General features: G+C 43.6%; 1 pseudogene; it reads right to left on the reverse strand.

Moving 5' to 3' along the window:
- Positions 1-87,151: 87,151 nt before the first annotated feature.
- LOC148136311 (putative G protein-coupled receptor 139) lies at positions 87,152-88,522 on the reverse strand (annotated as a pseudogene).
- Between the last annotated feature and the right edge of the window lie 55,657 nt (positions 88,523-144,179).

A 144,179-nucleotide genomic window follows, 5' to 3' on the forward strand; every position in this document is an offset into this window, starting at 1 on the left:
CTGCCTGACCGGCTGTGCTTTTACAGCACGACATTTTCGACAACAGAGTGTTGTCTGTCAAAAAGACCTCAGGCCTCAGAATTGTATCCCTGTGTTGGTGCATGCTCTTGTCTGAAATTCACTCTCTCACTCTCTGAGTCTTCCAAATGAGCACCAATTCTCGGGGAGAATATAGAAGGGATTAATTAATATCAGGAGAAAAGAAATTCTTGGAGGTATGGCACAGCATGATTCCAGGGATTCCAGTTCTCAGCAGGACACTGACAATCTCTCAGTAACCTATCAGTTACTGACTGAGTTTTCCTTCTAGACTCTTTCCGAAAACTTCATAAACCGGGGAATTTGCTGATTAAAACACTCACTGCTCAAGGCAATGGCATTGCAGCAATTATTGCACAATAAGATCCCACCCCAGCGCGATAGCAGCAGCCAGCCTGAGAATCCTCTGTGACACTGCTTCAGTGTTAACTGCTTACGTCAGAACAAAATCCAATCTCAAACGTCTCTCTCTCCCCCGTCCACATGCACAGACACACACAGACATACATATATATACACACAAATGCAGGCACACACGCAGACGCAGAGACAGACGAAGACACACAAACACAAACGCACAAACATACACACACACACACTCACACACATTCACACACACAGACACATACACACAGGCCCTGGTTAATTTAACCCCAAGTTTCAAACTTGTTTTCAAATGACAGAGCCACAACCCAATAGGACTCAGTTCACCAGAGGGCCTTCAGAAACCAGGGATTCCCAGAGGAAATCAAAACCCGGGGTAAGAAACAGAAACAACTCACACCAGCCACATGGGGTGCGACGCGTTTAATAGGCCTCCAGCTCACATCTGCCCCTTCCTTCCGAGGAAACCATTGTCTAAGAGAAGAATCTCACGTCTTGTCAGAGTTTTAAAATAAAAAAAATCCTGCATGGGGAGGGTGGATAAAGTGGGAGACAAGAAAAATTATTAAAACTGGAAAGGGGATATTTTTGAGCAAACTACACTGTAATAGGTCATTCCGTCACCCACGCATCACTCAGCAAATCCGACCACGATAAAATTGAGGAGTAATTCAGGAATTTTATTCCCAGAACCATCGGGCTGCCTTAAAACTATGGGTTTATCGAAACGTTTGTTGCTTCGATCACATGACTGCAGGCCGTCGGAGCACAGCAGGATCTCACAGGCAGCAACATGTCAGCAGCAAGATCAGCTCGATTTTTCTGATTAGGGCTGCTTGAATGTTCAATATTTGTTGCTGCTACAGGCACTGACATTACTCCTATTTAAAAATCCTAAATGCTTCTCCCTCTCTCTGTCTCTGACTTTCTTCTGTCTCTCTCCCTTTTCAAGTGTCTCTGGCACTCCCAATGTTAATTTTAATATTCATACATTATGACTCTGACATTATAAAAAAAATCTTTCAGAGACAGTTTGATGTTTAGGGTTTTAATTTTCTTTATGTGAAGTCCTGTCTATCAGACACTCACTGGGGTTGGAGACATGGTGATTAACATGTTTGTGTCAAATCCCAAGAAATCGTTTACGTGAACCTCAGGCTTCAAACCTGTTTGAAAATGACAGGGCCACAATCTGACAGGACTCAGTTAATCAAAGGTCCCTTAAAAAGCCAGGAAATCACTCTTTGGGGGAATAAGAAGAGACAGCTGAGATTGGAGTGGAATAGGCCTCAAGAGTGTGTATCCCTCTTGGAGGATGCTCTTGTTAAAAGGTTACCTTGCCCCAACCTCTTTTTCTTTTCGGATTTTCGAAGTGATTAACATAATTCCCTGAGAGACAAAAGACGGAGTCAATTAAAAGACAGAGCAAAAATACCCCTTTTACAAGATTGCACAGCAAGATCACACGGATTTCCTCTCTCAGAAACATCCAAACATTAAACACTCAGTTGGACATTGATTTTTTTAGTCCGTATAATTTTGAACCCTTTACAAAATAAGGGGTTAGCTGATGAGAAGACTCACTGCCTGCAAAGATGGAATGGTAACAATTGATGTACAATAAGACCCCATATGGAACAATGTAGCAGCAGCAAGATCATTTGATTCCTTTCTCCTCTGCAATGCTAGTCAAGCGTTAATTATTTACTGTAATGCCAGAGAATAACATTACTGCTTTTTCGCAATCTCAAATACGTCTCCTCTCTCTCCTCCTGTGGAAGGGATATGGAGCAAACCCACGGAGCTGCTGCTTGCTCAGACTTTGGATCCTAGAACAAAGAAAAATATAGCACAGGAAGAGGTCGTTGGGCCCTCCAAGCCTCCGTCAAAACGTTTTGTCATTCCTTACTAAAACTGTTCTCAATTACAGGATTTGGATACCTCTATTTTCCCTTCCTAACATGTGTTCATCCAGGTGCTTCTTGAAAGCAGCTATTGTGTGTGACACCACCGCCTCTGGCAATGTGTTCCAGACACTCACCAGACTTTGTGTGAAAAACCAGCTCCACACATTTCTTTTCAATTACCCCCTTCCCCCATCCCTCACACCTTGGATACTGGTAATTCAACATTACATCCTACTACTTTCCAATCAATTCATGCTATTCACAATATGATAAACTTCCAAGAAGTCTCCTATCAACCTCCTGCATTCCAGTGAAAACAAACCTAGTCCACCAGCCATTCTACATAGCCAAACCCTCCCATACCGGGCAACATCCAGGTCAAACTTGCCTGTACACTCTCTAAAGCATTCACATCCTTCTGGTCGTATGGTGATCAGACGTGTACAAATGTTCCTAGTGTGGCCGAACAACATAAGAACTTGGAGCCAGGCGTCGGCCTTTCAGCCCTTTGAGACTGATCCGCCATTTGATAAGATCATGACTGATCTTTTCATAGACTCAGCTCCACTTACTCGCGCTTTCACTATATCCCTTAATTAGAACAAAGAACAATACAGCGCAGAACAGGCCCTTCGGCCCTCGATGTTGCAACAACCTGTGAACTATTCTTAGCTCGTCCCCCATACTATCCCAAAATCATCCATGTCCTTATCGAAGGATTGCTTAAATCTCCCAAATGTGTCTGAGTTGACTACATTAGCAGGTAGGGCATTCCACGCCCTTACCACTCTCTGTCTAAAGAATCTGCCTCTGACATCTGACTTAAATCTAACACCCCTCAATTTGTAGTTATGCCCCCTCCCCTCGTACAAGCTGATGTCATTATCCTAGGAAAAAGTCTTTCACTGTCTACTCTATCTAATCCTCTGATCATCTTGCATGTCTCTATCAAATCTCCCCTTAGCCTTCTACTTTCCAATGAAACACACTCAAGTCTCTCAGCCTTTCCTCATAAGACCTTCCCTCCAGACTGGGCAATATACTGGTAACTCTCCTATTCCAATGCTTCCACATCCTTCCTGTAATTGGGCGACCAGAACTGTACACAATATTCCAAGTGTGGCAGCATCAGCGTTTTGTATAGTTGCAGCATGATATTGCGGTTCTGGAACTCAATCCCTCAACCAATGAAACCTAACACACCGTATGCCTTCTTAACAGCACTATCCACCTGGGTGGCAACTTTCAGGGATCTATGCACATGGACTCCAAGATCACTCTGCACATCCACACTACCAAGAATCTTTGCATTGAACCAGTACTCTGCCTTCCTGTTATTCTTCCCAAAGTGCATCACCTCACATTTAGCTGCATGAACTCCATTTGCCAATTCTCAGCCCAAATCTGCAATTTATCCAATTTCCCCTGCAACCTGTAACAATTTTACAAACTGTCCACTACTCCACCGACTTTAGTGTCGTCTGTAAATTTATTAATCCATCCAATTATGCCTGCACTATGTCATTTATAAAAATGACAAACATCAGTGGTCACAAAACAGATCCTTGTGGCACACCACTAGTAACTGGACACCAGACTGAATATTTTTCATCAACCACCACTCGCTACCTTCTTTCAGATTTCCAGTTTCTAATCCAAATAGCTAAATCACCCTCAATTCCATACCTCTGCATTTTATCAAAGGCTTTACTGAAGTCCATGTATACCACGTCAACTACCCTAACCTCATCTACATGCTTGTTCACCTTCTCAAAGAACTCAAAGAGATTTGTGAGACACGACTTGCCCTTGAGGAAACTATGTTGATTATCTGAAATAAAATCGTTGCTTGCTAGATGATTATAAATCTTATCTCTCATAATCCTTTCTAAAACCTTTCCTACAACGGAAATAAGCCTCACTGGTCTATAACTACCTGGGTCATCTCTGCTGCCTTTCTTGAACAAGAGCACAACATTTGCAATCCTCCAGTCCTCACGTACTAAACTTGTAGACAATGATGACTCAAATATCAAAGCCAAGGGCTCTGCTATCTCCTCCCTAACATCCCGAGAATCCTTGCATAAATCCCATATGGCCCAGATGACTTGTCTACTTTCACTCCTTCTAGAATTGATAACACCTGTGCGTAACTAACCTCGATCTTTTCTAGTCTAATATCTCGTACTTCATTCTTCTCTTCTACAATATGTTCCTTTTCCTGAGTGTACACCGATGAGAAATGTTCACTCAGCACCGCTCCCATCTCTACAGGGTTCACACTCAACTTCCTACTTCTGTTTTTTTGACTGGCCCTTTTCCTACACTAATCATCCTTTTATTCCTCACATCCCTATAGAAAGCCTTAGGGTTCTCCTTTATTCCATTTGCTAAATACTGCTGAAGTCCTCCCTTTGCTCTTCTTAACTCTCTCTTTACATCCTTCCTAGTTGATCTGTAACTCTCCATCGCCTCATCTGAACCATCTTGCCTCATCAACACATAAGCCTCCTTCTTGCTCTTAACAAGAGATGCAATTTCTGTAGTAAACTACGGTTCCCTTACCTTATCACTTCCCCCCTGCCTGAAGGGACATACCTACCAAAGACATGCAATATCTGTTCCTTAAACCAGCTCCACATTTCGAATGTCTGCATCCCCTACATTTTGCTACCCCGTTCTATGCGTCCTAATTCTTGCCTATCGCATTATAATTGCCCTTGCCCCATCGATAAGTTTTGACCTGTGGCATGTGCCTATCACTTTCCATCGCTAAACTAAACGTAACTGAATTATGGTCACTGTCTCCAACGTGCTCACCTACAAATAAATCAAACACCTGGCCTGGTTCATTATCAAGCACCAGATCCAGTGTGGCCTCCCCTCTTGTCAGCTCTTTGACATACTGTATCAGGAAACCCTCCTGTACACATTCGACAAAAACAGATCCAACTAACGTACTAGAGCATTACATTTCCAGTCAATGTTGGGGAAGATAAAGTCCCCATAATGATCACCCTGTTCCATTCACTCCTACTCAGAATAATTTTCCTTATCCTTTCTTCCATTCCCTGGAACTCTACAGAGGCCTAAAAACAGTTCACTTATTGTTCAAACAAAAATCTATCTTAGCTTAAAAAACGTTTACTGAAGTAGCATCAACTACTTCGCTAGGCAGGGAATTCCATAGATTCACAAACACTGGGTGATTTGAGAGTGTGTTGTTGGAAAAGCACAGCACGTCAGACAGCATTCCAGGAATAGGGGAATCGATATTTCGGGCATTAGGGCTTCATCAGAGCCGACTGCTCTACACGAACATTGTTGGTGCAGTGTCAATTAAGGATGGGAACCTGAAAGTGTCCAGATCAGATCTGGAGCCAGGCAGTGCTGCCCACTCTCTCCTGTCTTGTTTGTTTGTTGTATTGATCCCTCATTCCTGATGAAGGGCTTATGCCCAGAACGTCGATTCTCCTGCTCCTCGGGTGGTACCTGACCTGCTGTACTTTTCCGGCACCACACTCTTGACTCTGATCTCCAGCATCCGCAGTCCTCACTTTCTCCTAACCATATGGGTGAAGGGTTCCTTCTCAACTCAGTTGTAAATCTACTCCCTTTAATCTTGATGATATGCCCTCTTCTGCTAGTTTCACTTGCCAGTGGAAATAACCTCTCAACTTTTATCTTCTTGTTTCCCTTCATAACTTCGTTTGTTTCCATAAAATCCCCCCTCATTCTTCTAAATTCTAATGAATATAATCCCAATCTAATCAATCTCTCCTCATAAGCAACATGCTGAGTTCTGGAATCAACCTCGTGAACCTCCCCTGCACCCCCTCTGGTACCAGTACATCCTTTCTTGAGTAAGGAGACCAAAACTGCACAGAGTACGAAAGTTGTGTAAAGCTGCAGCATAACCTGTCTATCCTTACACTCAATGCCCCTTCCAATGAAGGCAAGCATGCCATAGGCCTTCTTTTACTAACTTAACTACCTACACTGCTGCCTTCAATGATCTGTGGACCTACACACCCAGATCCCTCTGCAAATCAATACCCATAAAGTATACCATTCACTGTATAATTTCCATCTGTACTTGATCATTCAAAATGCATCACCTCACACTTGCCTGGATTAAACTCCATCTGCCATCTTTCTGCCCATGCCTAAAAGTGGTCTGCATCTTGCTGTATTCTCTGACAATCCTCTTCACCATCTGCAATAATATCAATCCTTGCATCATATGCAAACTTATCAAATAATCAAGCATGTTTTCCTACAAATCATTTATGTGGATCACGAACAGCAGAGGTCCAAGCACTGACCACTGTGGAACGCCACTAGTCACAACCCTCCATTCCAAAAAACATCCTTCCAACTCTACCCCTGTCTTCTTATTAACCCAGTTCCTTTGTGCCACTCACTCACGATACCAAATCACTCCGCCTTTTTAACAGCCTGTCAGGAGGGAGGCTGAACTCCATGTAGAAAATATTATTGGCTTTTCCCTCATCAGTCATCTTCATCACTTCCTCAGAAAAAAACGCAATCAATTAAATTATGCCCAGCCACCCCCACACAAAGCCATGCTATTGATTCAGTTATATTGGGCTCTGCGGGACTTGATTGGCCAGGACCTTCTGGAGGTGTAAAACAATTTATTACTGGTAGGTACCAGGATGGAATCCGCGAGGAAAGTGACCATCACCCTCATCTTCAAGGAGAAGTGGAAAAGGAGGGAAAATTGGAAATTGGAGGCAATTGAATGCAGACCACAATATCTTGTCTAAGGTCATCACCAAGTGGATCTGGTCTGCTTTGGGATCGGTGATCCACCCTGATCATAGCTGTACTGGGCAGGACCAGATAGCCACGTGCTCCTCAGTGATACAATCATCTACGCACAGGAAAGGGGGATGGACGGCTGCTTCATGAGCCTGGACCAGGAGAAAGCCTTTGACAGGCTATCACACACCTTCATGTGGGACCCGCTCTCCATCATGGGCTGTGGGGAGGAAATATGCAATTGGATGCCGCTGCTCTGCACCAACATTGTTAGTGCAGTCTCAGTCAATTGGTGGGAATCTGTCAGCTTCCAGATCAGCCCCGGAGTCAGGCAGGACTGCCCACTCTCTCCTGCCTTGTTTTTGTGTTGTATAGAGGCCTTTAACGAGTCCATCCGGAAGGATGTGACCCTGAGATTGGGTGACTATTCCAGGCAAAGGAGGCCAGCAGGTCAAAGCCCCTCCGTCATGGATGATGTCCCTACTTTCTGTTGGGGTCCGCTGCCAGTGCCCAGACTCATGAGCATCTGGGACCAGTTCCAGATGAGGTCATGTTGCGGCTGTACAGAACTTTAGCTAGACCACTTTTGGAATATTGCATGCAGTTCTTGTCTCCTCCCTATCGGAAGGATGTTGTGAAACATGAAAGCGTTTGGAAATTATTTATAAGGATTTTGCCTGGGTTGGCGGATTTGAGCTTTAGGGAGAGGTTAAAAAGACTAGGGCTGGTTTCACTGGAACGTCGGAGACTAAGGGGTGACCTTATAGAGCTTTATTACTCATGAGGGTCATGGATAAGATAAACAGAGAAAGACTTTTCCTTGGGGTGGGGAATCCAGAACTAAAGGGCAAAGATTTAGGGTGAAAGCGACAAGATTTAAAAGGGACGAAAGGGGCAACGTTTTTCGCAGATGGTGGTATGTATATGGAATGAGCTGCCAGAGGAAGCTATGGAGGCTGGTACAATTGCAACATTTAAAAGGCATCTGGCTGGGTATATCAACAGGACGGGATGTGAGCCAAGTGCTGGCAAATGGGCCTAGTATAGTTTCAGATATCTGTTTAGCTTGGACGAATTGAACCAATCGGTCTGTTTCCATGCTCGACATTTCTATGACTCTATGGTCTCGGGAGCCAAGGAAAATTGACGCATGAGTGAGGCCACGTTCTTTGTGAATGTGGCTGATTGATCCTTTATTCCCTTGACCTTCAGGACAGGTTACGTGTACATGCTGTGAAGATGGTTCGGAGGGACTGGGGCCTACACTAAATCTTGGGAGGCGTTATTCATCAAAGTGACGAAGGAAGATTTATTTTCCCTCTTTGTATCTCTGTCTCCCTTGTCTTTCTCTCAATGTCTCTCTCTCTCTTGCTCTGTCTGTCTTGCATTGTCACTCTCTCTCATCTGTATTTCTCACTGTTTGTCATTTCTCCTTCTGTCTTTCACTGTGTTACTCTCTCCCTGGCGTCATCTCTCTCACACAAATTCGCTGTCTCTCTCTCCCTCACTGACTCTCGCTGTTCCTCCTTTGCTCTTACCCTCCGGCACAATGACTCTCTTTATTCATTCATTGCATTTGCCCTTTCCCTCTCTCACTGACTCTCTCTGTCTATCTCTCTCTCTCACTGACTTTGTCTCTCACTGAATCTCTCTGTTCCTTTCTTGCTCTTGCTCCGACCTCTCACTGTTTCTCTAATACTGACTCTCTTTTCTCCTCCCGGGCTCTTGCCTCTCTCTCAATGACTCTCTCGCGGAATGACTCTCTCTATTCCTCCCTTGTGTTTTCTCCCTCTCTTTCCAATGTGTCTTTCTCTCACACACACTCTCTCTTCCTCATTGACTCTCTATATTCCTTCCTTCCTCTTGTCAACCCCTTCCTCATTGAAGCTCTCTGTTCCTTCCCTTGGTCTTACCCTCTCTCTCTCACTGACTCTCTCTCACTTCCCTCACTGACTCACGTTGTTCCTTCCTTTCGTTTGCTCCCCCACTCTCTCATGTGTGCGTCTCTCTCACACACTCTCCATCACTGACTGTCTCTGTTCCTTCCTTACTCTTGCCTCTCTCTCCCTCACTGACTCTCTCTGCTCCTTTATTGCGTTTGCTCCCACTCTCTGTCATGTGTGCCTTTCACACTGACCCTCTATCTCTCTCTGAAGCTCTCTGTTCTTTCCCTGCTCTTGTCCCCTTCTTTCTCTCTCTCTCTCTGCCACTGCTTCTCTCTGCTCCTTCTTTGCTCTTGCCCCTCTCTCACTGAATCTCTCTCTCTCTGACTCCCTCTGTTCCTTCCTTGCTCTTGCCTCCCTCTCTCACTGACTCTGTCTGTCTTCCTCTCTATCCCTGAATGAATCTCTCTATTCTTTCCTTGCTCTTGCTCACATCTCTCTCGCCCTCTCCCTCAGTGACTTTATCTGCTGCTTCCTTGCTCTTGTCCATCTCTTTCTTTCTCACTACCTCTCTGTCTTTCTTTCCCTCTCTCTCACTCAATTTCTCTGTTCCTTCATTGCTCTCACCCTCGCTTACTGAATCTGTCTGTTCCTTTCTCACTCTTGCCCCTCTCTATCTCTAAATCTCTATCTCTCTCTCTCAATGACTCTCTCTGTTCCTTCCTTGCTCTTGCCGCTCTCTCTCACTGACTCTCTCTGTTCATTCCTCGCTCTTGCTCCTCTCTCTATCTAAACTTGCCCCTCATGTCCCTTTGAAATCTGTCTCTTCTCACGTAAAATCTATGCCCTCTGGTTTTGGACTCCAATACCCTCGAGAAAATGATTTTACCATTTCACCTCATTTCTGTTCCTCATTCTTTAACAAACCTCAATAATGTCATTCTTCACTCTTCTGTGCTCCAACGAATAAATGTCCTAGCCCATTCCGTTGTCCCCTGATGGCTGACAAAATTGCCATATTCTCTCACCATTTGAATAACACACTGCCATTCTGTTTCTGTTTTCCTATCAGCGTGGATGGCTTCCCATTTGCACCTTCCACTTGACTACCAATTTACTGTCCTTGTGTATCTCATTCCAAAGGCTCCTTACCTTCTCTACAGTCACAATGATGCACATTTCTGGATTATCATCAAACCTAGATATTTACGCTTGATTTACCCATCAAAATTATTGACACACATTGTGAATAATTGGACGCATATCAGGGTCAGTTAGGGATCTGCTCACAATGCTGGGAATCTGTGAAATGTTTTATGGGAAATATGAATCTTTGAAGGGAGATATTAAGTGCAATTTGTTGTGGAATTTGTCAATTTTTGGTTGCATTTGGAGACTGATTACACATCACCTCCAGCTGCTTCCAAAGCGAATCGTGGGCCGATTGCACCTATTCTGAAAGCTTGGCAGTAATCTGTATCTCCTGGAAGTAATTCCAATCGACTTCTGCAAACCATACCCATGGGAGATAGTCAGAATTTCTGCTTAATTAGTTGGAAAAGTAAGAACGAGAATGATAGAGAGCCATTTTCTGTTTGCATGCATGTTTGTCCCTGTGTGTCTGTCACTCGTCAATGAAGTTATGAATTAAACAAATTGTTAGATCATTATTTTTCCGGGCTCCCCCCCCCCCCGCCCCCCCCATTTTCTCCCTTTAGTACGGTAAAGTGTACTGGCAAATCTCAAAATGAGGACAATCTGCCTGTTACTGTTGTTCCTGCTGATGGTCCCCATGTTAGATGAGATTGAATTGGATAAGGATGTCCACGCTCACATTTTTCACCAGTAAGTGTATTGAAATAGACCTGAAATGACTCGTTCTGGAGCCTGGGGCTACGCCCAATGTTAGTTGAATTTGGAACCTCCTTGCCTGCAGCAGACTGATAATAAATGGGGAGGACACGGCAGGCATAGAGAGTGCTCTGTCGCTGTGGGAAATACGTCTCAGCCACTACCCATGACTTTTATTACTACCGGAGGAAGGGACTTCCAATAAAACTATTACTAGGTTTGCCGGGATTGTAGCACCAACAATGAAAAGTCTCCACTGAGCACGAAACAAATAAGAGAGAGAAAGACATCAGAGTGAGGTTTTAAGAGAAAGCCCAAATCCCACCCACAGGCAACATTTTCCTGTTCACTGAATCAGCTAATGCACCTCGAACTTTGCCTTCATCTATCTAGCTCCCTCTACCTTCTTCTCTACTATTCATATTTACTGTCCTTCCATAATCTTTCCTCTCTCTGTCTCTTACTTTCGTTCCTTTGCTTTTTAGTTACCCTTCACCTTGTCCTTAACCTCAAAGCTCCTTCTGTTTTACAATTCTTCCAGGATTCTCTTCACCTCAAGCTCCCATTGGCTCCTTCTGTCGTTCTCTCTCTCTCTCTCTCTCTCTCTCTCTCTCTCTCTCTCTCTCTCTCTCTCTCTCTCTCTCTCTCTCTCTCTCTCTCTCTCTCTCGGCATGGAGCAACGAGCACCCCATCAGTCAAGACTTGCAGGTGCAGCGATTGGATTGGGGAGGACAAAGTTAGAAATCATGCAACTCCAGGGTATAGTCCAACAGCTTTATTTGGAATCACTAACTTTCAGAGCGCTGCTTCTTCATGAGGTGGTTGTTGAGGTGAATCAAAAGACAGAATTTATAGCAACCAGTTTGTTGGTCAAGGAATGCAATATTCAATTTGTTCGAGATGATAATCGGGATAAGATGGGAAAATGGAACTGGAAACACTGAGAAGGTATGATCCTATAATGCCAAATATAGCTCCAGGGTCCCCTATATTTGAATTATTCTTCAAATTTTGATGTACACCTGTTCGCTCTGTGTCCATGTCTCTGGGTTGGTGTTTCCAACCCTCTCTTGTAACTAATTGAGAACACCATCCTTCCATCTAGTTGTCTGTCAAGTTAAGATGGAGATAAAGAGGAATTCCTTCTTCAAGAGGGTTCTAGGCGTTTTACATGTCTTTGCCACAGAGAACAATAGGGCGGAGCCCTTGTGCATGCTTACGACTGGGATAGTTAGACTCTTGATAAGTAGGAGAATCGAGGGAGACGGGGACAGGGAAGGGGTCAGAATACGCGGCGTATTTGATCAGTTTACATCATTAACTTTTCACATAATACCCCTCACACACTCCATTATTTATTTCTGTTTGTTCTTTCTCTTTCCTCATTGTAATCACTTGATCTTTTCCGGTGTGGTTATGTCCACTTATAACTTCATTTCTCACTGTCACATTACCCGTTGCCCTAGATCCACCCTTAAACATCTCAGTCACAGTTTGTACTCCCAGAATTTACTACAGTACTGGGAAAAGGCAAAAGCCGTACATCAGCATTCACCTTCCCCTACGAGTATGTTAATTGTAGATTTTCACATTTTCTCTAATATAGGAGGCAAAGTTCCAAGTATCTCATCTCAACCTGGGCCCACTGACAGTGCACTGAGAAAGTTTCACCCAAAGTCCGTCCCTTGCTTCACACCATGACTTTCTTTCTTTTAGTTTTCACCAAGTGGCTGGGCACCGTGTGACCCAATGAGGGAGAGGACATTTTGCCTTCCTAGTGGCTTTACCCGCTTCACAATGCGGAAAATATGACAAAGACGTAGACGTAAGCCTCAGCAGATCAAGATTTCCTTTGCTTACCTACAAAGTCAACGTTTCCCCAGCTACTCAGGCGGAAGTTACCTCTCTGTCTTCTCAAACAGTGCCAGTTATTGCTCAGAAAGTACATTGTTGATCCCTGCCCAGATCAATGGGAACCGCAACGTGGCTGAGCTTTTCCAAACTGTGCTGAATAACAAAACCCAGCACAACAATAAGCCAATGGACTGCATCATTCACTACACCACCTACACCCCATGTGTAGATCACTGTTGCAGTAACAGGGGGAATTGTGAGATCATACCTGCCTTACAAAATTCCCTGCTTCAGGTCACATGGACTGAACCAGACATACACTAGGATTTTGTCTTCAGTGAAATATTTGCACATGATGCAGATCGGAGACGACACCAGGAAATCCGGGAAAAGTTGGATGCAGTGGAAAATAACGGGCTTCATGTCAAAATGTATGATGGAGAGGGCCAACTCAGGCAAACAAAATTCTCCTCACCAGAATACTGCATCATCCAGGTACAAACATATTCAGGGATCTGGGAACTTCTGTAATAGAGTCCATGCCTATTCGAATACATCTGACAAATTTCAATTCGGTATAATGAGCGTACATTTCAATAAATACATAAATTCCAGAACTTCTTTTAAGTAACATTCTTGAGATAAATTAATGTTTTATTTTTAAAAAGTGACATCTCAGCTCAGACAGTGCATTAAAGTCGATCTGTATCCCAATCTTGAGTCAGACAGGTTTTATTTCCAAAGGGGAATTTACAAAATATTACATGCATTGACTGCCTGAAGATTGTGCATATTTTGAGAAAAATAAAATGTATCTGTAAATGTAATTCTGCAAATACAAATTCGACCCATAGACTTATGTGTGTGTGTGTTTTTTTAAAATAAAATTTGAAGTTATCTTGACAATGTAACTTAAAACAAGTCCTGGGATTGACATACTAATGAACCGAAACCAGCGATCCGTTCTAAAAGATGAAAGACTTAACAACAATCTATGTTCGTTTAATATATCATTTATATCATTTCAGTTGCGTAATCTTTTGCTATAAATCACATGCCTTATGGACCTGCTTCACAACCACGTAATGAAGAAGCAGCGCTCCGAAGGTTAGTGCTCCTAAAGAAACCAATTGGACTATAACCTGGTGTTGTGTGATTTTTAACTTTGCCCACCTCAGCAACACCAACACCAGCTCCTACTCATCACGGTTACCATTAACACCACTAACAGCCGGCTCAAAATGGACAGGATCTACAATAAGATCGTGCATATCGACACAGACATCAAGCTTCAGCAGAAATGCAACGAATCAGGAAAGATCCCAAAAGGATTCCAAATCAGGAAACATATAAATGCCAGATTTATCACCTGAACCCACAAGGTAGAGCAGAACATCACCCGATCACAATGAAACGCCATCTGGGCTCTCAATCACAATCACAACCACAATATTGTCATCAAACTAGTACACAAAGGAGGAGACAACGTCATTCAGAGTAGAACAAATTACTGCAAGGAAGTGTACTGGCAACTGAACAACCAGGAACACTACAAGCAAATACTGTCCGATCCGAACAAACAGCACAACCGAGAACTAAACACATTAATCAGATTTTTGGATTCTGTCCTTCTGGGTTCCCTGCGCTCTCTCATTCCACGTACATCTCGCGTAGGCGACTTGTACTGTCATCTGAAGATACACAAAGTTATCAGACCAGTATGTCCCACCGTATCAGGCAATGTGACCCTGTGTAAAAACCTCCCTGGCTATGTCAAACTCATATTGAAACCAATTGTCGGCGGCTGTGGTCCAGAAAAGGGATTCCTATGATGGAGTCAAGTGAAGATTGAGAGAGTCTAGGATCCAGTATTCTCTAAGATAACCAGTAGTGCTTCAGATCAATCATAATGGAGCCATACATCTGTTTGACTCAATAGAGAAAGCAAAAGTTTTTGACTACAAGTTGACTTAAGTCGAACAGCTGAATGGGGGTAGAGGACAGAACTGTTCGGGTTTGCTCTTCTGTAAAAAATGACTTGATCGAGTCTCCTTTTTGCTAATAAGTTGCGAGAAATGATGTCCAGGATGGATGGAGCATTTACTTTTAATTACTAAGTTGTATTAAGGGATGACTGAGATATTTATTTTTATTTTACTTGTCTATAGTACTAAACTTGCTCTTGGATTTTTGTTTTCTCTACCGGGTGATCGGTGTTTGTGGCGCAATCCTAGGTGATCGGAGTTGAGAGTGCGGTTGGGATGGTTAGGCGGGTTGTAAGATGTGTAGGTACCCCTTCGAATGGTAGACAAATTTCTCCAATTAGTGCCTTTGGCGATTTTTTGTTTATCTGTCTTTGTTGATAATTTTTATCGGTATTGTAGATTTGTTTGATGTCGTTATTTTAGTCTGTATAATTTTGGATTTTTGTGGATTATTTTGTATTAAAGCTCAGTGATCTGTAGTTTGGGTTCCTCCTCTTTGCAGTCTACATGGTGCTGTGGAAGTTTATGGTTCAAGATGAGTTTAAGTGGTGCACCTGGAATATTAAGTGGAGTCATTCACCTGTCCAAAGGAAGACACGACTTTCCAGACTCAAAAGGGAGATTGTGGATGTTGCCTTATTACAAGAAACACACTTGGATATTGCAGAGCATTTGAAGCTGTAACAGAATGGGTGCGACTGAATTTATTTTTCATCTTTCAATATGAGGAGTAGATGGGTGGTCATTTTAGTGAGAAAAAATCTCACATTTAAGTTATTAGAGTTCATTAAAGACACACACGGGAAATTTGTAATCCTTAAAGCTTTGTACATAGAGCATAGAACATAGGAAAGTACTTTGGTCCACGACGTTGTCCCGAGGTTTAATCCGAATGTAAAATATAATAACTTAACCTACGCATCCCTCAACTCACTTCTCTCCATGTACATGCCAAGCAGTCGTTTAGATGTCCCTAATGACTCTGCTTCCACCACAACTGACAACACATTCCATGCATTCACAATTCTCTGCGTAAAGAACCTAACTCTGACGTCTCCTTCATACTTACCTCCTAATATCTTCAAACTATGACTCCTCGTACCAGTCAATCCTGCCCTGGGGAAAGGTCTCTGGATATTGACACTATTTATTTCACTCAATGTTTCGTATGACTCGATCATGTCTCCTCTCTTCCTACTTCTCTCCAGAGAGAAAAGTCCGATCATATTCAAACTTTCTTTAGAAGGCAAGCTCTCCAGTCCAGGCAGCATTCTGGTAAACCTTTTTGGCAACATCTCCAAAGCCTATGTATCTTTCCTATAGTAGGGGGACCAGAACTGGACACCATATTCCAAGTGTTGTCTCACCAGGGACTTGTAGAGCTGCAGCAAAACCTCTCGGCTCTTAAACTCGATCTCCCTGTTAATGAAAGCCAAAGCACCATATGCTTTATTAACAACCCTATACAATTGAGTGACAACTTTCAGGGATCTATGCACTTGCAAACCCATATCCCTCTGTTCCTCCACACTGCCAAGAATTCTGTGCTTAATCTTATATTCAGCATTTGAATTCGACATTACAAAATGCATCACCTCACATTTATTCAGGTTAAACTCCACCTGCCACTTCTCAGGCCAGCTCTGTATCCTGTCGATGTCGCACTGCAGCCTGCAGTACTCCTCGATACTATCGACAGCACCTCCAGCCTTTGTGTCAACTAAAAAATTACTAACTGACCCCTCAACCTTCGCCTCCAGGATATTTATAAAAAAACTACAAAGAGCAGAGGCCCAAGAACCGAGCCCTGGGGGACCCCACTCAACATTGACCTCAAGGCAGAATAATTTCCAATTACATCCACTCTCTGCCTTCTGTCATCCATGCAATTCCGAATCCAGATAGTCAAATCTCCGTGTATCCCATACGTCCTGAATTTATGAATGAGCCTGCTATGGGGTACCTTATCAAATGCTTTGCTGATGTCCACATACACCGCATCCACTGCTCGACCTTAATCGACCTGTCTTGTCACCTCTTCAAAGAACTCAGCAAGATTTGTTAGGTATGACCTGCCCCTCACAAAGCCATGCTGGCTGCCTTTAATCACAGTGTGCTTTGCCAAATAGCCATACATACTCAGAATTCTTTCCAAAACTTTGCTGACCACAGCCGTAAGACTGACTGGTCTGTCATTGCCAGAGATGTTCCTATTAGCTTTCTTGAAAAAAGGAGCAACATTCGCCTCCTTCCAATCCTCTGGTACCACTCCCGTGGAGAGTGAGGAGGCAAATATCTTCGTCAGCGGCTTAACAACTTCCTTTCTCGCTTCCCGGAATAACCTAGGACAAATCTGGCCTGGTCCTGACGACCTATCGATCTTAATGTTTTCCAAAATTTCCAGCACATCAACTTCATCAATCTTGATCTTGTCAAGACTGTATCCCGGCTCCTCAAAGATTTTATTCAAAACAAGTTTCCTTTCCTTGAAGAAAACCAAAGCATAAAACTCATTTAAGACTTCCCCGTCTGCTCGGAACATGGGAAAAAAATAGGGGAACTTAAATGTTTACGGTCCCTCGGCCCACCCCCTTAAATTCTTGACAGATGAACTTTCTATTTCTAGACTGGTTAACCTTTCATTTCAACACATCAACGTAGGAGGGGATTTTAATTGTCTTCTGGCCCCTATGGTAGACAGATTGCCCAAAGACCCGCTGGTATCTTCTTTGCAATCTAAACAATAAAAGGGATTTGTGTACTGAATTGGGGTTGGCTGATGTTTGAAGGCACCTTCACACTACCGGCAGGGATTGCACGATCTTCTCAAACACACATAAATGGTATGGTAGGATTCATGTTTTACTTAAGCCCGCAGAACATCTGGGTTTGGTGGCATCATGTACAATTGGCAATATCAGTATTTCTGATCACGGCCCAGTGTATTAAATGGTTAAGAGTCAGGTTATAGTGGTCGGCTCGAGGCACTGGCAACTGGACCCCGTCATCCTTAAGGATAGCAAGTTTATTGAATTTTTTTCTCCTGAGGTTCTGTTTTTTTTAGGTATTAATTCAAGCTCAGCTGCTAGCCCATCCATTCTCTGGGAAAAAGCTAAATCATATGCTAGGAGGTTGGTTATTTCCTATTCAGCCAATAAGAAGTGACAGACGGGTGAGCAGCAACGCTTGGTGAAAGTAGCTGAAAAGGCATATTTTGACAGGCCTTCGCTGGTGAAACTGCTGAGGATCACAGCACTTCGGCCTATGCTGAGGTCCTTGCTCACACAGACAGCCAAGTGGGAACTTGTATTTGCAAGTCAAATGCGAAATGAGCATAGCGTTAAGCCCGGAAAAAAAACCCTCGCATACCTTGCTCGGAAAAGGAGTGCAAGTCCATTTCCCACGCCCACAGGCCATTAACTCGATCAAAGGGGACAGTGGAAATTTGACCGACGATTCTAAAAGTATTAGTGCAATATGCCGAAGTTTTACTCTAAGTGAGACCAATCTGAAATCTGTGAGAGTGGGTGGGTTAGGATGGAGTCATTTTTAAGAATTTAAACCTTCCAGGAGTAAGCCAAGAACAACAATCTCTCCTTATTTCCCCATTGTCAGAGCAAGAGGTGCCAGAGGCCATGAGGCAGTTCCGGAATGGGAAGGTGCCGGGTACTGACGGGCTCCCCAGTGAGTTTCATAAGTAATTTATAAGTATATTATCAGAGCTGATGCTTAGCATGTTTAATGACTCACATCGTCGTGGCCTCCTCCCACCATCTCAAGCGAGGCGAACGTCTCTCTCATTATTAAAAAAAGGAAGGTCGCAGAGGACTGTGCATCCTGTCGACTCAGTTCACTCCTGAATGCCAACTTCAAAGTCTTAACCAGGACTGGCATTAAAGCGAGAAACTGTACTGTCCTCCATCATTAATAGAAGGTTCATAAAAGGTCGCAGATGAACACATAATGTCAGGAGATTACTTAATAAGATCCAAGTCAACAGCAATCGGTACACGGATAGGTGATCTCCTTAGATGCGGAAAAGGCATTTGATAGTGTTGAGTGGTCATATCTTTTCTATACTTTGAGTCGCTTTGGCCTGGGAGAGACCTTCATCAGGCGGGTGAAGATTTTGTATAGTGATCCTCTTGCCACGGTCCTCTCCAATGGTGGACGATCAAGCAAATTTAATATTTGTAGGCACAGTCGACAGTATACAGACAATGAGCAAAACTAACGTCATTTACAAAATACCGTGCACGGACTGTAACAAACACTATGTTGGACAAACAGGCAGAAAACTAGTCACCAGGATGCATGAACACCAACTAGCCACAAAAAGACATGACCCTCTCTCAGTAGTCTCCTCACATACGGATGAGGAAGTACACGCTTCGACTGGGAAAACACATTCAACCTCGGACAAGCCAAACAACGACAAGCATGAGAATTCCTGGAAACATTGCATTCCAAACGGAACTCTATCAACAAACACATCGAATTAGACCCTATCTACCACCCTCTGAGAAAAGGAACAAGAAATGACTTCACCACAGCAAAATAACATGACCACAGGAAATAATATCACCAATGCAAAGAAAACCAATCATTTATGTGGAAAGCATGAACTTTCAGCAATTCTTCGCCTGAGGCTCACTGAAGATGCTATCCAGTAAAGTAATAAAACTCTTGGAAATGAACCATGCAGTTCAGCAAGCAAACCTACACCCATAGCCCAATAATCATCAATAATGTCAAGGCGTGGGCGGCAATGTGGCTGAGTGATGGTAATATTGCCAAAAAATCTTTTTTGATACCCTTAGTTGGTATGCCAGGCTTTCAGCCAGGGATGATGGACTCTGGGTTTAAACAATGAACAGCTAGGGGCGTGTCTTGCCTGGATGATTTATTTGAAGGGGACGTGCTGATGACTTCTGAACAATTCGCTCGGAAATATGAATTGTCCAGTCGGAAGTTCTTTTGTTTCATTCAAATTAGAAACTCCAAACGAAAATAGACCACATTTTGAACTGATCGTTATGGGTCCGACATGGAGAAGAGGGTCTTGAGTGCTGAGGGTATATTTTCTGTTATCAACGCTTATTATTTATTGGGAGCAGGTCCCCCAGACGAGACTGAATAGCTCTATAAGATATGGGAGAGGGAATTGGATAGACAGCAGTCCCACGCTTTGCAATTATAGATTCCACAGGGTACATCTGACCACAGACCACCTCACTAAATTTAAAGCGGTAGCATCTACAATGTGTACGGAATTCAAAGTGAGCATGGGCATGCTCACTCATTGTCTCTGGTCCTGCCACACACTGTGGGCATTCTGGATTGCTGTGCGAGGCGAAATAGAGAAGATATTGGGAATGGAGACGGACATGGACCCTGTATCTCTTTTTCTTGGCTTTGTTAATTCACTTTCATTAGATGCATACATCAAAGGCTTTTCAGTATCCTCACTTTTTGTGCAAGAAAGAACATTCTGTGCGGGTCGGTGCTGTAAAATTCCCTGGGGCTGGCGAGCTAGCGTCAGCTAGTCATGGAGCACAACCGCTTCGGCTTCCTGCCGAATATCTTGCACCATAAAACTAAGAATTACTATAAGCTTTGGCGGCCCTTTTTGGACTACCTGGGTACAGATTGGTCCGCCATTGCAATAAGAAACTTTACATAGCCATGGTAATAATAACTAATGAAGTTGGCATCCAGCGGTGAAGAATTATGAATATATTCATATGTATAACCCTGTGCACTCGATAATCGAGTGCTGTTGCTTTATTTTGCTGAGTTGTGATACAATTGTTATCATTATTACTATTGTAAAGATTTTCCTTTTTTAGCTTAGTTATTAGTTATTATCTATTTCTATAATTACGGATTTCTTTACATTGGTTTGATTTGCTTGGTCTTGTATTTTTTGTAATATTCAAATGAAAAAAAATCCTTTTAATAAAAGCATCTATTTTTTTACAAAAGAAGTGACACAGCAGTAGTTCTTGTTACTTAAGATATGGAATTATGTTTACGTTGTTCTAGCCTAGGGCAACCACTACCATCCAATCAACAACATTTCAAGAAGGTAGCCCATAACTTAACTTTACCAGTTCTTTGAAGCAGGCGTAAGGTAGATATTCCAGGAATGATGCAGTTGGCCCAACAACTCAGTTTTAAACAAAACAGAATTTACTTGCAAGGCATTGAATGAAACACAAGCAAAGGAAAACCGAACTCAGAATAACAACCAGTCTGAAAATCCCATCAAGTCTATCACAACTTAATGATGCTGTTCCAAATACATGAAAAGAAATATCTCCTTTTCAAAAAAAGGTAACATCAAACAGACGTTCTGCCAGGGGAGATGTCAGAGAGAGGGAAGATCAGCATGGAACTATTCTTTTGGTTCACCAATAGCTTCTCTGGATTCCCATCTGAAACTTGACCAGCAGCTGCAAACACAACAAGCTGCTAAAACCTTGATCCGACCGAATTAATCGCTCGCCTTTCATTGTACATTTGTTTTATAAAAGCACTTCTAAACTGTTTCAAACAGATATTTCAAGAAATTACAGAAAGTCGATCATTATAATCCCCTGAAAAAACAAACCAAGCACGACATAACCTTGATAATGGAGAAGCAGCAACTTACTCCCCTTTACATTTGAATGAGAACTGAATGCCTTAATTTCTCATTCAAATTTCGACAATGTCTCTGCAATCACGTTTCTCGTCCTGCCACATGCACAAGTTTCAAATTGAATGCTTGTAATGACAAGCTCCATCTAAGCTGTTCGTATTATTTTTACCCGTAAGTTTATCCACACACTTCAGTATGTTATGATCAGTGTATAAGATTGCCTCAGACACATCAATGGTAATATAAACATTGAAATGTTGTAATGTTAGCAATTAGCCTCCTTCTCAACTGTCAAATATTTCTCTTGATAAATATCCAGGTGTCTGGAGAAATATCTGATGGGTCTTCATATCTTCTCGTCATCTTCATGTTAGTGCACCGCACTGACACATTCATCACATGCATCGATGGCAACATTGAATGTCTTGGAGAGATTAGGCATTGGTAACACTGAGCCTGTTTTTAGCACAACGTTCAGGCTGCCAAATACCTTCTGACAGGCTGCCATCTACTGAATCTTTTTGATTTTTCCCTTTCAACTCAGTGCGTGGGGAAAACGCACTGCTAAAACTTGTTAAGAATTTCCGATAAGAATCCGGGAATCATTGTACCGTTTTTCTATCACTGTCTATGTCCAAAAACATGGCCCAGGAAGGTGACTTAGGCTTTGGCAAGTTCACCTTAAACCAAACTTATCGTCAAGCCTGTTTCTAGATGACAATCAAACAAATTTGAAAAAAAAAATCAAATCTTCCTTCTTGGTATGATTTAAATTCACGAGGTCATTAATTCAGATTACACAATTTGTCAATCTAGAAATAACCTTATTGGGTAGCCTTTGAAATGTGAATGGAACACTTTTCAGAGCAAACAGCGTGGCTTTAAATTGATGCAGTTCCTTCAGCACTACGAAAGCTGAAATTGTCTTCACTCTTTCTGACACAAGTATCCTTCTGAGAAAGTCCAGATTAGAACATTAAGTTGCTTGTCCCATTGTTTCAACACAGTCTTCCAAATGTTGAATCAGATAGGCATCAATCTTTGTAACTACGTTTTAGGTGATATTCCAAATTTCCCTTGTCTAACATCTGGTTTTGGTGCCATTATTATGGATGAGCTCCAGTCACTCTAGCTCAATTTGATTATGTCATCTTTGAACATGCATTCAGTCTCCTCTTAAATCTCCGCCAATTTAGGAAGGTTATGCCTATAAGGCTTAATCGGAACATCGTGTCCAACACCTGCATCATGCATAATTAGGTTAGTATTTCGCTGATTATTTCCACATATCTCCCCATGTGATAGTAATAACTCTTTCAGGTCATTTCGATTTTCCTCTGGGAGTTTAACTCAATAATGTATCCCAATATTTGACAATGTCGTCATTGTCCAACTTAATTTGAGGAACGTCCAAATCAGAATCCTCTGAACTTGGTTCTTCACTCTGCATTGCAAATGATAGCCTGGTTTCATTTTGGTTTCTTTCCTTATAAAAAAAAACACATTTTTTGTGCATATTCATACGGCACACTCTATGAGATTTATTTCTGTCTCGAGTCCTTTCAAATAGTTTACCTCACTCATTTTTTTTCAACTTGATAAAGTCCACTAAAACTTGATTTTAAAGATTCACCTATCACTGGAAGTAACACTAACACCTTATCCACCTGAACCCTAATTGAAAAGTTTTGATTTCGTGTCTGCATTTTGTTTCATTACATACTATGATAAGTTTAAATTTTGTTTAGCCAGATTCCCCACTCTGATCATTCCCTTAAAGCTGACGCATCGACCAAATATGTAGTCTCTGAATTCGAACTCAGTAATTTCTTCTTTATCATTTTTAGTGATTCTCTCACTTCCTGCCGAAAACCTATTCCAAATGGAGTGCATTTGGTCGATTTATTTGGTGAATTTGTGATGGTAAAAATTGCAAATGGAATTCCGTTATCCTAATCATCTGGGGAATCTTGACTACATGCCTTTGACAGGGTTTTTCACATCGGATGCCACCTTTCCAGCGCTCCTCGTGATTCTGGACAGTACGCAGAAGGTTTGAATTGTTGTATTCTTCAACTGTCCATAACTTCTTTGAATAATTTTGATATGAACTTTCACCCTTGAGCTGATTGTATCTCTGTGGGTAACGTTATCCAGTAAAAAAAAATGAGTGACTCGTCGACAATCCTTTCATCTGTGATATTGCATAATGGAATGATCTCTGAAATTGCAGTGGGCACATCCACTGTTGTTAACAAATACTGATTCCAATTGTTTGTTTTAGGTAGAAGTCCTACACAATCAATTAAGACTACTTTAAAATGTTCTTCACCGACATCCTTGTGCAGTTGAGGCTAGTAAAAATGTTTTATTTCGTCGGTTAATTTTTCTCACTCTTAAATTACCTCCAGAGAGAGGGCCTCCCAACTCAGGTAGCAGCACCTGGTCTCAAAATGAGCATACTCGTGAATGGCAAGAAGTTGGAAGTGTACCAACTCATTTGGAAAGAATAGGTGGAGAATAAGTACTTGCTCCCTTTCGTTTTACCATCTGACACTTGCAGTCATTGTCAGATAATTTGGGACTGGGCTAAACAAATTGTGGTCATCGAATGTGAAATGCTGTCTTTGCAGAAGGAAGGGTATCAACTGATCGGAGGAGCACTGTTTCAGGAATGAAGAATCCTCGAAATATTACATGATCAATGACTCGAGCAATTACGTCTGAGTGTATACAGTGTGGAGCGATTCAGGTTGCAATTAACTGACAATACTCGGGGACCGAATATTGAGAGGGAGTTCTCGATGTTTTCCAGTTTGTAATCAGTCAGTGAGAACGATTCCAGATCCTGCACGTTCTTAGAATTGTGGAGTTAGAAGAACATTTACTGTTACGATTTGAAAATCATTTGGTTTATTGTCTGAATATTCACATCTGCACTGATCTTCGTTCAGTAACGAAATCTTGTTCTGTTTCTCTGTTCGTCAATGCTGACCTCCGTTTCCTTCACGCCCAATTAATCAATCACAACATTTTTCGCCGGCTCATTATCGCATCGTATGATGGCCGAATAACTGCTATCCTGGAAGATCTTCAGAACATGGAAATTTACTTCTCTGGAGGTGAAGATGTGACCCTGTAATGAATCAAATGAAATCAAATCAAATCAAAACCAAGTCACTTCCTGATCACACAAGAGAGGAAGGGGAGAGGAGGGAAATAAGGCAGAGCCTGGGAAATGTGACAGATGCCATACAGTCGCCAAAATCTGGAAAGATCAGAGGAAGTTCGAATCTGATAAGATTCCTCTGGACATGGCCCTTAAAAGTCTGAATGGTTACCTCGTACAATTAAAAATTTCAGCGACCACGATTAATGACAGTGGGCAGGATGGTTGTTAAACAATTTGAATATTCAGGGCATGTTGCATGGAACACATAAGCATTTAGTTCGGCTGTGGAAAACCTTATGACATAGCAGTAGTTTAAAGCTGGAAAACATGTCTTCAAATCCAACCTGGAGAAAGTGAGGTCTGCAGATGCTGGAGATCAAAGTTGAAACTTTATTGCTGGAACAGCACAGCAGGTCAGGCAGCATCCAGGGAACAGGAGATTCGACGTTTCGGGCACAGGCCAAATCCAACCTTCCCTGCAGGTGCATTACTTCCCGTTTGAACCAGTTAATTGCATTCGTTTTAATCGTGGAGTAGTCATAACATCTCTGGAAGTCTAAGTTGAAGGTTCACCTCTCCCAGAAGTGTCTCAGAACATTTTGAGTCATGTTTTTTTTTGAATTATAATATTAGAAGATTAATGGGGAAATTCCAGAAAAGTGTTACACCAGATGTTTGAATAATCGAGTGATGCTGGCATTGTGACATCTATGACAATATGACAAATGCACAGATCCTGATAATCCCCTGTGGGCCTCGGCTTTAATTTCACAACTGCAAATGGTGGAATATGAACTCAATGTGTGTCTGGAATGAAATGCTTAATGCTGGCCATGAAGCTATAGGCATAAAAAAATGCTTTACGTCTGACTTGGGCTAGCCCACCTCCAAAATAAATCATCTTCATTTTTTGGCACCATATTTGGCTCCCTGCAACACTGATGATTAATTAAAGCACTCAGACACGATCTCCAAGATGCACATCAGAAAATCACTATATTCATTAGTAATCACCTTCTGTTCCCACCATCATGAACAAGCACAGTGTAGCATGGGCATTGGAACACCTTCTTCTTCAATTCCTCTCCGAGCCACTCTGTACACGATTGGAAATTTCTCGACGTTCCTTCGCTGGGTTAAAATCATGGAATAGCAGTGTGAGTCCACTAAAAGCATAAGGACGGCAGCAATTCATGTCTTTCTCCAGCGCGAATACAGATTACCAATAAATGCTGCTCAAGCCGGAAAACGGCACATTGCCGGTTCATTTTTTTAAGAAAATTATAAGGCAAATAGAGAATAAGTATTCTCTGAGTAGATCAACAATTAATTTGTAAACATGCCATTACCTATTTCACCAATGCAGTCAGTGCAGGCAGACTGAACACAGACAAAATATCCTTCTGTAAGAGGTATAATGGTTTCCTCAATACCTTTTAGTGACAAACAGATGAAGCAGGCTAGTGTTCTCCTGTTTCTGTGGAGCAAGTTTCAGGAACTGCTGACCATTCTTCCATTACTTTGTGACAGGATCAAGTGTAAAGTGGTTATTGTCAAGATTTATTTTGTCACTGTTAAGGAGTTAAACACTTTCCTTCTGTCTCTGTGTTGCAGTCCAAATAGGGTTCAGTGATGTCAGCACTTCGCTGTTTCTCAAGATTGTGTGGAATAATGATCTCATCTAATTTACAACAGATCAGAGGGACTGAGCAATCTCCTTCCATTCCTTTGGGACATGCTCAAGTGTACTGATGGTCTTGCCTGTTCTGTCATCTTGGTTTGTGAAACAATGAAAATCAAGCTGCTTTCTTGGCTGTCTCATGAAACTGTTTAAATATTTAAATCAGAAGTGTTCAGTGTTCAGCACCAACCTGCATGCATGTGTGCTAATATTATCAATTTTTTTTTCCAGGTGGGGACATCTATGCAATCAATAAAGAGCCTTGAAAAAAGATTCATCAAATGCAAGAATGTGTATTAGCAATGCTGGTTTTATTATTGCCTGAGGTTTGCCAATTACCTGACACGTATGACATTTCCAGAAAAAAATAACCACATCATTATGCAGTAAAAATATGCTTTCACATTTTAACCTGAGCTTTTCCCCTACTGGTCATTCATGTGCTACCTGCAACACTGCATTTTTACAACCCACTGGTAATACGCTTTGATGAAAATCTGACCATTTCCCATCCGCCTGAATGTATGATGGTATCCATTTCCTCATCAAGACATCATCTTAAGCTTGTAACATTCGCGAATACACGCAGTTTCTTCTTCTGCATACGGTTTTTTTTTTATTAAACTGCTAGTTTTCCATCTTTCTGTTGTAACACAGATAAATATATAAAAAATAAAATATCCACTTTGTCTTCCTTCTGTTCATGATTTGGCTCAAGCATGCGATCAAAAATGGCTTCTGAAATCTCTAACATTCTTCTCATTATTTATTGAATTCTCCTCTTTTTTAAACTGGTAACTTTGTGACCTTTTTATCACACAGTCAAGAAAAAAAATAATCATAGCATTATACCTTTTAGGGCTCAGTTGCCTGATTCTCCACTGTTGTTTCAACCACGTTAGACAGCACTCCTACCTCTGATCCAGCTATATCGTTATAAAGCGCAAATTGCGTTCCTGAAGCTGATTTTCTCCAGTATTCATGCCAACGCTTCTCCACTTTTCTCTTAACACTCCAATCTCACTCTTCATAATGGATCACTTCTCTTCGTACCATGAATTCCACAGACTCGCACATTTCCCGGCAATATTCTTTCTACATTACAAATCTCTTCATTCATCAACATCAAAGACTGATGCGATCCTGCACCTGCTTCATGTAACTTCTTTACCTGCTGCTCCTGGTCGATGCGGCCTGAAAGTCATTGAAATATACAGCAGAGAAACGTGGATCAACACGTCCATGCTGACCAGATAGCCCAACCCAATCTATTCACACCTGTCAGCACCCAGCCCACATTCCTCGAAAGCCTTCCTATACATTTTTACCCATCTAGAAGCCTTTTAAAGTTTGCAATTGCACTGGTCAAATCTTTGAATCCACACTCTCCATGGGAGTGGTACTGGACGATTGGAAGGAAGCGAATTTTCTTCCTCTTTTCATGAACAGTAATAGGGAAATCCCTGGCAAGTACAGACCAGTCAATCTTATGTCTGTGATCATCAAGGTTTTGGAAAGAATGCTGAGGGATAGAATTTATGATTATTTGGAAAAGCATAGCATGATTAAAGGCAGTCAGCATGGCTTTGTGAGGATCAGGTCTTGCCTCACAAATCTTATTGAGTTCTTTAAGAAGGTGACAAGAAAAATCAATGAAGATTGAGCAGTTAATGTGGTGTATATGGACTTCAGCAAGGCATTTTTAAGGTTGTCATGATATGCTCAAGAACAATGGGATACAGGTAAACTTGGCTATCTAGATTCAGAATTTGTTGGCTGACAGAAGGCAGAGAGTGCATGTAGATAGAAAGCAATCTGCCTGGGGGTCAGTGTTGACTGGTATCCCTCTATTCATGAGCCTCTGCTCTTTGTAGTTTTGCTTAGTAACTTGGGTGAGGAATTGAGGGATGAGTTAGTACATTTGCAGATGATACAAAGTTTGGAGGTGCCTTGATAATACCCCGAGGGTTATTACAGGCTGCAGCGCGACTTAGACAGGATGTAGAGCTGGGCTGAGAAATTACAGGTGGAGATCAACATGGATAAATGTGAAGTGATGCACTTTGGAATGTCGAACTTAAATACTGAGTAAAGGATAAAATACAGTATTCTTGGCAGTGTGGTGAAACAGCAGGATCTTGATGTTCAAGTGTACAGATCCCTCAAAGTTGCCACCCAAGTGGATAGGGCTGTTAAGAAAGCATATGGTGTTTTGGTTTTCATTAATAGTGGGATCAAGGGTAAGCGTCACGAAGATTTGCTACAGGTCTACAAGTCGCTGGTGAGACCACACTTGGAATATTGTGTCCAGTTCTGGTTTCCCTACTATCAGAAAGATACAGAAGATTTGGAGAGGGTGCAAAGCAGGTTTACCACGGCATTGTCTGGACTGGATGTCTTGCCTTCTGAAGAGTAGTAGACTAATCTCGGAACTTTCTCTCAGGAGAGAAGGAGGAAGATAGGTGACCTGATCGAGGTGTACAGGGTAATGAGAGGCATGGATAAAATCAATAGCCGGAGACCTTTCCCCAGGGCAGGATTGATTGGCAAGAGGGGTCGTAGTTTTAAGACATTAGGAGAAAAGCATAGAGGGGATGTAATAGGTAGGTTCTTTATGCAGAGAGTTGTGAATGCATGGAATTCGTTGCCAGTGGTGGTGTTGGAAGCAGAGTCATTAGGGACAAATAAGTGACTGCTGGACATGCACGTTGGCATCAGTGAATTGAGGACTGCGTAGGTTGTTTTATTTTATGTTAGGATTAATCCTCGACACAACGTCATGGACAGAATGCCTGTCCTGTGCTGTTCTTTTTTATGTCCTGTGTTCGACGTACCCGCCTCCACCACCTCCTCTGACAGCCCATTCCACACACGCGCCACCCTCTGTTTGAAAAAGTTGACCTTTAGTTCTTTTTTATAACTTTCGCTTCTCACCATGAACTGATGCCCTTTAGTTCTGGACTCCACCACTCCAGGGAAAGGACGTCAAGGCTCATACCTGATGAAGGGCTTTTCCTTGAAATATAGATTTTCCTGCTCCTCGGATACCGCCTGAGCTGCTGTGTTTTTCCACCACTTCTCTAATCTTGACTCTAATCTCCAGCAGTTGTAGTACCCACTTTCACCTTGTCTATTCAATGTATCCATGCCCGTTATGATCATATAAACATTTATAAGGTCACCCCCTCAGCCTCTGACACTCGAGGGAAAACAGTCCCAATCTATTCAACCTCTCCCTATAGCTCGAATTCTCCAACCCTGGCAACATACTTGTAAACCTTTTCTGAACACTTTCAAGTTTCGCAACATCCTTTTGATAGGAAGGACAGCAGAATTCCACGCAATATTCCATAAGTGGTCTAAACAATGTTTGTACAGCCGCAACATGGCCTCTGTACTCCTGTAATCAAAGTTCTGAACAATAAAGGAAAGTATATCAAACGCCTTCTTCACTATTCTGTCCACTTTAAAGAAGCTATGAACATGCACTTCTCTGTGTTCAGCAACACCACCTAGGACCAATAAGTGTACAAGTCCTGCTAGGATCTTTACCGTGGCAAGCAAACGGTTTATGAAGATATGGCACTTCCTTCTCAACCAACCTCCAATGTACCTGTACATTCTGGTGCAGCTTTCTCGCCTCCATTCTGCATGTTGTTACCACTCCAACGAAATTCACTGGCTCATCCAGTTTTCCGAGATCCGTCTTCCCATTTATTTTACTAAACCACCAACAGTGTGAATTCAGATATGGTATAATTCATTGCAGTAAACTCACCTTTGCCTTTTGCCCTCTCTTTCCTTTTTATGGTTTCCATTATAAACTGTAGAAACCTATCTTTATTATCTTCGATGAGGTCTAGTTTGCCCTTGCCACCTGAGGATTTCTCTTAAGGTTAATTTCTATTCGTTATGAATTGAAATTGATGTTGGTAGCCAAGTTTTGATTTATGAACCAATCCATAACTATTAGCCATTTCAGCTGCTAACCTTTCAGTTTTAACTCTCTGATCTTCCACACAAGGTTGCATGAAATCAAGAGATGATCTTTTTATCTCCTCATAAATTATTGTCTTTAAGGTCGTCATAGCTTGGATCTATTTTTAACGCCTTTGTCCACTGAACAAAATTACTTTGTTTGATCTTTTCAAACTCAATGTATGGTCGACCAGGCCCATCCTTAGATTCCTGAAACATTGTCTGTCAGTTGTCAGTACAAGCTCATACACACTTCAGTATGGCTTTCTCACCATCTCATACGCTCATAATCCCTCTTCTGATAGTGATGCAAATATGGCACGCGCTATATCTACCAACTTTGTTTGGATCAATTAGACCATATGGTGACTCGCCACTTTGTTTGTTCAGCCAGCTTCTGAAAAGAAATTAAAAAGGCATCTACATCCTTTTCATAAAATTTCGACAATGCACGGATAAATTTAAACAGATTAACACCATGCCCCTGGCTATGATGGTTTTGCGCATTATCACTATCGTCCTCACTAAGATTACCTGCTCCACCTTCCCCTCCACACTTTTAAGTTGACTTCCCCTTCTAAGTGCCAATTTGTGTAGGTCAAAGTCTATCGCTTTCTCCTTTTCCTCTCTTTCTTTTCCCATTTTTTTTTTGTGAGGGCATTCCTCTCCTTTTCTTCTTTTTCTGCTAGAATTATTCTTTACTTTTTAATCTTTCCTCTGCATTAACCGTAACTAAAACTGTTGCAGCTACTTTTTATCTTCGAAATGCTTCATATCCAATTGAATCTCATCAATTCCCAAAATTCCGATGGTGTTTGCTGCAAATGTAAATGTTGGGCAATTTCTGTAATTACCTCTCCCTTTCTCAGACGAAGGTAAACACGACTCCAGCTGTCTGGCAATTCCAGCTTGCATTTCCTGCTCTTCGAATGCTGCCTGACATGCTGTGTTTTTTTTCCAGCACCACAGCCTGACTTCCAATAGCTTTACCTTGCTTGCCTTTTGTATAACCAGCATATCTCTTCCCCGCCCCCCAGAAATCTCTCAGTGACTGAAAGCCATTACTGCACAAAACACTGTTTCAATCAATCGAATTGAACAACCAGTGCAGAAGACAATGACACCTACCATTCGTTCAACAATGCTAAACCCAAGGTGGAATGGTAGGATCAGTCACGGGAAGAACCGTTATGGACTCGGCCAGACGCCCTCCAAATATTTTAAAAAGGTGGTCTGGCCCCTAAGCTTGTCCAGTTATAAAGGAAGATGTGAAGTGGGTGTTCCAGATCTGATACAACTCGTCAAATCACTGAGCTTTAAATAAGTCAAAAATCTTTTAAACACTACACTGGAAGCACAATCAAAAGAAAGCAGAATTTTAATTAACCCAACAGTGGAAAAACTCCACCAATCCGACGCAGTAACAATGAATAATTAATTGTTCCAAGACAGCAAAGCCGATAAATGGCAAAAAAAGGTAAATTCAAACACAGATTCTTACAGGCCGGAAGGAACAATATCCAAAGAGAAAGTTAGAATAACCCTTTACTGAAGCTTGCAACTCGCCAGCACTCCAGCAGGATAGCTAAAACTAAGTCGAGAAATAAACTTGAACTGGGAGAACTGACCACTTCCATGCCATTATTTAACTAGACGCTAAAGCACCTCTGCCTTTAGGACCTCTCCAGAAACAAGGATGAAATAGCCTTTCAAACTGACAGCATATTCACACAACCAATGCATTTTTTATACCACTTCTCCAACGATGGCATTTATCCTCAATCTCACCCTCTATTCTTTATCATGAATAGCTTGCTCGAAGATATTTAGTGTTATCTGGAATGAAAACTCAAAACCATCCCGTGCAGTGTCCATTCCCAGGCCTTCAGATGAACAACAGTATGTTTCCAGATTGTCAAGAACGTTTTATTGGCTGGGAGGATGGAATGTAGTACGGTAACATCCACGTAAAATTAGGTAGGATGTGGAAACAAAATCCTCCAAAGTTGTTAATCTCGTCTTGTTCCCTTATCCATTATTCGCAAGTGAGCATGCAATTTCAGAAACTGGACAATTGTTCGAATATGATGAGCTACAATACAGGTGTGGAGTCAAATTTTGACAGTTGGGAAGACCAGACTACAGACTTCAGGGATTAATGACAAAAAAAAACAATTCTCGATAGGAGTGAGAGAGGCAGGGTAGTTCATGGGGGCTTCAACGATCGAAATATTGACAGGAATCACTACAGTACGAGTAATATAGGTGGGTCAGTTGTTGTCCAGTGTGTGCAGGAGGGCTTCCTGACACAGTATGTAGACAGATCTACAAGGGCGAAGCCACTTCAGATTTAGTACTGGGTAACGAGCCTGGCCAGCTGTTAGATTTGGAAGTAGGTGAGCACTTTGGTGACAGCGATCACAATTCTGTCAGGTTTACTTTAGTGATGGAAAGGGATAGGTGTACTCCACCGAGCAAGAGTTACAGCTGGGGCAAGGAAAATTACGATGCAATTAGGAAAGATTGAGGAAGAGTAGAATGGGGAAGTAAACTGCAGGGGATGAGCTCATTAAAAATGTGGAGCTAATTCAAGGAAAAGCTCCTGTTTGTCCTAGGTAAGTATGTACCTGTCAGGCAGGGAGGAAGATATAGAACGCGTGAGCCGTGGTTTACTAGGGAAGCGGAATCCCTGGTTAAGAAGAAGAAGAAGGCTTATGTTAGGACAAAATATGAAAATTCAGTTAGGGCGCTTGAGGGTTACAAGGAAGTCAGAAAAGACCTAAAAAGAGAGCTCAGAAGAGCCAGGAGGGGACATGAGAAGTTGCTGGTGGATAGGATCAGGATTAACGCTAAGGCTTTCCATACATATATCAGGAATAAAAGAATGACGAGAGTTAAACTAGGCCCAATCAAGGATAATAGTGCGAAGTTGTGTGTGGAGTCAGAGGAGATAAGGGAAGCACGAAATAAATATTTTTCAACAGTGTTCACTAAAGAAAACGAAAATGTTGGCGAGGAAGATACAGAGATACTTATATCTAGACTAGAAGAGATTGAGTTTCACAAGCAAGAGGGATTAGGACTACTGCAGAGTGTGAAAATAGACAAGTCCACTGGACCGGATGGGATATATCCGCGGATCCTCTGGGAAGCAAAGGAAAAGATTGCCGAGCCTTTGGCATTGATCTTCAAATCATCATTGTCTACAGGAATAGTGTCTGAGGACTGGAGGATAGCAAATGTGGTTCCCTTGTTCAAAATGGGTAGTAGAGACAACCCTGGTAATTACAGACCAGTGAGTCTCACTTCAGTTGTTGGTAAACTGTTGGACAAGATCATAACAGATAGGACTTATAACCATCTAGAACAGAATACTCTGATCAGGGACAGTCAGCACGGTTTTGTGAAGGGTATATCGTGACGAACGAATCTTATTGAGTTTTTTTTGTCAAAGTGACCAAGCAGGTAGATGAGAGTAAATCGGTGGATGTGGTGTATATATATTTCAGCAAGGCGTTCGATAAGGTCCCCCACAGTAGGATATTATATAAAATGCGGAGGAATGGAATTGTGGGAGACATAGCAGGTTGCAGCAGGAATTAGCTTGCTGAAGGAAAAAAGAGGGTTGTAGTTGATAGAACATGTTCATCTTGGTGTCCAGTTACGAGCAGCGTACCGCAAGGGTCGGTGTTGAGTCCACTGCTGTTCGTCATTTTTATAAATGACCTGGATGAGGGCTGAGAAGGGTGGGTTAGTAAATTTGCGGCCGACACTAAGGTCGGTGGAGTTGTGGATAGTGATGAAGGATGTAGTCGGTTGCAGAGAGACATAGATAGGATGCAGAGCTGGGCTGAGAGGTGACAAATAGAGTTTAATGTGGACAAGTGTGAGGTGATACACTTTGGCCGGAGTAATCAGAATGCAATGTACGAGGCTAATGGTAGGATTCTTGGGAGTGCAGGTGAGCAGAGAGATCTCGGTGTCCATGTACACAGATCCCTGAAAGTTGCCACCCAGATTGACAGGGCTGTTAAGAAGGCTTACAGTGTTTTGGCATTTATTAATAGAGGGATTGAGTTCCGGAACCAGGAGATATTGCAGCGGCTGTACAAAGCTCTGGTACGGCCACACTTGGAGTATTGTGTACAGTTCTGGTCAACACATTATAAGAAGGATGTGGAAGCTTTGAAAAGGGTGCAGAGGAGATTTACTATGATGTTGTGTGGTATGGAAGGAATGTCTTTCGAGGAAAGGCTGAGGGACTTGAGTCTGTTTTCTTTGGAGAGAATAAGTTTGAGAGGTGACTTAATAGAGACATACAAGATAATCTGAGTGTTAGATGGGGTGGACATGGAGAGCCTTTTTCGAAGTATGGGGACGGCAAACACTAGGGGGCACAACTTTAAAGTGAGGGGAGATAGCTACAAGACAGATGTCAGGGGCAGTTTCTTAATCAGAGAGTAGTAAGGGTAATAGATTCTACTACAGCATCGGTAGTAGATTCGCCCAGTTTCAGTGCATTCAAGTCGTCATTGGACAGGCAAATGGACGTACATGGAATAGTGTAGGTGGGATGGGCTTCAGATTAATATGACAGGGTGGCGCCAAAGGGCCTGTAGTGCGATTTAATGTTCTGTGTTCTATATTCTATCATTCCCAATACATTGTTGTTTTTTTTTTTGCAAAGGACAATTGTTTAAATGCATAAGTAAGTTAAATACATGACACTTGGGGTCCAACGCATCGAGAAGAGAATGAAAGTAAAGTCTAGAATGACAGGATCAGATCTTATTTTAATTAGTGTATTGTGGAAATAAAACATTCTACACGATTGTAACTTATGTAAGCGATGAGTTAACATAATTGACTCTCTGGAGATGTGATGCATGTACAAATACAGATTACCTCTCCATTATGTTGGTGACACTGCAGCCACAGAACTTCAACGCCTGCAGATTCATTCCTTTTCGGAAATGGGGAAACCACTGGTTTTGCAATTGAAGGAGATTTACTATCCACTTCTTGCAGCTGTTTGTCTTCCAGGTAAGCCATTCAACTTGCTTCTTTCGAATTAATTTTAATTGATCCGAGTTAATGTATATTTCCCATTGTCAGTGTTCACATAACAATGTCAAAAGCAGTGTTTGAACACTTTGGCTTTTCTGCTTTATCTGGAGCATAGCTGATGTACTAACAACCCTCATAAAAGTGTCACATGCAAAGGGCTTTCGTTGAGCATTCGATAGTCTGACAATACCATACAGAATGATGACAACAGCATTAAAACTATCAGTAAATTTCCTATTTTGTAAATCATTCAGAATGTATTAAATCCTCTTAATAAGTATCTTCTACTCTATTTCAAACGTGCATTGCAATATTACCAGCCTTCTCAGTCTCTCTTTCAGCGAACACAATGACTGTTCTAATGATCTTACGAGGAAACTGTGGTCTTTCTAAATGCATCTCGGCCTATCTGGTAGCCATGGCAACATCGGATTTATTGGTCATTATCCATGATGTTATCGCATATCGCATTTTGCATTATCATTTTCCTCTTTCCTTCTTCTCCTACACACCTGTTTGCAAGTTCATTACATACATAGCTGCTACCAGTCTCGACTTAACTGTTTGGTTCACCGTTTCCTTCACATTTGACAGATTTGTGGTGATCTGCTGCCAGAAGTTTAAAACACTATATTGTACAGAAAGAACCGCAACGGCGGTATTAATAACCATTTCGGTCCTGACCTTGTTAAAAAATATTCCACTTTTGTTTGCATATGAGTCAGAGCAAATCCTTAATAAAATCCAATGGGGCTGCCAGCCAAGCGTAACTTTCTTTGCTTCATCTCCAGGGATAGCGTTTGTCTGGGTTTAGAACAACTGGGTTGCTTGGCTTCCATTTATCTTAATTGTCTCATTTAATTGTTTAACCATCCACCGTATTGTAATGGCGAACAGAACTCGGATTAAACTCCATGGACACAGAAAGGAGAATCAAAGCAATACAGAGATGGAGAACCGGAGGAAGTCGATCGTTTTATTGTTCTCAGTATCTGTCAGTTTCGTATTGCTTTGGTTGACACGTTCCGCTACTTTGGTCATTACCAGACTGTCAAACCCTAATTATTACCGAGGTGAATTTAACGACCTGAATGTATCGCAACTGAAACGGGAAATATTCTCAAGTTGTTGAGCTGTTTCCTGAACCTATGTATTTATGCAGCAACCCAGAACAAATTCAGAGAGGAGCTGAAGAATGTGGTGAAATCGCTATTGAGACAAATTCTCAAATGTGTTTTTAAAAATGTGGACAAGGATAATGCATTTTAGGGGAATTTTGTAGCTGAGTCCTAATTTCATCTTCTTTTCCACAATGGAGTTCTCTTCATCCCCCGACAGTTAAAAACAACATGTTTGACGCAGGTATTTCTTAGATTATCGAAACGAAATTTGACATGTGCAATCATTTCTGCTTCGTACGATTTTTGGTTGAATTGTACAAATTGCATGTCCTTGAAAAGGTGATATGTTCAAACTCAGGTATCAGTGTTTAACAAAAAAGTCTTGAGCTGTGATATTTTACACCAATATATGAATCTATTACTGATACCGTCAGATGTGTCATGTTGAAATCGCCGTCATGTCTATTGTTGTCTGGGAAAAAAATAATCAAAGATATTACTGCCTCAAAATGAGAAACTGGCTATTTTTGTGCTAATTTTGCAAGAAAGACATTTGATGTTCCGACATAACTACATACTGAAACGCCATCCTCGGCAACTTTCAACATGCACAAATCAAACAATGGAAACTTCCATTCTTGCTGACCTGATTTTTGCATGATATGAAAAAAATGCGTGAACCGGTGTAGCAAATAACCTCTGTCAATCAGCCGACAGTGTACACAGGTACGATGCCTAATACATTAAGCGATGAGTACACATATGAACAATATATTCGTAGAGATATCAAAAATAAGAGTGACCGCTCAACTCAGTACATTTTTTTCCATATTCTTCAGGTGTCTATTCATTCGTATAGCCCACAGAAATACACATTGCTACTTCATGAAAGTATTCACTGATTTGAGCTCAACCGATTTCTGTGACAGACATTTCAAAAGTCCGTGTATGAAATCTCTCTCATCATCTCAGTCATAAACATCCTATTGCATTTTAGACAGTGAACCGTAGCTCCAGCTCGCAGTAAGATGGTGGAAAATCCGATGGGCCTTTGTATTGCTCTCAAAAAAAGACTTGCCTTTTTTATGTTATAAAAATGTAATACCTCGCATTTCCAAACTAAACTCAATATTTCATTTTTGATTCAATGTCATGAATTTTCAGTCACTGCCTAAGGCAATACTCAATGTCCATTCCATTTTGCCCGATGGAAATTGTGGTGTGCTTTCTTCTTTAACTGATGAAGTTTTGGGAATACCAAATGTGTTAATGAAGTGTCTTGTGGTGGAGGAAGAGCAGTACCAGTTATTCTCGCACGTCTTTCCATGCAGATACTATCCTCAATGAACGTTTGCTCTCAGAGCATTATAACATGATCACATTAATAACTCATCGAGTCACAGAGTCATGCAGCAGAGAAACAGATCCTTCCGTCCAACCAATCATGCCAACTATAATCCCGAACTAACCTAGTCCCACTTGCCTTTGCTTGGCTCATATCCCTCCATATAATTCTGTTTCTTCTCCAAATGTGTTTTAACGTTGCAGCTAAACCCGTGGGCCAAAGGACCTGTTCTGTGTTGTACTTTTCTATGTTGTATGTTCTAAACCCGCAACCACCACTTCCTCTTGAAGTTCATTGCACAAGCGAACCATTCTCTGCGTAAATTAAAATTTAAAAATGTCTTTTTTAAAATCTTTCTCCTCTCACCTTAAAAATATACACCCTTTTCTTGAGCTCCGCCACGCTGGGGAAAATGAATTTATAATTCCCCTCATCCATACGCATCATGATTTTCTAAACCTCTTTAATGTCAAGTCAGAGCCTCCCATGTTTCAGTGGATAAGTCCCTGCATATCCAGTCTCCACCTATAATACAAGCCCAATTCCCGGTAACATCCGAGTAAATCTCTTCTAAACACTCTGTAGCTTGATAAATCCTTCGTAAGACGGGATAACAGAACAGCATAAAGTACTTCAGAAGAGAACCCCCCCCCACCACCCCCCCACATCCTGTACAACCTCAAAACGACGTGCCAACTCCACATCTGAGCAATGCAGGCAAGCTTTCTAAACACTTCTTAATTACCCTATCTGTTGTGATGGAGGCTTCAAAGAATTATGTACCAGATCCTTAAGGTCTCTCTGTTCAACAATATTACCGAAAGCCGAACTGTTATCTGAATATGGCTTGCCTTTTTCATGTTATAAAAATGCAATACCTCGCATTTTCCAAACTAAACTCAATCGGACACACTTCAGCCCATTGGCCCAAGTGATCATTTGATCTATTTCTCATCTCAGGTAATCCTCTTCACTGTCCACTGTACCAACAACATTAGTGTCATCCGTAAGGTGACCAACTGAGCTTTCTTTATTATCACCGACATCACTTATATAAAAGACAAGCAAAAGTGAATCCAGAACTGATTGCTGTGGGACACCACTCGTCAAAGACCTTCAGTCTTTCGTATTCTTTTAAAAATTACATTAGTTAGAAAATAAGATTCGTAACAAATCGTGATTTGGGATATTTTATAAAGTGCTTCTACTAAAATGCCAGCTCGCATCTTTCTTCCATTATGAAGATGATCTTTCTTCTCATAGTTATACGAGTCCAGTAGTCCCTCTGTTTCTCACCCTCTGTTTCTCGCCCTCTGTTTCAGCCCCTCTATTTCAGCCCCTCTGTTTCAGCCCCTCTGTTTCTCGCCCTCTGTTTCAGCACCTCTGTTCCAGCCCATTTGTTTCCCGCTCTCTGTTTCAGCCCCTCTGTTTCTTGCCGTCTGTTTCCCGCCCTCTCTTTCTCGCCCTCAGTTTCTGCCGCTCTGTTTCACTCCCTATGTTTCTCGCCCTCTGTTTCAGCACTCTATTTCATCCCCTCTGTTGAAGACACGCTGTTTCAGCCCTTCTGTTTCTCGCCCTCTGTTTCAGTCCCTCTGTTACTCGCTCTCTGTTTCAGTCCCTCTGTTTCGCGTCCCCTGTTTCAGCCCCTTTATTTCAGCCTCTCTCTTTCAGCCCCTCTGTTTCTCGTTCTCTGTTTCATCCCCTTTCTTTCTCGCCCTCTGTTTCAGCCCTCTGTTTCTCGCATTCTGTTTCAGCCTCTCTGTTTCACAATCTCTGTTTCAGCCGCTCTGTTTCAGCCAATCTGTTTATCGCCCTCTGTTTCAGCCCCTTTGTTTATTGGACTCTGTTTCTCGTCCCTTGTTTCAGCCCTTCTGTTTCTCGCCCTCTGTTTCTTGACTACACGAGAACTCACTGCTTCATTCAACTACGAGCATAGTTTGAAAAGAACGGGGAGGAAAAGTGTGAACGACATAATGTTGGATATTGGTGCCCCTTTTGAAAAGATAGGATTTTCCTCATAATAGTTGTCCAGTATGAAATCTCATTTAGCAGCTATTTAATTTGTAAAATCCTAACAGGCGAAAACAAATCGAGAATCAAGTCAATCATAGTGCTCACATTACTCGTTGAACTGTCGTCAATAAGTTACCTGTTGCCAAATGTGTACTATCATAAGAGTGCTATTTTCAAAGTTAACAAGGTTTTGTTCTCATAATAAATGAAAATCAATCATCCAATGCAGGTGGCAACGGGAACTTGGTCATCCAAACACATGAGTCGCTGTTCCATGGCCACACACCAAAAAGATACAGAAAATGAATTAACCAAGAGAAAATTAAAACGTAACCTTAAAAGCATAATACAACAAAAAGCCCTCATGCAAATACGGATTTTTACAGGAGGGAGTTCTCATCAAGACACCTTGTACCAGCACTTGTAATTAATGATCCCTCATCGAGCAGTCCTGATCAGGCAAATGGAAATCAGAACATCAGATGTGAAGGAAGACACAAATGTCCTATACAAGAGGTACAGATTGCACCTAAATTGGATGGGGACTAATATACTGGCAGGGAGATTTGCTGGAGCTACTCATGAGGACTTAAACTATTAGGTGGGGGGTGAGGGGAGTGGGACCAGGGAGATGGTGAGCAAAGAGATCAATCTGAGACTGGGACAGCTAAAAATAAAAGCGAGTCAAACAGTCAGGGCAGGCCGGGACAAGGTAGGCTAATAAATTAAACTGTATTTATTTCAATGCAAGGGCCTAACAGGGAAGGAAGGTGAACTGAGGGCATGGTAAGTAATATAGGACAGGGAGATCACAGCAATTACAGAGACATGGCTCCCAAATGGGCAGGACTGGCAGCTTAATGTTCCAGGATATAAATGTTACAGGAAGGATAGAAAGGGAGGCAAGAGATGAGGGGAAGTGGCGTTTTTGATAAAGGATAACGTTACAGATGTGCTGAGGGAGGATCTTCCCGGAAATAGATCCAGGGAAATAATTTGGGTGGAACTGAGAAATAAGAAAGGGATGATCACCCTATTGGGATTGTATTATATACCCCCTAATAGTCAGAGGGAAATTGAAAAACAAACTTGTAAGGAGATCTCAGCTTTCTGCAAGAATAATAGGGTGGTTATGGTAGCGGATTTTAACTTTCCAAACATAGACTGGGACTGCCATAGTGTTAAGGGTTTAGATGGAGAGGAATTTGTCAAGTGTGTACAATATTTTTTTCTCTTTCATTATGTGGTTGTACCTACTAGAGAAGGTGCAAAACTTGTCCTACTCTTGTGAAATACGACAGGGCAGGTGACGGAAGTGTCAGTGGGGGAGCAGTTTAGGGCCAACGAACATAATTCTATTAGATTTAAAACAGTGTTAGAAAAGGATAGGCCAGATATAAAAGTTGAAGTTCTAAATTGGAGATAGGCTAAATTTTACAGTATTAGGCAAGAACTTTCAAAAGCTGATTGGGGGCAGATGTTCAGTGGTAAACGGGTGGCTGGAAATGGGGAAGCCTTCCGAATTGAGATAACAAGAATCCAGAGAAAGTACATTCTTGTTAGGGTGAAGGCAAAAGCTGGTAGTACAGTGAATACGGGATGACTAAAGTAATTGAGGGTTGAAGAAGAAAGAACAAAAATGTTTGCAGCCCAGGAACAGGCCCTTCGTCCCTGAGCCCAGCCAAATGTATTGTCTAAACTTGCCAGTCAATTCCTAAGCATCTGTATCCCTCTGCTAACCAACTACTGATGTATCTGTCCAGACGCATCTTAAATGAATCTACCGTGCCTGCTTCAACCACTTCTGCTGGCAACCCCCTCCAAACTCCCACCACCCTCTGTCTGACGTAGTTGTCGCGTGTATCCCGCTTGAACATTCCACCTCTCACCTTGAAAGCATGATGTCTCGTTATTGAATCCTTCACTCTGGGAAAAAGATTGTCTCTATCCACCCTGTCTGTACCCTTCATGATTTTGTAAACCTCAATCAGATCCCCCCTCAAGCTCCTTTTCTTCAAATGAAAATAAGCCTAACCTACTCAACCTCTCTTCAGAACTAACATCTTCTATACATCCTCGTTAAACCTGCTCTGCACACTCTCCAAGGCGTCCACATTATTTTGGTAATGTGGCGACCAGAATTGTCCCCAGTTCTAAATGCAGCAGAACCAACGTCTTGTACAATTTTAACATGAACTGGTTGAGAAAAAGAAGGAAGCACATGTCAGGTATAGACAGGATAGATGGAGTGATTCCTTAGAAGAGTATAAATGCAGCAGGAGGTGAATAAGGGGACATGAGATAGCTTTAGCAAATAGAATTAACGAGAATTCAAAGGGTTTTTACAAATAAATTCTGCACAAAAGGGTAACTAGGGAGTGAATAGTGCCCCTCAAAGAATGGAGGAGAAAGTGAGGGCTGCGGATGCTGAGATCAGAGCTGAAAATCTGTTGCTGGAAAAGCGCAGCATGTCAGGAAGCATCCAGGGAACAGGAGAATCGACGTTTCGGGCATACGCCCAAAGACACTCTAGGGAAGACACTTCCCTGGAGTTTTCTGAAGAAGCGCTTATGCCCGAAATGTCGATTCTCCTGTTCCCCGGATGATGCCTGACCTGCTGCGCTTTTCCAGCAATACATTTTCAGCCCCTCAAAGAATGGCAAGGCGGCTATTGTGTGGAGCGGCAGAATATTGGGGAGGTACTAAATGAACATTTTGCATCAGTATTTAATGAGGAAAAGGATATAGAAAATATAGAATGCAGGGAAATATATGGTGGCATCTTGCAAAATGTCCATCTTTCAGAGGAAGAGGTGCTGGATGTCTTGAAACGCATAAAGGTAGATAAATTCCCAGGACCTGATCCGGTGTACCAGAGAACTCTGTGGAAGCTAGAAAAGTGATTCCTGGGCATCTTGCTCTCATATTTGTATCGTCAATAGTCACAGGTGAGGGGCAGGAGGACTAGAGGTTGGCTAAACGTGGTGAAACTTTACAACTCGGATGGTAAGGACAATTCAGGGAACTATAGACCAGTGAGCCTGACGACCACGGAGGGCAAGTTGGTAGAGGGAATCCTGAGGGACAGGGTGTACATCGAGTCATAGAGTCATAGAGATGTACATTGAGAAAGGCAAGGATTGATTAGGTTTAGTCAACTTGGCTTTGTACGTGGGAAATCATGTCTCACAAACTTGATTGAGTTTTTTGAAGTAGTAACCAAGAGGATTGATGAGGGCATAGCTGTAGATGTGATATATATGGATTTAAGTAAGGCGTTCGACAAGGTTCCCCATGGGAGACTGGTTAGCAAGTTTAGATCTCACTGGATACAGGGAGAGCTAGCCATTCGGATACAGAACTGGCTCGAAGTAAGAAGACGGAGGGTGGTGGTGGAGGGTTGTCTGAAAAAGGTGGGGGGTTGTCTGGAGTCCTGTGACCATTGGAGCATCACAAAGATCGGTGCTTGGTCCACTACTTTTTTTTTGATTTACGTAAATGAATTTTATATGAGCATGAAGCATCGTTAGTTAGTTTGCAGATGACTCAAAAATTGGAGGTGTAGTGGACAGCGAAGAAGGTTACCTCAGATTACTACAGGATCTTTACCAGATGGAGCAATGGGCTGAGATGTGGCAGATGGTGTTTGATTCAGATAAATGCGAGGTGCTGCATTTTGGGAAAGTAAATCTTAGCAGGACGTATACGCTTATGTTTAAGGTCCTAGGGAGTGTTGCCGAGAAAAGAGACCTTGGAGTGCAGGTTCATAGCTTATTGAAAGTGGAGTCGCAAGTAGACAGGATAGCGAAGAAGGCGTTTGCGATGCTTTTCTTTATTGGTCAGAGTATAGCTTACAGGAGTTGGGAGGTCATGTTGCGGCTATATAGGACATTGGGTAGGCCACTGTTGGAATATTGCGTGCGATTCTGGTCTCCTTCTGATAAGGAAGATGTTGTGAAACTTGATTTGGAGATGCCAGTGTTGGACTGGGGTGTACAAAGTTAAAAATCACACAATACCAGGTTATAGTCCAACAGGGTTAATTGGAAGCAATTAAGCTCCAAAAGCTAGTGTGCTTCCAAATAAACCTGTTGGACTATAACCTGGTGTTGTGTGATTTTTAATGTTGTGAATCTTGAAAGGGTTCTGAAACGATTTACAAGGATGTTGCCAGGGGTGGATGATTTGTAGGGAGAGATGGAACAGGCTGGGTCTGTTTTCCCTGGAGTGTCGGAGGCTGACGAGTGACATATAGAGATTTACAAAATCATGAGGGGCATGGAAAGGATAAGAGGATAAAGTCTTTTCCCTGGGGTCGGGGAGTCCAGAACGCAAGGGCATAGTTTTAGGGTGAGAGGGGAAAGGTACAAAAGAGACTGAAGGGGCAAACGTTTCACGCAGATCGTGGTAGGTCTATGGAATGAGCTGCCAGAGGAAGTGATGGAAACTGGTACAATTGCAACAGTTAAGATTCATTTGAATGGGTATATGAATAGGTAGGGTTTGGAGGGAAAAGGCCGGATGCTGGCAGGTGTAACTAGATTGGGTTGGGATATCTAGGCTGCATGGACGGGTTGGACCGAAGGATCTGTTTCCATGCTCTACATCTGTATGATTCTATGACTCAGAGAACCATTAGAACACAAGATATTGGAACAGAATTAGTATATTTGACCCATTCAACCTGTTCTGCCCTTCAGCATTGAATAAAATGTTTCTCCGCGGCATTCACCGAGCATTGTGTAGCAGCTTTTTTGGCTATTGAGCGGCTCAGTGGCACAATGGTTAGCACTGCTACCTCTTAGTGTTACAGGCGTTGGTTCAATTTCAGCTTTCAGTAACTGTCTGTGTCGAAGTTGCATTTTCTCCCTCAAGTTTCCTTCCACAGTTCAAAGATGTGCAGTTTGGGTGTATTCATCAGTGCCAGATGAAAGGTAGCGAAATAGGTTTGAATGGGATGATCTTCAGAGAGTTGGTGTCGACTTGCTGGGCTGGCTTGGCCTGTCTCCACACTGGACGAATTATCTCCGTAACGCGTGAAACCTTTGGTTGTGTGTAAATTAAAAGAATCTGCTTTGAATTCGGGGACTTGTTAAGAAATCTCACAAACAGAGACTGGAAAGGTTATTTCAACTTTATTGCATGGAGCAAACAAAATATGACCACATAAGTCAGCAAATTATATCTGACAGCACAGTCTGGCCCTTACCAAATCACTGGACGAATTTAGCTACGATTTCCAACAAATATTTTTGCTTCTAGCTGCGCCAATTGTTTGGTTATGTTGCAGTGCTGTTCACCGAAGTTCTATAAGTCTAATATCCTGGAGTTCAAATCTTATAGAATTTCCATCCTGCAAGTTTAAAGCGTGAAGTTAATGGCGATCATTTTGATATTTTCGTTCACTGTATTGACGACCCATCTGGAGCCATCATGTACACAGCTTGCTTTCGTATCAAAGGTAGATCTGAAAATGTGTTGCTGGAAAAGCGCAGCAGGTCAGGCAGCATCCAAGGAGCAGGAGATTCGACGTTTCGGGCATGAGCCCTTCTTCTAGAACAAGGGTTCATGCTCGAAACGTCGATTTTCCTGCTCCTTGGATGCTGCCTGACCTGCTGCGCTTTTCCAGCAACACATTTTCAGCTCTGATCTCCAGCATTTGCAGTCCTCACTTTCTCCTATCAAAGGTAGATCCCCTGTTACTTGATAAATTTCAAATTGAAGGTCTTTTGCAGGGCAGCTTTTGCTGAAACACCTGCAGAACATTCTTTCTGCAGCCAATCTTATACAACTATTTGTCTTGAGGCAGCAGGTTAAGAAGCATTGTTACTTCCGCTCTCCCAGAAAACAGTTTGTTAATGTGGTTTCCCAGACACAGCCAATTTCTTTCAATTACCTAATACATCTAAATTTGAATTTGAGTTCGTTGTCACGTGTACTGAGGCAAAGTGAAAAGCTTTGTTTTGCGAGCAATACAGGCAGATAACAGAGTTAAGTAGCATAGATAGTAAATAATGGGTAAAGAGCGGCAAAAGAAAAACGTGGGTGCAGATGAATGTTAAGAGTTCGTGAGTCCATTCAGTATTCGAACACCAGTAGGGTAGAAACTGCTGTGAAACCGGCTGGTACGTGTGTTCAGTCTTCGATACCTTCTCCCTGGTGGTGGAGGCTGGAGAAAAACATTGTCATGTTGAGATGGATTTTTGAGAATGCTGGCCGCCTTTCCTTGAGAGTCAGCTTGGTTGATGGATTCTATAGATGGGAGTTTGGCTTTTGTGATTCAAGTCCGGTCTTGAATGGTACATTTGGCATACCAGGTAGTGATGAATCCAGGTAGAATGCTCTCGATGCCGCACCTATAAACGTTGGCAAGGGTATTCACCGTCATGCCAAATTTCCTGAGGAAGAGAGACGTTGTTGGGCCTTTGAAAACAGTGCATCCACATGAAAAGTCCGAGAAAGCTTGTTGTAGATGACCACTCCCAGGAGTTTGGTACTCTCCACTCGTCCCTCCTCTGTGCTGTAAATATGTGTGTGTGGGGTGTGGGGAGGGGTGCATGAGTAACATTCTGCCAAACGTCAATAATGAGTTCCTTGGTTTTGCTGGCATTGAGAGCTAGGCTGTCCTCAGTGCACCATTTTTTCCAGGTCTTCCACCTCCCGTCTGTTGTCTGTTTCATCGTCATTTGAGATTCGACCGATTGTGTTAGCCTCATCAGTGAACTTGCAAATGGCATTAGTCTGATATTTGGCGATGCAGTCATGGGTACACCGTGAGTACAGTAGGAATTTGCTTACGCACTCCTGCACGGGGCTCCAGTGTTAAGTGTTGGTGACGACAAAATATTGTCCCCATCCTTCAGTGACTGTGGCCTGTGGGTCATGAAACTGAGGATCCAGTTGCAGAGAGTGGAGCTTAATCCGAGATCACTAAGTTTATTAATCACTCTTGTGGAAATGCTGCATGAGCCTTATTATGAACAGGGATGGTGCTGACCCTTTTGAAACAGGCAGGAACAATGGGCTGCTGCAGGGAGAGGTTGAAGATGACCGCGAAGACCTCGACCAGTTAATCTGCGCATGCTCTGTGTGCTCGGCCTGGTACTCTGTCTGGTCCTATCGCTTTCCTTGGATTCACACGAAGAAAACCTGATCTGATCACTGATGCAGTGACTGTTGAGATAGGTTTGTCAGTATGGGTGTTACCTCTTCACCGGAATTGTGCTCAAAGTGAGCATAGAAAGCGTTGAGACGATATGGGATGTATATGTCATCATCTGCTATCTGTCATTGTCTCTTTTCAGAACCTGTGATGTCACTAAGACCTTGCCATAATTGCTGGCTATCTGTCTGGGTCTCTAGTTTGGATCAGTATTGGTCCTTGGCTCTCTTAATGTCTCTACGAACGTCATACTTGGTTACCGTGTATTCCTTATGAACAAGGTCTGCTCTTGTTCATAAACAGTTTATTTCAAAAAGAGTTGTTTTCCATAATTAATCGCACAGTGCCTTGCATTCACCGACTTACTATGAAATGTCACAATCAAATATTGAAACAATTTCTTTAACATAATTGCATATAGAAACCGAAACGCAACCCCTCCAGCAAGCAAATATTGCAGTTTAGCTATTATCCAATTAATGATAGATTTTGGCTATGTTTGCAAGCAACAGTGCCTGTCTTTGAATGCCTGAAGATAGAACCATGTGTAGTGAATTTCTTCAGAGTTCTGCTGACTAAGAACTCTCGAACATTTAGACAAATTTCTGTCCTTAAAGGTCTATGGAGTTGCATTATTAGCAAACATTGGTAATCTCCATGACTTGTTGTCTTGTTGTGGTGGAGAATGTTTGGTGGTCCTGAGATCTCCTCAGCAATGCCATCTGGAGTTAAGCTCCTTTTAGTCTTAACCATGGCATTAAGGTCGAGTGTGAGGTCCCTGACTAAGAACAATTCAAACAAAACGTCAATGGTGGGACAAGCAAAGTTACTTTAAACTCAATGACCACGAAGGTAGATGAAGGCTGCATCAAATCCATCAGTACCAATCACCATGTTCCCCATGCCACTGGAATCAGTTAGTTGATTTGTGAGGTATCATGTGCTTCTTAGTGGTCAACATCAAGCCCACGTTAATCAAATCGATGTGCTGGCGTCTTCACTTTGTGGACCGCTTCTTCAAGACTTTTGACGATTGGGGGGGAGGGTGATTGGAGTAGGCATTGTGATGGCTCCTCATCAAGAACCGGCACAAAAGCGGGAAATACTTGATTCAATCGTTCAACGTTTGGACAAAAGCAGAAAAGTTGGTCGGTAGCAGTGTTCACCTCCGAGCAGCCTTTTTAGCATCCACTCTGCTCACCCTGAACTGGAAGGGGGTGGGAGAAGGAGCCGTCAAAATAGTCTGCTTCATCACATCCTCTCTGGACAGCCATGTCCAGAGGGATCACCATTTTGTCGTTGAGAAACATTGAGAAGTGGAACTATGACATTTGGAACCTGGAATATACTAACTATGATGGATAACCCAAACTCAGACCGTCCAGAGAGCAGAACTACCTTTGTTGGCCGGGAACTCCAAAAATTCAACTTTGACATCGTTCCACTGAGTGAGATCCCAGAGCTGGAGAAAGGCTAATAAAGGAAGAGCAAGATCAATACACCTTTCTTTTTCTGGAAAGCACTTGATCCTGAAAAACCGAGGATCCATGGAGTTGGCTTTGCCATCCGTAACAGCCTCCTTCAGAAGCTGACAGAACAACCATTGGGAATCAATGAACGTGTCAGACTCTGTTAATCCAGCTCGTCAAGAACCATCACACCATATCTTCAGTGACAATGATTCAACTCCGAATGCGAAAGACAATATAAAGGAGAACTTGTGCATCCAACTTGACGATATCCTTTTGTCTGTTCCCAACAACTGCAAGATCATTCTCTTAGGAGACGTCAGTGCCAGAGTCGGGCGAAATCATAGGCTTTGGACTGGAATAACAGGCAAAGAAGGAGTTGGCAAATTTAATGCCAATGGGACACTCTTCATCATCAAATGTGCTGACCACAATCATGTGATTACAAACACACTATCTTCCCAAGAAAACAAGCATAAAGTATCCTGGCAACATCTACGCTCCAAACACTGGCACCTCATTGACAGCATCATCGTACGATCTCAGGTCCAACAAGATGTAATGTAGACGAGTGCTGGGCAGACCATCGACTCATCTCGTCCACCATGAGAATGAAGATTCGGCCAACAAAGAAATATCAAAATCAGAACACTATCAAGGAATTCAATGTTGACATTCTCCAAGACATCAACCACACACAGAAGTTCCAGCAAAATCTTCAAGAACAACTGCCTCAACAAATCCCACCATCCCTAGAAGAATACTGGAATCAGTTGAAGAATGCTATTATTACCTCCTACAAAGAAACAATTGAGTTCAGGACGAAAAAAAACATCAGGATTGGTTTGATGGTAACGACAAACTACTCCAATACCTTATCGCCGAAAAGGCAAAAGTTTTCATCACATTACAAAATGTTCAAGGATCAGCTACCAAAAGGAAACGCTATCAGGAATAGTAAGGCAGCAGTTCAGAACAGCACACGAAACCCGAAAAACCAATCGTGGAGAAAGAAAGCTCAGGAAATCCAACAACTAGTAGACGCCAAAGACACTCGAGGCTTCCTGAACGCATTTAAAGTTATTTTTGACCCATCCACTCATAGTCAAGCCCCTCTCAAAAGCAAAGTTGGTTTAACTGTCCTGAGGAGCAATGTTAGCATCAATTTTAGGTGAAGGGAGCACTTTGAAGAGCTACTAAATGAAACCATTCCAATTCACATGATAGTGATCAATAACCTTCCAAAACAGCCCGTTGACGACGTCCTAAGCAAAATACCAACACCTGAAGTAATCAAGGAAGCCATCAAAACCTTGAAAAACAGCATGCCCCTGGATTCAATGGAATACCAGCTGGGGGCTACAAAATTGAAGCTATGCTGCTTCACTACCGACTTCCTCAACTTCCCCTCAAGATCTGGCTAAATGAAAACGTACCAGCAGACTTTAGAGACTCAGCAATCATTAACATCTGCAAAACGAATGGGGATGGATCTGAATGTGGAAACTATCGTATGATTTCGCTGTTAGCAACAGCAGCAAAGATCTTCATTTGCATCATGACCAATCGGCTCAAGCTTTTAGCCAAGAGGATCCTTCCAGAGAATCAAACTGGTTTTAGATCATGACGTGGAGCAATCGACATGATCTTCCCTATGGGACAACAACAAGAAAAATGTCGTGAACAACTTCAACCTTTGTCGATGGCATTCATCAACCCCACCAAAGTCACTGACTCGCTATCAAGGGATATGCGATGTCCTAAAACCTATGGATGCACTGAAATATACATCCGAATCCTGAGACTCCTCCAAATGGCATGCTCACCACAATTATGGTCAGCAACAGGAGCTGTGAGCCTTTTCAAGGCAGATCAGGAGTAACGCAAGGATATGCAATTGCCCAACTTGGTTCACCAGCTTTCCTGCGACAACCATCCACATAATCAAGGATGACCGTCGGAAATCAAACTTCTCTACAGAACAGATGGCAAAATTTTCAATCTTGCATATTTAATGTGAAAATAAAAGACATCTGTGTGTTTCTTCTCGTGTTCCACTCCGCCGACCACAACAGTATTGTGGGTCTCTCAGAAAACCACCGACAACAGACTCTGACTCCCTTAAACAATGCATACACAAAACTTGGACTTATCATCGATTCCAAGAAGACGCAGAACATCTAGATATAGGTTTGCTCGCTGAGCTGGAAGGTTCATTTTCAGACGTTTCGTCACCATACTAGATAACATATTCAGTGGGTCTCCGGATGAAGCACTGGTTATGTTTCTTGCTTTCTATTTATATGTTTGGGTTCCTTTGAGTTGGCGATGTCATTTCCTGTGGTGATGTTATTTCTTGTTGCTTTTCTCGGGAGTTGGTGAATGGGGTCCAAGTCAATGTGTTTGTTGATATAGTTCTAAATACCCTGTCAACAAACACGTTCACTTGGACCACATTTACCACCCCTGAGAAAACACAAGAAATTACATCACCATGGATATATCATCACCACAGGAAATGGCATCGCCAACTCAAAGCAACCAAAACATATAAATCGAAAGCAGGAATCATTAGCAGTGCTTCGTTTGGAGCCTCACTGAAGATGTTGCCTAGTATGGTAATGGAACGTCAGAAAATCAACCTTGCAACTCAACGAGCAAACTACATATAGAACATCAACGAGAGAGACAAATCTTCTCAAAACTCACTCTGGTCATCTATCAACAGTCACAGATCGAGACAAATTGTATAGAGCCATCAATTCAACGTGGTGAAACAACACTGGAAAGCGAGGACCACTCTTTGTGGTGGGAGATCATTTTGGTGGCTGTGACCACAACTCCACAACTGCCTCGCATTTATGATATCCATGGAGAGGGAAAGGCGCAGTTACTATGAGCAAGTATTTCATTTGAGAAAAAAAAATACGTTGCTATCAGACATGAGATGGGAAGTACAGATTAGGAGCAATGATTCCACAGAAAGGGCACAACAGGCATAGCTCTTCTGTTTACAGTATAGTTGGCTCTAGAATTAGACTTCCCAAATAGCATCACCTCACATTTGTCTGGATTGATCTCCATCTGCCACTTTTCCACTCAACTCTCCAGTCTATCAATATTCTTCTGTATTCTTCGATAGTCCCCTATGCTTTCTGCTACTCCACCAACCTTCAGGTCATCTGCAAACTTACTGATCAGACCACCAACGCCCACTTTCAGATCATTTATGTATATTTCAAACAACAATGGCCCCAGGACTGATCCATGTGGAAAACTACTGGGAACCTTTCTCTATTTCGAGGAGCTTCCTTCAACTACTACCCTCTGTCTCCTGTTGCTCAACCAGTTCTTTATCCACCTAGCCAGAACACCCTGCACAACATGTGACCTCACTTCCTTAGTTTATCATGGGGGACCTTATCAAATACCTTACTAAAGTCCATGTATATGGCATCTACAAGCCTTCTGTCATCTATCAACTTGGTCTTTTCCTCAGAGAACTCGAGTAAGTTGGAAAGGCACGATCTCCGCCGCACAAAACCATGTTGGCTATACTGATAAGCCCGTCCCTTTTTAAATATATACAGATTTTATCCTTCAATATTTTCTCCAGAAAATTTCCCTTCACTGACGTCAGACTGACTGGTATGTAGTTAACTGGAATAGCCCTACTACAATTCTTGTAAGGGGGAATAATATTAGTAACCCTCCAGTCCTCCGGCCCTCACCTGTATTTAAGGGTGCTCCAAGGATATCTGTCAGGTCAACAGCTATTTCCTCTCTCACCTCCCTCAGCAACCTGCGACAGATCCCATCTGGTCCTGGGGATTTTTCCAGCTTAATATCCTTTAGCCTACCAACACATTTTCCCTCCTTGTGTCAACGTGATCCAGAGTAAACAGACTTCTATCTCTCATCTCAACAGTCATCATGTCCCTTTTCTCAATTAACACTGATGCAAACTATTCATTGCCAACCTCACCCATTTTCTCACAGCCTTCCTTCCTTATGCTTCAGTGGACCAACTCTTTCTTGAGTACCCATTTGATACTTATATATGGATAAAATGCCTCGGTATTCTCATTAATTCTGCGAGGTGAAGTTATTTCATGACCCCTTTTAGTCCACTTGAGTCCTCGTTTAAGCTTGGTCCTATTCTCCCAATATTCCTCCAAGGCCCATCCTGTTTTTAGCTGCCTTCAATTAATGTCCGCTTCTCTTTTCATCTTGGCGAGTCGTACGATTTCTACTGTAGGAGGGACCATGAAGAAGTGTTTGCAGGAAGAATTATGGAGATCCCAAAGTCATTTTACTCATACGTGAAGAATAAAATAAGAATCAAGTAGAAGCTAGGGCCGGTCAGGAATAGCGTAGTGAACTTGTGCGTGGAGTCTGAGCAGATAGGCGAAGCCCTAAATCAGTGTTGTGCTTCAGTTTTCACGAAGAAAAGAGACCTTGGGGTGAATGAAAACTTTGAGCAGCGGGAATCAGGATTGAATGGATCGAGACTGAAGAGGTTGATGTGCAGTATATTTGGCAAACATTCAGATTAAAAAGTCCCAGGGCCAGACCAAATTTATCCTAGGTTGCTCCAGCAAGCGAGAAAGGGAGTTGTCTAGCCACTGGCGAAGATCTTTGTTCCTTACTGTCCACGGGAGTCGTATCAGAGGTTAAATGGAGGCGAATATTGTTTCTTTTTTTAAAATGATTTGTGAAATCCCTAGCTATTACAGACCAGTCAGTCTTACTTCTGTGGGAAGCTAATTATTTTTATAAATTTTGAGGGATAGGATTTAAGACTATTTGAAAAATCATACTATGACAAAAGGCAGTCCACCATGGCAAGACATTTGACAAGGTTCCTCTTGGTAGGCTCATCATAAAGTCAGGAGATATGGGATACAGAGGAGATTTGGTTATCTGGATTCAGAATTGCTTGGCTGACAGAAGGCAGAGTGCTTGTAGATTAAAAGTATTCTGCCTGGATGTCAGTTGTGAATGGTGCCTGTTCTTGGGACTCTGCTCTTTGTAGTTTTTATAAATGCGTTTGATGAGGATGTTGATGGGTAGGTTAGTAAGTATACCGATGACACAAAGTTTACAGCTGCCGTTGATAGTATTGAGAGCTATTACAGGCTGTAGCGTGACATCGACAGGATGTACATCTGGGCTGAGAAACGGCACGTGGAGTTCAACCTGGATGAATGCGTAATGATGTCTTTTGGAAGGTCGAATGTGAATGCTGAATATAGGATTAAAGACAGGATTTTTGGCAATGTGGACAACAGCAGGGTCTTTGTGTTCAAGGTCATAGATCCCTCAAAGTTGCCACCCAAGTGGATAGGCTTGTTAATAAAGCCTATGGTGTTTTGGCTTTCATTAACGGGGGATCGAGTTGAAGAGTCACGATGTTTTGCTACAGCTCTACAAGTCCCTGTTAAGACCACACTTGGAATATTTTGTCCGGTTCTGGTTACCCTGCTATAGGAAGGATACTGAAGCTTTAGAAAGTATGCAAAGAATGTTTACTGGAATTCTGCCTGGACTGGAGGGATTGCCTTATAAAGAGAGTTTGAATAAGCTCGGACTTTTTCTCTGGAGAGAAGGAGGAAGACAGATTACCTGATTGAAGTATACAAGGTAATGAGAGGCATCGATAGAGTCAATAGACAGAGACATTCCCCCAGTGCAGGATTGACTGGTATGAGGGCTCATAGTTTTAAGGTATGAGGAGGAATGTGTTGAGGAGATGACTGAGGTAGTTTCTTTACACAGAGTTGTGAATGAATGGAATGTGTTGCCATGGAATGAATGGAAGCAGAGTCATTAGGAACATTTAAGCGACTGGTGGACATGCACGTGGACAGGAGTGAATTGAGGGGAGTTTAGGTTAGAGTATTGTATTTTAAATTAGGATTAAACCTCGGCACGATATCGAGGGCTGAAAGGCCTGTACTGTGCTGCACTTTTCAATGTCCTACGTTCTATGTCTCTTGGCAAACCGTCATTCGAGAAGGAACAGCATCTTTCAAAGATGAACAGAAGTAGAAGAAAAGAGAAGGAAATGGAAAGTGAGGCACAATCAACCAGAGTCCGATCTGCTATCTGGAACTACTTGGCCTGAATGGAGAACAACCTTCAAAGCCAAGTTTGGACTCATAGCCTTCTGACTGCGCATAATAGATCAACGGAACAAAGATCTCGATCTCAAGGGATAGCCACGCCGACGAATCATTGAGATTCTTTCAACCGAACGATTAAATCCACTTTCAGTGTCCTTCCTTAATAGAAGTAAAGTTCCTGCTTCTTAATTCAATTGTTTGACCAGCATTTATTGCCTATCCCTAATTGCCTTGAGAAGGTTGTGAGCTGCCTCTTGACTCAAAACGTTCACTGGCTGCGAGTTGACCACAAGTCCAGAATTTTGAACCATCAACCGTGAATGAAGAGTCATGTAATTCCAATTCGCTATGATCTGTGGATTGGAGGGGATCTTGAAAGTGGTGGCGTTCACAAATATCTGCTGCCCTTGTCCTCCTGGCTGGAAATATTTTTATGTTTGGAATATCTGAGAATCTTCAGTGAATTTCTGAAGTGCGTTTTGGATCTGCTGCTGCTGAGCGTTTGTGGATGAGCAGTTGGATGCACATGGATGTGATTCAAGTAAAGTGATCTGCTTTGGTCTGGACAGCGGAGAATGTGAGGACTGCAGATGCAGGAGATCATCGTTGAGACTGCGTGGCGTGGGAAAAGCACAGCATCTTAGGATCTGGAGAATCGAATTTTCGGGCAGGAGCCTTTCATCAGGATGACGGGCTCCTGCCAGAAATGTCAATTACTTTGCTCCACAGATGGTGCAAGACCTGCTGTACTTTTCCAGCGCCACGCACTCTCGACTTTATTCTGGACAGCGCCAAGCTTCTTGAGTATTGTTGGTGCTGCAGCCATCTGATAAAGTGGAAGAATTCCATCAGACTCCTGTCTTGTGCTTTGCACATGATGGGCAGGCAGGAGCCAGGAGGTGAATTATTTGCCGTAGTATGCCTAGCCTCTGACTGTTTCTTGTCGCCATTATGTTTTTTTGTCCAGTTGAATTCAGTCCAGGTTGTTGATAGTGTGGCATTTAGTGATCGGAACACCTCTGAATGTCAATGAGGCGGTTGTTACATTTTCTCTTACTAGTGATAGTCATAGCCTATCATTTCTGTGGCATTACTTGCCACTTGTCAGCTTTAGCCTGAATATCGCTCAAAGCGTGTTGCATTTGCACATGGATCGCTTCAGTATCCAAGGAGTCAGGATCGGTGCTCAACATTTTGAAATCATCGGAGAATATCACCATGTCTAAGCTTATGATGGATTGAACAACATCGAAGAAAGAGCTGAAGTATTTTTTTCTCTATTCAAGCATGGAATGAGGACGCTGTTGGCTAAACAACATTTATTGCCATTCCCTAATTGCCCATGGGGCAGTGAAGACTCAAACACATAGTGTCACATATCGGCCAGACTAGGTAATAATGGCAGTTTCCTTCTCGAAAGGACATTGTTGAAGCAGAGGGTTTTTTTCTGAAAACTGGTAAAGCATTCATAGTTATCGTTGGATTCTGAATTCCAGATATATATTAAATTCATTTTTCTCCCTCTGCCGTGGTGGAGTTTGTACCCAGGTCCCCAAAACGTTATCTGGGTGTCTGGACTAACAGCCCCCTGATGACACCGTGAGGCCATCATCTTGGACAGATGTCAATGCCCTGAGAAAATTCTGCAGAGATGTTCTGGAGCTGAGTCGATTGACCTATAATAATCGTCTTCAGATGCCACACTCGATCGAATGCAGACTTGATATCAATGGCTTTCACTCCCCTCACCTCACATTCGACGTTGGACTGGCTGTTTGAAGTAATTACTTTCTCCAAATAACTTGTCAAATTCATCTGCATGACAATCATTTATCATAGTTATATGCCAGTTACAAAGCAAATATTGAGGCCGTTCTGTTCACATATCTTCAAATTCTTATTTTGATGGGCATAATAATGAATCTTGAACCCCTGTGCATAGTCTTGTCTTTGTTTCTTTGCGTGTTATTCCATGAACAGGTTTTTTTTAAAACAATGAAGTTTACAGTGTTACGTTCCCTCCTCGATATTCGCTATTTTAAATATGGTGAATAGATCCCAGTACAACTGGTCTTTTGCCACCATTTTGGTTCACATCCAAGCTGTGTTGCTGCACCACGTACGTTTTCAAAATGAAATATTTCTTTATGTGTTTCAGATATGCACAAGCAATAATGAATCAATGAGGGAAAAAAAATCATCAGCAAGTGGGAGATACTAAATGAGTAATTTACATCAGTGTTTACTGGAAGGTATAGAACGTTGCGAAATAGATGATGACATTTTGAAAAATGGCGATACGACAGGGGAGGATGTTCTGGATGCCTTGAAATGTATAGAAGTGGATAAATCCCCAGGACCTGATCATGTGCACCCGAGAACTCTGTGGGAATCTGTCGAATCCCTACTATGTGGAAACAGGCCCTTCGGCCCAACAAGTACACACTGACCCTCCGAAGGTCACACACCCAAACCCATTCCGTTACATTTATGCTTAACTCATGCACCTCACCTGCACATCCATGAGCACTATGGGTAATTCACTCAATCTACACATATTTGGGTTATGGGAGGAAACCAAAACAGCTGGAGCAGACTCACGGAGAATGTGCAAACTCACCACAGATAGTCGCCCGAGGATGGCGTCAAATCCAGGTCCTTGGCACTGTGAAAGAGCAGTGCTAACCACTGAGCTACACTGCCGCCGCAAATCTAGGGGAAGCTATGGTAAAGAATGTCTGGCTCCTTTCTGAGAGATTTGTATCATCGACAGTCACAGGTGAGGTTCCAGAAGACTTGAGGTTGGCTAACGTGGTGCCACTATTTAATAAAAGTGGTAAAGAAAAGCCAGGGAACGATAGACTGGTGAGCCTGACGTCGGTGGTGGGCAAGATGATGGAGGCATTCCTGAGGGGTAGGATTCACAAATATATATAGTGGTGAGGATTGATCAGGGATAGTCTGCATGTCTTTGTGCGTGGGAAATCATTTCTCATGAACTTGACTGAAATTTGGAAGAGGTAACAGGATTGATGAGGGCAGAGTCATGGACGTGATCCATATGGACTTCAGTAAGGTGCTTGACAAGGTCCCCCATGGGAGATTGGTTAGCAAGGTTAGATCTCATGCGATACTGGCAGAACCAGCAATTTGTATACAAAACTGGCACGGAGGTAGAAGACAAAGTGTGATCGTGGAGGTTTGATTTTCAGAGTGGAGGCCTGTGACCAGTAGAGTGCCACAACGATTGGTGTTGTGTCCTTTACATTTCTTCATTTATGCAAATGATTCGCATGTGAATATAGGAGGTATAGTTAGTAAGTATGCAGATGACACCAAAAATGAAGATGGAGTGGACAGTGAAAAGGTTATGCCAGAGTACAATGGAATCTTATCAGATGGACCAATGAGCTGAGGAGTAGGTGATGGAGTCTTAAATTAGAGAAATGTCAGGTGCTGCATTTAGGAAAAAGCAAATCAAAGTAAGACTTGTACACTTAATGGTCAGGGCCTGGAGAGTGTTGCTGAACAATGAGAACTTGAAGTGCAGGTTCATTATTCCTAGAAGGTAGAGTCACAGGTAGACAGCATAGTGAAGAAGGAACTTGGTATGCTTTCCTTTTTTATTTTTCAGTGTATTGAGGACAGGAATTGGGAAGTCATGTTGCGGCTGTAGGGAACATTGGTTCGGTCATTTTTGGAAAGTTGCGTGCAATTCTGGTCTCCTTCCAAGCACAAGCATTTTGTTAAACTTGAGAGGGTGCAGAAAACACTTACCAGGATTTTGCCAGTGTTGGAGGATTTACGCTAAAGCGAGAAACTTTAGAGTTTGGGGCTGTTTTCTCTGGAGCGTCGTCGGCTGAGGAGTGGCCTCAGAGAGGTTTATAAAATCATGATGGCCATGGATAGGACAAATGGATAATATATTTTCCCTATAATGGGGGAGTCCAAACTAGACGGCATAGGTTTAGGGTGAGGGAATAATGCAAAAGGGACCTAAGGGCAACTTTTTAAATGTAGAAGGTGGTGCATTTATAGAATGAGCTGCCAGTGGAAGTGGTGGAGGCAAGTGCAATTGCAGCATTTAACAGGCATCTGGATCGGTTTATGAATAGGAAGGGTTTGGAGGGATATGATCCAATGCTAGCAAATGGTACTAGATTAGGTTAAGATGTCTGGTCGGCATGGATATGTTGGATCAAAGCGTGTTTCTGTACATCTCTATGGCTCTATGACAAAAATGATAATTATGTACAAAGGTATAAACGTGCTCAGACGTGCTCAGACCGCCTCAGACTCCTCCCTCCCCTTCCTAGACCTTTCCATTTCTATCTCAGGTGACCGAATCGACACGGACATTTACTATAAACCGACCGACTCCCACAGCTAACTAGACTACACCTCCGAACACCCTGCCCCCTGTAAAAACGCCATCCCATATTCCCAATTCCTTCGTCTCCGCCGCATCTGCTCCCAGGAGGACCAGTTCCAAAACTGCACAACCCAGATGGCCTCCTTCTTCAAGGACCGCAATTTCCCCCCAGACGTAGTCGACGATGCCCTCCACCGCATCGCTTCCACTTCCCGCTCCTCCTCCCTTGAGCCCCGCCCCTCCAACCGCCGCCAGGAGAGAACCCCACTGGTCCTCACCTACCACCCCAACAACCTCCATGTCCAGTGTATTATCCTCCGTCATTTCCGCCACCGTCAAACGGACCCCACCACCAGGGATATAGTTCCCTCCCCTCCCCTATCAGCATTCCGAAAAGACCACTCGCTCCGTGAGTCCCTCGTCAGGTCCACACCCCCCACCAACCCAACCTCCACTCGCAGCACCTTCCCCTGCAACCGCAAGAAACGTAAACCTTGCGCCCACACCTCCCCCCTTACTTCCCTCCAAGGCCCCAAGGGACACTTCCATATTCACCACAAATTCACCTGCACCTCAACACACGTCATCTATTGCATCCACTGCACCCGATGTGGCCACCTCTATATTGGGGAGACAGGCCGCCTACATGCGGAACGTTTCAGAGAACACCTCTGGGACACCCGGACCAACCAACCCGACCACCCCTTAGCCCAGCACTTCATCTCCCCCTCCACCAAGGACATGCAGGTACTTGGTCTCCTCCATCGCCAGACCATGGCAACACGACGGTTGGAGGAAGAACGCCTCATCTTCCGCCTGGGAACCCTCCAACCACAAGGGATGAACTTAGATTTCTCCAGTTTCCTCATTTCACCTCCCCCCACATTGTCCCAGTCAAATCCCTCGAACTCAGCACCGCCTTCCTAACCTGCAATCTTCTTCCTGACCTCTCCGCCCCCACCCCACTCCGGCCTATCTCCCTCACCTTGACCTCCCTCCACCTATCGCATTCGCAACTCCCCTCCCTACCTTTTATCTTAGCCTGCTGGACACACTTTCCTTATTCTTGAAGAAGGGCTTATGCCAGAAACGTCGATTCTCCTGTTCCTTGGATGCTGTCTGACCTGCTGTGCTTTTCCAGCAACACATTTTCAGCTCTGATATCCAGCATCTGCAGTCCTCACTTTCTCCATAAACGTGCTCGACTAATAACTGTGCCAAAAAGGACAATAAAGAATTATTGTGCGAAAACACTACGTTCTAGTTCAAAAATCAACATGTCTGAGCAAAACTTATTCCTAATTCCACTGTTGCACATATTGCTGAAGCCAACGGCGTAACATGTAGCAATATATCCACAAGTTCTTAAAAAAATCACAATATGTGGCAATAACGGTACAAGAAAAGGTGATAATGTGTGCCTCTTAATGATTCTGTGAGGGTCATAATACGAGGTCAGACGCCAGGCTCTCATACTTGGTGAATAGCACAGAAGTCTGTGGATTAAATCAATTATTCAAAAGGGCGAAGAGGAATTTGTACACTGGTTAATATAACAATTATGTATAATTCTATGAATAACCAAGTGTTGATGCAGACAGATGGAAGGTGTTCAGAGACAGCTGCACCCAAAGCTTTATTATTTAATATTACTTGCAAATCGGAAGTGAAGTCTGTTTTTACTGAATATTGCACAGAATTTCGGATCATACTCACATTTGCATCAGAAGATATTTAAAACCCTCTAGGCTATCCTGTAGGAATGGAAGCAACAAAATTTACATTAGTTATGAGAAGCATGTTTAATGCATGTATGTAAGCTTACATCTTGAATCGATATAGGTTCTAATATCGGTTCCAGAACCTTTCCCTAACATTTACAATGAATTGGACAAGATGTTGTACAGTCAAGAGATTTTCAAAGATATAGGTGAAAAAAATGCAAGAGCTCAGTAGTATGATAGGAGGTTCCTGCAGTCCTTTACAAAATTTCTACATTTAATAACTTCGACTGTCGCATTATAACTAATCGATTATTTCAATTATCATTTGATGTTAACAAGTCTATTCGATACAATGAATAATCATAATAAACCGAGTAGTCAGATCGGAAATTCAAGTAAAATCTCAATGAGTTAAGGTAATGAACAAAAAGGGTCAGCGATAATTTATATATTGTAAGAAACGGAATAGATTTGTATCAGAGATAACTTGTATGTTCATACATGACAAACTGTTAACTATTACAAAATTACGGATTTTTTGACGGATCCAATATAAGATTTGGTTGAGATTCAGAATGATTTCCTTATGCAGTAGAAAATAAGGTGGAATTGTGGGAACATCACTTACAGAGTACCAACAGACTGATTATTGTATTTTTTGTCCTGATTCTATCCACACGATTGGACAAACCCGATGCAGTTTTGATTTCAGTGGTAATGAATCACTTAACTGTACTCTCAAAGTATCAAGTACTAGATGAGAAAATAAACGTAGATGCGCAGGTGATGGACTACAGTTTACGGTGATAATATCTTTAACAGATAGCATAATGAGTTTTTCCATTGGACTATGGATCACTCTGCTCACTTCGTAATTTATTTGTGAAAGCCAGCAATTAATTTCCAATTATCACCTTTTTAATTTAACTAATATTCGAAAGAAAAAGAAGTTAGTTTCTGCCCTTTTTTGCAGAATAACGTTTTCAATGATCTTAAATCTGAATTTTGATCTTCCAAACATTGTACTCATCAGTTTTCATGCCTGTGAAACATTTTATTCCATACTTTCGATCCGTTTATAGCTTCAAAAACACATTTACTTGAACAGTTAAGAAAAAAAAAACGATTGCGGTCAAAACTTGGTTTTCTTCCTTTGTTTGGATGATGTTAATGTGAACAGGTCATTGCACACCAACCACCACAGTGTGATGTCTTGAACAAATAGCATAGCAATTCATCATGACTACAGACCAGGTTAAGCTTTAGAAATTTGCTGGGTTTCTTTGAACAAAGATGAAATGGAGAGTGCTTATATTTTCTGAAATGATTTGCAGGGCTGGTAAAAACCCTGTGAGGAAGCTGTCTGGTCAAGTTCTCTGGCTTCTGAAATGCCGTCTTGTGATTACAGAGATAAACTGATTTGTTCTTCTGAATGAATGTCCGAAACATCTTCTGAACATCGAATTTTCTGACCGTGCTTTGTCTGCCAAGAATACACAAGGGACTGCTCTTCAATTAGGCATAGCATCCCAGTCCAAAACATAGCATATTCATATTTGACCCTTTCATTCTCTCTCCACCGACTAAAGCCTCCTAGACAAAAGAAAATAAATCCAGAAAGACAACCTTTGTACTGAAATTATTTTTCCATGTTTATTTTCAGTCGTGCATGTGTTTGTTTAGGATCCACGAAACAGATACACATTTATCCTTTTATATTACTGATGATTATGTTCAAAAAACATTTGCACGTCGATTGAATACGTTTTTATTCCCAGTGTTTACTCGCTAAGCCTTGTCATTAGATCTCCTTTATAAAACAGACATAGATTAGATGTTGAATTCACCATCTGAATAACTGATAAATATATGTTATTTCATGTTATTGTGGGGTAATTATGCCTGTGTGACAGAATACGCCTGCGGCCTCACATGCATCGGAAATAATCTGTTATTTTCTCCAAGCTTATGTGATTTTAAAGAATTCCCCGCAATTTCTAATCTCACGATGTTGTTTTTGGATTTATCCCTCTTTCCTCTTACAAATAAAGTATTATATTAAAAATGTTATGATCCTTTCTCTATTGATGCAAGATTGAAAGATTACAACCATATCCACCAGTTCTCCTATCAGTGAGCACCATTCATCCCATTCATTTCGGATAGATTTTCAGGGTTATATGATATCAAGCTGCAGCATTCAGAGGGGTTAACTGAACTACTTGTTCATTGACTGTGATTACTGCCATTCTCCGTGGTTCATTGTTATGGCCGTGAAGAATTTCACTCCCGTATTAATATGGATTTCGAGGACAATAGACCCAAATTTCCAACAATGGATCATATTCTCAGAACAGTACACTGGAACGTTATGACCATGGACAGGACTTCATCGCAGGGTCTTCACTACCATTCATTTTATAATCCGTTGACATTAACAATGAGGATTCAAGCCATTCTTTATGTAATTCGGGTAGGTCACTATACTGTCCAAGCTTTTGTTGGGACTCCTGGTATTTCTTTCAGTCCAGTTGCAGAATACTTAACTTTACTATTGTTCTTGCCATTTAAATCTTGTTTTCAACGAAAGTTTTGACTTCTGTCACATTTATAATCTGTGTTCACTGTCAACATATTAAAGTCCCTTCTTATTCCAGACCAGAGATTAAGCCCAATGTTCACATGTTGCTCAATGTCTCTGATGCCTCCGATGTGCTCCACAGGATCTTGGGAAAGATCACTGAACTGGAAGCAGTCGCTGTCCACTCCACCTGACCACCGGACCATCCAAATATATTAAAACTTTCAAGGAAACGGGGCAACCGTGCCGGCCTGCTAGTAAGACTGAGACTACGTGGTTTCAAGACCCCCGTTCCTAGCTTCCTGCTAGCAAATGTGTAGTCTCTGGAGAACAAGATGGATGAACTCAGATCATGGCTCAATTTCAGCGTGTACTGTGGGACTGCCTCGCACTCGGCTTCACAGAAACCTGGCTCAACCCACGCATTCCCGACTGTGAACTTCAGGCTGATGGTTTTTCTATCCATCATATGGACCGTACAGCATCCTCGGGGTATAGAAGGTTGGAGAGGTTTGCTTTTCAATCAACAAATTGTGGTGCATGAACATTACAACCCTGCGCAGCCATTGCTCCCCAAACCTTAAATTCCTCAACATCAAATGCTGCCCCCTCTATCAACCACGGAATTTTACCACTACTATCTTAACTGCTGTGTACATACTGCCACTAGCAAAAGTTGAGGAAGCTCTGGGTGTGTTGTACTCCACCAATAACACCCTAGAGATGGAACACACCGAGGCCCTGTTTATTGTAACTGGCGAATTCAATCAAATCCATCTAAGGAAGGTGTTGCCCAAGTACCACCAGAACATTTCCTGCCCACCAAGGGCCGCACTTTTTAGACCACTGCCATACCACTTTGAAAAATGCCTACCACTCCATTCCCCGCTCTCATTTCAGGAACTCCAATCACAATTTTCTCCCGGCTAAAAGGCAAAAGTTCAAGCAGGAGGCCGTCGTGCGGATACAATTCCATTGTTTGTTATAGCAGGCAGGGGATTAACTCCAGTACTGTCTGGAATTAGCTTATTTGGATCATACTCAAACAGTCCGCACATACGTTGACACATAATTTACCAGCAAGTGTGTGGAGGACTGCATACTGAAGAAGTCAATCCGGGTGTTCCCCAACAGGAAACCCTGGATGAATTAGAAGATACAGAAACTGCTAAAAACCAGGTGTCAGGCTTTCAGATCAGGCGACCCACTTAAATATAGCAAATCCAAATATGACCTCCACAGTGATATTAAGAAAGCCAAAGACGAATACCGATCCAAATTTGAGACCCTGAGAGACTCTTGGTTGACTATGTTAAGCACTGAATGACATCACAGTTTCTAAGAAGAAACTGTGCAAGATAGCAGGCGATGACTCATCCCTCCCAGATCCTCTCAAAGCCTTCGACGTTCGCTTTGAGCAGAATTTCGGCGGAGAGGTAACACCTATTCCGACAAGTCCTGACGAACCTATCCCAACAGTTACTGCATCAGAGATCAGATCGGTTTCCCTTCGTGTGAATCCAATGAATGCGATCGGACCTGATGGGGTATCAGGCCGTGCATTGTGAGTGTGTGCAGATCAACTTGCAGACGTTTTCTCGGACATCTTTAACGTCTCCCTGCAACAGGCCACTTTCCCTGCCTGGTTCAGGAGGGCCAACATCATCCCTGCGCCTAAGCAGGCTCATGCAGTATGTCTCAATGACTACCGTCCAGTGGCCCAAACGTCGGTGGTGATGAAGTGCTCTGAAAGGCTAGTCATGGCATTAATCAACTCCACCCTTCCCACTGCTCTTGACCTACACCAAAGTGCCTATCGGACCAACAGATACTCCTCAGATGCCATGCCACTTCCCCTTCACTCCTCCCTAGAACATCTTGACACCAAGAATAGATATGTAAGAATGCTACTCATTCACTACAGTTCAGCCTTCAACACTATTATCCCCTTGAGACTGATGACTAAACTTAGTGATCTTGGACTAAGCTCCACTCTCTTTAACTGGATCCTCAGCTTACCGACTCACAGGTCACAATCGGTGAAGATTGGGGTCAATATTTCATCGTCACCAGCTCTCAACACTGGAGCCCCCCAGGAGTGCATACTCATCCCTCTACTGTATTCACGGTATACCTATGACTGTGATGCCAAATACCAGAGTAATTCCATTGCAAATTCGCTGATGACACTACCATAATCTCAGACGGCGACGAAACAGACGACAGACGGGCGTTGGAAGACCTAAGAAAATAGTGCACAGAGAACAACCTAGCTCGCAATGGCAGCAAAACCAAGGAAGTCATTACTGACTTTCACGGAATGTTACTCATCCACCCGACACTGCCACCGCCCCCTCCCCCAACACACACACACACACACACACACACACACACACACACACACACACACACACACACACACACACACACACACACACACACACACACACACACACACACACACACACACACACACACACACATTTACAGCACAGATATGGAACAAGTGGAGAGTGTCAGGTTCCATGGAGTGGTCATCAACAATAAGCTTTCTTGACTCTTCATGCGACCACACTGGTTACAAATGCCCAACAGCCTGCCTTCTTCCTCAGACAGCTGAGGAATTTTAGCATGGCGGTGAATACCCTTGCCAACTTTTATAGTTGCATTATTGAGAGCGTTCTGTCTGGATGTATCACTGCCCGGTATGATAACTGTAGTATTTAAATCGGAGACAGTTACAGAGAGTGGTGAACTCAGTCCAGGAAATCTTAAAAGCCAGCCTTCCATCTAAGGAATCCAACTACCAGGTCTGCTGTCAAGAAAAGGCCGCAAGCATTCTCAAAGATCCATCCCACCCTGGAAATGCATTTCTACAACCTCTACTATTGGGAAGAAGGTACAGAAGCCTGCACACATGCACGAGCAGGTTTCGAAACAGTTTCTACCTTCCTGTTGTTAGAATACTGAATAGACTCACAAATGTTGAGCATTTGCCTGTACCTGTGTTTTGGTTTTTGCCGCCTTTATCTATTATTTTACTTACCTATGCTATTTAACAACGTGATCTGCCTATATTGATCTCAAAACAAAGCTTTTCATTGTGCCTCAGTACACACGACAATAAATTCAATTCAATTCCTTGCTGACTGAAAAGACATCTTTTCTTCTAAATCCTAATGCATTTGGATAGGGACTGTTTCAGTGTTTGTGAATTGTATTGGATGTGAAGTACACGGATCCCGACCTCTGGCGATTTCCTGGATCCTGAGGATTTCTTGTACAATGTCCTGAAGTAGAGATGACTGACCAAAAACAACAATCGTCATCTCTGCCAAAAATGATGACAACCTATGGAGAAAGTTTCCTCTGAGTCCCATTGACTCCCATTCTTCTTAGATTTCGTGATATCCAACATACTCAAATGATGCCTTAAATTCTAGATCAGACTTTTTTCTCTTAACCATTATGGTTCATGATTTACAGAAAGTCTTAATGAGTTCTGGTGTTGATTTTATTCTATTATTTTTCGGTGGTGTGAAAATTGATAGCTATCAAACATTGTTCGCCTTGTAATGCCACGATAACAATAAAATGCACGGATAACAGTGATAGAAGAAAATGCTAATGTCCCCGAGACTTGTTGGATCTGCAGTCCTCCTCGCCAGTGTAAATTATGCCATCGCACTACAGACTTGTGTCTTGCCAATGGTGGACAGTCATTGTAGTTTTAGAAGGTGATCCAATCGTCATACAATTTTGAGAACTTGAGTGGAGTAACTGCTTTTGGCCTGTTACCTCAGATTTGAATATTTTCACGGTCTTGATGCATAGGGACACAAATCAAACATTTCTCACTCACCGCCCTTGACAATCATGTTCATACATCATCTCTAGCCCTATTAAGTCTCTAATCTTTAATGATACCCAATGACATTTTCATCAAATCACTTATCCCCAAATCTTCATGAATGCAGTTGCTGACCTATTCCTTTAATAAAACCAAAGAAGACACGTCCAATGTTGTCTCAGTTATTCTCCACTTCATATCCTTATAAGTCTACTCCAGTAGCTGAACAGATGTGAGTGGTTCCCTTGCAACTTCGTGCAGAATCAATCGAGTAGCAACGCCTTTTAGAGCTCTTCCAGCTCAGTCAGTGGTGGTGCATTGGACGTTCATTGGTGATTGTCAATGTTGTAATACATCTATACAGTATTCTATACATATTAGCAGATTTTTAAAAAAAGTGCAGGTGTTTTAGGAGGATATGGTGGCATGTACTGAGAACCAGTTAAGAGGCAAAAGGCAATCTATGAAAGTTTGGAAGATTTGATGCAGCAAATGCAACCTCACTAATGAAAACGTAGAGGCAGGGAGAAGAGAAAGATAGACGGAGATGATATGTCAGCTGATGGTTTTCATCTATGCAAGGGTTGCTTGCTTGAGGAATTCTGGCTCAGAGTGGATGAGTTGAAGTCGGATCTTCAAATCAGACAAAGGTACAGTACACCTACAACTTCATAACACCTCCCCCTTAAGATACAACTGAAACATCATAATGAAAAGATGGCTTAATTTTGTTTCCATTCTTTAAGCACATTACCCTAACATACAGGTAACATTAATCTAAGTTCACTTTAACTTCTTCATATATATATATATATATATATATATATATATATATAGTGTGTATGTGTATATATATTGTTCGTGACATATACATGGAAATTTTGTAAGGCAAGTACCACACTCATTAGTACTTTTTCGATCATGGAGTATTTCCTTTGGAAAATGTTGAGTTTCTTCGAAAAGGAAACAACTAGCAGTGCAATCCCATCACCACCCTTCTCTTGCAGTACAGATGTAACTCCTCTGATACTAGCATCGATGGCAACTTTACAAGTTTTTGAAAAGTTTGGTGTGACATTCAACGAGGTAAAAACAATGACTGTAGATGCTGGAAACCAGATTCTGGATTAGTGGTACTGGAAGGGCACAGCAGTTCAGGCAGCATTCAAGGTGCAGCGAAATCGACGTTTCGGGCAAAAGCCCTTCATCAGGAATAACGGCAGAGAGGCTGAAGCGTGAAGAGATAAGACATTGTTCTGTCCACTGAAACTTTGTGTTCCTTTTCAGCAAATTGGTTAGCGGTGCCACTACACTGCTGTATTTTGGAACAACCTTCCAATAAAATATGTTTCTTCCAAATAATCGAAGTACCTTTTTCTTCGACTTTAGTCGTGGAAATTCCTCGATGGCCTTCGTTTGGCATTCCGTGGGGTTAACCTTCCATGGCCGATGTTATGTCCCAAAAACATCACCACTGCTTTCGCGAATTCAGTTTTGTTTAAGTTAAGTAACAGTTTTGCTTCTCGTAGTCATTCAAAGAGCTCTTGTGCCATGTAATTTTTCCTGGTCTTGCTAAAGGTCACTACATCGTCCAAATAAATTGCACAGTTTGTAACAGAGCCACAACTCTGATCATGAATCTTTGGAATATGGTAGGTGCATTCTTCATTCCAAAGGGCATCACTTTGAATTGATATTGCCCATTTGGGGTTAAAAACGCCGAAATTTGTTTCGCCATCTCTGATAAAATTACCTGCCAGTAACCATGCAGTAAGTCCAAAGTGTTGATGCAACCGGCTTGTCCAATTTTCTCGATACTGTCCTACAATCTTGGAATTGGATATGTGTCCAATTTGGAACCATGATGACCTTCGAACTCCACTCGCTCTGGCTTGGTTCGATGATATCCTCATCGAGAATGGCCTCCACCTCCATCAGGACCTTTGTGGCTTTGAAAGGATGAAGTCGATAGGGGTGTTTTTCTTTCTGAGCAGCATTCCCTACATCTACATTATGTACAATAACATTAGTCATCCCCATCTGATTCATACATATGCCCTCACACTGCAGTAACAAACCTTTCAACCGTGTTCTTTGCTTATGTGGCAGATAATTTACTAACCTATCCCAGTCCTTAAGGACGTCTTTATTTTAAAATCTTTTTTGAGGCACAGTAAAATCCATATCATCTGGATTTGATTCCTCACTATGTGGGGTAGTGACTTACATTTGATTCTCCAGTTATTTCTCTCTATTATAGTAATGTTTCAACATGTTCACATGACATAGCCAATGCCGTTTTTTTTACGGTCTGCCATCTTTACTATTTAGTTCACCTGACTCGACATTTTCTTAATTTGATAGGGACCACTGTACGTGGCTTTGAAGGGATCTCCTATCAATGGCGACATTAATAACACGTCATCCCCTCAGGTAAATGTCCGAGTCTCAGATACTTTATCTGCTAACTGCTTCGTTATAAGCAGTGCCCTTTTTAGATTATGTTTAGCTCACTCGACTAATCAATTTAATCTCTCTGTCTCACCTCTGATGCATAATCTAAGAGTGAGATTGCCGAATTTGGTCCTGCCAATTTTTCTTTACTTTATTTCAAATGGCCTCTCATTTCACGCCCAAATTTCAACTCCAAGACAGGCAACTACGAAAATTCGTTTGGGGCATCTCTAATTTGTCAAGAGGCGAAAGCGAGAACCAGAGGGCTGCTTGGAAGGTGACTGAAACCGGTTAAAAATTATCTCGGGCATCGAGGCCTTCATTTGTCGTCAGGTGAGAGCGAGGATCAGAGAGCTACTGGGAAAGTGGGTGAAACCATTTTATTTGTGTAGGGGCTGAATCCGAGACACTACATTTTTAGTGTCTCTCACCTGCCCTCATTCTCTATTCGAAAAAAAAGGACTCTGTGGTGAGTCGATCAAGTCGGGTTTTTGTAATTCCTTTCTTTATTGTTTTATCGATTGATTTTTTTAAAAGCTTTCCTTTTTCGTTTACCTAAGCTAAGACTAAAGTTAAATTTAAGGTTGAAAATGCCAGGCGATCTCAGATCCATTTTATGCTCCTCTTGATCAATGTGGGAGCTCAGGGACGCAGTTCATGTTGTTGACTCGTTCACGTGCAGGAAGTGTGTCCAGTTGCAGCTCTTGTTCGTCCGCATGACTGCTCTGGAGTTGGGGATGGACTCACTTTGGAGCATATGGGATGCTGATGGGGTCATGGATAGCTGGTTTAGTGAATTGGTCACAATGCAGATTAGAAAGGCTGAGGGAAAAAATGGAATAGGTGACCAAAAGGCAGACAAAGAACAGGAAGACAGTGCAGGTGACACCTGCGGTCATCTCCCTCCAAAACAGCTATAGCGTTTTCGAAACTGTTGTGGGAGGTGGTTCAACAGGGGGTGGCAGCAGTTGCTCAGTCCATGGTTGGTTCTGCTGTTCAGAAGAGCGGAAAAGTGAGTGCATGGGCGACATTCCTAAGGGATTCAATTCTAAGGGGAGTAGATAGGTTGTTCTGTGGTCAGAAACGAGACTCCCGAATGGTACGTTGCCTCCCAGGTACATAGGTCTTGGATGTCTCAGATCAGCTGCAGGAGATTCTCAAGGAATAGGGTGAACAGTCAGTTGTCGTGGTGCATGTAGGCACCAATGATATAGGAAATCAACATAATGATGTCCTACAAGCAGTATTTAGGGAGTTAGGAGTCAAGTTATAACGTCGGACCTCAGTGGTGGTATTGTGAGGATAGCTACCTGTGCGAAATGCTAGTCAGAGTCGGAATGATAGAATAGACAGGATGAATGTGTGACTTGAGAGATGGTGCAGGAGGTAGGACTTCAGATTTTTGGGACATTAGGACCAGTTCTGGGGGAAGTGGGACTATTACAAATTGGATGGTCTCCACCTGGGACGGACTGAAACCATCGTTCTTTGGGTGTTTTTGCTTACGGTGTTGTGAGGGTTTAAAATAATGTGGCAGGGGGATGGGAACCAAATGAGGTTGGAGGACAGTAAGGACGCAATAACTAAAGTCTCTAAGGAACTAGATAATGAAGCCATCGATGCTTCAAGCAGGATAGATTGGGAGGCAAAAGGAGTGGAAATTTTGCATTACTGTTCAAAGAAGGTATTACAGCTGTGCTGAAGGAGGGCAGGAGCAGTGTGGCAACATGGGCAGAGCTCAGAAATAGGACGGGTGCAGTTGCAATGCTGGGCTGTACTACAGGTCTCCCAACAGCGAACGTGAGATAGATATACAAATATGAATAGATTCCCTACAGTGTGGAAACAGGCCCTTCGGCCCAACCAGTCTACACCGACCCTCCAAAGAGTGACCCACTCCCTCTCTGATGAATGCACCTAACACTATGGGCAATTTAGCATTGTCAATTCATCTGGCTTGCACATTTTTGGACTGTGGAAGAAAGCCAGAACACCTGGATGAAACTTGGAGAATATGCAAGCTCCACACAGACAGACGCCCGAGGCTAGAATCGAACCGGGGACCCTGGTGCTGTGAGGCAGCAGTGCTAACCACTGAGCCACCGAATCGCCTCACGTCGAGAGATCATCAGAATATCGAAGGGAGTTTCTCAAAATGGAGACCTGTGACCAGGGCTGGGAGCACTGCTGCTTGTGATGCATATAAATGATTTGGAGGAAGGATTCAGTTGCCAGATTAGCAAGTTTGCAGATAACACTAAGATTCGTGGAGAAGCAAATAGTGAAGGGAACAGGCAAGAATGCTGCAGAATATAGGTAGACTGGCAGTTTGGGCAGAGTATTGGCAGATAGAGTTCAATCCAGGCAAATGCGAGGTGATGCATTTTGGAAGATGCAATTCAACAGCGCACTATGCAATAAATGGAAAATTCCTGTGGAAAATTGATTACAGAGAGATCTGTGTATTAAAGTTCATTGTTCCCTGAAGGTGGAAATGCAGGTCAATATAGTGGTCAAGAAGGCCTACGGCGTGCTTTCCCTCATTGGATGGGGTATTGAGTACAAGAGTTGGCAGGTCATCTTAGAGTTGTATGGTACTTTGATTCAGCAGCATTTGGAATACTGCGTACAGTTCTGGTTGCCATATTAGGAGAAGGATGTGGATGCTCTGGAGAAGGTGCAGAGGAGGTTCACCAGGATATTACCAGAGATGGAGGGTGCAAACTATGAAGAGTCTTTGAGTAGATTAGGATTATGTTCATTCGAAAGATAGACATTGAGCGAGGACCTGATTTATGTCTACAGTATTATGAGAGATGCAGACAGGGTGGAAAGTAATAAGCTTTTTCCCAGAGGCGGGGACCCACTTACGGGGGGATCATCAGTTCAAAGTGAGAGGGGAAAAGTTGAAGGGAGTTATGTGTGGAAAGATATTTATGCAGAGGATGGTGGGTACCTGGAATATGTTGCCACCAGAGATGGTAGAGACGGGCACGATAGCATCATTTAATATCTATATAGACAGATACATGAATGGGCACGGAGCAAATGTAGGCAGTCTCTTATAAAGGAAGCAACAAGTTTAGATAGAAGATCTGGATCAGCGTCGGCTTGGAGTGATGAAGCTCATGTTCCTCTGCTGTAATGTTTTTGTAATATATTTATTGGCAAGAAAAAGCTTTGTAACTTTACAAAAATGTGAAGTTATGGAAAATATGACAAATACCAGTATAATAAAAAAAAACGCGAATTACAATGCAACTACTGTGTATTAACTACTAACCTACCCGATGAAACAGAACAAAACCAAACACTGCAAAACACAACATTGCAAATAATTAACACGGAAGTGTCTAAAAAGAATGCGAACACACAGGAACACTAAATATACAAAACAGCAATATTCAGTGCAGAGCTCCCAAACAAAAAAAAAAATTGGAGTGTTGTATATATGCCTGTCGTGAAAAGTAAATGGACTCGACTCATCTATTAGGTAAAAACAATGACTGCAGATGCTGGAAACCAGATTCTGGATTAGTGGTGCTGGAAGAGCACAGCAGTTCAGGCAGCATCGATGCTGCCTGAACTGCTGTGCTCTTCCAGCACCACTTATCCAGAATCGACTCATCTATTAGCAAGAGCGAAGAAAAAGAATTCTATTATATCAGTTTAACCTGTGTATTACAGAGGGGCACAATGCAGCTAGCAAAATGCAGCGAGCAAAGCCCCGGAACATAATTCAAATTCTTGACTTATAGTGCTTCTTATCACATTATCAAGGACAAAGACTATGCACATTTGAGTTGCTATTCGTTTTCATTTCTTTCGTTATTTGGACACACTCTCCTTCGTATCTCGTAACCTTTGTTGAATTTTGACCGCTCACAAGGCTAGTTTGAATCTTTACAAACTTCTGCAGAAACAGGAACAGGCTGCGTTCTTAACTGCAGAACTCAGCAAAAGCACTCTGCGAGCTTGAGCACAGTACCAAATTTAGAAATCATTTCTCTTCTTACAAATTTCACAGTAAATGGATTTCAGATTTCACCGTAAATGTGAAATTTCCATTACATTGTCCTCCTTTTTGTCATTGTATGACAACAAGGACGACAAATAATAGAGCCAGATTTTAAAACATCTAAAGAGCCAGGTAACTAAAAATCAACGATCTTAACAGCTGTCTGTGTTGAAAGGAGCATTGAAACGGTCCCAGACACTTCTTCGCATTCCAATCTTTCCTCCTGAAGTCTTTCACCACTGTATAGTCTCCAGGTTCGAGATCGTGCAGCTTCCCTTCTGCTGGTTGTGCTGCTTTCACTTGATTCTTTATTTCAGACAGAAGTGTAGACAGTTTTATATCGTAACACAACATCTCATCCTCACAGTGGCCTGTTATCTGTCTTACCTTTGGTCTTGCGCCAATTCCTGTATTTGGCAACCTATCAAACAAAATCTCAAACAGGCTAAGATTAGCTTTTCCTCTCCTCCTAGATCACATATATATTAGCACAATCGGAAATGCCTTTGTCTATGTCACCCCTAGTTCCTCACAACATTTTGTCAATTTATTTTTTAAGGTAGCATTTTCTCTTCCCACTGCCCCACCGCTCGCTGGGTGGTTGGCACAGTGTTGGCTCATGTTTATTCCCAAATAATCACTGGCCTGCTGTAGGGCATTATTTGACAAATGGTGTCTCATTATCAGAACTTAGCCTTTCAGGGATGCCCCTGTATCTACTCTAAAAAGGCAACTGGTATACCTTCCCATTATAACATAGATTTAGGCATTGATTTATACGCATCATCATTGTACTGAACATATGATCCACGTTATGCAATCTCAGTGCTCAATATCGGGGTGGGACTTGTTTCAGTTCCTGGAAGGTTAGTAGAAGGGATTAGCATTAGCGAGTCTTCATTGCCAAGCATAAAGGAAAGAGGCTTACCTGTACCTTGTGGGCTGCACACCTCCACGTCAGCCATCCCCTGTCAGTCACTCTGCTGTCCAGCCTCCAGGGCCAATGGGACTGTCTGTGCAGTGACTGCCTCGCTCAGTTGTCCATTGCTCTGCAAAAAAAGCACTTGCCAGATCAACCTCTGCTCGCATCTCTTCTGCATTCTCTTTTTCTGCAGCACCTTCCTCCAACGGCTGGGCGACCATCTTTTTCGCTATTTCCTCCTTCATTCCATTCATGAAGCTGTTTCTCATGTGTGTTTCATACAGTGTCATTTCTGCTGCCATTATATCTTCAGGTGGTCTCAGTCCACGATGAGTCTTATGGACTTCAGTGAGGTGCATAAGGTTATGGGACACGATCACCTCTTCTGATTGTTTACACATTGCGATTTTGGTCATGTCCATTCGCACTGGGAATGCCTCCCTACAGGTGGGTGCCAGCATTAAACTCTCCGTTCTCTTGTACTTGCGGGTTGGCTGCTCGAGCATGAACATTTATGGCTGGCCAGTTATACTTCTCTTGGCATTCTTGCTTCAATCTGTTGCGGGTACGAGATGCTATCAGTGATTCAGCAGACCCTGAGGTGGCGGCCGCTGACGTGGACCTTTCGCCAGGCGGATCTCGGAGGGAGGCTGTCGGTCTCAGAGTGCAGTCATCAACGTCAGGATCTGAAACAGACTTAAGACACTGTACAGTGTCGTTAGGTTGTTTTCCCGCACGCATCTGCATGTGCGCTGTTGTTTCTATGCGTACTTGATCTATCTTTTACTTGAGGTTTCCTTTCCCTGATATCAGCCTTCCATATGTTGTAAGCAAACCAATGAACAGGTTCTATTTTCCCCTTTCTTTTCTCCTTCTCTCTCTGCTCCAACCTCGATCTCAATACTTCCAACTGCCTTTTACTAAAACATCCTCACTCCAGAAAACCATATTCCCTAATCCACAATTCTAACTGCTTTACAGACTCTGAGCCATGCTTATTTAGCATGTATTGTATTTTTGCTTGACCATTCCAAGTCCTCTGTGGACCCTCGTTTTGTTTGCTCTTGCTGGAGCCCCTTTTTAAAAGATCTAAACTACCAATTCAACTCTTCTGCCATTTCTTTGCTCCCCGTAATAAATCCACCCATTTCCGTCATCAAGGCCGAATTTTAGTCTTAACCATTTATTTCCACATACCTAAAAAAGCCTTTACTATCCTCCTTTATATTTTTGACCAGATTACCTTCGTACCTTTTTTCTTTGCGTACCTTTTTTAGTTATGCTCTGTTGTTCTTTAAAAGCTTCCCAGTCCTCCGGTTTCCCACGCATCTTTGCTATGTTATACTTTTTCCCTTTTGTCTTTATATGGTCCTCAACTTCCCTCGCCACCCCTGCCTTCCCTTAGGATCTTTCTTCCTTTTTGGAACGACCTGATCCTGCATCTTCTGCATTATACCCAGAAATACCTGCCAATGTTGCTCCACTGCCATCCCTGCCAGGGTATTGCACCATTGAACATTGGCCAGCTCCTCCCTCATAGCTCCATCGTTTCCCTTATTCAACTGAAATATTGTCACTTCCGATTCTATCCTCTCCCTTTCAATTTGCAGATTAAAGCTTATTGTATTGTTATCACGACCTCCTAATGGCTCCCTTTCTTCGGGGTCCCTGATCAAATCCGGCTCATTGCACAACACCAGATCCAGAATTGCTTTCTCCCTGGTAGGCTCCAGCACAAGCTGTTCTAAGAATCCATCTCAGGCACTTCAAAAACGCACTTTCTTGGGGTCTAGTACCATCCTGATTCTCCCAGTTTACCTGCATGTTGAAATCCCCCATAACAACTGTAGTAATATCTTTGTAACAGGCAAATTTCAGCTCCTTATTCAACTGACACACTACAGCCGGGCTACTGTTTGGGGGCCTGCAGATAACTCTCATTAGGGTCTTTCTACCCTTAGAATTTCTCATCTCTATCCATACTGAGTGTACATCCCCTGATTCTAAGTCCCCTGCACTGTGTTGCTGTGGCAAACCGACCTGCCAGAATGCTGGTCCCCCACCCATTAAGGTGCAACCCGTCCCTCTTGTATAATTTATCCTGACCGCAAAACATACCCCAGTCGTCCAAGAATTTAAATCCTTGCTTCCTGCACCAGTTCCCCATCCACACATTCAATTCCATTACCTCCCTGTTCCAGTCCTCTGAAGGTTGGGGACAATATTTCATCGTCACTAACACTCAACACTGGAGCCCTGTGCAGGAGTGCGTATGCAGCTCCTTACTATACTCACTGTATACCCATGACTGCGTCGCCATACATCAGACTAATGCCATTTGCAAGTTCACTGATGACGCCACCACAGTCGGTCGAATCTCAGATGCCAACGAATCAGACAACAGATGTGAGGTGGAAGACCTGGAAAAATGGTGCACTGAGAACATCCCGTCTCTCAATGCCGGCAAAATAAAGGAACTCATTATTGACTTTTGGCAGAATGTTACTCATGCCCCCCACACATTAACTGCAGAGAGGAGGAACGAGTGGAGAGTATCAAATTCCTGGGAGTGGTCATCCACAACAAGCTTTCGTGGACGCTTCATGTGGACGCACTGGTTAAAAAGGCCCAACAACGTCTCTTCATCCTCAGGCAGCTGAGGAAATTTGGCATGACGGTGAATACCCTTGCCAACGTTTATAGATGCGGAATCGAGAGCATTCTGTCTGGATGTATCACTTCCTGGTATGGCACTGTACCATTCAAGAGCGGACTTGAATCACTAAGGACAACCTCCCATCTGTATAATCCATCCACCAGGCCGACTGTCAAGGAAAGACCGCCAGAATTCTCAAAGATCCATCCCAACCTGGCAACGTTTTTCTCCAGCCTCTACCATCAGGGAAAAGATATCGAAGCCTGAACACAGTTGGTTTCACCACAGTTTCTACCCTACTGGTGGTAGAATACTGAATGGACACACAAACTCTTAACATTCACCTGTAACCGTAGTTTTGTTTTTTTTTTTAATTTTGCCGCTGTTTATCTATTATTTACTATATATGCTACCTAACTCTGGGATCTGCCTGTATTGCTCGAAAGATAAAGCTTTTCACTGTGCCTCGGTACACGTCACAATGAATTCAATTCAAATTCAAATTCAAATTCAGATGTATTAGGGAATTGAAAGAAATTGTGTGTTTCTGGGAAACCACATAAGCAAGCAGTTTTCTAGGAGGGAAGAAGTAACAATGCTACTTAACCTGCTGCCTCATGACAAATAGTTGCATAAGATTGGCTTCAGAAGGAATGTCCTGCGGTTGTTTGAGCAAAAGCTGCCCTGCAACAGACCTTCAATTCGGAATTTATCAAATAACAGGGTATCTACCTTTGATATGAAAGCAAGCTGCGTACATGATGGCTCCAACTGAGTCGTCAATACAGTGAACGAAAATATTGAAAGGATCACCACTAATTTTGCACTTTAAACTTGCGGGACAGAAATTTCAATAATAATTTAACACCAGGATACTTGAGTCACTGAACTTCGGTGAACAGCACTGCACTACAAAATAATCAAATAATTGGTGCAGCTCGAAGCAAAAATATTTGTTTGAAATCGGAGCTAAATTCCTGCGGTTATTTGGTAAGGGCCAGACTATGTTGTCAGATATAATTTGCTGACTTGTGTGGCCATATTTTGTTTGCTCCATGCAATAAAGTTGAAGTTAACTGTTCCATTCCATGTTTGTTAGATTTCTTAACAAGTCCCCGAATTAAATGTAGATTCTGTTAATTTACACCCAACCAAAAGCTTCAAATTTACGGGGATAATTCCTACAGTGTGGAGATAGGCCAAGTCAGTCCAGCAAATCTACACCAACTTTCTGAAAAGCATCCGACTCAAACCTGTTTCACTACCTTACATCTGGCACTGACTAATACACCAAAGCTGCACATCTACGAACTGTGAAAGAAAACTTGAGCACCTGGGGGAGATAATGCATCTCAACACAGACAGTCACTGAACGCTTGAATTGAACCAGCGCCCGTAATGCTAAGAGGCAGCAGTGCTAACCACTGAGCCACCGTCCCGCCCAATGGCAAGCAAAGCTGCTACACAGCGCTCGTTGAATGCCGTGGAGAAACAGGTCAGCTATCACTTAATGGCAGAACAGGCTGAATTGGTCGAATGTCCTAATTCTGTTCCAATATTTTGTCGTCTGAGTCATAGAGTCATACAAATGTACAGCACAGAAACAGATCCTTCGGTCCAACCCGTCCATGCCGACTACATACCCCAACCCAATCTAGTCCCACTTGCGGGCACCCAGCCCATATCCCTCCAAACCCGATCTAGTCATACCCATCCAAATGCATTTTAAATGTTGCAATTGTACTCGCCTCCACTATTTCCTCTAGCAGCTCATTCCATACATGTACCACCCTCTGCGTAAAAAGGTTGCCCCTTCGGTCTCTTTTATATCTTTCCTTTTTCACTCAAAAACTATGCCCTCTAGTTCCCGACTCCCCTATCGCAGGAAAAATACTTTGTATATTTATCCATTCTATGTCCCTCATAATTTTGGAAACATCTTTAAGGTCACCTATCAACCTCTGACACTCCAGGGAAAAAAGCCCTGAACATCCTGTTCAGCCTCTCCCTACAGTTCAAATCACTCAACCCTGGCAACATCCCTGTAAATCGTTTCTGAACCCTTTCAAGATTCACAACATCTTTCTGATAGGAAAGAGATCAGAATTGTACGCAATATTCCAACAGTGGCCTAAACCATGTCCTGTACAGCCGCAACATGACCTCCCAACTCCTGTACTCAATACTCTGACCAATAAAAGAAAGCATATCAAACGCCTATTTCACTAACCTATTTACTTGCGACTCCACTTCCAAGGAGCTACGAGCCTGCACTCCAAGTTCTCTTTGTTCAGCAACACTCCCTAGGACCTTACCATTAAGTGTATAAGTCCTGCTAATATTTGCTTTCCCAAAATGCCTGCAACTCGCATTTATCTGAATAATACTCCATCTGCCACGTCTCAGCCGATTGGCCCATCTGGTCAACATCCTGTTGGAATCTGAGGTAATCTTCTTCGCTGTCCACTACACCTCCAATTTTTGTGCCATCTGCAAACTTACTAAGGGTACCTCATTCTCACATTTATGTAAATCACAAAACGTAGCGGACCCAGCATCGATCCTTGCGGCACTCCACTGGTCACAGGCCTCCATTCTGAAAAACAACTCTCCACCACCTTCTGTCTTCTACATTTGAGCCAGTTCTGTATCCAAATGGCTAGTTCTCCCTGTATTCCATGCGATCTAAATTTGCAAACCAGTCTCCCATTGGGAACCAAGTCGAATGCCTTACTGAAGTCGGTACAGATCTACATCTACAGCTCTGCCCTCATCAGTTTTCTTGGTTACTTTTTCAAAAAAGTCAATAAATTTTTTTGAGACATGATTTCCCACGCACAAAGCCATGTTGACTAAACCTAATCAGTCCTTGCCTTTCCAAATGTACGACTCTATAACTCTATGACACTATGTACATCCTGTCCCTCGGGATTCCCTCTATCAACTTGCCCTCCACGGACGTCAGGCTCACCGGTCTATAGTTCCCTGACTTATCCTATCCATCCTACTTAAACAGTTGCACCACGTTTAGCCAACCTCTAGTCTTCCAGCACATCACCTGTGACTATCGATGATACAAATATCTCAGCAAGAGGCCCATCAATCACTTCTCTAGCTTCCCACAGAGTTCTCGGGTACACCTGATCAGGTCCTGGGAATTTATGTATCCACCCTTATGCGTATAAATAGATCCAGTACTTCCCCCTCTGTAATCTGGATATTTTGCAAGATGTCACCATCTATTATCCTACATTCTATATCTTCCTTATCTTTTTCCGCAGTAAATTCTGATGCAAAATGCTCGTTTAGTATCTCCCCCATTTACTGCGGCTCCACACAATGACCGCCTTGCTGTTCATTGAGGGGCCCTATTCTCTCCCTAGTTACACTTTTGTCCTTTATGTATTTGAAAAAACCCTTTGGATTCTCCTTAATTCTATTTCGTAAAGCTATCTCATGTCCCCTTATTCACCTCCTGCTGCCTTTATATTCTTCTGAGGATTCACTTAATCTATTCTGTCAATACTTGACATGTGCTTCCTTCTTTATTTTAACCAAGTCATGTTAAAGTTGTACAAGACGTTGGTTCGGCCGCATTTAGAATACTGTGTACAGTTCTGGGCGCCACATTACCGAAAGGATATGGACGCCTTGGAGAGGGTGCAGAGAAGGTTTACGAGGATGTTGCCTGGTATGGAAGGTACTAGCTATGAAGAGAGGTTGAGTAGGTTCGGTTTATTTTCATTAGTAAAAGGGAGATTGAGGGGGCACCTGATTGAGATTTACAAAATCATGAAGGGTATAGACAGGGTGGATAGAGACAAGCTTTATCCCAGGATGAAGGGTTCAGTAACGAGAGCACGCTTTCAAGATGAGAGGTGAAATGTTTAAGGGGGATACACGCACTAAGTACTTCACACAGAGGGTAGTGGGCGTTTGGAACGCGTTGCCAGCAGACGTGGTAGAGGCAGGCACGGTAGATTCTTTTAAGATGCATCTGGATAGATGCATGAGGAGGTGCGGAGCAGAGGGATTCAGATGCTTAGGAATTGGCCGACAGGTTTAGACAGTACTTCTGGATGGGCTCAGGCTTGGAGGGCCGAAGGGCCTGTTGCTGGGCTGTAAACTTTCTTTGTTCTTTGTTCTTTGTAGTTAAACCCTCAAATAATTTGGTCCTCCAGCGTTCACTATGCATACCAGCCTTCCCTTTCACCCTGACAGGAATATACTTTCGCTGGATTCTCATAATCTCATTTTTGAAGACTTCCCCACTTTCAACCATCCCGTTACCTGCAAACATCTGCCTCCAATCAGCTTTCGAAAGTTCTTGCCTAATATTGTCAAAATTGGCCTTTCTCCAATTTAGAACTTCAACTTTTAGATCTGGTCTGTCCTTTTCTATCACTATTTTAAATCTAATAGAATTATGGTCACTGGCCCTAAAGTGCTCCCCCACTGGCACTTCCGTGGGGGTAGGTCAAGTTTTGCACCTTCTCTAGTAGGTACAACCACACACCGATTCAGAAAAAAATCTTGAAGACACTTAACAAATTCCTCTCCATCTAAACCCTTAACACTATGGCTGTCCCAGTCGATGTTGGAAAGTTAAAATCCCCTATCAAAACCACCCTATTATCCTTACAAACAGCAGAGATCTCCTTACAAGTTTGTTTCTCAATTTCCGTATGACTATTGGGGGGTATATAATACAATCCCAATAAGGTGATCATCCTTTTCTTATTTCTCAGTTCCACCCAAATTATTTCCCTGGATGTATTTCCGGGAATATCCTCCCTCAGCACAGCTGTAATGCTATCCCTTATATAAAATGCCACTGCCCCTCCTCTCTTGCCTACTTTCTATCCTTCCTGTAGCACTTGTATCCTGGAACATAAAGCTGCCAGTCCTGCCATCCATGAGTCATTTTTCTGTAATTGCTCTGATATCCCAGTCCCATGTTCCTAACAATGTCCTGAGTTCGTCTGCCTTCCCTGTTAGGCCCCTCGTGTTGAAATAAATGCAGTTTAATTTATTAGTCCTACCTTGTCCCTGCCTTCCCTGACTGTTTGACTCACTTCTGTTCTCAACTATACCAGTCTCAAATTGATCTCTTTCTTTACTATCTCCCTGGTCCCACCACCGCCCCGCCTCTCCCCCCCCACCGCCACCTTACTAGTTTAAGTCCTCCCGAGTACCTCTAGCAAATCTTCCTGCCAGTATATTAGTCCCCTTCCACCCTTCCAATTTAGATGCAATCCGTCCCTCTTGTACAGGTCATTTGTGTCTTCCTTCACATCTGATAACCTAATTACCATTTGCCTGATCAGGACTGCTCGATGAAGGGATCATTAATTACAGGTGCTGGTACAATGTGTCTTGATGAGACCTCCCTCCTGTAATAATTGTATTTGCATGAAGGATTTTTGTTATATTATACTTTTAAGGTCACGTTTTAATTTTCTCTTTGTTGATTAATTTTATTAATCCTTTTGGTGTGTGGTCATGGAACAGCGACTCATGTGGTTGGATTACAAAGTTTCCCTTGCCACCTGTATTGGATGGTTGATTTTCACTCATTGTGAGAACAAAACCTTTTTAACTTTGAAAATAACACACTTATGATAGTGTACATTTGGCACCAAGTAACTTATTGACGACAGTTCAACGAGCAACGTGAGCACGGTGGTTTACCTGATTCTCGATTTGTTTTCCCAAGTTAAGATTTTACCAATTAAATTGCTGCAGTAATCGCTGATAAATTAGATTGCAAAATACACAAGTATTATGAGGAAAATCCTGTCATTTCACAAAGGGCACCAATATCCAACATTCATTATGCCGTTCACTCTTTTCCTCCCCGTTCTATTTAAACTGTGTTCGCAGTTGAATGAAGCAGTGAGTTACAGTGTAGCCAAACTCCCACTGGACTGGTATGACTATGAGAAGTCATCTTCACAATGGAAGAAAGATATGAGCTGCCATCTTAGGAGAAGCACGATATGAAATATCCCAAATTCCGACTTGTTATGAATCGTAGTCCCTAAATAATGTAATTTTTCAGAATACTGAAGAGTTCTTTTGTGGGACTGAAGGTCTTTGACCAACCGTGTCCCATAGCGATCAGTGTGGGATCCACTTTTGTTAGTCTTTTATACAAGTGATTTCGATGATAATATCGAAAGCATGGTTTCTAACATTACAGATGACACTAATATTGTTGGTACTATGGACAGTGAAGAGAGTTATCTAAATGAGAAATAGATCTGTTGATCACTTGGGTCATAGTGTTAAAGGTTTAGATGGAAAAGAATTTCTTAGGTATGTACAAGACAATGTTTTGATTCAGTATGTGGATATACCGACTAGAGAAGGTGCAAAACATGACTGACTCTTGGGAAATAAGGCAGGGCAGGTGAACACTTTGACCATAATTTTGTTCGTTTAAATCGTGATGGAAAAGGATAGACCAGATCTTAAAGTTGAAGTTCTAAATTGGAGAAAGGCCAATTTTGACCGTATAACTTTCAAAAGCTGATTGGAGGCAGATGTTCGCAGGTAAAGGGACAGTTGGAAAATGGGAAGCCTTCAGAAATGAGATAACGAGAATCCAGAGAAAGTATATTCCTGTCAGGGTGAAAGGGAAGGCTGGTAGATAAAGGGAATGCTGGATGACTAAAGAAATTGAGGGTTTGGTTAGAAAAAGGAAGCATATATCAGGTACAGACAGGATAGATCGATTGAATCCTTAGAAGTGTATAAAGAAAGTAGGAGTATACTTAAGAGGGAAATCAGGAGGGCAAAACGGGGACCTGAGATAGCTTTGGCAAATAGAATTAATGAGAATGCAAGAGGGTTTTTACAAATGCATTAAGGACAAAAACGTATCTACGGAGAGAATAGGGCCCCTCAAAGATCAGCAAGGCGGCCTTTGTGTGGAGCCACAGAAAATCGGGGAGATACTAAATGAATATTTTGCATCAGTGTTTACTGTGGAAAAGGATATGGAAGATATAGACTGTAGGGAAATAGATGGTGACATCTTGCAAAATGTCCAGATTACAGAGGAGGAAGTGCTGGATGTCTTGAAACGGTTTAAGGCGGATAAATTTCCAGGACCTGATCAGGTGCACCCGAATACTCTGTGGGAAGCTAGAGAAGTGATTGCTGGGCCTCATGCTGAGATATTTGTATCATCGATAGTCACAGGTGAGGTGCCGGAAGACTGGAGGTTGGCAAACGTGGTGCCACTGTTTAAGAAGGGCGGTAAAGACAAGCCAGGAAACTATAGACTGGTGAGCCTGACCTCGGTGGTGGGCAAGTTGATAGAGGGAATCCTGAGGGACAGGATGTACATGTATTTGGAAAGGCAATGACTGATTCGGGATCATCAACATGGTTTTGTCTGTGGGAATTCATGTCTCACAAACTTGATTGAGTTTTTTGATGAAGTAACAAATAAGATTGATGCGGGTAGAACAGTTGATGTGATCTACATGGACTTCAGTAAGGCGTTCAACAAGTTTCCCCATGGGAGACTGATGAGCAACGTTCGATCTCATGGAGTAAAGGGAGAACTAGCCATTTGGATGCAGAAATGGCTCAAAGGTAGAAGACAGAGGGTGGTGGTGGAGGGCAGTTTTTCAGACTGGAGGCCTGTGACCAGTGGAGTGCCGGAAGGATCGATGCTAGGCCCTCATATTTTTGTCAGTTACATAAATGATTCGGATAAGAACATAAGAGATGCAGATAGTAAGTTTGCAGATGACACAAAAATTGGAGGTGTGGTGCACAGCGAAGAGGGTGACCTCAGATTACAACAGGATCTGGACCAGATGGGCCAATGGGCTGAGAAGTGGCAGATGGAGGTTAATTCAGATAAATACGAGGTGCTGCATTTTGGGAAAGCAAACCTTAACAGAACTTATACACTTAATGGTAAGGTCCGAGGGACTGTTGCTGAACAAAGAGACCTTGGAGTGCAGGTTTACAGCCCATTGAAAGTGGAGTCGCAGATTGATAGGATAGTGAAGAAGGCGTTTGGTATGCTTTCCTTTATTGGTCAGAGTATTGAGTACAGGAGTTGGGAGGTCATGTTGCGGCTGTACAGGACATTGGTTCGACCACTGTTGGAATATTGCGTGCAATTCTGGTCTCTTTCCTATCGGAAAAATGTTGTGAATCTTGAAAGGGTTCAGAAAAGATTTACAAGGATGTTGCCAGGGTTGGAGAATCTGAGCTACAGGGAGAGGCTGAACAGGCTGGAGCTATTTTCCCTGGAGTATCGGAGGCTGAGGGGTGACCTTATAGATGTTTACAAAATTGTAAGGGGCATGGAAAGGATAAATATACAAAGTCTTTTCCCTGGGTTAGGGAGTCCAGAACTAGAGGGCATAGGTTTACGGTGAGAGAGGAAAGATATAAAATAGACCTAAGGGGCAACATTTTCATGCAGAGGGTGGTACGTGTATGGAATGAGGTGCCAGAGGATGTGGTGGAGGCTGGTACAATTGCAACATTTAAGAGGCATTTGGATGAGTATATAAATAGGAAGGGTTTGGAGGGATATGGTCGAGTGCTGGCAGGTGGGACTAGATTGGGTTGGGATATCTGGTCGGCATGGATGGGTTGGACTGAAGAGTCTGTTTCCATGCTGTACATCTCTATGAATCTATGCCTGTATGAGCCAATGGGCTGAAGTGTGACAGATTGAGTTTAGTTTGGAAAATGCAAGAAATTGCATTTTATAAAATAAAAAAGGCAAGCCATAGCCAGTTAAAAGTTGGTCTTTCAGTACTCTTGTGGAACAGAGAGACCTCAAGGATCATGTATATAATTCTTTCAAGTCTCCATCACACACTGATAGGGTAATTAAGAAGTGTGTAGCAAGCTTGCCATCATTGGTCAGATGTGGGGTTGGTACATTATTTTGAGATTGCACAGGATGTGGGGAGGCCTCTTCTGGAGTACTGCATACAATTCTGTCCTCCCGTTTTTAGGAAGGATTTATCAAGCTAGAGAGTGCTGAGAAGAGGTTTACTTGGATGTTACCAGGAACTGAGTTTGTATTATAACTGGAGACTGGATATGCATGAACTTTTCCACTGAAACATGGGAGGTTCAGAGCTGACATTGAAGAGGTTTATAAAATCATGATGCGTATCGATGAGGTGAATTACAAATTCATTTTCCCTAGCTTGGAGGAGATCAAGACAAGGATATAAATTTTCAAGTTGGAAGGAGAAAGATTCTAAAAAGGCATGAGGTCATTTATTTTAATTTACACAAAGAAAGGTTCACTTGTTCAATGAACATCCAGAAGAAGCAGTGGATGCGGGTTTAGAACATACAACATAGAAAAGTACAGCACAGAACAGCATTATACCTGTGTACACTGTGGGCTGATTGACAGAGGTTATTTGCTACATCTGTTAAAATATTTCTTTTCTTATCATGCAATAACCAGGACGGCAAGAATGGACGTTCCTTTGTTTGATTTGTGCCTGTTGAAAGTTGCTGAGGGTGGCGTTTCAGTGTGTAGTCATGTCGGAAAATCAAGTGTCTTTCTTGCAAAATTTGCATAAAAAACGCCAGTCTCTCATTTTGAGGCGGAAATATCTTTGATTTCCTTTTCCAGACAATTTCAACCTGACGCATCTGATCACGGTGGAAAGTGACGACTGCAGATGCTGGAGATCAGATGCTGAAAAATGTGTTGCAGGAATCCTGAAGAAAGGCTGATGCCCGAAACGTCGATTCTCCTGCTCCTTGAATGCTGCCTGACCTGGTGCGCTTTTCCAGCAACACATTTTTCAGTATCTGATCCCGGTATCAGTAATAGATTCATATATTTGTGTAAAATATCACAGCTCAAGTCTTTTTTGTTAAACATTGATACCTGAGTTTGAAGATATCATCCTTGAAAGGACATGCAATTTGTACAATTCAACCAAAAATCGTACTAAACAGAAATGATTGCACATGTCGAATTTAGGGGTTCGATAAGCCATGAAATAACTGCGTGAATCATTTTGTTTTTAACTACCGGGGGATGAAGAGAACTCCATTTTGCGAAACAAGATGAAATTAAGTCTCAGCTACAAAAAGATTCCCCTAAAATACATTTCCCTTGTCCACATTTTTAAAAATATATTTGAGAGTTTGGCTCAATAGCGATTTCACCACATCCTTCAGCTCCTCTCTGAATTTGTTCTGGGTTGCTGCATAAATACATGGGTTCAGGAAACAGCTCAACAACTTGAGAATATTTCCCGTTTCAGTTGCGATATATTTAGGGTCGTTAAATTCACCTCGGTAATAATTAGGGTTTGACAGTCTGGTAATGACCAAAGTAGCGGAACGTGTCAACCAAAGCAATATGAAACTGACAGATACTGAGAACAATAAAACGATCGACTTCCTCCGGTTCTCCATCTCTGTATTGCTTTAATTCTCCTTTCTGTGTCCATGGAGTTTAATCCGAGTTCTATTCGCCATTAGAATACGGCGGATGGTTAAACAATTAAATGAGACAATTAAGATAAATGGAAGCCAAGCCACCAAGGGCTGTAAACCCAGACAAACGCTATCCCTGGAGATGAAGCAAAGAAAGTTACGCTTGACTGGCAGCCCCATTGGATTTTATTAAGGATTTGCTCTGACTCATATGTAAACAAAAGTGGAATATTTTTTAACAAGGTCAGGACCGAAATGGTTATTAATACCGCCGTTGCGGTTCTTTCTGTACAATATTGTGTTTTAAACTTCTGGCAGCAGATCACCACAAATCTGTCAAATGTGAAGGAAACGGTGAACCAAACAGTTAAATCGAGACTGGTAGCAGCTATGTATATAATGAACTTGCAAACAGGTGTGTAGGAGAAGAAGGAAAGAGGAAAATGATAATGCAAAATGCGATATGCGATAACATCATAGATAATGACCAAGAGATCCGATGTTGCCATGGCTACCAGATAAGCAGAAATGCATTTAGAAAGACCACAGTTTCCTCGTACGATAATTATAACAGTCATCGTGTTCGCTGAAAAAGAGACAGAGCATTTCGGTAATATTGCAATGCATGTTTGAAATAGAAGGGAAGATACTTTTTAAGAGGATGTGAATACTTTCTGAGTGATCTACAAAACAGGAAATGTACCCATATTTAATGTGGTCCCATCTATCTGTATGGTATTGTCAGACTGTCGAAAGAGCAACAAAAGCCTTTGCAGGCGACACTTTTGTGAGGGTTGTTATTACATCAGCTATGCTTCCAGATAAAGGGAAAAAGTAGAGGTGTTCAAACACTGTTTTTGACAATGATATGTGAACCCTGACAATGGGAAATGTATAATATGCAACATTAACACGGATAAATTAAAATCAACTCGAAAGAAACAAGTTCAATGTCTCACCTGGAAGACAAACAGCTGCAAGAAGTGGATAATAAATCTCCTTCAATAATAAAATCGGTGGTTTCTCCATTTCTGAAAATGAATGACTTCTGTCGGAATAGAAGTTCTGTGGCTGCAGTATGACCAACATTAGGCAGATGTAATCTGTATTTATACATGCATCACATCTCCAGAGAGTCAATTATGTCAACTCATCACTTACATTAGTTGCAATCATGTAGAATGTTTTATTTCCATAATACACTAAATAAAATAAGATCTGATCCTGGCATTCTAGACTTTACTTTCATTCTCTTCTCTGCGTTGGACCCCAAATGTCATGTATTTTAACTTATTTATGCATTTAAACAATTGTCCTTTGTAAAATATAACCGTGCCTTGTGAATTTTTTTTTTGTCATTAATCCCATTATGGTCTGTGGTCTGGTCTTCCCAACTGCCAACAGTTGACTCCACACGTGTGTTGTAGCTCATCACATTCGAGCAATTGTCCAGTTTCTGAAATTGTCTACTCAGTTGCGAATAATGGATAAGGGACCATGACTAGATTAACAACTTTGGAGAATTTTGTTTCCACATCCTCCCTAATTTTACGTGAAAGTTATCGGACTGAATTCCATTCTCCCAGCCAGTAAAACGTACTTGACAAGTCGGAAACTTACTCGAATTTGTCTGAATGCCTGGGAATGAACACACAGCACAAAATGTTTTTCAGTGTTCCTTCCAGAAAGCATTAAATATCTTCAAGCGAGCTGTTAATGATAAAGAATAGAGGGTGGAATTAAGGATCAAAGCCATCACTCGAGAAGTGGTATAAATATAAAGCACTGAGTGTGTGACGATGCTGTCAGTTTATAAAGGTCATTTCGTCCTTGTTCCTGGAGAGGTCCTAAAGGCAGAGGTGCCTTAGCGTCTCGTTCAATAATGGAATGACAGTGGCCAGTTCGCCGAGTTCAAGTTTATTCCTCGAGATTGTTTAGCTGTCCTGCTGGACTGCTGGCGAGTTGCAAGCTTCAGTAAAGGGTTTTTCTAACTTTCTATTGAAGTCTCTCTCTTTGGATGTTGTTCCCTCCGGCCTGTATGAATCTGTGTTTGTAGTTATCTTTTTTGCCATTAATCAGCTATTACTGTATTGGAACAATTGATTATTCATTGTTACTGCATCGGATCGGCGGAGTTTTTCCACTGTTAGGTTAATTAACATTCTGCTTTCCTTTGGATGTGCTTCCAGTGTAGTGTTTAAATGATTTTTGTTTTGCTTAAAGCTAAGTGATTTGACGAGTTGTATCAGAGCGGGAACACTCACTTCACATCTTCCTTTATAATTAGAAAAGCTTAGGGGCCAGGCCACCTTTTTAAATATTTGCAGGGCGTCTGGCCAAGTCCATAACAGGAAGTGCGTTCTAGCTGTCATTGATCCTATAATTCCACTTCGGGTTCAGTGTTGTCGGATACAAAGACGAGTGGTAGGTGTCAGTGACTTTTGGGCTGGTTGTTGAATTCGGTTGATTGAAACAGTGTTTTGTGCAGTAATGGCTTTCAGTCACTGACAGATTTTTGGGGGGCGGGGATATGGAGGTTTTACAAAAGGCGAACAAGGTAAAGCTATTGGAAATGAAGTTGTGTTGCTGGAAAAGCGCAACAGGTCAGGCAGCATACAAGGAGCAGGAGAATCGACGTTTCGGGCATGAACCCTTCTTCAGGAATGAGGAAAGTGTGTCCAGCAGGCTAAGATAAAAGGTAGGGAGGAGGGACTTGGGGGAGGGGCGTTGGGAATGCGAAAGGCGGAAGGAGATTAAGGTGAGTGTGATAGGCTGGAATGGGGGTGGGGGCGGAGAGGTCAGGAGAAGATTGCAGGTTAGGAAGTTGGTGCTGAGTTCGAAGGTTGGGACTAAGACAAGGTGGGGGGAGGGGAAATGAGGAAAGTGGAGAAATCTGAGTTCATCCCTTGTGGTTGGAGGATTCCTAGACAGAAGATGAGGTGCTCTTCCTCCAACCGTCCTGTTGCTGTGGTCTGGCGTTGGAGGAGTCTAAGGACCTGCATGTCCTTGGGCAAGTGGGAGGAGGATTTGAAGTGTTGAGCCACAGGGTGGTTGGGTTGATTGGTCCTGGTGTCCCAGAGGTGTTCTCTGAAAAGTTCCGCAAGTCGGCGGCCTGTCTCCCCAATATAGAGGAGGCCACATCGGGTGCAGCGGATGCAGAAAATGACGTGTGTGGAGGTGCAGGTGAATTTGTGGCGGATATGGAAGGATCCCTTTGGGCCTTTGAGGGAAGTAAGTGGGGAGGTGTGGGCGCAAGTTTTGCATTTCTTGCGATTGCAGGGGAAAGTGCTGGGAATGGAGGTTGTGTTGGTGGGGGATGTGGACCTGATGAGGGAGTCATGGAGGGAGTAGTCTTTTCGGAATGCTGATGGGGGATGGGAGGGAAATATATCCCTCGTGGTGGGTCCGTTTGGAGCTGGTGGAAATGACGAAGAATGATATGATGTATATGGAGGTTGGTGGGGTGGTAGGTGAGGACCAGTGGGGTGCTGTCCTGGCGGCGATTGGAGGGACTGAGCTCAAGGGCGGAGGAGCGGGAAGTGGAGGAGATGCGGTGGAGAGCATCGTCGATCATGTCTGTGGGGAAATTGCGGTCTTTGAAGAAGGAGGCCATCTGGGTTGTACGGTGTTCGAACAGGTCCTCCTGGGAGCAGATGCTGCGGAGACGAATGAATTAGGAATATGGGATGGCGGTTTCCCAGGGGGCAGGGTGGGAGGAGGTGTAGTCTCGGTAGCTGTGGGATTCGGTCGGTTTATTGTAAATGTCCGTGTTGATTCGGTCACCCAAGATAGAAATGGAGAGGTCTAGGAACGGGAGGGAGGAGTCTGAGACGGTCCAGGTAAATTTGAGGTCGGGGTGGAAGGTGTTGGTAAAGTGGATGAACTGTTCAACCTCCTCGTGGGAGCACGAGGCAGCGCCGATACAGTCATCGATGTAGCGGAGGAAAAGGTGGGGGGTGGTGCCAGTGTACCTGAGGAAGATGGACTGTTCAGACTGTGTTGCTGGAAAAATAAAACAACATGTACTGCAGCATCAGAGGAAATGCATTGGATTTGGCGGCTGGAATTGCCAGATAGTTGGAGTCGTGTTTACCTTCGTCTGAGAAAAGGGGAAGTAATTACAGAAATCGCTCAACATTTACATTTTCAGCAAACACCATCAGAAATTTTGGAATTGACTAGAATTCACTTGGATATGAAGCAGTTCGAACGTAAAAAATAACTGAAACTGTTTTCATTACGGTACATGCAGAATAAAGATTAAAAAGGAAATAATCACTCTCACAGTAAAGGAAGAAAATGAGAGGAATGCCCTCACGGAAAAAAAGAGGGAAATAGAGAGAGGAAAAGGAGAAAGAGATCGACTTTGATCTTCACAACTTGGCACTTAGAAGGGAAAGTCAACCTGAAAGTGTAGAGGGGAAGGTGGAGGAAGCGGGAATCTGTTTAAATTTATCCATGTACTGCATAGATTTGATGAGGAGGATGTAGATGCCTTGTTAATTTCTTTTCAGCAACTGTCCAAACAAGTGAAGTAGTGAGTCACCATTTGGTCTGAATGATCCAAACAAAGTTGGTAGATATAGCAAGTGACATATTTGCATCACTATCAGAAGAGGGATTATGGGTGTATGAGAGGGTGAGAAAGCCATACTGAAGTGTACATGAGCATGTGCCTATAGCCTACAGACAATGTTACAGGAATATAAGGATGGGTCATGGTCAGCCATACATTGAGTTTGAAAAGATCAAACAAATTAATTTTGTTTCCTGGATAAAGGCGTTTAAAATAGATCCAACCTATATCACTGTCAGAGACAATAATTTATGAGGAAATTAAAAGATAATTTCTTGAAGTCAGGCAGACTGGCGTGGAAGATCAGAGAGTTAAAACAGCAAGATTAGCAGCTGAAATGGCTGATAATTATGGATTGGTTAATAAATCAAAACTTGGAATCCGACATCAATTTTAATTCATGAGGCATAGAAATTAAGCTCAAGAGAAATCCTCAGGTGACAAGGGCAAACTAGACCTCAATGAAGAAAATAAAGATAGATTACCACAGTTTACAATGGGAATCCAAAAAGGGAAAAGAGAGGTTAAAAGGCTGGGTGTGTACACTGCAATAAAGTAGGCAATCTGAATTCACGGTGTTGGTGGATTAGAAAAAGCACTGGGAAGTCCAATGTAGGAAAACAGGATGAATCAGTGAATTTCGTTGGAGTGGTAAAAGAAAGCATTATTGGCTGGGAAAAAAGCTGTAGCAGAATGTCCAACCTTACTGGATGTTTGTGAAGAAGGAAGTGCCAGTTCTTCATAAACCATTTGCTTGCAAAGGTAAAGATTTTAGCAGGATTATGGTAAGGTCCTAGGGAGTGTTGCTGAACAAAGACACATTGGAGTGCAGGTTCGTAGCTCCTTGAAAGGGGAGTCGCTGGTAGATAGATTAGTGAAGAAGGCGTTTGGTATGCTTACCTTTATGGGTCAAAACTTTGATTATAGGACTTGGGAGGAAATGTTTAGGATGTACAGGACATTGGTTAGGCCACTTTTGGAATATTGCGTGCAATTCTGGTCTCCTTCATATCGGGAAAATGTTGTGAAACTTTAAAGGGTTCAGAAAATATTTACAAGGATGTTGCCAGGATTGGAGGATTCAAGCTCTTAGGGAGAGGTTGAATAGGTTGGGACTGATTTCCCTGGAGTGTCAGAGGCTGAGAGGTGACCTTATCGAGGTTTATAAAATCATGTGGGGCTTGGATAGGGTGAATGGACAGGGTGAAAATGGGTACTGCTGATGCATGAGATGAGAATCAAGATTAGAGCGGTGCTGGAAAAGCACAGCAGTTCAGGCAGCATCCAAAGAGCAAGAAAATCGACGTTCCAGGCAAATGCGCTTCATCAGGAATAAGCTCTTATTCCTGATGAAGGGCTTTTGCCCCAAACGTCGATTTCCCTGCTACTCGGATGCTGCCTGAACTGCTGTGCTTTTCCAGCCCCGCTCTAAACAGAGAAGGCCCGTTCCATGGGGTGGAGGAGTCCAGTAATAAAGGGCTTAAGTTTAGGGTGAAAGGGGGAAGATATAAAAGAGACCTAAGGTGCGACGTTTTCACACAGAGGGTGGTGCGTGTGTGTAGTGGACTGCTACAGGAAGTGGTGGATACTAGTACATAGAACATAGAACATAGAAAAGTACAGCACACAACAGGACCCTTGGCCCATGATGTTGCGCCGTGGATTAATCCTAATGTAAAATAAAATAATCCAACGTATGCACCCCTCAACTCACTGCTATCCATATCCATGCCCAGCAGTCACTTAAATGTCCCTAATACTCTGCTTTCACCACCTCTAACGTAAAATGCCTTCCTCAGGCGAGCCCTCTAAGTCTTTCTACTAATATCTTAAAACTATGACCCTTCGTGCCAGTCCATCCTGCCCTGGGGAAAGGTCTCTGGCTATTGACTCTATACATGACTCTCATTATTTTGTACACCTCGATCACGTCTTCTCTCTTCCTCCTTCTCTCCAGAGAGAAAAGTCTGAGCTTATTCAATCTCTCTTTATAAGGCAAGCACTCCAGTCCAGTCAGCATCCTGGTAAACCTTCCTTGCACGCTCTCCAAAGCCTCCACATCTTTCCTATAGTAGGGCGCCAGAACTGGACACAATATTGCAAGTGTGGTCTCACCAGGAACATGTAGAGCTGTAACAAACCTCGCGACTCTTAAACTCGATGACCCATTAATGAAAACCAAAACATCACATGCTTTCTTAACAACCCTGTACACTTGGGTGGCAACTTTGAGGGATATATGTACTTGATCACCCAGATCCTCTGTTCCTTCACACTGTCAAGAATCCTGACTTTAATCCTATATTCACCATTCAAATTCGACCTTCCAAAATGCATGACGTCGCATTTATCCAGGTTGAACTCCACCCGCCATTTCTCAGCCCAGCTCTGCATCCTGTCTGTGTCACGCTGCAGCCTGCAATAGCCTTTGTGTCATCAGCAAATTTACTAACTCACCCCTCAACCTCCTCATCCAAGTCATTGATTAAAACTGCAACAGACAGAGTCCCACGATCAGAGCCCTACGGAACACCACTCAACACTGACCTCCAGGCAGGCCACTTTCCAACTGGACTAGTCTCTGGTTTTGACAGCACGACAATTCTGAATCCAGATAGCCAAATCTCCCTGTATCCCATACCTCCTGACTTAATGAATGAACCTACCTGGAGAACCGTATTAAATAGGAGAAAGTGAGAACTGCAGATGCTGGAGATCAGAGCTGAAAATGTGTTGCTGGAAAAGCGCAACAGGTCAGGCAGCATCCAAGGAGCAGGAGAATCGACGTTTCGGACCTGAGGCCTTCTTCAGGAATGAGGAAGGTGTGCCAAGCCGGCAAAAATAAAAGGTAGGGAGGAGAGACTTGGGGGAGGGGCGTTGGAAATGTGATAGGCGGAAGGAGGTTAAGGTGAGTGTGATAAGGTGAGGGTGATAGGCCGGAGTGGGGTGGGGGCGGAGAGGTCAGGAAGAAGATTGCAGTTTAGGAAGGTGGTGCTGAGGTCGAGGGTTGGAACTGAGACAAAGTGGGGGGAGGGGAAATGAGGAAAGTGGAGAAATCTGAGTTCAACCCTTGTGGTTGGAGGGTGCCTAGGCAGAAGATGAGGTGCTCTTCCTCCAACCGTCCTGTTGCTATGGTCTGGCGATGGAGGAGTCTAAGGACCTGCATGTCCTTGGTGGAGTGGTTGAGCCACAGAGTGGTTGGGTTGGTTGGTGCGAGTGTCCCAGAGGTGTTCTTTGAAATGTTCCGCATGTAGGCGGCCTGTCTCCCCAATATAGAGGAGGCCACATCGGGTACAGCGGATGCAGTAACTGATGTGTGTGGAGATGCAGGTGAATTTCTGGCGGATGTGGAAGGATCCCTTTGGGCCTTGGAGGGAAGTAAGGGGTGAGGTGTGGGTGCAAGGTTTGCATTTCTTGCGGTTGCAGGGGAAGGTGCCGGGTATGGAGGTTGTCTTGGTGGAGGGTGTGGACCTGACGAGGGAGTGACGGAGGGCGTGGTCTTTTCGGAATGCTGATAGGGGAGGGGAGGGAAATATATCCCTGGTGGTGGGTCCGTTTGGAGCTGGTGGAAATGACGATGGATGATATAATGTATATGGAGGTTGGTGGGGTGGTATGTGAGGACCAGTGGGATTCTGCCCTGGTGGCAATTGGAGGGGCGGGGCTCAAAGGCGGAGGAGCGGGAAGTGGAGGAGATGTGGTGGAGATCATCGTCGACAGCGGCTCGGGGGAAATTGTAGTCTTTGAAGAAAGAGGCCATCTGGGTTGTTCAGTATTGGATCTGATCCTCCTGGCAGCAGATGCGGCGGAGATGAAGGAATTGGGAATGTGGGATGTCGTTTTTACAGGGGGCAGGGTGGGAGGAGGTGTTGTCTAGGTAGCTGTGGGATTCGGTCGGTTTATTGTAAATGTCCTTGTTGATTCGGTCACCCGAGATAGAAATGGAGAGGTCGAGGAAGGGGAGGGAGGAGTCTGAGACGGTCCAGGTAAATTTGAGGTCGGGGTGGAAGGTGTTAGTAAAGGTTTTACTCTCCCGTGGAGAGTGAGAAATCAAACATCTTGGCCATTGTAATTGCAAAATTTAAAATTCATCTTGATAGGTATATAAATAGGAAGGGTTTAGAGGGATATCGGTCTGGCGATGACAGGTGTGAATAGATTGGGTTGGAATATCTGGTCGGCATGGACATGTTGAACCAAAGGTTTGGTTTCTGTGCTGTATATTGCAATGATTTTAAGGCCGCATAGACCAGGAGCAGTAGGTAAAGAAGTTACATGAAGCAGGTCACATCAGTCTTTGATGTTGATGAATGAAGAGATATGTAATGTAGAAAAAATATTGCCGGGAAATGTGTGTGTCCATGGAATTCATGGTATGACGAGAAGTGATCCATTATGAAGAGTGAGATTGGAGTGTCAAGAGAAAAGTGGAGAAGTGTTGCCATGAATAATGGAGAAAATCAGCTTCAGGAATGCAATTTGCGCTTTATACCGATATAGCTGGCCCACAGGTAGGGGTGCTGCCTGCTGTAGTCGAAAAGCCAGTGGAGAATCAGGCAACTGAGCTCTTAAAGGAAGTGTTAGCGTTTGATTTTTTTCTTGACTGTGTGATAACAAGATCACAAAGTTACCTGTTGAAAAAAGAGGAGAATTCCATAAATAAAGAGAAGAATGTTAATGTAGAGATTTCAGAAGTCATGTTTGATTGAATGTTTGAGCCAAATCATGAACAGATGGAGGGAAAAGTGGATTTTTTATCTTTTATATATTTATCTGTGCTACAACAGAAAGATAGAAAAGTGAAGCAATTATATCAAAAAACGTACGCAGAAGAAGAATCGGCATGTATTCCCAAATGTTTCTCGTTTAAAATTATGTCTTGATGAGGAAATGGAGACCATCATATCTTCAAGTGGGTTATAAAAATGCGGTGTTGCAGGTAGCACGTGAATGACCAGTCGGAGAAAATCTGAGGTTAAAATGCGAAAGCATTTTTTACTGCATAAGGATGTGGTTAAATTTTGCTGGAAATGTCATACGTGTCAGGTAATTGGCAAACCTCAGGCAATACTGAAGCCAGCATTGTAAACACCCATTCCTGCATTTGAGGAACCTTTTCTCAGGTCTTAACTGTTTGCACAGGACCCCTACCTGAAAAGAAATTGATAATATCAGCACACATGCAGGCAGGGTGCTGCTGAACACTGAACACTTCTGATTTAAATATCAGAACCGTTTCATGAGGCGTCCAAGAAAGCATCTTGAATTTTTTGTCAGAAAAGGAAATGACAGAACAAGTAAGACCATTCAGCATGTCCCATTGGAATGGAAGGAGATTGTTCAGTCCCTCTGATCTGTTGTCAATTAGACGAGATCATTAATCCACACAATCTTGAGAAACAGGGAAGTGCTGATATCGCTGAACTCTATTTGTACTGCAACACAGAGACAAAAAGAAACTGTTAAACTCCTTAACAGTGACAAAATAGATCTTGACAGCAACCACTTTACACTTGATCCTGTCACAAAGGAATGGAAGAATGTTAAGCAGTTCCTGAAAACTGTTCCATTGAAACAGGAGAACACCAGTCTGCTCCATCTGTTTGTCACTAAAAAAAATTGAGGAAAACATTATACCTGTCACAGAAGGACAGTAGGTCTGTGTTCAGTCTGCCTGCACTATCTGCTTTGGTGATTACAAATTAACTGTTCATCTACTCAGAGAATATTTAGTCTCTACTTGCTTTATCATTGTCTTAAAAAATGAACCGGCAATTGTGCAGTTTTCCAGCTAGTGCAGCGTTTATTGGTCATCTGTAATTGTGCTGGTAAAAAGACATGAATTGCTGCCGTCCTTGTGCTGTGTGGACTCACACTGTTATTCCAGAATTTTAACCCAGTGAAGGAACGTTGAGAAATTTCCAGTCGAGTGCGGAGTGGCTCGGAGAGGACATTGCAGAAGGAGGTATTCCCATGTCCTTGCTACACTGTGCTTGTTAGTGATGGTGGGAAAAGAAGGTGATTTCTCATGAACACAGTGATTTTCTGAAGTGCATCTTGGAGATAGCGTCTGAGTAATTTAAGTAGACGTCAGTGTTGCCGGGAGCCAATATGGTGCCAATAAATGGAGATAATATATGTTGGAGGTGGGCGAGCCCAAGTCAGACGTAAAGCATTTTTATGCCTATAGTTTCATGGACAGCATTAAGCATTTCATTCCAGACACACGTTGATTTCAAATTCCACCATTTGCAGTGGTGAAATTAAAGACCAGGCCAACAGGGGATTTTCTGGATCTGTGCATTAGTCATCTTGTCATCGATTTCACAATGCCAGCATCACCAGAGTATTCAACCATGTGGTGTAACACTTTGCTGGAATCTCCCCATTAATCTTCTAACATTATTCTTCAATCAACATGACTCAAAACGTTCTAAGACACTTATGGGAGAGGTGAAATTTCAACTTAATGTTCCAGAGATGTTATGACTACTCCACAATTAGAACGAATGCAATTAACTGGTTTAAACGGGCAGTGATACACCTCAGGGAAGGTGGGATTTGAAGACAGGTTTTCCAGCTTTAAACTAGGGGTACTATTGCTATGTCATAAGGTTTTCCACAGTGAACTATTCAGCTGAACTAAATGTCTATGTGTTCCACATAACCTGTCCTGAATATTCAAATTGTTTAACATCAACTCCAACCATCCTGCCCACTATCCTTTACCGTAGTCGCTGAAATATTTAAGTCACGCGGTAACCATTCAGACTTTGAACGACCATGTCCAGAGGAATATCATCAGGTTCGAACTTGCTCTGATGTTTCCCAATGTTGGCGACCCTGCAGCATCTGTCACATTTCCCAGGCTCTGCCTTATTTCCCTCTTCTCCCCTTCCTCTATTGCGTGATCAGGAGGTGACTTGGTATTGATTTGGTTTAATTTCATTTGATTCATTACAGGGTCACATCTTCACCTCCAGAGAAGTAAATTTCCATGTTATGCAGATCTTCAGGACAGCAGTTATTCGGCCATCGTACGATGCGATAATGAGCGGGGGAAGAATATTGTAATTGATTAACTGGGTGTGAAGGAAACGGAAGTCAGCATTGACCAGCAGAGAAACAGAACAAGATTTCGTTACTGAACGAAGATCAGTGCAGATGTGAATAGTCAGACAATAAACCAAATGATTTTCAAATCGTAACAGTAAATGTTCTTCTAACTCCACAATTCAAAGAACTTGCAGCATCTGGAATCCTTTTCACTGACTGATTACAGACTGAAACATATAGAGAACTTCCTCTTAATACTCAGTCCCCTAGTTTTGTCAATTAGTTGCAACCTGCCTTGATCCACCCTGTCCACACACCCTGTCCAGTCATTGATCACATAATCATTTGAGGAGTCTTCATTCCCGAGACAGTAGTGGTCCTCCGATCAGTTGATTCCCTTCCGTCTGCCAAGACAGCATTTCCCATTCGGTGACAACAATTTGTTCAGCCCAGACACAAGTAATCTGACAATGGCTACCAGTGTCAGGTGGTAAAGGGAAAGGGAGCAAGTACTCATTCGCCACCTGAGTTGGCACACTTCCAACCTCTTGCCATTCACCAGTGTGCCCATTTTGAGACCAGGTGCTGTTACTTGAGTTGGGAGGCCCTTTCTCTGGAGGTCATTTAAGAGTGAGAAAAAAATAAACTAAAATACATTTTTACTGGCATTAACTGCACGAGGATGTCTTTGAAGAACATTTTGAATATGTCTTAATTGATTGAATAGAACATCTACCTAAAACAAACAATTGGAATCAGTATTTGTTAGCAATAATGGATGTGCCCATTACATTTCCAGAGTACATTCCATTGTGCAATATCACAGCTGAAAGTATTGTCGAGGAGTCACGCACATCTTTCACTGGATAATGATTACCCACAGAGATACAATCAGATCAAGGGTGAAAGTTTATATCAAAGTTATTCAAGGAGGTTTTGGATACCTACGGAATACAACAATTCAAACCTTCTGCGTACTGTCCAGAATCACAGGGAGCGATAGAAAGGTGGCATCCGATGTGAAAAACCCGGTCAAAGGCATGTAGTCAAGATTCCCCAGATGATTAGGATAACGGAATTCCATTTGCAATTTTTACCATCACAAATTCACCAAATACATCGACCAAATGCACTCCATTTGGATTAGGTTTTCGGCAGGAAGTGAGAGAACCACTAAAAATGATGAAGCAAAAATTACTAAGTTCGAATTCAGAGACTACATATTTGGACGATGCGTCAGCTTTTAGGGAATGATCAAAGAGCGTGGGGGAGCGGGCTAAACAACATTTAAACTTATCATAGTATGTAATGAAACAAAAAGCAGACACGAAATCAAAACTTTTCAATTTGGGGTTCAGGTGGATAAGGTATTAGTGTAACTTCCAGTGATATGTGAATCTTTAAAATCAATTTTAGTGGACCTTATCAAGTTGAAAAAAAGGTGAGTGAGGTAAACTATTTGAAAGGACTTGAGACAGAAATAAATCTCATAGAGTGTGCCATATGAATATGCACAAAAGATGTTTTTATAAGGAAAGAAACCAAAATGAAACTAAGCTATCGTTTGCAATACTGAAGAACCAAATTCAGAGGATCCTGATCTGGACATTCCTCAAATGAAGTTGGACTATGAAGACGTTGTCAAAAATTGGGATAAATTATCGAATTAACTTCCAGAGGAAAATCCAAATTACCTGAAAGTGTTATTACTATCACATGGGGAGATACGCAGACATAATCAGGGAAGTACTAACCTAGTTATGCATGATGCAGATATTGGACATTCTTTTCCGTTGAAGCAACATCCTTATAGGCATAATCTTCCTAAGTGGGAAGGGGTGCAAGAGGAGATTGAACGCATGCTCGAAGATGACATAATCCAAGTGAGCTACAATGACTGGAGCTCACCCATACTAATTGCACCAAAACCAGATGGTAGCCAAGGGAAATGTGTGGAATATCGCAAAAAACACAGTTACAAAGATTGATGCCTGTCTGATTCCACATTGGGAAGACTGTGTTGAAACAATGAGACAAGCAAATTAAAGTTCTAATTTTTGACTTTCTCAGAGGATACTTTTTCAGAAAGAGTGAATATAATTTCAGCTTTTGTACTGCCAAAGGGACTGTATCAGTTTAAAGCCATGCTGTTTGCTACGAAGATGCGCCATTCACATTTCAATGGCTACCAAATAAGGTTATTTCTAGATGCCAAATTGTGTCATTTATATTGATGACCGAGTGAATTTAAATCATACGAGGAAGGAACATTTGCACCTTCATTCAAATTTGTTTGATCGTCTTCGGGAAGCAGGCTTGATGATACGTTTGGGTAAAGGTGAACTTGCCAAAGCCCAAGTCACCTTCCTGGGCCATGTTATTGGACGGAGACCTTGATAGAAAGAGCAATACTATTATTACTGGGATTGAGTGGTTTCCTATCGGAAATTCTTACCAAATGTCAGCAGTATGGCTTCTACACTCACTGAGTTACAGAGGAAAAGCAAAACAAAAATCAGTGGATGACAAACTGTCAGAAGGCATTTTCTGCTAACAACTGCCTCAGTGTTTACCATGCCTAATTCTGCCAAGTCATTCAATGTGGCTATCGATGCATGTGATGCTCTATCAGGAAGATGCTAAGAAGATATGAAGACCAATCGGGTATTTCTCCAGGAACCTGGACATTTACCAAGAGAAATATTTGACATTTGAGAAGGAGTCTTTGAGGTTGCTGTTACGTTACAACATGTCAATGTTTATATTACCGGTAATGTGTCTGAGACAATCAAATAGAGTGATCGTAACCGACTGAAGTGTGTGGAGAATCTTACGGGCACAAATTCCAGATTGTTTAGATGGAGATTGCCGTTACAAGCGTTCAATTTAAAACCTGTACATGTGGCAGGACGAGAAACGTGATTGCTGACACATTGTCGAAATTTGAATGAGAAACGGAGGCATTCGGTTCTCATTCAAGTGGCAATGCAGTAAAGCGAACTGACACAGATTGTAATCGTGCATATTTGCATATTATAGTCAAAGTAATGTATTTGGGGTTTGCAGTGTACTAACAGTGTAAGTTTAAGTGCTTTTAAAATTAAGCCATCTTTGGATATTGGTGTTGCTTTTTTTAAAGGGCGGGGTGGGTGGGAGGAAGTTGCTGCTGCTCCATTATCAAGGTTATGTAGTCTCCTTGGTTTGTTTTTTCAGGGGTTGAAATGATAGACGTTCTGGTATTTCTTGAAATATCTGCTTGAAAAAGCTTTTAAGAGTTTTTATAAAACAACTGTACAACGAAAGGCAAGTGATTCGTTCGGTCAGATCAGGGTTTTGGTTTTAGCAACCCGCTGTGTTTGCAGCTGCTAGTCAAGTTTCAGCTGGGAACCCAGAGAAGCTACTGGGGTACCAAAGAAGTAGTTCCGTGCTAATCCTCCCTTTCTCTGACTTCTCCCCTGGCAGAACATGTGTTTAATATTACCTGTTTTTGAAAAGGAGATGTTTGTTTCCAGGTATTTGGAAGAGCATCGTAAAGTTGTGATGGATTTGGTGGGATTTTCAGACAGATTGTTATTCTGAATTCGGTTCTCTTTTGCTTGTGTTTCGTTCAAGTAATCTATAAGTAAATTCTGTTTAGTTTATAACTGAGTTGTTGGGCCAGCTGCATCACTCCTGGAATATCCACCTTATACCTGCTTCAAAGAACTGGTCAAGTTAAGGTCTGGGCTACCTTCTTGAAACGTTATTGGTTGGATAATGGTGGCTGCCCTGGTCCATAACAACGTTAATATAATTCTGCCTCTTAAGTAACAAGAATAGCAGCTCTTTCACTTTTTAGAATATATACTTTTATTACAAATAAGATTTTTTTTCTTTTGAATATTATGATGAATCCAAAAGCAAATAAATCAAATTAATATATAAAACAAAACCGCTAATAACATATATAAATAATAACTAATAACTAAGTTTAAAACAGGAAAATCTTATCAATAATAATAATGATAAAATTGTAACACACCTTAGCAAAACAAAGGAACAGCCCGCTATCATCGAGAGCACAGGCTTATACGTATTAATATGTTCATAGTTCATTCCCTCTGGATACCAAACACATTAGTTAGAATTACCATGGCTATATCAAAGTTCTTATTACTATGGAGAACAAATATGTACCCAGGTAGTCCAAAAAGGGCCGCCACATCTTATAGAAATTCTCAGTTTTATGGTGCACCATATTCGGCAGACATCCAAGGGATTGTGCTCCATGACTAGCTTACGCCAGCCTGCCAGCCCCAGGGGATTTTCCGACACCAAACCAAACAGAATGTTGTTTTTTGCACAAAAAGTGAGGATACTGAAAAGCCTTTGATGTATGCATCTAATAAAAGTGAATTAACAAAGCCAATAAAAATTGAAACGGGTCCATTTCCATCTACTTCCCAAGGCCTTGTCTATGTCACCTACCACTGCACTCCAGAATGCCCGCAGTCTGTGGTAGGACCAGAGGCAATGAGTGAGCTCCCCCACGCTCTCTTTACATTTAGAGATGCTCCTGCTTTAAATTTAGTGAGGCGGTCTGGGGCCAGATGGACACTGTGGAGAATCTTCGGTTACCAAGCGTGGGTCTGTGGTAAATCGCAATCCATCTTGCAGATAGCCTCCCATAATTCAGAAGAGATCTCAATGTACAAGTCTCTCTCCCATACCTTACAGAGCCATTCGGTCTGTCTGAGGGACCCTCTCTCAATAGATGATAAGTGTTGCTCACAGATAATATGCCCTCAGCACTCAAGACCCTCTTCTCCATGTCGGGCCTATAATGATCAACTTGAAGTGTGGTCTCTTTTCGTATGGAGTTTCTAATTTGAAAGAAATGAAAGAGGTTCCGACTGGACAATTCATATTTCCGAGCAAATTGCTCAGAAGACATGCGGCACGGTGGTACAGTGGTTAGCACTGCTGCCTCACAGCGCCAGAGACCCGGGTTCAATTCCCGCCTCAGGCGACTGACTGTGTGGAGTTTGCACATTCTCCCCGTGTCTGCGTGGGTTTCCTCCGGGTGCTCCGGGTTCCTCCCACAATCCAAAAATGTGTAGGTCAGGTGAATTGGCCATGCTAAATTGCCCATCGTGTTAGGTAAAGGGTAAATGTAGGGGTATGGGTGGGTTGCGCTTCGGCGGGTCGGTGTGGACTTGTTGGGCCGAAGGGCCTTTTTCCATTCTGTAATATAATCTAATCAAATAGACATCAGTGTGTCCCCTTCAAATAAACCATCCAGGCAAGTCAGCCCCTAGCTGTTCATAATTTAAACCCAGAGATCATCATCCCGGGCTGAAAGCCTGTCATACCAACTAAGGCTGTCAGAAATGATGTTTTGGCAATATTACTCTCACTCTGGCACATTGCCCTCCACGCATTAACAGTATTGATGATTGTTCAACAATGGTATTATTCCTTAACTGTTCTCATTTTGTCTAAGAACAGCAGGCTAATGAGGGTCACCTTGCCTGAGATACTTCGCTGTCCAAACAAAGTGAGTGAGGGTCCCCACGGGCCCAATCATCCATGTAAGACAGCAACGAACGTACCTAATAGTTCTTGATATCTGGAAGGCCCAGTCTGTAAGATAACTGCAATTTAGTTCAATTTAATTTGGGGGCTGCTTGAGATATCAGATAAAATAATGGAACCAGCCATTCAATCTTCTAAATATTTGCTTAGTAACAAGCAGATGAAGCATTCTTTTAGGATACAACAGCTGAGGCAGAATGCTCATTTTAGTGAGGGTTATCTGACTATACAAGAGTTTCGAACGCCTCCCATCTACAAAGGTCCAACTTGATTCTGTTGAATAAATCGGCAAAACTGCCATTAAATAGCCGAACATAAATGAGAGTAATAAATATGCCTCAGTAGAAAAAGCTCTCATATGACCAACTAAAAGGGAACCGAGATCCAGCCTCAGGATCAGGCAGTCTCGTGAGACCACCTGTGGGCACCGTCTCTGACTTCGCAAAATTGATCTTATAACCCAAGAAGCCACCAAATAAATTGATGCATTGTATCAGGTGTGGCACTGAGACTGTCATGTACATATAGTGTGATTTTATGTGACTTCGTCCCCACTTCTGGAGCAGTTATATTAGTATCGCTCTGCCAGTGGTTCAACCACCAATGTGAAAAGCAAAGGTGGCAAGGCACAGCTCTGTCGACTGCCCCTACAAGTATTAAATGTACTCGATCGTCCACCATTGGGGAGGACTGTGGCAAGAGGGTCACTATACAAAATGTTCACCCTCCTGGTGAAGGTCTCTCACAGGCGAAAACAATTCAAAATATGATAAAAATATGGCCACTGGGCCCATTTGACCCACTTCAGCCTATCAGCCGAATTGATCAGGATCCTTTTGTAATCATGGCTAACCTTCTTCACTGTCAACTGTATCACCAATTTTGGTGTAATCCACTAACCTACTATGGGGTTCCTTTCATTAACTCATTGAAGCACTTTGTATTTACTCATTCGTAAATTCCTGCTATAACAGGGTGTCATTCATTCATTCATTCCTTCATAAAACTGCGGTTCTGTAGTATATTTAACTATCACAAAATAGACCAAATTAAAATAAACCATTGCTGCAGTTGAGGTTCAGCAGAAACCCACAGAGCAGGAATGGATGAAAGGGGACAATTAATTGAATCAAGGAAACTTAATTCGATCAGGATCAAAGTTTCCAATGGCAATACTGATAAAAAAAGGGAACTGAAGAGAGCAGGTAAGTCTGACCATTCAACATAGTAAAAGCCCTTGAGTGCACTGCAAGAGGCAACTGTAGTGCTTACAATTTGGAGATGCCGGTGTTGACTGGGGAGTACAAAGTTAAAAATCACAGACCAGGTTACAGTCCAACAGGTTTAATTGGAAGAACACTAGCTTTTGGAGCGGCGCTGCTTCATCGGGTGATAGTGGTGGGCTCAATCCTAACACAGAATTTACAGCAAAAATTTACAGTATGATGTAACTGAAATTATACATTGAAAAATTGATTGTCTGTTAAGCCTTTCATCTGTTAGAATTCAGTGATAGTTTCACTTCTTTCAAGTGTAAATCACAAAACATTTTATTCAAAAAGTTGCATTCTCGGGTTAGCTGTTAAGAAGGTGATAGCTAGACAATATGTTGAAGGTGTTGGCCCCCTGTGTTCTCTGTCTATGCCATGATGTTTACATTGATTATAATCTAAAAAAGTGAGATAACGGAGTTTTACATAAATTCAAGCAGTTTTTGAGCTCAGCGTTCTATATGAATGCATACAGTTTTTTTTAGCAAAGTACAATATAACCCTGCAAGTACAAATTCACCCCACAAAATATATGTGTGCATGTGGGTTTTTGTCAATCTGTGTGTGTGTCTGTCTGGTTGGAGGTTGTGGGTGTGAGGAAGTGTATGTGTGTGTGTAGTGAGTGCAAAGTCTCTTAAGTCTGAGAGCGGGTGCATGTGTGAGTGTGGAAGTGTGTGTGTCTGTAAGGGTGTGTGTGGGTGTCTGTGTGCGCATCTGTGTGTATGTGTGTCCGTGTCTATGTGTGTATAGGAGTGCCTGTGTGCGTGTGTGAGAGAGAGTGTGTGTGCGTAGGAGTATCTGGGTGGTGTGTATAGTGTAATGGTGGTCACTTGTAATGTGACATGAACCCAAGGTCCAGGTTGAGGCCCTCCCTCTGGGTACCGAACTTAGTTATCAGCCTCTGCTCGGCCACTTTTCTCTGCAGCCTGTCCCGAAGTCCGCCTTGGAGGATGGTCACCCGAAGGTCCGAGGCTGAATGTCCTGGACTACTGAAGTGTTCCCCAACTGGGAGGGAACCCTCCTGTCTGTTGTTTGCTGTGCGGTACCCATTCCTCCGTTGTCGTAGGTTTTGCTCGGTTTCCCCAATGAACAATGCCTCCGGGAATCCTTGCCTGCAACGTATAAGATAGACAACGTTGGCTGAGTCACATGGTTACCTGCCATGTACAAGGTGGGAGGTGTCCCCACACGTAATAGTGGTATCTATGTGCACACTCTGTCAGAATGTGTGTCTCAGAGTAAGAGCATAGATACCACTATTACGTGGATTACAACAGGATCTTGATCAGGTGGGCCAATGGGCTCAGGGGTGGCAGATGGAGTTTAATTTTGATAAATGTGAGGTGCTGCACTTTAGAAAGGCACATAGAAGTAGGACGTACACAGTTAATGGTAAGGCCTTGGGGAATGTTGCTGAACAAAGAGACCTTGGAGTGCAAGTTCACAGTTGTTTAAAAGCAGAGTAGCAGGGAGTGAAGGAGGAATTTGGTGTGCTTTTCTTTATTAGTCAGAGTATTAAGTACAGGAGTTGGAAGGTCATGTTGCGGCTTTACACACCACAGTTGGAATATTGTGTGAAATTCTGGTGTCCCTCCTCTTGGAAGAATGTTGTGAAACTTGAAAGGGTTAAGAAAATAAAATACAAGAACATTGCCTGGGTTGAACGATTTAAGCTGCAGGGAGAGGCTGAATGGGCTGTGGTTGTTTTTCCTGGAACAGAGTCTGAGAAGTTTATAAAATCATGAGAGGCATGGATCGAGTAAATAGACCAAGGTCTTTTCCTGGCGGTATGGGAGTCCAGAACTAGAGGGCACAGGTTTAGGATGAGAAGGGAAAAATCTAAAAGGGACCTAACGGGCAACTTTTCCACGCAGAGGATAGTACATGTATGGAATGAGCTGCCGGAGGAAGTGTTGGTGGCTAGTACAACTGCAACATTTAAGATAGGTGTATGAATAGGAAGGGTTCATCGACATATGGGCCAAGTACTAGCAAATAGGACTAGATTAGGTTAGGATATCTGGGCAGCATGGACGAGTTGGATCAAAGGGACATCTCTATGACTCGGTAACCCATAATCCTTGAAGCAATCAGTGTCTTCAGTTGTCCCTTGATATCATATGGAGTGAATTGAATTGTCTGCAGGCTGGCACCTGTGATGCTGGGACCCTCCGCTGCTGCAAAAAGATCATTCAACTTGGCAGGTCTGGGTGACAATGGGTGACAGTTCTGGGTGACAATGGGTGACAGCTCTGGGTGACAATGCTTCCAAATGCCTCAGACCTCACTTTTGGCCGTAGGCTGGACGCAGAATAGGCAGCTCAGCGTGGCTAACAAGTGATATGGATCTATTGTAATCAAATCTAACCACCAACAAATGATGTTGCACCTGTTACGTGTCCCTTCTTACATCCATTGTGTAACAATCATACAATTACTGCAATATTAATGAACAGTATCAGAACTAGCTGAAAATGTGTTGCTGGAAAAGCCCTGCAGGCCAGGCAGCATCCAAGAAACAGGAGAATCGACGTTTCGGGCATAAGCCCTTCTTCAGGAATGAGGAAAGTGTGTCCAGCTGGCTAAGATAAAAGGTAGGGAGGAGGGACATGGGGGAGGGGCGTTGTGAATAAGATAGGTGGATGGATTTCAAGGTGAGGGTGATATGCCGGAGTGGGGTGGGGGCGGAGAGGTCAGGAAGAAGATTGCAGGTTAGGAAGGCGGTGCTGAGTTCGAGGGATTTGACTGAGACAAGGTGGGGGGAGGAGAAATGAGGAAACTGGAGAAATCTGAGTTCATCCCTTGTGGTTGGAGGGTTCCTAGGTGGAAGATGAGGCACTCTTCCTCCAACCGTCGTGTTGCCATGGTCTGGCGATGGAGGAGTCCAAGGACCTGCATGTCCTTGGTAGAGTGGGAGCGGGAGTTGAAGTGTTGGGCTAAGGGGTGGTTGGGCTGGTTGGTCCGGGTGTCCCAGAGGTGTTCTCTGAAACGTTCCACAAGTAGGCGGCCTGTCTCCCCAATATAGAGGAGGCCACATCGGGTGCAGCGGATGCAATAGATGATGTGTATGGAGGTGCAGGTGAATTTGTGTCGGATATGGAAGTGTCCCTTGGGGCCTTGGAGGGAAGTAAGGGGGGAGGTTTGGGCCCAAGTTTTGCATTTCTTGCGGTTGCAGGGGAAGGTGCCGTGAGTGGAGGTTGGGTTTTTGGGGGTTTGGACCTGACGAGGGAGTCACAGAGGGAGTGGTCTTTTCGGAACGCTGATAGGGGAGAGGAGGGAAATATCCCTGGCAGTGGGGTCCGTTTGGTGGTGGAGGAATGACGGCGGATGATACGCTGGACATGGAGGTTGGTGGGGTGGTAGGTGTGGACCAGGGCGGTTCTATCCTGGTGGCGGTTGGAGGGGCGGGGCTCAAGGCCGCAGGAGCGGGAAGTGGAAGAGATGCGGTGGAGGGCATCGTCGACTACGTCTGGGGTGAAATTGCGGTCCTTGAAGAAGGAGGTATCTGTGTTGCCAACCCAACCATCCCGTAGCCCAACACTTCAACTCCCCCTCCCACTCCACCAAGGACATGCTGGTCCTTGCAATCCTCCATCGCCAGACCATGGCAACACGATGGTTGGAGGAAGAGCGCCTCATCCTCCGCCTAGGAACCCTCCAACCACAAGGGATGAACTCAGATTTCTCCAGTTTCCTCATTTCCCCTCCCCCCACCTTGTCTCAGTCAAATCCCTCGAACTCAGCACCGCCTTCCTAACCTGCAACCTTCTTCCTGACCTCTCCGTCCCTACCCCACTCCGGCCTATCACCCTCCCCTTGACCTCCATCCACCTATCGCATTCCCAACGCTCCTCCCCAAGTCCCTCATCCCTACCTTTTATCTTAGCCTGCTGGACACACTTTCCTCATTCCTGAAGAAGGGCGTATGACAAAATGTCGATTCTCCTGCTCCTTGGATGCTGCCTGACCTGTTGCGCTTTTCCAGCAACACATTTTCAGCTCTGATCTCCAGCATCTGCAGTCCTCACTTTCTCCTCCAGTATCAGAACTAGTCATTATAAACAATTCTGAGTCTGGTATTTACTCCAGAGTATGCATTTTCCAGTTTGCATTCTTCAGAGTTGCAGTAAGTAGTATCATACCCAAATCTCCAAGATTATTGTAACTCAGTCCAAACAGATTCAGAAACTCGTTAAAATGGGTTGTATTTCACCATGAAGGTGAGAAACAGGAGCTGGTTGTACCTTGTGTCAGAAAAACATCACTGGTGAACTGACTGAAGCTTAGATTTTCACATGCAGAATTCCTTAACTGGTATTATGGCTGGAACTGAAAAGAAATAGAAACTAAAATCCAAAACATTTAACAAAAATAAATTCCATTGAAACAATGATTATTACATGCAGTTCTGGTTTCCATAATTAAGGAGGTAGATAATTGCTTTCAAGATGGTGTAACAATGGTTCAAGTAAACTGGTTCCTGAAATGAACCACTGAGCAAGAGCGCGCACGGGACTGCAGGGTAAGTGAGGCTTTATATTTGGGTGGTTGCTTTCCCCGAAACACTACTCGGGCAGTGTCTCCCACCCAACCTCCTCCTCGAACCACAAACAAAGGTTCAATCGTCTCATTAGGAATTTTGAACAATGGGAATGGAGGTTAGGGCATTTGAATGTTCCTTCTGCAGAATCGGGGAGGTAACGGCCATAATTAGTACCCCTGCTGACTACATCTGTGGGAAGTGCACCCTACTCCCTCTCCTTGAAAACCACATCAGGGAACTGGAGCTGGATGAACTTTGGATCATTCGGGAGGTGGCAGGGGTTTTTGAGAGGAGTTGCAGGGGGGTAGTAACACCTCAGGTAAAAGAAGAATTTAGATGGGTTACAGACAGGGGACAGAAAGGGAACCGGCAGGCAGTGCAGGGATCTCCTGTGGCCATTCCCTCAACAATAGATATACCGTTTTGGATAAGTGTTGGGGGGACGACTTACCAGGGGTAAGCAGTGGGGCACAGGGCTCTGGCACAGAATCTGACCCTGCTGCTCAGAAGGGAAGGGGGAAGTGGAGCAGGGCAGTAGTCATTGGGGACTCCATAGTTAGGGGGACAGATAGGAGGTTCTGTGGGGACGAGAGAGACTCGCCGTTGGTGTGTTGCCTCCCAGGTGCTCGGGTTTGTGATGTCTCTGATTGTGTTTTGGGGATCCTTCGGGGGGAGGGGGAGCAGCCCCAAGTCGTGGTCCACACTGGCACTAATGACATAGGTTGGAAGAGGTGGGGATTTATGGCAGAAATTCAGGGAGCTAGGACGGAAGATTAGAACGAGGACAAACAGAGCTGTTGTCTCTGGTTTGCTGCCCGTGTCTACTTCAACGCCAGGAGCCTCTGGAATAAGGTGGGTGAACTTGCAGCATGGGTTAGTACCTGGGATTTCGATGTTGGGGTCATGTCAGAGAACAGAGAAAATGGTAAAGGCTGGGGAGGGTGTGGGGGGCGCATTGTACGTCAAGGACAATATGACGGTTGCACTAAGTACTTTTGAGGACTTGTCTGAGATAGTATGGCCTGAGGTTAGAAACAGCAAAGGAGAGGTCAAACCTTTGGGAGTTTTCTATCTGCCCCCGAATAGTTCCAGAGATGTAGAGGTTACGATAGTAAGGATGGTCCTCAATAAGCGCAAGAGCGACAGGTTAGTTGTTATCGGGTCTTTAACTTTCCAAATATTGACTGGGAATACTGTAGGAGAAAGTGAGGACTGCAGATGCTGGAGATCAGAGTTTAAAAATGTATTGCTGGGAATACTATAGTTCAAGTACTTGAGATGTGTCAGTTTTTATCCAATGTGTACAGGATGGTTTATGATACAGTATATAGACCGGCCAACCAGAGTAGATTTGGTACTGGGTAATGAACTTGGCCTGATGTTAGATTTGGAGGTAGGTGAGCACTTTGGTGATAGTGACCACAATTCGGTTATGTTTACTTTAGTGATAGAAAGGGATAGGTAAGGCAAGAGTTACAGCTCGGGGAAATTACAATACAGTTCGGTAGGATTTAGGATGCATAGGATGTGTAAGGAAATTGCAGGGGATGGGCACAGTTGGAATGTGGAGCTTATTGAAGGAGCAAGTCCTGTGGATCCTGGATAAGTATGTACCTGTCAGGCAGGGAGGTTGTCGAGCATCGGCGTCTGGTTTACGAAGGAAGTTGAATCTCTTGTCAAGAGGAAGAAGGCGGCTTGTGTTAGGGTGAGATGTGGTGACTCAGTTAGGGCGCCTGAGATTTACAAGTTATCCAGGAAAGACCTAAAGACGTCAGATGGGCTAGAAGGTGACATGAAGAGTTGTTGGTGGATAGGATCACGGAAAACTCTAAGGCTTTCTCTAGGTATATCAGGAATAAAAGAATGACGAGAGTAAGATTAGTACCAATCAAGGATAGTCGTGGGAAGTTGTATGTGCAGTCACAGAAGATAGGAGAAGCACTAAATGAAAATTTTGTCAGTATTCACATGAGACAAAGATACTATTGTTGGGGAGATTGTGAGATACAAGCTACTAGACGAGATGGGATTGAGTTTCACAAGGAGGAGGTGTTAGCAATTCTGGAACGTGTAAAAATAGTTAAGTCCCCTGGGCCAGATGGGATTTATCCTAGGATCCTTTGAGAAGCCAGTGAGGAGATTATTGAGACTTTGGCTTTGATCTTTATGTCATCATTGTTTACAGGAATAGTGCCAGAAGGCTGGAGGACAGTAAATGGTGTTCCCTTGTTCGAGAAGGGGAGTAGAGACAACCCTGGGAATTATAGACCAGTGAGCCTTATTTCGGTTGTGGGTGAAGTGTTGGAAAAGGGTAAGGGGGACAGATAGGATTTATAATCATCCAGAAAGGAGTAAGTTGATTAGGATAGTCAACATGGTTTTGTGAAGGCTGGTCGAGCGTTACAAATCTTATTGAGTTCTTGGAGGCGGTGACCAAACAGGTGGATGAGGATAAACCGGTTGATGAGGTGTTTATGGATTTCAGTAAGGCATTTGTTATGGTTCCCCGTGGGAGGCTATTGCAGACAATACAGAGGTATGGGATTGAGGGTGCTTTCACGGTTTGGATCAGAAATTGGCTAGCTGAATGAAGGCAGAGGGTGCTGGTTGATGGGAAATACTCACTGTGGAGTTCATTTACTAGTGGGATACCGCAAGGATCTATCTTGTCATTTTCATAAATGACCTGGATGAGGGCATAGAAAGATGGGTTAGTACATTTGCGGATATCACTAAGGTCGGTAGAGCTGTGGATAGTGACAAAGGATGTTGCTGATTACAGAGGAACATTGATAAGATGCAGAGCTGGGCTCAGAGGTGGCAAATGGAGTTCAATGCAGAAAAATGTGAGGTGATTCACGTTGGAAGGAATAACAAGAATGCAGAGCTCTGGGCTAATTGTAAGATTCTTGGTCATGTGGATGAGCAGAAGGATCTCGGTGTCCATGTACACAGATCCTTGAAAGTTGCCATCCAGATTGACATGGTTGTTAAGAAGGCATACAGTGTTTTAGCTTTTATTAATAGAGGATCGAGTTTCGGAACATTGAGGTCATGCTGCAGCTATTCAAACCTCTGATGCGGCCGCACTTGGAGTATTGTGTACAGTTCTGGTCACCGCATTATAGGAAGGATGTGGAAAGGGTTCAGAGGATATTTACCAGGATGCTGTTTGGTATGGAGGGAAGGTCTTATGAGGAAAGGCTGGGGACTTGGAGTTGTTTTCGTTAGAGAGAAGAAGGTTGAGAATTGACTTAATTGAAACATGTAAGATAATCAGAGGGTTGGATAGGGTGGACAGGGAGAGCCTTTTTCCTCGGATGGCGATAGCTAGCACAGGGGGACATAGTTTTCAATTGTGGGGTGATAGATATAGAACAGATGTCAAAGGTATTTTCTTTACTAAGAAAGTAGTAGGGGCATGGAACACACTGCCCGCAACAGTAGTAGACTCGCCAACTTTTAAACGGCATTTAAATGGCCATTAGATAGATAAATGGACGAGAACTGAAAGTATAGGTTAGATGGGCTTCAGATTGGTTCCACAGGTTGGCACATCATCGAGGGCCGAAGGGCCTGTGTGCGCTGTAATGCTCTACATTCTAAATGACCGGGTTGTCCTATGATATACATCCGAGTCAAGTTGGCTTGATTTCGACAGCTTAGAAAATGAGAGGAAATCTCATTGAAACATATAAAATTCCAAAGAGGTTTAGTAGGTTAGATGCAGCATTATTTCCCCTGGTTATGGAATTTAAAACCCAGAGCGTTTACATCAGGATAAGGCACCAATCATCTAGAACTGAGATGAGGAGAAATTACTTGTCTGAAAATGTTGTAAATATTTAGGGGTTTTAATCCAGTGGACTAATTATTGTTCGAAAACCTGTCCCCCTCGAAGTTATGCAACAAGGAAATCTTATTCTATGCTATTACAAAGTTGAAATATACATGTTGTCCTGGTTTTGAGGAGGGTTGTTGCCCACTTTATTGCCCATGAAACAGGTGGACATTTACAGCAAGTGCAGGCATTGTTAAATTTCAAGGCCCAGTCCTGGTGGAATCTCATATGTGGATGGAGTATGGAAAAATCATGTGTCTATCACTGACAGTTTTACAGGAGATTTTCCACTCCAGGAAAGAACACTGCGACAGCACAGATTCCTGGGATTGCTCCTTGTTATCCAGTGTGCACCTGTGTTTGGAATATAAAGCCACTACAGTGGAACTGGAGCTTTAAAGTAGCAGATGGTTTTTGAAATTCATGAACAATACTGGGACCACTTTTAAGGAATAAGACCAGAGGACAATCTTTTTCCATAATTACCAACATGTAAAAAAAATTCATTCTCTTCCTTGGAAACCATTTGATTAATAATGATGATATAGGTTGAGGTTCTGTTCGCCGAGCTGGGAATTTGTGTTGCAAATGTTTCGTCCCCTGTCTTGGTGACATCCTCAGTGTTTGGGAGCCCCCTGTGAAGCGCAGAGACAGGCCACTATAAATGCCGGAGGAAACATCACAGAAGCGCTTCACAAGAGGCTCCCAAGCACTGAGGATGTCACCTTGACAGGGGACGAAACGTTTGCAACAAAAGTTCCCAGCTCGGCGAACAGAACCACAACAACGAACACCCGAGCTACAAATCTTCTCCCAAACTTTGAAATGATGACATATATTTTACAAATGTTCCTCTCAGTTTACTAAGATTAAATAGTCATGTTTTGCCAATTATTTTTACCTTCTCTTGTGTTTAGGATATTTTGCAAATGTCCATGATTTATTTTCTCCTCGTAAAACAATAACACAAGCAATATTCTGCAACCAACTTATTCTCATCACTACAAACATGTCAACACATCAATTTGTACATTATGCTGATTTTCCCACTTTAACTTTTACACAACGTATTTGATGAACTTTTGTTTTCTGACTGCCTCCCTTTTCTTGAGGTAGAAGGTACTTCTTCCTTTTATCATGAGGGCAAAAACCTTATCTGCCAAGGTGAAGGATAATCCAAATAGATTCTGCAAGTGCATTAATATCAAAAGAGTAACTAAAGACAGGATAGGGCTGTTTGAATGTCAACAAGGTCGTCAACATGAGGAGAAGGGAGAGATAAAGAATATTTTGCATCAGTTTTTTTTATTGTGGAGAAAAAATGGAGGCTGGGGATTTCTGGCAAATAAATATTGATGCCTTGAAAACAATGTACATTACAGAGAGGAAAGCTGGAGGTCTTAAAAAAAAAATAAAAGATCAATAGATCTTTGGGACCTGATCAAGCGTATCCCAGGATGTTGTGGAAAGTTCACTGGTCTATAGTTCCCTGTCTTGTCTTTACCACCTTTCTTAAACAGTGGCACCACGTTAGCCAACCTCCAGTCTGACGGCACCTCACCTGTGACGATCGATGATACAAATATGTCAGCAAGAGGCCCAGCAATCACATCTCTAGCTTCCCACAGAGTTCTAGGTCCTGGGAATTTATCCACTTTTACGCTTTTTAAGACATCCAGGGCCAACTCCTCTGTAATCTGGACATTTTTTCAAGGTGCTACCATCTATTTGCCCACATTCTACATCATCCACGTTCTTCCCCGCAGTGAACACAAGGCTCATTTCCATGCTCAATTTATTATCTCTCCCTCACTAGTCCCACAAGCTTGGTCCAGGCTTTGGGGAAAAAACAGATACGGTCATAATTGTTAATCAACCGGTTCAGTGGCGAATTCAAATACTGAGCCACAGTTAATTGTTTCTCTGGTTTGTTTATTGATTGTTCATGTTAAAACAAATGAGTAAAGTTAAGGACTAAGACAAGACAATGCGGGGGGAACAATGCAGCCTGAGAATTGATCGGATTGATTAGACCATTGAATTTGTGTTTATATCATTTCATGGTATGTTTGATGTCTTTGCAAGTTTTTTTGAGGTGGAGGAAACTAAATTGGAGGAAGTTGCGACACTGCACACACTTAAATTGGTTGAGATAAGACCTTAGAGCTCGTTCACTCAGAAAACAAGTTGGTCGTGTCTAACACAGTTCTCAGGCCCCCAGAATGAACCTGAATTAAGAGCCCTGATGGGCCATGTGATGGCGAGGAGAGACCATCGGTTGGAGGGAAAAAGGGAATTGAGAGATCGAGAAAATTTTCAATCACTCAGCCAAGTTATGAACATGCAATAAAAGAATAGGATGGTATTGGAACAAGCAAAATGGGTGACAGGATCACATAGTCAGGCCTGCTGGTTCACCGCACTCTCACTCTCTTTTTTCTTAATTCCTCTTTTATGGTAAGTATCTGCTTATATGTGAATGGAATGCAATAAATAACCAAATTCAAGCTGCTTTCGGCAATAAGCCAGCCTGAGACAGATTCAAGGTAGTGCAGCCAGTGACTCTGGAACAAAAATGAATAAGATGCATAGAAAACTCCCAAGGCCTAGAGATGAGAACTCAAAACTATTAATGAATTATGTACCACAGTCCTATGCTATGAATCTAGCATAGTGTTAATAACCAGAAAGCCCAAGCTCACACTATACCTCAGACCAATTTCATCATCCAGAATGCATAGGAGATACCAAAATGAAAATCCCAGCCACTCTGGCCAGCAGTTCTGACCATTAGAGTTGCACCCAGCTGCCTCCCTCGCTCAGCTGCTTGTTGTGGTAACCAGTGTGCTACAAGAGCCCGCGGTCATTGTCCACTTCGGTGACATAGATATAGTGATGTGCAGGTGCCGGTGTTCGACTGGCGTGGGCCAAGTTAAAAATCACCCAACATTAGGTTATAGTCTAACAGCTTTATTTGAAAGTACTAGGTTTTGGAGCACTGCTGCTTCATCAGGTAACGAGTGTTTAGTGGACACTAGAGCATCGTACTCTCAACTCCACCACCTATGTTACAGTCTCAGAGTTTACGGGCACCCCACAGACGATATCACTTTCCGAGCCTCTGCACGTAACTACTCACAGCTTGGATAATAACCATCTGTTCCTGCTGCTGATGAGTCCCCTTTGAACTTGTGCTGGAGACACTGTGGAAAATGAACACAGTCATCATATGCTAAGAAAATGGAATTGATACAAACATCCCGGAGGATGAGCATGTCGCGTGGCTATTGGCAAAATTGTTAAAACTTACACTGACAATTTGGCTTTGCTCATGACTATGGACAGATCTGGGAGCTTTGGGGTTATCTAATCTCTACGGGTTCAGCAATCAAAACTGCTGAACATGTTGACAAGCTCTTTGTACATCGTGGGAAAGTGTGAAATGTTCATCTCTCCATTTTTTTTTTAATTCAAGCTAGTGGTTATGGAACAACATATCAGAAATCTCCCAAATTTACAAAGTAATGGTAACAGCAGGGATACAAAATTGGCTAAGGGACAGAAGCGAAGGGTAGTGTGAGCAATTTGTTTTACATGCTGGAGGGAAGTAGAGCAGGCCTCCGTACTCGCTCGTGGGGATATATTCCAAGACCCACCGTGCCAGCCCAGAACCACAGCTCAGAGCGAACACATTCATTTAAATGGGAAACATACCTTCCCGGCAGCTTCCTGGTCCGTGGTTCTGGAATTTTCCCTCCAATATGTTCGGGCTATGGTAAACCGTGGGTAACTGAAACCGTGGAAACTGGACCTGCGGGTACGGAGTCACCCTGTTATACTGTGATGGTCTCTGGGGTCACTATTAGGATTACTGCCTTTTTTGATAAATAAATACATTGATGACTGTATCGGCGCTACCTCGTGCTCCCACGAGGAGGTTGAACAGTTCATCCACTACACCAACACCTTCCACCCCGACCTCAAATTCACCTGGACAGTCTCGGACTCCTCCCTCCCCTTCCTAGACCTTTCAGTTTCTATCTCAGGCGACCGAATCAACACGGACATCTACTACAAACCTACCGACTCCCACAGCTACCTGGACTACACCTCCTCCCATCCTGCCCCCTGTAAAAACGCCATCCCATTCTCCCAATTCCTTCGTCTCCGCCGCATCTGCTCCCAGGAGGACCAGTTCAAAATACGTACAACACAGATGGCCTCCTTCTTCAAGGACCGCAATTTCCCCCCCGACGTGGTCGACGGTGCCCTCCACCGCATCTCCTCCACTTCCCGCTCCTCCGCCCTTGAGCCCCGCCCCTCCAACCGCCACCAGGACAGAACCCCACTGGTCCTCACCTACCACCCCACCAATCTCCATGTACAGCGCATCATCCGCCGTCACTTCCGCCACCTCCAAACAGACCCCAGCACCAAGGATATATTTCCCTCCCCTCCCCTATCAGCTTTCCGTAGAGACCACTCCCTCCGCGACTCCCTTGTCAGATCCACACCCCCCACCGACCCAACCACCACTCCCGGCACCTTCCCTTGCAACCGCAGGAGGTGCAACACTTGCGCCCACACCTCCCCCCTCACTTCTCTCCAAGGCCCCAAGGGAAACTTCCATATCCGCCACAGATTCTTCTTCTTGACCTCTCCGCCTCCACCCTACTCCGACCTATCACCCTCACCTTGACCTCTTTCCACCTATCACATTTCCAACTCCCCTCCTCCAAGTCCCTCCTCCCTACCTTTTATCTTCTCCTGCTGAACACTCTCTGCTCATTCCTGAAGAAGGGCCTGTGCCCGAAACGTCGAATCTCCTGTTCCCTGGATGCTGCCTGACCTGCTGTGCTGTTCCAGCAATAAAGTTTCAACTTTGATAAATAAATGACCTGGACTTGGGTGCATGAGACACAGTCTCAAAGTTTGCAGCTTCTGCAAAACTCATAAATATAAAACTGATCAAGATAGTAACAGACCTCAACAGGTCATAAACAGTGAAATATGCAAAGGTACAGCTGGTGTGATTTGTACGGCTTGGTTACTTTGTGCAGCTTATCTTCAAAGATATTTGAAGTGATACATTTTGGTCAGAGGAGTGAGGACAGAGTTTAAAGTGAACGATTTTAACATGGCTCCAGGAATAGAGAAACCCTATGAAAGTACATTTTAAACCCTTGAAACTGGCAGAGCAAGTTGACAAGATGTACATGTTAATGTAAATAAAACATTAACAAGGATGTTGCCAGGACTGGAGGATTTGAGCTATAGGGAGAGGCTGAACAGGCTGAGGCTGTTTTCCCTGGAGCGTCGGAGACTGAGGGGTAACCTTATCGAGGTTTATAAAATCATGAGGGGCATGGATAGGGTAAATAGACAAAGTCTTTTCCCTGCAGTCGGGGAGTCCAGAGCGAGAGGACGTAGGTTTAGGGTGAGAGGGGAAAGATATAAAAGACACCTAAGGGGCAACTTTTTCACGTAGAGGGTGGTACGTGTATGGAATGAGCTGCCAGAGGAAGTGCTGGAGGCTGGTACAATGACAGCATGTAAAAAGTGGATGGGTAAATGCATAGAAAGAGTTTGGAGGGATATGGGCCAGTTGTGATAAATGGGACGAGATTAGGTTAGGATACCTGGACAGCATGGGCGAGTTGGACTGAAGGGTCTGTTTCCGTACTGCACATCTCTATAACTCTATGGTTCTTGCATGCTGTTCAATGTCCAATTATTAAAGGTCAGACAGATACAGGCAAGCAAGATGAGGTTGTGCTGGGCAATGGCAGGAATGATAGAGTGGTTCACAATACCACCTTGTCTGACAGCAATTTGCCGATCTTGGCCTTTGTTTTGAGATGTTCTGATTTACTGCTCACAATTAAGGATGCGTTGGCCTTCCCGCCTCAGGCTAGTGCTGAGTGGACTTAGCCCGAGTGCAAGATCAGTGCGATAAGATATTAGAGGGGGTTTGGGTTCAACATGACAGCTGCCTGGTGGTGCCCAGAGCTCTGCTTCCATTGCAAACGGGGGTGGTAGACTGCATTTTGAAATCATAGCATGCACCGGAAATTCCAGCAATTGCAAACAAATTGGTGAACGGTGCGTTGCGTGCCAAACACTGAATCTGGGGAAAGAAACAGAAAAAGTGCAGGCTGCCTCCCACCCAAATTTTACAGGGCGTTCCGAACGTTTGAGAATAGGTTTTATCGAACTAACCCCGTGTACGGGATTTAAGTGTGTCCTTGTAAGTATTGATGTATTCTGTAAATGTATCAAAGCCTTTCACCGTCGGAGAAATGATGCAAATACAGTCACTAAGCATTCGTTAAAAGGATATGTACCATGGCTCAGTATACCTGTGCAGCTATCAAGTGATAATGGGAACCATTGTTAAAGAAATGTGTACAACTCTGCAGATAAGCCAGAATTTTCACTGCAGCTACAAACCGCAGTTGGCTGGACGAGTAGAAATATGTAACGGGATGCTGAAAATAAGTTTGCAAAACTGTGTGAGGAAACTGGCCTTAAGTGGATCAAAATTCTACCTTTAGGCCTAATGAAGATGCAATAAATGGACATTCATAAAATGGAGGAAATATTTTAAATCATTGTATGTCACTAACCCAATGTATCTCTCACTTCCATTCATAGATGAAGACCCGGCCTGAACTAGGAGAATTCATGGACGTGAAAGTGTTCAAGAGAAAGAACAGCGTCCAGCTGAGGTTCGAGGGGCCATTGCAGATCTTGCTGACAACCAACACTGCTTTAAAGGTAAAAGGTCACCCGACATGGATCCACACCTCACACTACAAGAGAGCTGCCAGTGGGGAGGCCACAACTTTATCGGCAAATGGAAATGGACAGTAGGACTATGTTTTCGATTGACTTATTCTAGCCCGCACCTCACACGTTTCTGCACTTCAGTTACCGTCAGATCAGTCTAGCTGCTGGGTCCAATGCACTCGAGTGGAGGAATTCCCCTCATACCCATTCCCTTAAAATCTTCTGAAATGGCAGAATGGGTCACTCACCAAAACAAGTCCCTGCTGACTGAAGTTCGCATGGATAGCACATCTTCTATAGAGCAAGGGTCAATGTCATGGGCTCCTGTGATATGTGGTATTAACCTCAATTTAATATCTCCCACCCTCCACCATTGGAAAACTCTATTTGCCTCACCAGATTCGGGAGTAGATTTTGGTCGGCAGCACAGGATAATTGTACCCAATATTTTAATTAAACTCGTTGTGCCTCCCTTTGTCAAACAAACGATGACTGCCTCCACGATGGTCTAACATGTTTTCCCTTCAGTCCCTCCCTCAGAAGAAGAACCAATCTGCCTGAGAGAAGGAGACTCCATTCAGATTTAGAATTTGGTTATCCTTTTAGGACAAAAAGGGGAAATGTGGACGAGTAAATTGTTCATGGATTTACTTCAAAGCATAAAACAGTAACCATGATGAAACAGATAACTTGTTCGTCATAATCCATGAGTCCTGGCAAGTATAGACCTTTTGGCCCAGAATCCCTGGATAGGAGCAGACAGCTTCTGTGAGCTGAACTAGCTGTAAAACTATAGTTTCATTGAGTCTCTATCAGTCTGGATCATTGTCATATCTGTGCTTGCTTCTAAAATAAATAAGTTACCGAAAGACTTTGTATGATTATTTTATTAAAGTTTCGAACAACTTGTTGAATTATTACCTTCTTCAAAGACTGCAATTTTCCCCCCAGACGTGATCGACGATGCTCTACACCACATCTCCTCCACTTCCCGCTCCTCCGCCCTTGAGCCTTGCCCCTCCAATCGGAACCAGGACAGAACCCCATGGGTCCTCAAATACCAACCCACCAAACTCCATATACATCGTATTATCATCCGTCGTCATTTCCGCCATCTCCAAACGGACCCCACCACCAGGGATATATTTCCCTCCCAACCCCTATCAGCATTCCGAAAATACCACTCCCTCCGTGAATCCCTCGTCAGGTCCACATCCCCCACTAACCCAACCTCCACTCCTGGCACCTTCCCCTGCAACCGCAAGAAATGCAAATCTTGCGCCTACACCCCCCCCTTACTTCCCTCCAAGGCCCCATGGGATCCTTCCATATCCGCCACAAATTCACCTGCACCTCCACACACATCGTTTACTGCATCCGCTGCACCCGATGTGGCCTCCTCTATATTGGGGAGACAGGCTGCCTGCTTGCGGAACATTTCAGAGAACACCTCTGGGACACCCGGACCAACCAACCCAACCACCCTGTGGCTCAACACTTCAACTCCCCCTCCCACTTCACCAAGGACATGCAGGTCCTTGGACTCCTCCATCGCCAGACCATGGCAACACGACGGCTGGAGGAAGAGCGCCTCATCTTCCGCCGAGGGACTCTCCAACCACAAGGGATGAACTCAGATTTCTCCAGTTTCCTCATTTCCCCTCTCCCCACCTTGTCTCAGTCCCACCCCTCGAACTCAGCACCACCTTTCCAACCTGCAATATTCTTCCTGACCTCTCCACCCCCACCCCCACTCTGGCCTATCACCCTAACCTTACCCTCCTTCCACCTATCGCATTTCCAACGCCCCTCCCCCAAGTCCCTCCTCACTACCTTTTATCTTAGCCTACTGGACACACTTTCCTCATTCCTGAAGAAGGGCTCATGCCCGAAACGTCGATTCTCCTGCTCCTTAGATGCTGCCTGACCTGCTGCGCTTTTCCAGTAACACATTTTCCGCTCTGATCTCCAGCATCTGCAGTTCTCACTTTCTCGTCGAATTATTACCTATAGCAACTGATGTATATCAATGGTCTCTTCCCTTGTACACAAGCAATGTTAAAAAAATCACTTTGGACAACAGAAATTATTCGCCTGAGCCTTGTTTCCGGTTGGTATAAAACTTCGACAATCTTCGGGTTGGATAATAATACTCCCTCAGATTCGTGTTCAAGGATCTCATCTCCACTCTCACTGGTGAATGTGGACTTGGCTTCTAATAAACGAGGACGTTCATGTTTGAAACTGCCTGTGCATCTGAGGAATACAGACTGTAAACTGCAAAGACTGGGGTAAGTACTATCCGGTGATATCCTGCAGATAATTTGGTACTTGGATATCTGGCACTTTCTCATCATCAATGTGCATCATGTCAATAAATGCTGCACATTAACATTACTGTCAGTGCTAATTTAGTCTTTTTCATAAACAGTCTGGGTTTACTCTGATTCCTGTACTTTTTCTCTCTGATGTACAAGACAGACAGTAACAGCCGGCCATATCATGGCTCCAAGTTTTAATCTAAGTCAGAGTTTCTTAAACTGCAAGTTTCAAGAGTGAAATTGTGGGATAATCATCTAAGATTACTGTGATTAATTTGAGGGAGCTGAGCAGAAGGGTGTGTGGGGTTCAAGGATGTGACATTATCATCAAAAGGTGGTTCCCTTCCCTGTGTTTGGCCTGATGCCAAGAGATGTCATTGGCTCCAGAGTGACTTGTGGAAGCTCCCTGGACATCTGTCTCCCAGGGACAAGATATGAGTGTGCTTCCTGATGTGCTGGGTTTTAACTGCTGCTGGACCAGGACCTACCTCAGGATGGTGATATGATGCTGGTGTCTGGGACGTGGTAAGCAGAAAGATTTAAACAAGAAGAGACGAATGATGGGAACCTGGGAGGGGAGACAAAAATAAGTGAAACCAAAAAGCAAATAATGGATTGAAAAGGAGTACAACCAAATTATGCAAAAAATGTCAGAAAGATCAAAACTAAAGTGGCACGGTGGCTGAGTGGATTGCATTGCTGCCTCACAGCGCCAAGGACCCAGGATTGATTCCACTGTTGGGTAACTGTCTTTGTGGAGTTTGCAAATTCTCCCCATGCCTTTGCTTGTTCCCTGCCACAGTCCAAGGATGTGCAGGTTAAGTGGATTAACCATGTTCCCATGGAATAGGGTGGGAGGGTGGGTCCAGGTGAGATGATCTTCAGGGGGTTGATGGAGACACAATAAGCTGAGTGGCCTGCTTCCAGATTGTAGGGACTGTGTGATACCATATAATGGACGGAGCTACTTAGTAGAGGTAGTCAGTGATTTGTAAGTAATTCCTTGACAGTTTGAGTTTACAAAGGAGCAGTTTACATATTATACATTACTTAGTTTGATAAAGAGAATATACGAACAGGATCATTTGAGATGGTTTACTTATACCAGCGGACAAACGTACTGTCAACACAAAATGTTTCCACCTCCCGAAATTGGTGCGGGCAACATCCTGCCCTCTCGCCGAGGTGGCAAGAAAATCTTCCCTCAGGTTTCCTCCCCTCCTGTTTAAGTCTGAGTTCCATCTGTCTAGTGAGGTCAGCTCGATGCAGACGACTCTGATGAGGACTGCCCTCTCACTCCATCTCTCTGAATCCAGCGCTTGTTGTGAGCTCATATTTCCATGGACAGGGGATGTGCACTGTGTCAGCCAATTGTCTGAAACCTTTTGTCCAGTGACCATTGGACAGCTAGTTCTGATGGTCATTGTTCCCTTGCCCACCGTTATCATTCTGTTTAAGAGTAATTATTTAATTTTCAAATCAAAGTGGTGCATTTTGCATTAGATAAATTGATTACTTCAGTTCAATGGCCATTGTGACCGTCGTATCTTTTGTAATTCTTCCCTCTGTTCTTCTTTGGACAGATGATTGAAAGTTACATGCTGCTGGTAAAGCTCTTAAATGAAAATTTCATGCTACACAGTAAATATTTGGAAAAAAAACTGTTTTTAAGTGGCCAAAATGTTCAGCAGGATCTATGTGACAGTAATGACAAAGCCGTTGAAATGGGGTGACCAAGGCTGGGAACTTTCCTTTCAAGAATAGTGACAAGCACGGTGGCTCAGTGCCTCACAGCGCCAGGGTCCCAGGTTCGATTCCAGCCTTGGGTGACCGTCTGTGTGGGGTTTGCACATTCTTCCTGTGTCTGTGCGGGTTTGGTCTGGTTTCCTCCCACAATCTCAAGATATGCAGGTTAGGTGAATTGGTTATGCGAAATTGCTGATAGTGTTCACGCATGTGCAGGTTGGATGCATTCGTCAGGGGTAAATATCGAGGAGGGGAATGAGTCTGGGTGTGTTACTCTTGGGGGGGGGGTGGTGGTTCAGTGTGGACTTGTTGGACTGAAGGGCCTGTTTCCACACCAGGGGCAGAGTGGGACATTGCTGATAGAGTGAGACAATGCTGATAGACTGGGACGATGCTGATGGAGTGGGATATTGCTGATTCAGTGTGACGATGCTGGTAGAGGGGGACGATTCTGATCGAGTGGAACAAGACTGATAGAGTGCGACAATGCTGATTCGTGGGACGATACTGCTAGATTGGGACATTGCTGATAGAGATGGAAATGTGTTGCTGGAAAAGCGCAGCAGGTGAGGCAGCATCTAGGGAACAGGAGAATCGACGTTTCGGGCATTAGCCCTTCTTCAGGAATGAGGAAAGTTGGTCCAGCAGGCTAAGATAAAAGATAGGGAGGAGGGACTTGGGGGAGGGGCGTCGGAAATGTGATAGGTGGAAAGAGGTCAAGGTGAGGGTGATAGGTAAGACTGGGGTGGGGGCGGAGAGGTGGGAAGAAGATTGCAGGTTAGGAAGGCGGTGCTGAATTTGATGGATTTGACTGAGACAGGCTGGGGGGAGGGGAAATGAGGAAACTGGTGAAATCCGATAGAGAGGGATGATGCTGATAGAGAGGGACGATGCTGATAGAGTGGGACGATGCTGTTAGATTCGGACAATATTGATAGAGTGGGACGATGCTGATAGAATGGGACGATGGAGATAGTGTGCGACGATGTTGACAGAGTGGGACGGTGAAGATAGAGTGGGACAATGCTGATTCAGTGGAATGATGCGGATAGAGTGGACAATTCTGATAGATGAGACGATGCTGATAGAGAGGGATGATACTGAGAGAGTGGGACAATGTTGATAGGGAGGGACGATTGTGATAGAGTGGGACGATGCTGATAGAGAAGGACAATTCTAATAGATTAGGATGATGCCGATAGAGTGGGACGATACTGATAGAGTGGGACGCTACTGACAGAGTGGGACGATGCTGACAGAGTGGGACAATACTAATAGAGTGGTACATTGCTGATAGAGTTGGACATGGCTGATAGAGTGGGATATGGCTGATAGACTGCGACGACGCTGATAGTGTGGGACAATGCTGATTCAGGGGACGACGCTGATAGAGTGAGACAATGCTGATAGAGACGGATGCTACTGATAGAGTGGGAGATTGCTGATATAATGGGACAATACTGATCGACTGGGATGATGCTGTTAGAGAGGGACGATGCTGATAGAGTGGGACATTGCTGATAGAGTCGGACGATGCTGATAGAGAGGGACAACCCTGATAGAGTGGGACGATGCTGACAGAGAGGGATGATGCTGATAGTGTGGGACAATGCTGATAGAGTAGGCAATGCTGATCGAGTGCGACAATGCTGATCGAGTGGGACAATGCTGATAAAGTGGGACGATGCTGATAGAGTGAGATGATACTGACAGAGTGGGACAAAGCTCTTCTAGTGGGAAGATGCTGATAGAGTGATTAGATTATGTTAGATTACTTACAGATTAGATTAGATTACTTACAGTGTGGAAACAGGCCCTTCGGCCCAACAAGTCCACACCGCCCCACCGAAGCACAACCCACCCATACCCCTACATTTACCCCTTACCTAACACTAGGAGCAATTTAGTATGGCCAATTCACCTGACCGGCACATCTTTGGACTGTGGGAGGAAACCGGAGCATCCGGAGGAAACCCACGCAGACACGGGGAGAACATGCAAACTCCACACAGTCAGTCGCCTGAGGCGGGATTTGAACCCGGGTCTCTGGCGCTGTGAGGCAACAGTGCTAACCACTGTGCCACCGTGCCTCCCATAATGGGACAATGCTGATAGATTGGGACAATGCTGACAGAGTGGGACGATGCTGATTCAGTGGGACGATGTTGACAGAGTGGGACAATACTGATAGAGAGGGATGATGCAGATAGAGTGGGATGATGCTGATAGAGTGGGACGATACTGATAGAGGGGGACGATACTGATAGAGTGGGAAAGTTCTGATAGAGTGGGACAATGCTAATTCAGTGGGGTATGCTGATGGAGTGGGACGATACTGAGAGTGCGGGATGATACTGATTGAGTGGGACGATGCTGATAGAGTCATAGAACATAGAACATAGAAGAATACAGCGCAGTACAGGCCCTTTGGCCCTCGATGTTGCGCCGATCCAAGCCCACCTAACCTATACTAACCCACTATCTTCCATATACCTATCCAATGCCCGCTTAAATGCCCATAAAGAGGGAGAGTCCACCACTGCTGCTGGCAGGGCATTCCATGAACTTACGACTCGCTGAGTGAAGAACCTACCCCTAACTTCAGTCCTATATCTACCCCCCCTTAATTTAAAGCTATGCCCCCTTGTAATACCCGACTCCATACGCGGGAAAAGGTTCACACTGTCAACCCTATCTAACCCCCTAATCATCTTGTACACCTCAATCAAGTCACCCCTACACCTTCTTTTCTCTAATGAAAACAGCCCCAAGTGTCTCAGTCTTTCCTCACACGATCTTCCTTCCATACCAGGCAACATCCTGGTACACCTCCTCTGCACCCGTTCCAGTGCCTCCACATCCTTCCTATAGTATGGCGACCAAAACTGCACACAATATTCCAGATGCGGCCGCACCAGAGTCTTATACAACTGCATCATGACCTCAGGACTCCGGAACTCAATTCCTCTACCAATAAAAGCCAGTACGCCATATGCCTTCCTCACCGCACTATTTACCTGGGTGGCAACTTTCAGAGATCTGTGTACATGGACACCAAGATCCCTCTGTTCACCCACACTACTAAGTATCCGACCATTAGCCCAGTACCCCATCTTTTTGTTATTCTTCCCAAAGTAAATCACCTCACACTTAGCTACATTGAATTCCATTTGCCACCTTTCTGCCCAGCTCTGCAGCTTCTCGATATCCTGCTGTAACCTGCCACATCCTTCCTCACTGTCAACAACTCCTCCGACTTTCGTATCATCCGCAAACTTGCTCACCCAACCTTCTAACCCCTCTTCCAGGTCATTTATAAAAATGACAAACAGCAATGGTCCCAAAACAGATCCTTGCAGAACACCGCTAGTGACGGCACTCCATGAAGAAACTTTGCCATCAACGACTACCCTCTGTCTTCTTCCATCCAGCCAATTCCTAATCCAAACCTCCAACTCACCCTCAATGCCATATCTCCGTATTTTCTGCAGTAGCCTACCATGGGGAACCTTATCAAACGCCTAACTAAAATCCATATATACCACATCTACCGCTTTCCCCTCATCAACCTCCTTCGTGACCTTTTCAAAGAATTCAATAAGGTTTGTGAGGCACGACCTGCCCTTCACAAAACCATGCTGACTATCCTTGATCACATTATTCCTATCCAGATGTGCATAAATCCTATCCCTTACAATTCTCTCTAAGACTTTGCCCACAACAGAAGTGAGACTCACCGGCCTATAGTTACTAGGGTTATCCCTACTCCCCTTTTTGAACAAGGGAACCACATTTGCTATCCTCCAGTCTTCTGGCACTACTCCTGTAGACAAAGAGGACATAAAAATCAAGGCCAATGGCTCTGCAATCTCCTCCCTTGCTTCCCAGAGAATCCTAGGATAAATGCCATCAGGCCCAGGGGACTAATCTATTTTCACCTTTTCCAGGATTTCCAACACCTCTTCTCTACATACCTCAAAGCCATCCATTCTACTTATTTGTGACTCAGTATTCACATCGACGACAATGCCCTGTTCCTGAGTAAATACTGAAGAAAAGTATTCATTCAGTGTCTCCCCAATCTCTTCCGCCTCCACACGCAACTTCCCACTACTATCCTTGACTGGACCTATTCCTACCCTAGTCATTCTTTTATTCCTAACATACCTATAGAAAGCCTTAGGGTTTTCCCTAATCCTACCGACTAAGGACCTTTCATGTCCCCTCCTTGCTGCTCTTAGCTCTCTCTTCAGGTCCTTCCTGGCTACCCTATAACTCTCAATCGCCCCAATTGAACCTTCACGTCTCATCTTGAGATAGGCCGCCCTCTTCCATTTAACAAGGGATTCCAATTCCTTATTAAACCACGGCTCCCTCGCACGACCCTTTCCTCCCTGCCTGACAGGTACATAATTATCAAGGACACTCAATAGTTGCTCCTTGAACAAGCTCCACATATCATTTACACTCTTGCCTTGGAGTCTACGTTTCCAAGCCACACATCCTAAGTCATGCCTCACCGCATCATAATTTCCCTGACCCCAGCTATAACTCTTGCCCTGTAGTACACACTTATCCCTCTCCATCACGAGAGTAAAAATCACCGAATTATGGTCACTATCCCCAAAGTGCTCACCTACCTCTAATTCTAACACCTGGCCTGGTTCGTTACCCAGAACCAAATCCAGTATGGCCTCACCTCTTGTTGGCCTGTCTACATATTGTGTCAGGAAACTCTCCTGCACACATTGAACAAACACTGACCCATCTAACGAACTTGAGCTATAGCTTTCCCAATCAATATCAGGAAAGTTAAAGTCCCCCATAACAACCACCCTATTACTGTCACTCATCTCCTGAATCACCTTCCCTATCCTTTCTTCAATGATTCTAGGACTATTAGGAGGCCTGTAAAAGACTCCTAACAGGGTGACCTCACCTTTCCTATTCCGAACCTCAGCCCAAACTACTTCAGATGGCAAGTCCTCATCCATCGTCCTTTCCACCACTGTAATACTATCTTTGACAAGCAATGCCACACCTCCCCCTCTTTTACCCCCACCTCTGACCCTACTAAAACATTTAAATCCTGGAACCTGCAACAGCCAATCCTGTCCCTGTTCTAGCCATGTCTCCGTAATAGCCACAACATCGAAGTCCCAGGTACCAACCCACGCTGCAAGTTCACCTACCTTATTTCGTATACTTCTTGCATTGAAGTATACACACTTCAAGCCACTTTCCTGTTTACAGACACCCTCCTTGGAAATTGATGCCATGTTCCTAACCTCCCTACACTCCAGGCCCTGCACCCTGAAGCTACAATCTGGGTTCCCATGCCCCTGCAGAGTTAGTTTAAAACCCCCCCCCCCCCCAAGAGCACTAGCAAACCTCCCCCCAAGGATACTGGTGCCCCTCAGGTTCAGGTGTAGACCATCAGACAATACTGATAGAGTGGGACGATGCTGATAGAGTGGGACGATGTAGATAGTGTGGGACGATATTGATCGAGTGGTATGATGAAGATAGAGTGGGACAATGCTGATTCAGTGGGATGATGCGGATAGAGTGGGGCAATTCTGATAGAGTGGGACGATGCTGATAGAGAGGGATGATGCTGATAGAGAGGGGCGATGCTGATAGAGTGGGACGATGCTGTTAGATTCGGACAATATTGATAGAGTGGTACATTGCTGATAGAGTGGGACATGGCTGATAGAGTGGGATATGGCTGATAGACTGCGACGACGCTGATAGTGTGGGACAATTCTGATTCAGGGGACGACGCTGATAGAGTGAGACAATGCTGATAGAGACGGATGCTACTGATAGAGTGGGAGATTGCTGATATAATGGGACAATACTGATCGAGTGGGACGATGCTGTTAGAGAGGGATGATGCTGATAGAGTGCGACAACACTGATAGAGTGGGACGATGCTGATAGAGAGGGATGATGCTGATAGAGTGGTACGATGCTGATAGAGTGGGACGATGCTGATAGAGTGGGATATTGCTGATAGAGTCGGACAATACTGATCGAATGGGACGATGCTGATAGAGAGGGATGATGCTGATCGAGTGGGACAACCCTGATAGAGTGGGACGATGCTGACAGAGAGGGATGATGCTGATAGAGTGGTACGATGCTGATAGAGTGGGACAATGCTGATAGAGTAGGCAATGCTGATCGAGTGCGACAATGCTGATCGAGTGGGACAATGCTGATAAAGTGGGACGATGCTGATAGAGTGAGATGATACTGATAGAGTGGGACAAAGCTCTTCTAGTGGGAAGATGCTGATAGAGTGGGCCAATGCTGATAGAGTGGGACAATGCTGATCGAATGGGACGATGTTGAAAGAGTGGGACGATACTGATAGAGTGGGACGATGCTGACAGCGTGGGATGATACTAATAGAGTGGGACGATACTGATAGACTGGGACAATGCTAATTCAGTGGGACGATACTGAGTGAGACGATACTGATAGAGTGGGACGATGCTGATAGCATGGGATGATACTGATAGAGTGGGACATTGCTGATAGAGTGGGACAATGCTGATAGAATGGGACGATGCTGATAGAGTGGGACATTGCTGACAGAGTGGGGTGATGCTGATAGAGTGGGATGGTGCAGATAGAGTGGGACGATGCTGATAGAGTGGTACAATGCTGATAGCGTGTGACGATGCTGCGAGTTTTGGACAATACTGTTAGAGTGGGACGATGCTGATAGAGTGGGATGATGCTCACAGATTTGGATGATGTTGATAGACTGGGATGACACTGATAGAGTGGGACAATGCTGATAGGGTGTGACGATGCTGCTAGATTGGGACAATACTGATGGAGTGGGACGATGCTGATGGAGTGGGATGATGCTCATAGAGTGGAATGCTGTTGATAGACTGGGATGACACTGATAGAGTGGGACAATACTGATAGAGTGGGACGATGCTGATAGATTGGGATGATGCTCATAGAGTGGGGCGATACTGATAGAGTGGGAAGCTACTGACAGAGTGGGATGATGCTGACAGAGTGGGACAATACTAATAGAGTGGTACATTGCTGATAGAGTGGGACATGGTTGATAGAGTGGGATATGGCTGATAGACTGCGACGACGCTGATAGTGTGGGACAAGGCTGATTCAGGGGACGACGCTGATAGAGTGAGACAATGCTGATAGAGACGGATGCTACTGATAGAGTGGGACATTGCTGATATAATGGGACAATACTGATCGAGTGGAACGATGCTGTTAGAGAGGGATAATGCTGATAGAGTGGGACAACACTGATAGAGTGGGACGATGCTGATAGAGTGGGACGATGCTGATCAAGTGGGCCGAAGCTGATAGAGTGGGATGATACTGATAGTTTGGGACGATGTTGATAGAGTGAGAGGATGCTGACAGAGTGGGGCGATACTGGTAGAGTGGGACATTGCTGATAGAGTGTGACATGGCTGATAGACTCCAACGATGCTGAAAGAGTGGGACAATGCTGTTTCGGGGGACGATGCTGATAGAGGGACATTGCTGATAGAGTGGGACGATGCTGATAGAGAGGGATGATGCTGATAGAGTGGGTTATTGTGATAGAGTGGATCGATACTGATGGTTTAGGACGATGCAGATAGGGAGGGACGATGCTGCTAGTTTGGGACAATGCTGATCATGTGGGCAAATGCTGATAGAGTGGGACAATTCTAAAAGATATGGACGATGCTGAAAGAGTAGGACGATGCTGATAGAGTGGGACATTTCCGTTTCGAGTGTGACAATGCTGATTCAGTGGGATGATGCTAATAGAATGGAACAATGCTGATAGAATGAAACGATGCTGACAGAGTGGGACATTGCTGATAAGGTCGTACAATACTGATAGAGTGGGACATGGTTGATAGAGTGCCATATGGCTGATAGACTGCGACGACGCTGATAGAGTGGGACAATGCAGATAGAGAGGGATGTTACTGATAGAGAGGGACATTGCTGATAGAATGGGACGGTACTGATAGAGTGGGACGATGCTGACAGCTTGGGATGATACTAATAGAGTGGGATGATACTGATAGACTGTGACGATGCTGATAGACTGGGACAATGCTAATTCAGTGGGACGATACTGAGAGAGTGAGATGATACTGATAGAGAGGGACGATGCTGATAGAGTGGGACGATGCTGATAAAGTGGGATGATGCTGGTAGAGTGGGACATGCTGGTAGAGTGGGACGATGCTGATCGAGTGGGACATTGCTGATAGAGTGGGACGATGCTGATAGAGTGGGACGATGCTGATAGAGTGGGACGATGTAGATAGTGTGGGACGATGCAGATAGAATGGGACGATGCTGATAGAATGGGACATTGCTGATTCAGTGGGACGATGCAGATAGAGTGGGATAATGCTATTAGAGTTGGCAGATACTGATAGTTTGGGCTGATGCTGATCGAGCTGGACGATACTGATAGAGTGGGACGATGCTGATCGAGTGGAATGATACTGATAGTTTGGTACGATGCTGATAGTGTGAGATGATGTTGATAGAGTGGGACGATGCTGATCAAGTGGGACGATGCTGATAGAGTGGGACGATGCTGATACAGACGGATGGTGCTGATAGAGAGGGATGATGCTGATAGATTGGGTCGATACTGATAGAGTGGCGCAATGCTGATTGATTGGGACAATGCTGTTAGATAGGGACGATGCTGATCGAGTGAGCCGAAGCTGATAGAGTGGGACAGTGCTGATAGAATGGGACAATGATGATCGAGTGGGACGATGCTGATTGAGTGAGATGATACTGATAGTTTGGGACGATGCTGAAAGAGTGGGACGATGCTGATAGAGTGGGACGATGCTGATAGAGTGGAATGATCCTGATAGAGTGGGACGATACTGACAGAGTGGGACGATGCTAATAGATTAGGACGACGCTGATAGAGTGGTAAAATGATGATTCACCTGGACAATGCTGATCGAGTGGGACGATACTGAAAGAGTGGGACGATGCTGATCGAGTGGGACAATGCTGATCGAGTGAGTCGATGCTGATAGTGTGGGATGATTCTGATCGAGTGGGACGATGCTGATCGAATGGGACAATGCTGATTCAGTGGGATGATGCTGTTAGATTGGGACGAAGCTGATCGAGTGGGACATGGCTGATAGAGTGGGCTAGTGCTGATAGCGTGGCACATTGCAGATACAGGGGGACGATGTTGATCGAGTGGGACGAAGCTGATAGAGTGGGACATGGCTGATATGGTGGGCCATTGCTGATAGAGCGGGACATTGCTGATAGAGTGGAACGATGCTGATTGAGTGGGACGAAGCTGATAGACTGGGCCATTGCTGATAGAGTGGCACATTGCAGATAGAATGGGACGATGCTGATTGACTGGGACGATGCTGATCGAGTGGGACGGTACTAATAGAGTGGAACTTAGAACATAGAACATAGAACAATACAGGACAGAACAGGCCCTTCGGCCCACGATGTTGTGCCGAACATTTGTCCTAGCTTTAGCACCTATCCATGGAGCTATCCAATTGCTGCTTAAAGGTCGCCAATGATTCTGACTCTGCCACTCCCACAGACAGCGCATTCCATGCCCCCACCACTCTCTGGGTAAAGAAGCTACCCCTGACATTCCCCCTATACCTTCCCCCCTTCACCTTAAATTTATGTCCTCTTGTAATACTCTGTTGTACCCGGGGAAAAAGTCTCTGACTGTCTACACTATTCCCCTGATCATCTTATAAATCTGTATCAACTCACCCGTCATCCTTCGCCGTTCCAATGAGAAAAGGCCTAGCACTCTCAACCTATCCTCGTACGACCTATTCTCCATTCCAGGCAACATCCTGGTAAATCTCTTCTGCACCATCTCCACAGCTTCCACATCTTTCCTAAAATAAGGCGACCAGAACTGCACACAGTACTCTAAATGTGGCCTTACCAAGGTCCTGTACAGCTGCAACATCATTTCACGACTCTTGAATTCAATCCCTCTGCTAATGAACGCTAATACACCATAGACCTTCTCACAAGCTCTATCCACCTGAGTGGCAACTTTCAAAGATCTATGAACACAGAACCAAAGGTCCCTCTGCTCCTCCACCTTATTAAGAACCCGACCGTTAACCCTGTATTCCACATTCTTATTTGTCCTTCCAAAATGGGCAACCTGACACTTGACAGTGTTGTACTCCATCGGCCAATCCTCAGCCTAGCTCTGCATCATATCTAAGTCCCTTTGCAGCCGACAACAGCCCTCCTCACTGTGCACAATTCCACCAATCTTCATATCGTCTGAAAATTTACTGACCCACCCATCGATTCCCTCTTCCAAGTGATTAATAAAAATTACAATCAGCAGAGGACCCAGAACTGATCCCTCTAGAACTCCACTTGAAACTGGGCTCCAGGTTGAATATTTACCATCTACCAGCACTCTCTGACTTGGACCGGTTAGCCAGTTCTCTATCCAACAGGCCAAATTTCCAAATAGCCCATGCCTCCTGAATTTCCGCATAAGCCTACCATGGGGATGCTACTGATAGAGTGGGACATTGCTGATCGAGAGGGACGATGCTGATAGAGTGAGGCATTGCTGACAGAGTGGGACAATGCTGATAGAGTGGGACAGTTCTGATAGTTTAGCACGATGCTGACAGAGAGGGACGATGCGGATAGAGTGGGACGATGCTGATAAAGAGGGACATTGCTGATATAGTGGGACACTGCTGATATAGAGGGACCTTGCTGATTCAGCTGGACGATGCTGTTAGAGTGGGACGATGCTGATCGAGTGGGAAGATGCTGTTAGAGTGGGACGATGCTGATCGAGTGGGACGAGTCTATTAGAGTGCGACGATGCTGATCGAGTGGGACGAATGCTGATAGAATGGGACAGTGCTGATAGAATGGAACATTGCTGATAGGGTGGGACATTGCTGATAGGGTGGGACGATGCTGATCGAGTGGGACGATGCTGATAGAGTGAGACAATGCTGATAGAGTGGGACATTGCTGATAGAGTGGGACAGTGCTGATAGACTGGGACAATGCTGATAGAGTGGGACAATGCTGATTCAGTGGGACGATGCTGTTAGAGTGGAACGATGCTGATCGAGTGGGACGATGCTGATAGAATGGGACGATACTGATAGAGTGGGACGATGCTGAAAGTGTGGGAAGATGCTGCAAGATTGTGAAAATGCTGATAGTGTGGGGCAATATTGATAGAGTGGGATGATGCTGACAGAGTGGTACGATGTTGATAGAGTGGGACGATGCTGACAGAGTGGGAAGATGCTGATCTAGTGGGAAGATGCTGTTAGATTGGGACAATGCTGATAGAGTGGGACGATGCTGATTCAGTGGGACGATGCTGCTAGATTGGGACAATGCTGATAGATTGGGATGAAGCTAATTCAGTGGGACGGTGCTGACAGAGTGGGACGATGCTGATAGTGTGGGACGATGTTGATAGAATGAGACGATGCTGATAGAGTGGGATGATGCTGATGCAGTGGGACGAGGCTGATAGGGCGGGACGATGCTGACAGAGTGGGATAATGCTGATAGGGTGGGGTTATGCTGCTCGAGGGGAACATTGCTAATAGAATGGGATAACGTTGATAGAGTGGGACGATGCTGGTAGAGTGAGATGATGCTGATAGGGTGAGACGATACTGATAGACAGCGACGACGCAGATAGAGTGGGATATTGCGAATAGAGTGGGACGCTGCTGATAGAGTGGGATGATGCTGGTAGAGTGGGAAATTGCTAATAGAGTGAGATAATGTTGATAGAGTGGGATGATGCTGATAGATTTGGACGATACTGATAGAGTGGAACAATGCTGATAGGGTGGGTCGAGGTTGATACAGTGGGACGATGCTGATAGAGCGGGACAATACTAATAGAGTGGGACGATGCTGATAAAGTGGCATGATGCTGATAAACTTGGCCGATGCTGATAGATAATACTGATGCTGGGATAATACTGATAGAGAGGGATAATGCTGATAGATTGGGATAATACTGATAGAGTGGGACTATGCTGATAGAGTGGGATAATGTAGATAGAGTGGGATGATGCTGATAGAGTTGGACGATACTGTTAGAGTGGGACAATGCTGATAGGGTGGGTCGAAGCTGAAACAGTGGGACGATGCTGACAGAATGGGACAATACTGATAGAGTGGGACTATGCTGATAGAGTGGGACAATGTTGATAGGGTGGGACGATTTGATAGAGTGGGACGATGATGATAGACTGCGACGACGCTGATAGCGTGGGACATTGCGGATAGAGTGGGACGATGCTGATAGAGTGGGATGATGCTGATAGAGTGGAGTGATGCTGCTAGAATTGGACATTGCCAATAGAGTGGGATAATGTTGAAAGAGTGGGACGATGCTGATATAGTGGGATGATTCTGATAGAATGGGACATTGCTAATAGAGTGGGATAATGTTGATAGAGTGGGACGATGCTGATAGAGTTGGACGATACTGATAGAGTGGGACGATGCTGAGAGAGTGGGATAATGATGATAGAGTGGGACGATGCTAACAGAGTGGGACAATGCTGATAGTGTGGGAGGATTATGATAGAGTGGGACGATGATGATAGACTGCGACGACGCTGATAGCGTGGGACATTGCGGATAGAGTGGGACGATGCTGATAGAGTGGGATGATGCTGATAGAGTGGAGCGATGCTGCTAGAATTGGAAATTGCCAATAGAGTGGGATAATGTTGATAGAGTAGGACGATGCTGATAGAATGGGATGATTCTGATAGAATGGAACATTGCTAATAGAGTGGGATAATATTGATAGAGTTGGACGGTACTGATAGAGTGGAACAATGCAGATAGAGTGGGACGAGGTTGATACAGTGGGACGATGCTGACAGAGTGGGACAATACTGATAGAGTGGGACGATGCTGATACAGTGGGACGATGCTGATAAAGTGGGGCGATGCTGATAGAGTGGGACGATGCTGATAGAGTGGGATAATACTGACAGAGAGGGATAGTGTTGATAGAGTGGGATGATGCAGATAGAGTGGCATGATGCTGATAGAGTGAGACATTGCAAAAAGAGTAGGATAATGTTAATAGAGTGGGAAGATGCTGATAGAGTGGGACGACGCTGATCGAGTGGGACAATGTTGATAGAGTGGGATAATGCTGATAGACGGGGACGACGCTGAGAGAGTGGGACAATGCTGATAGAATGGGATAATGCTGATAGAGTGGGCCGATGCTGATTGAGTGGGATGATGCTGATAAAGTGGGACATTGCTAATAGAGTGGGACGATGCTGATAGTTGGGGACGATGCTGATAGTGTGGGTGATGCTGATAGAGTGGGATGATGCTGATAGTGGGGGACAATGCTGATAGAGTGGGATGATGCTGATAGTGCGGGACAATGATGATAGAGTGGGACGATGCTGACAGAGTAGGACGATGCTGATAATGTGGGAAGATGTAGATAGAGTGAGACGATGCTGATAGAGTGGGATGATGCGGATAGAGTGGGACGATGCTGATAGGGTGGGTCGAGGCTGATACAGTGGGACGATGCTGACAGAATGGGACAACATTGATAGAGTGGGACTATGCTGATAGAGTGGGAACAATGCTGATAGAGTGGGAAGATGCTGATAGAGTGGCACAATGATGATAGAGTGGGACGATGCGAACAGAGTTGGACAATGCTGATAGTGTGGGACGATGCTGATAGAGTGGGACGATGCTGATAGTCTGGGACGCTGCTGATCGAGAGGGACGATGCTGATCGGGTGGGACAATGTTGATAGAGTGGGACGATGCTGATAGTGTGGAATGATGCTGAGAGAGTGGGATGATGCTGATAGATTGGGAGATTGCTAATAGAGTGGGATGATGCTGATAGAGTGGGATGATGCTGATAGAGTGGGAAGATGCTGATAGAGTGGGACAATGTTGATAGAGTGGGACATTGCGGATAGAGCGGGACGATGCTGATAGAGCGGGATGATGCTGATAGAGTGTGATGCTGCTGCTGGACTGGAACATTGCTAATAGAGTGGGATAATGCTGATAGAGTGGGATGGTGCTGATAGAGTGGGATGATGCTGATAGAGAGGGATGATGCTGATAGAGAGGGATGATGCTGATAGAGTGGGAAGATGCCGATAGAGGGGACGATGCTGATAGTGTGGGACAACACTGATAGAGTGGGACAATGTTGATAGTGTGGGACAATACTGATAGAGTGGGACAATGTTTATAGAGAGGGGCGATGCTGATAAGAGTGGGACGATACTGTTTGAGTGGGACAATGCTGATAGGGTGGGACGAGGCTGATAGAGTGGGTCGATGCTGACAGACTGCGACGACGCTGATAGAGTGGGACATTGCGGAGAGAGTGGGACGATGCTGATAGAGTGGGACAATGTTGTTCGAGTGGGACGAGGCTGATAGAGTGGGCCGATGCTGATAGAGTTAAACATTGCGGATAGAGTGGAACGATGTTGCTAGAGTTGGACATTGCTAATAGAGTGGGATAATATTGATAGAGTGGGACGATGCTGATAGACTGTGACGATACCGATCGACAGGAACAATGCCCATAGAGTGGGACGAGGCTGATACAGTGGGATGATGCTGATAGAGTGGGACAATACTGATATAGTGGGACGATGCTCAGCGAGTGGAACAATGCTGATAGAGTGGGACGATGCTGATAGAGTGCGATGTTGCTGATAGTGTGGGACGATGCTGATAGAGTGGGATGATGCTGAGTGAGTGGGACAATGATGATAGAGTGGAACGATGCTAACAGAGTGGGACAATGCTGATAGTGTGGGACGATGCTGACAGAGTGGGACGATGCTGATAGTGTGGGACGATGCTGATAGAGTGGGACGACGCTTATAGATTGGGATGAAACTGAGAGAGTGGGGCGATGCTGATAGACGGGTACGACGCTGATCGAGTGGGACAATGCTAACAGAGTGTGATAATGCTGATAGACGGGGACGGCGCTGAGAGAGAGGGACAATGCTGATAGAGTGGGATAATGCAGATAGAGTGTGACGATGCTGATAGAGTGGGATGATACTGATAGTCTTGGACGATCCTGATAGAGTGGGATGATGCTGATAAAGTGGGACATTGCTAATAGAGTGGGACGATGCTATTAGTGTGGGACGATGCTGCTCGTGTTGGTCGATGCTGATAGTGTGGGCCGATACTGACAGAGTGGGATGATGCTGTTAGAGTGGGAAGATGCTGATAGAGTGGGACAATGATGATAGAGTGGGACGTTGCTAACAGAGTGGGACAATGCAGATAGTGTGGGACGATGCTGATAGAGTCGGACGATGCTGATATTCTGGGACGCTGCTGATCGAGTGGGACGATGCTGCTAGTCGACGACGATGCTGATAGAGTGGGACGAAGCTGATAGATTGGACAATGTTGATAGAGTGGGACGATGCTGACAGTGTGAAACGATGATGGGAGAGTGGGATGATGCTGAGAGATTGGGAGATTGCGAATAGAGTGGGATGATGCTGATAGAGTGGGACAATGTTGATAGAGTGGTACGATGCTGATACAGTGGGACGATGCTGATAGAGTGGGATCATGCTGATAGAGTGGGAAGATGCCGATAGAGGAGACGGTGCTGATAGGGTGGAACAATGCTAATTCATTGCGACGATGCTGATAGCGTGGGACGATACTGATAGTGTGGGACAATGCTGATAGGGTGGGACGAGGCTGATACAGTGGGACGATGCTGACAGAATGGAACAATACTGATAGAGTGGGACAATGTTGATAGTGTGGGACAATACTGATAGATTGGGACAATGTTTATAGAGTGCGGCGATGGTGATAAGAGTGGGACGATACTGTTGGAGTGGGACAATGCTGATAGGATGGGACGAGGCTGATATAGTGGGACGATGCTGATAGAGTGGGACAATACTGATATAGTGGGACGATGCTCATCGAGTGTAACAATGCTGATACAGTGGAACAATGCTGATAGAGTGGGATGTTGCGGATAGAGTGGGACATTGCAAAGAGTGTGCGACAATGCTAATTCAGTGGGACGATGCTAATAGAGTGGGACAATACTGATAGTGTGGGACGATGCTTATAGAGTGGGATGAAACTGAGAGAGTGGGACGCTGCTGATAGACGGGGACGACGCTGATAGAGTGGTACAATGCTGACAGAGTAGGATAATGCTGATAGACGGGGCCGACGCTGAGAGAGTGGGGCAATGCTGATAGAGTGAGATCAGGTTGATAGAGTGGGACAATGTTGATAGAGTGGGACGATACTGATAGAGTGTGACGATGCTGATAGAGTGGGATGATGCTGATAGAGTGCGATGATGCTGATAATGTGGGACATTGCGAATAGAGTGGGACGATGCTGATAGTGTGGGATGATACCGATAGAGTGAGACAATGTTGATATAGTGGAACGAAGCTGATAGTGTGGAACGATGCTAATAGAGATGGATGATGCTGAGAGAGTGGGACAATGATAATAGAGTGGTACGATGCTAACAGAGTGGAACAATGCTGACAGTGTGGGAGGATGCTGATAGAGTGGGACGATGCTGATAGAGTGGGACAATGTTGATAGATTGGGACGATGCTGATAGTGTGGAACGATGCTGATAGAATGGGATGATGCTGATAGAGAGGGAGATTGCTAATAGAGTGGGATGATGCTGATAGAGTGGGACAATGTTGATAGAGTGGAACAATGTTGATAGAGTGGGATGATGCTGATAGAGTGGGACAATGTTGACAGAGTGGGAAATTCCGGATCGTGTGGGACGATGCTGATAGAGCGGGATAATGCTGATAGAGTGAGATGTTGCTGTTAGATTGGAACATTGCTAATAGAGTGGGAAATGTTGATAGAGTGGGATGATGCTGATAGAGTGGGATAATACTGATTGAGTGGGATAATGTTGATAGACTGGGATGATACTGATAGAGTGGGTTGATGTTGATAGCGCGGGATGATGCTGATAGAGCGGGATGATGCTGACAGTTTGGGACGTTTTTGATAGCGTGGGACGATGCTGATATACTGGGACAATGCTGATATAGTGGGACAATGGTGACTCAGTGGGTCGATGCTGTTAGAGTGGGACAATACTGATAGAGTGGGTCAGTGCTGATAGAGTGGGACGACACTAATAGAGTGGGACGATACTGATAGAGTGGGACAGTGCTGATAGAGTGGGACGACACTAATAGAGTGGGACGATACTGATAGAGTGGGAGAGTGCTGATAGAGTGGGACGATGCTGATAGAAAGGGAGGATGTTGATAGAGTGGGACATTTTTGATAGAGTGGGATGATGTTGATAGAGTGGGACGATGCTGATAGAGTGGGACAATGCTGATAGAGTGGGACAATGCTGATAGAGTGGGACTGTGCTGATAGAGTGGGACGATACTGATAGATTGGGACAATGCTGATAAAGTGGGACGATGCTCATAGAGTGGCACGATGCTCATAGAGTGGGACGATGCTGCTAGAGTGGGACAATACTGATAGTGTGGGCCGATGTTGATAGAGTGGGATGAAACTGATAAGGTGGGACATTTGTGATAGAGTGGGACGATGCTGATAGTGTGGGATGGTGCTGATAGAGTGGGATGATGCTGATAGAGTGGGACGATCTTGATAGAGTGAGACAATGACTGATCGAGTGGGATGATGCTGATTTAGTGGGACGATGCTGATTTAATGGGACGATGCTGATAGAGTGGGACGATGATGATAGTGTGGGTCGATGCTTATAGAGTGGGACGATGCTGATCGAGTGGAATGATGCTGATTGTGCGGGACGATGCTGATAGAGTGGGATGATGCTGATAGAGTGGGATAATGCTGTTAGAGTGGGACAACTTTGATAGAGTTTTACGATGCAGATAGAATGGGACGATGATGATAGTGTGGGTCGATGTTAATAGAGTGGGACGATGCTGATAGAGTTGGATGATGCTGATAGTGCGGGAAGATGCTGATAGTGTGGGATGATGCTGATAGAGTGGGACATTGCTAATAGAGTGGGACGAAGCTGATACAGTGAAACAATGTTGATAGAGTGGGACGATGCTGATAGAGTGGGACGATGCTGATAGAGTGGGACAATGTTGATAGATTGGGAGATTGCGGATAGATTGGGACGATGCTGATAGAGTGGGATGATGTTGATAGGGTGGGAGGATGCTGATAGAGTGGGACGATGCTGATAGTGTGGGACGATGCTGATAGAGTGGGACGATGCTGATAGTGTGGGACGAAGCTGATAGAGTGGGCTGATGCTGATAGGGTGGGAGATTGCTAATAGAGTGGGACGATGCTAACAGAGTGGGACAATGCTGATAGTGTGGGAGGATGCTGATAGAGTGGGACGATGCTGATAGTGTGGGACGATGCTGAGAGAGTGGGACGATGCTGATATAGTGGTACAATGTTGATAGATTGGGACGATACTGATAGTGTGGAACGATGCTGATAGAGTGGGATTATGCTGTTAGGGTGGGAGATTGCTAATAGAGTGGGATGATGCTGATAGAGTGGGATGATGTTGATAGAGTGGGACGATTCTGATAGAGTGGGACGATGCTGATAGAGTGGGACAACGTTGACAGAGTGGGACATTGCAGATCGTGTGGGACGATGCTGATCGAGCGGGATGATGCTGATAGAATGGGATGTTGCTGCTAAATTGGAACATTGCTAATAGAGTGGGAAATGTTGATAGAGTGGGATGTTGCTGATAGAGTGGGATGATGCTAATAGAGTGGGACATTGCTAATAGAGTGCGATAATGTTGATAGAGTGGGATGATGCTGATAGCGCGGGATGATGCTTTCAGAGTGGGAAGTTTTTGATAGC

This window comes from Chiloscyllium plagiosum, unplaced genomic scaffold (genome assembly GCF_037043375.1).
Source record: "Chiloscyllium plagiosum isolate Xiang-an unplaced genomic scaffold, Cpla_swu_hap1 HiC_scaffold_46, whole genome shotgun sequence".
Taxonomy (NCBI): Eukaryota; Metazoa; Chordata; class Chondrichthyes; order Orectolobiformes; family Hemiscylliidae; genus Chiloscyllium; species Chiloscyllium plagiosum.